At 40.2% G+C, this 127,917-nt stretch overlaps 11 protein-coding genes and 1 long non-coding RNA gene across 15 annotated transcripts in view; 6 read left to right on the top strand and 6 right to left on the bottom strand.

The window, feature by feature from the left end:
- Window positions 1–10,372: 10,372 nt before the first annotated feature.
- LOC311254196 (putative nuclear hormone receptor HR38) lies at window positions 10,373–16,804 on the bottom strand. The gene is made up of 7 exons (XM_084347821.1): window positions 16,670–16,804; window positions 14,253–15,100; window positions 13,438–13,567; window positions 13,018–13,181; window positions 12,647–12,849; window positions 12,375–12,553; window positions 10,373–12,270 (listed from the first exon to the last, which is right to left on the bottom strand). Exons 2-7 carry the CDS (start codon window positions 15,096–15,098, stop codon window positions 12,008–12,010), a joined length of 1,785 nt encoding a protein of 594 aa, XP_084203947.1. The 5' UTR covers window positions 15,099–15,100; window positions 16,670–16,804; the 3' UTR covers window positions 10,373–12,007.
- Window positions 16,805–20,509: 3,705 nt separating this feature from the next.
- On the bottom strand, window positions 20,510–35,438 carry dgkab (diacylglycerol kinase, alpha b). The gene is made up of 24 exons (XM_084346790.1): window positions 35,354–35,438; window positions 34,527–34,608; window positions 31,906–31,982; window positions 31,414–31,558; window positions 31,193–31,267; window positions 31,028–31,077; window positions 30,494–30,568; window positions 30,237–30,353; window positions 30,012–30,129; window positions 29,299–29,387; window positions 28,096–28,206; window positions 27,917–28,015; window positions 27,767–27,817; window positions 26,731–26,804; window positions 26,325–26,399; window positions 26,151–26,236; window positions 25,983–26,072; window positions 25,719–25,879; window positions 24,589–24,653; window positions 24,405–24,495; window positions 24,121–24,301; window positions 23,879–23,999; window positions 23,445–23,505; window positions 20,510–22,505 (listed from the first exon to the last, which is right to left on the bottom strand). Exons 2-24 carry the CDS (start codon window positions 34,597–34,599, stop codon window positions 22,425–22,427), a joined length of 2,166 nt encoding a protein of 721 aa, XP_084202916.1. The 5' UTR covers window positions 34,600–34,608; window positions 35,354–35,438; the 3' UTR covers window positions 20,510–22,424.
- Window positions 35,439–37,566: 2,128 nt separating this feature from the next.
- On the top strand, window positions 37,567–45,371 carry stx16 (syntaxin 16). Of its 3 annotated transcripts, XM_084348982.1 has the most exons (9): window positions 37,567–38,025; window positions 41,419–41,430; window positions 41,559–41,666; window positions 41,792–41,932; window positions 42,044–42,206; window positions 42,306–42,394; window positions 42,962–43,105; window positions 43,423–43,503; window positions 43,829–45,371. In XM_084348982.1, exons 1-9 carry the CDS (start codon window positions 37,900–37,902, stop codon window positions 43,928–43,930), a joined length of 966 nt encoding a protein of 321 aa, XP_084205108.1. In that variant the 5' UTR covers window positions 37,567–37,899; the 3' UTR covers window positions 43,931–45,371. The 3 variants fall into 3 exon arrangements, with proteins under 3 accessions (XP_084205108.1, XP_084205110.1, XP_084205109.1); XM_084348984.1 differs by lacking the exon at window positions 41,419–41,430 and having other exon boundaries at window positions 37,567–37,980; XM_084348983.1 differs by lacking the exon at window positions 41,419–41,430.
- Window positions 45,372–46,163: 792 nt separating this feature from the next.
- LOC311254352 (EEF1A lysine methyltransferase 3-like) lies at window positions 46,164–47,624 on the top strand. Its single transcript, XM_084348072.1, has 3 exons — window positions 46,164–46,586; window positions 46,683–46,794; window positions 47,148–47,624. Exons 1-3 carry the CDS (start codon window positions 46,425–46,427, stop codon window positions 47,543–47,545), a joined length of 672 nt encoding a protein of 223 aa, XP_084204198.1. The 5' UTR covers window positions 46,164–46,424; the 3' UTR covers window positions 47,546–47,624.
- An 8,927-nt stretch (window positions 47,625–56,551) lies between these two features.
- Window positions 56,552–59,363, bottom strand: cnpy2 (canopy FGF signaling regulator 2). The gene is made up of 6 exons (XM_084347868.1): window positions 59,243–59,363; window positions 58,941–59,047; window positions 58,741–58,856; window positions 58,339–58,536; window positions 58,042–58,138; window positions 56,552–57,932 (listed from the first exon to the last, which is right to left on the bottom strand). Exons 2-6 carry the CDS (start codon window positions 59,038–59,040, stop codon window positions 57,889–57,891), a joined length of 555 nt encoding a protein of 184 aa, XP_084203994.1. The 5' UTR covers window positions 59,041–59,047; window positions 59,243–59,363; the 3' UTR covers window positions 56,552–57,888.
- A 3,159-nt stretch (window positions 59,364–62,522) lies between these two features.
- Window positions 62,523–79,292, bottom strand: LOC311253933 (natural resistance-associated macrophage protein 2-like). 2 transcript variants are annotated; one of them, XM_084347764.1, is made up of 17 exons: window positions 79,137–79,292; window positions 75,060–75,144; window positions 72,940–73,076; window positions 72,588–72,707; window positions 72,038–72,157; window positions 71,644–71,750; window positions 71,468–71,538; window positions 71,323–71,390; window positions 71,075–71,230; window positions 70,776–70,934; window positions 70,549–70,635; window positions 69,131–69,250; window positions 68,890–69,039; window positions 68,674–68,747; window positions 67,607–67,760; window positions 67,438–67,491; window positions 62,523–63,563 (listed from the first exon to the last, which is right to left on the bottom strand). In XM_084347764.1, exons 2-17 carry the CDS (start codon window positions 75,091–75,093, stop codon window positions 63,489–63,491), a joined length of 1,686 nt encoding a protein of 561 aa, XP_084203890.1. In that variant the 5' UTR covers window positions 75,094–75,144; window positions 79,137–79,292; the 3' UTR covers window positions 62,523–63,488. The 2 variants fall into 2 exon arrangements, with proteins under 2 accessions (XP_084203890.1, XP_084203891.1); XM_084347765.1 differs by lacking the exons at window positions 75,060–75,144; window positions 79,137–79,292 and adding an exon at window positions 74,457–74,559.
- A 795-nt stretch (window positions 79,293–80,087) lies between these two features.
- On the top strand, window positions 80,088–92,165 carry ankrd52b (ankyrin repeat domain 52b). Its single transcript, XM_084348156.1, has 28 exons — window positions 80,088–80,232; window positions 80,960–81,040; window positions 81,324–81,402; window positions 81,508–81,578; window positions 81,702–81,902; window positions 82,236–82,323; window positions 82,727–82,869; window positions 82,989–83,201; window positions 83,339–83,417; window positions 83,533–83,647; window positions 84,035–84,117; window positions 84,238–84,340; window positions 84,829–84,897; window positions 85,082–85,222; window positions 85,355–85,405; window positions 85,637–85,748; window positions 85,864–85,935; window positions 86,054–86,255; window positions 86,455–86,542; window positions 86,994–87,111; window positions 87,261–87,480; window positions 87,701–87,788; window positions 87,886–87,969; window positions 88,303–88,448; window positions 88,739–88,821; window positions 89,151–89,233; window positions 89,416–89,507; window positions 89,598–92,165. Exons 1-28 carry the CDS (start codon window positions 80,206–80,208, stop codon window positions 89,771–89,773), a joined length of 3,108 nt encoding a protein of 1,035 aa, XP_084204282.1. The 5' UTR covers window positions 80,088–80,205; the 3' UTR covers window positions 89,774–92,165.
- Window positions 92,166–93,619: 1,454 nt separating this feature from the next.
- Window positions 93,620–101,706, top strand: npepl1 (aminopeptidase like 1). The gene is made up of 12 exons (XM_084349696.1): window positions 93,620–93,903; window positions 94,818–95,003; window positions 95,243–95,413; window positions 95,507–95,596; window positions 95,716–95,797; window positions 96,189–96,331; window positions 96,868–96,945; window positions 97,062–97,162; window positions 97,313–97,436; window positions 97,626–97,802; window positions 98,643–98,753; window positions 100,860–101,706. Exons 1-12 carry the CDS (start codon window positions 93,754–93,756, stop codon window positions 101,016–101,018), a joined length of 1,572 nt encoding a protein of 523 aa, XP_084205822.1. The 5' UTR covers window positions 93,620–93,753; the 3' UTR covers window positions 101,019–101,706.
- Window positions 101,707–103,076: 1,370 nt separating this feature from the next.
- ctsz (cathepsin Z) lies at window positions 103,077–106,914 on the top strand. The gene is made up of 6 exons (XM_084349697.1): window positions 103,077–103,410; window positions 104,325–104,488; window positions 104,663–104,842; window positions 104,932–105,082; window positions 105,668–105,830; window positions 106,079–106,914. Exons 1-6 carry the CDS (start codon window positions 103,283–103,285, stop codon window positions 106,202–106,204), a joined length of 912 nt encoding a protein of 303 aa, XP_084205823.1. The 5' UTR covers window positions 103,077–103,282; the 3' UTR covers window positions 106,205–106,914.
- Window positions 106,915–107,601: 687 nt separating this feature from the next.
- On the bottom strand, window positions 107,602–113,629 carry nelfcd (negative elongation factor complex member C/D). Its single transcript, XM_084349695.1, has 15 exons — window positions 113,400–113,629; window positions 112,568–112,677; window positions 112,319–112,428; window positions 112,096–112,205; window positions 111,846–111,953; window positions 111,453–111,605; window positions 111,140–111,270; window positions 110,640–110,805; window positions 110,412–110,546; window positions 110,082–110,221; window positions 109,674–109,788; window positions 109,492–109,587; window positions 109,255–109,395; window positions 108,189–108,318; window positions 107,602–107,967 (listed from the first exon to the last, which is right to left on the bottom strand). Exons 1-15 carry the CDS (start codon window positions 113,454–113,456, stop codon window positions 107,933–107,935), a joined length of 1,737 nt encoding a protein of 578 aa, XP_084205821.1. The 5' UTR covers window positions 113,457–113,629; the 3' UTR covers window positions 107,602–107,932.
- A 1,195-nt stretch (window positions 113,630–114,824) lies between these two features.
- Window positions 114,825–115,485, top strand: LOC311255045. Its single transcript, XR_014622313.1, has 2 exons — window positions 114,825–115,165; window positions 115,250–115,485. It is a non-coding gene; the product is annotated as an uncharacterized lncRNA (long non-coding RNA).
- A 520-nt stretch (window positions 115,486–116,005) lies between these two features.
- The window catches only part of kdm5ba (lysine demethylase 5Ba), a 19,137-nt gene continuing 7,225 nt past the window's right edge, over window positions 116,006–127,917 (bottom strand). Inside the window, exons 6-27 of the mRNA XM_084347755.1 lie at window positions 127,866–127,917; window positions 127,659–127,765; window positions 127,357–127,515; window positions 127,080–127,199; window positions 126,046–126,204; window positions 125,097–125,278; window positions 124,834–124,996; window positions 124,327–124,446; window positions 123,471–123,665; window positions 122,801–122,982; window positions 121,823–121,947; window positions 121,518–121,668; window positions 120,987–121,107; window positions 120,373–120,728; window positions 119,570–119,708; window positions 119,290–119,469; window positions 119,051–119,209; window positions 118,138–118,557; window positions 117,952–118,042; window positions 117,671–117,858; window positions 117,313–117,576; window positions 116,006–117,152 (exon numbers count right to left, since the gene is read on the bottom strand). The exon at window positions 127,866–127,917 is cut by the window's right edge and continues 42 nt beyond it. Coding sequence (XP_084203881.1) covers window positions 117,015–117,152; window positions 117,313–117,576; window positions 117,671–117,858; window positions 117,952–118,042; window positions 118,138–118,557; window positions 119,051–119,209; window positions 119,290–119,469; window positions 119,570–119,708; window positions 120,373–120,728; window positions 120,987–121,107; window positions 121,518–121,668; window positions 121,823–121,947; window positions 122,801–122,982; window positions 123,471–123,665; window positions 124,327–124,446; window positions 124,834–124,996; window positions 125,097–125,278; window positions 126,046–126,204; window positions 127,080–127,199; window positions 127,357–127,515; window positions 127,659–127,765; window positions 127,866–127,917 — 3,771 coding nt within the window. The 3' untranslated portion in view covers window positions 116,006–117,014. The remainder of the gene's footprint in view (window positions 117,153–117,312; window positions 117,577–117,670; window positions 117,859–117,951; window positions 118,043–118,137; window positions 118,558–119,050; window positions 119,210–119,289; window positions 119,470–119,569; window positions 119,709–120,372; window positions 120,729–120,986; window positions 121,108–121,517; window positions 121,669–121,822; window positions 121,948–122,800; window positions 122,983–123,470; window positions 123,666–124,326; window positions 124,447–124,833; window positions 124,997–125,096; window positions 125,279–126,045; window positions 126,205–127,079; window positions 127,200–127,356; window positions 127,516–127,658; window positions 127,766–127,865) is intronic.

Here is a 127,917-nt window from a genome sequence, read left to right as displayed (position 1 = left end):
GAGGCGTCTTCATCAGATGCCAGAACCACCTCAACTTACTCTTTTTGGCGTAAAAGAGCAGCAGCTCTACTCTCTTCGCATGTCTGAGCTCCTCAACCGCAATGTTAAGTCCAGCCACCCCATCCTCTGGCTCCATTTAGGCCTATAATGCAAGTTAGAAGTTTGACCTCATGGTAGCGCTAGATGAAAAATGAAGGGATCACCAAGGTTATAATAATTCATCCTGAGGGGAACATTCATGTGTGTATCTGAATTCAAGGCACCCTATCCATAACAGTTATTCCAGTCTGGTCCAAATTGAAGAGCCGACCAACACATTGGCAGATTGTCATTGAGCCACACTGGTCCAGCTTGTAAAATCTGTAAAGTCATCAGCATCTGATGACAGGTGTTAGACTTATGAACCAGTGGGAGACAGGTGTGTTGAGCTGGAGCCACTGTGAAGTGAGCCATGAAAGTGTTTAGTCATGTTTAGCCCTGTTTCCTCAGAGAGTGTGCGTGGCATTTGGGGCATTCAGTCATGTGTTCACTGAGGCTGATATTAATTTAAAAATAGACCATCATTAATTCAGGAGGGTCCTATGGGTGGCACGCTAGCCATCGGCCCACTCAGGAGGAGCAGCAGTTTTTGCCCTCCGTGTCAACCCTTGACAGCTGAGTTTCACAGCCAGAACCTCATGATCTTAGACGGGTGCCAGCTCCCTCTACTTCAGACTGGTTATGCAACTCTGTGTGAGGGATAGGCAGCCTTCACGTCTCTGATATGTAGAGTCATGTCTTTGACATGTCACTTCTGCTCCAAGAAGGATCCATTTGTGTCATCGCCTTCTTTTTCGCTCAAAAACAGATGTTAATATGTAGTTTACATAGGGATAGTTTTACAGTTAAAACAATGATTGTTATACAAGAGAAGAGAATTTACACGATGATTGACTTTTCAATCAGAGTAAAGACCGGTTGCCAGAGTTTCTCAAACTCTGTTAGACGGAATGAATCCAATTTGCTCTAGATGTAATACATCTCTTAATTTGTTCAGTCACATATCAAATTATTCACTTCTCAGATCTCCAGAATTGTTGCAGCAGTTTTCTGGCTAGCAGAGTGGATAGAGAGATGGCCCGGGCTACATACCTATCCTTCACATTACCTGACTCAGCTACCCTAAATAGTGCGGCAGAGGAGCACGGGGAAACTCCCTATTACAAGTCAAAAAACAAAACAGAATAAATGATTACAAAAAGTTAGTAAGCTGTGATATTGTAAGAACCGGTTAGAACGAGTTTCTTGATCTGCGAGGGGTGTATTTTCTTTGAAAATGTTTCGTAATCTAGTGGGAGAGAAGTGTAATCTATACACAACTTTGAGTTGTTTATTGCATGACCAGCCTTTATAGAAGTAGTAGTAGTATTTGAATACCTTAAATATTTTCAGTATAGGATTTCCACATTTAACCTATAATTTCAGAACCCTATTCATTCCACCAGTCTCCCCAAATGAAGAAATGAATAAAAAATGAGAATGAGAGCCTTTAATAAATAGTTTAATTGTCAAGACACTGTCCAAAGCAGCATGAAGAGGTTTCTGCTCATACAGTGGGTCATCATATGAGACCTTAAAAAGTGTTGCAATGTAGAAAGAGGAAGAAATGTGAAGTTTAGAGCAGAAATGTCTGCTGCAGTTACAGAAAGGAGGCAAGGTTATCGTTAGTGGAGACATTTCCCTGAGACATGATGCCCTCCTCCTCCTAAGTTGTCACGACCGGGTCCTCCTGACCTGGTCGAACCTGATCAAACTTGTAATGAGACCTATTATGCTCATTTATGGGTTCATAATTGTATTTTGGGTTACTTCTAAAATAGGTTTGCTTTAGTGTTCAAAAAGCACATCAGTTTTCTCATACTGTCCAGTGCTGCAGCATTGTATTCCCCCTCTGTCTGAAACGCTCCTGTCTCTTTCAGGACCACCTCCCAAATACCCAGTCTGCTCTGATTGGTCAGCTCACACAGGCCTGAGCCAGCACTGCTAGCAACAACAGAGCAGCTGTGCTATATTAATTGCGGGCCAAACTAGCTGCAAGGCATAAATTATGCAAATGTGTGACATGGTGACGTAGTGTGATGTCACAAAGTCACATAATAGAAGGTGGGCCTACTGACGAGGCGTTTCAGGAGCAGTGTTTTCTGTGGGAGAGAGGAGCTTCTGTTGGTGCAGACTTTGACCTTTTTAACTTTCCTGGTCACAGTTGCACACACATTCACACCTGGAAGGTGTCCAGCACAACCACAGTCTGATCTGTTGGCCACTGTAGTAGCGGTTGGAGTCAAGAGCCTTGATTAAGGGTTAGTGTTGTATTGAGGGAGGAGCAAGCACTGACTTTTACTTTCACCACCCTGGGGAATTGAGCCGGCAACCCTCCAATTACAAGCTTGCCTCTCTAAACTTCAGGCCACCCTTGTCCACAAGGTATTCTCGTGCCAATTCGTCAACAACAGGCTAAATGTATTCATGTGTCCACACAAAACACATCTGATTTCTATTTGGGCTGAAAAGTAAACAGAAATGGAAATGATGAACGTGTTAATTTACATAGAGAGGGGAAGTGAGATCTGATCACGAGTGGTCACCCGAGACGTGTGGAGAAGCATGTTAATGTCAGCCATGGACTGACATACTTAAAGCGGTCCACTCAGGATCAGATCACCCAAGATGTATGTTAATGCCTGTTATAAACAGGCCCCGTGTGACAGCCTGTATGTTAAATCCTATTTTTAACGGCTCGTCATGTTTCCAAGGACGTGTAAAAACACTTCACCAGATGCAACAAGAAACGTTACTTCTCATAACGATGAGTAATAATGGTTTTACAGCGCACATCACAGTTAAAGAGGCTTCATCTGCGTCCGTCTTCATTACAGTGTGAATCGTTCATTGACGCAGTTATTTACAGCTGTGTCGTACCTCAAACTGCACCACCTGTCTGTGCTAGTGTGTTTGCTGGTTTGCACCATGTGTTTGCTCTGACCTTGACCTCTCCCTCTGCATACACACACACACACACACGCACACACACACACATACATACACACACACACACACTCACACACACCACGCCCTGTCCACCAGGCCCCCTCCTCTACCACCATCCCTTTGCACTTGATCCCTGTGTTGGGGCTCTCTCAAGTGTGTGTGTGTGTGTGTGTGTGTGTGTGTGTGTGTGTGTTGGGGCTTTGCTGTGAATAACTTCCGGGCAGGCGGCCAAGAACTGTCATCTGCCAGTGCAACACTATCCATCCTGTCAATCTTGTTTTATAATTGTAACATTCTCATATTCTCCGGCTGAGCAGAGAGAAGTTTCCAACATAGTGAGACGCACATGCACACACACACACACACACACACACACACACACACACACACACACACACACACACACACAATGCACACAGTGTCTTACTTTGCTTCTTCAGCAGCATCTTGACATCTTATCGAGTAAGTTTTAAAAAAGCCATCGAGTTGCATTGTTTGTGGTTAGTGATATGAAACAGTCAGTGATATGTTTGTATCCACTTTTTCAGTTTTTTCCTTTTTTGGTGTTGCTCCAAACACTTGTTCTCTTTCTCTTTTTTATCAAACAGGTTTGCAGAAGTGACATGCATCATTGCAATAAAACGGGAAGAGTGTAAATTCATCTAACACACTTCCATTAAGGCTAATATCAGTCTTTTTTTCCTACCACAGTATCAATTTCATGGCTGTGCAGCACAAATACAAGCAAAAGAAGTGCTGCTCGAAATCAATGGAGACTTAAAGTCTCATACTGTGTACAAAACATAACAAAATATCTGTATATAGTTTTACTTATCGAGTAATTTAACTAATAAGAACCCCTTCCTTAAAACCATTGGGGTGTAGCTTTGAAGAATGACATCTGTCTTCCAAGTGGTTACACAATAAAGTTTGTAGTACTCAAGGACACAACGAAGACAGCCATTAAATGTCCACCAGGTTTTTTCACCACGATAATTCAGCCAGCTCACCATCCACTTATGAATTTAATCCTGCTGGGACTATAAGCTTAAAACAGGGACAGTTATCACAAGGATGGCATGAGCAATGACGTCGGCCAACTCATTTATCACCGGACTCTGTTAGTGAGAGAGACCAGATCCAATTACAGAGGTTTCTATGGGCTCAACAATGGCCTGCTATAAATACACTCACAGAGGGTTTTCCACACTCAACAGCACACCCACACACATACTAGTACTGTGGCACAAATACACAGTACGTGTACAAATGAATGTGTGTTTGGATGAACATGGGAGACGATTGAATTGTCATGCCAACTTTGCTTGGACACATTCATCCTTTTTTCTGAAACGTAGTGAGGGATGCTGAGAAGCTCTTAAAACTAAGATGAATATCTGCATTTCTGAAGCATGTGTGTAGGTGTGTGTGCACTAAAAGGTTTTTCGAAAAAGCAAAAAAAGAAAAGGGAGGAAAGAAACCCAGAAGCCCCCGCTGAGCACTAAACAGCTTCACAAAGTTATTTACAGCTCAATCCATCAATAAACGACAGGTGCAGCATCCACACAAACAAACCTATTAGCTTTCCTCTCGCTGGAACAATGTCCTCTCCAGCAACCAGATGCACACACACACACACACACACACACACAAACACACACCAACATCTTTGTGACAGACCAATTCATAAATCTTTTGTTTCCCGAATGTGCTTCATTCATTTATCACTGTAAATTTCATCCTGGCAACTCATTCTGGTCTGACATTCAAACATTTTTCTTGAGTAAAAACAGCAAAGCAAAATACACTTCAAAGTATTAAAAGGAAATGTTTTCATTGTGCGTGTTATGTTATAATGTAATATTAATATCTTACTTTCTACATGACATTGATCGTCCTCAGAGGATGAAGCCCGATGACTTTGGTGAACTTTTCTTCTCACACCAACATGAGCTTCACATTTGTTTTTTATAGTGAAATGTCTCGGCTATTGGAAAGATTGTCAATTTAAGAAACATTTTTATGTAATGTTCGATGATGTCATGTTGTAAAGAGACTTTCGGCATACTGCAGCCAAGCCTGGGCTGTCTTTGGTGGTTTTGTTTTACTAGCCTGCAGGCACTGGGAAGGGTTCTTTCAACATGGTAATATCAACACTGGTGTTCTCTGGTTCACCTTTTTGTGTTTCAAAGCCTAGTAATGTAAACAGCATTATAGTTATTGCACAATTAGGTCAGAAACTGTAATGCTGTCTAATAATAAAGAAGCTTAGCTGTATCAGGTGGCTGTGAGCTCACGAATGGGCAGGATTGTACATGTACATCTTTTTCTGCACAGTGTGTGTATTGTGCAGCTTAATAAAAGAAACTGATTTAAAAGTCATCATATTTGTAGTTAAGACTATAAGGAGCATCTTTGACTTAAGGAGGGCATAAAACCCAATGACTGCTCCAACCCACCCCCACCCCTCCCATAGATGGCACCTCTGGGTGGTGGGTAATATAGAGAGCACTCACTATATTCACGCCCAGTTGCTCCGTACTGTGCCAAAGCACGAATGTCCTCCTCCCCAGTCCCCCCGCTGGCTTGCACTCACATTGCTCTGGCCCAAACCGGGCCTGAGCACGGTTACATCTATACATGTTCACATTGCGTACCCGTGCTTGTGCCCATGCATGAGCAACCGTACCGTGCCGAAGCACACCTCTTCCAACTCTGCCAGGCCAAGAAAGTGTTTCGGTACCCACAGTGTGGAGCGCTCACTCTAGTCAAACAAACTGGACTTTGGGGGTCAAACATGTTTGGGCATGGTACGGAGTGCCTAGTGTGCCCCCTTAATCTATAATAAGGCAGCATACTTTATCAGCTCATCACCAGTTTTGTGGTTAAAATCTTATACTACAAAGTAATTGATTTTCTCATGTTATTCAAGCATTGTTTAAAGATACAGATAAAAATGGTTTGGTTTATGAATATGGCTATAATTATAATATAATAAAATGTCCACACTCAATATATTGAGATAACATTTTTTTTTTAAATCTATGTTTCGACAGGCAACCTCGAACTGCTGTTTAAAATAATTATTAGAGAATGTAACGATAATAATAATTTAACAAATGCCATTTCTATGAGCTACAACAGGTTCTAGTATTACAGTGTAATGCAGCTCTGTGTGGGATTTGTCCAAGTGGTCTTGCTGTACCACTGCGGAAGCTGTTGCTTGACTGCTGTGGGAAGGTACAAAATATTTCAAATACATTCAATGTATTTTGTTGTAACTCCACACTCCCCTATACACTGAACTGAGAGTTTGGCTGTTCAAAGCAGAGGAGCCTGCTCTTTCTGTATGAATTAAGAAACGGGTCAACTGACAGGAAATGGACGAGAAAAACTACAATACCAAATGTAGCGCCTCTTGCGCAAGAGCTTGGCGACAGTGAGGAGGATGACAGGATAAGAGGTGATGAGACACACTGCTTGAACAAAATGCTTGATTGAAAATAAGTTTTAGAAATGCAAGTTAGCCAGCAGTTAGTTAATGTTATACACACACACAGCTAACTATTTTGGTTAATTCATCCATCAGTTGCTACATCTTGGCTAGTACCACCATTTTAGCTGTTCATGAAACAGTGACTTGTTTCTGTGGGGGTTCTGCAGGAGTATGGCACCCGTTGCTATGAGGGACCAGATATAGCCAAAGTGAGAGCTGTGTCCTTATACTTGCACTATGTCAAGCATGTTTCTGATGGGAGTTGTCCCTTGTCTCGCTCCTGTTTGTGATATTCATGCACAGGATCTCAAGGCTCAGTCGTGGTGAGGAGCGTGTTCAGTTCGGGAATCTCAGAATGGCATCTTTGCTCTTTGCAGATGAAGTGGTTCTGCTGGCTTAAGGACCCAGTTTAGATGCTTCAGGCATCTGATTAGGGTACCTCCTAGGCGCCTGACTTTACAGGTTTTCCAGACACAACCAACTGGGAAGAGACCCCGGGGCAGACCCAGAACCCGCTGGAGGGATTTTATATCTCATTTGGTCTGGGAAGACCTAAGATATTATAATTTGTATCAGATATTCTGTCAATGCAACTTGTAAACTGTGATTTTGTTGTTCTTTTCTGAACATGCGACATCTATTGCATGTCTGTCCGTCCTGGGAGAGGGATCCCTCCCCTGTGGCTCTTCCTGAGATGTCTTCCATCTTCTTTTTTTAACCCATCAGGCTATTTTTTCTCAACATCGCAAGTTTTTCCTCACTCAAATCGAGGGTCTAAGGACAGAGGATGTCATTCACTGTACAGATTGTAAAGCCCATTGAGACAATGTGATAGTGATTTTGGGCTATATAAATAAAATTGATTTGATTTTAGATCCCCCTGGAGGAGCTGGAAAGTGTTACTAGGGAGAAGGACATCTGGAATACCCTACGGATGGATGGATGGATGGACAGATGGATGGATGTTAGCTAACTGGTATAGCTTCTGTAGCCAACGAACAGCCCATATGTGCTCGTCATGCCTCTCACTAGCTTTCTGTTTATATAATGATGGTTATGGTTGTACTTTATTAATCCCTCATCTCTGCCATGGTATCCAATGAAACTAGAAGAGGTAAAAACAGAGCATTGTACATTTAGACATTATTGTACAATATATATTATTAATGAGTTATTGTTAATTAATCCAATGCGTTATTAAAATTTTAAACAGTTTTAGAATGGCAGGAAATGAGTTTTTAAAATGTGTACTGTTTGTCCCCCCACCCCCCAGTGTTGAGTTCAAGGCTATGGTCTTGGTGCAGAGGCCAAATGTAAAACCTGGAGCTCGGCATGTCTGTGCGACAAATCACCATGACAAGTGAGCTGCATATTACCGGTCAGAACATAATCTGTCATGTGTGTTCAGGGTGTAAGGCTACAGTTTGTTCCCAAATGCAGAGTGTTGTGTGTCAGGGCACAAGTCAAAAGTTAAGGAGCCAATGGTAGCACCAGATGGTACCTTTCCACTTTTGGAAAGAGATGGTGTCAAGGAACAGTAACAGTTCAAACATGAGATGTATTGACAGGGGAATGTATTTTGAGTTCGGGTTTGGGCAGTAAAGTTAAAGTAAACACGTAGATAGATAAAAAATGTAGTTGGAACCAATGAACTCTCTTATGAAACTGTACTCGTCTGCTGTTCCCATTACATCTGACTTGGTCAGCATGCTTGCCATTTTGTAACATAATGAACTTCTCAATGTTAGCAAGCTTTCATACTGCCTCCTCCTCTCTTCTCCCCTTGTCCTGTTTTTTCCACTCTGTCTGCCAGTACCAAAATCCAGATGACTGGAACGTGGTGTACAGTAGGATCAGGTGTCGAAGGGCTGAATGCAGTCGGTCCTGCAGTCTGCTGTGGTTGAGAGCGGCATGGTGTCGTCTTCCCTTTGGTCAGGGGTATTGCCAACATTAACGCCATGTGTGACAAAACAACACAGACTCAGTGAAAAGGAGATGAAGGACTACTTTTGGTCACTTTTCAACACATCATTAATATGTAACAAGCTGCAGCACGTTGAGAGCTGTGTTAAATTGTCTCACACAGCCAGACTTATTGCAACACTTTGTTTCAGTGCTCTGCCAGCCCATGTATCAAATACAGCTTTCCTGTTTCCTAGACGGCACCAATAACTGGGAATCATTTTCTAGATTCTTCTTATAAGACAGTCCTAGGGATGTTTTACATTTTTCTGTCAATAAATGTCATCCCGAATAATCCCAAAGACTAAAACCAACAATCGGTTGATCTTAACAACAAGTTTTACGATGGCCAAAGCCTGATATAGCGTATTAAATACTAGACTCTGTGAGAATGTACTTAACGACAGTGGTGATTTCAGCTAAATGCTGATGTCAGCATGCTAACATGTTCACAATGACAATTAGTGATATCAGTTTCAGTTACATTTTCTTTTGACAGCCCAACACCCATTAACCAGTAACCAGAAAAAAGCAAAAACACAAGAGGTGCTGATGAAGTTACAGGTAGTTGTGCAGTAAACTTTTGTTTGTGAGAGCTGTCCAGCAGTCGCTTGAGTCGCAGAGCTAACGTTAGCTATCACTTTTAGCTCATCCTTCCTCTTCTCAAAGAGCTCTTCCATGTGTTTTGTCACAGTAGCTCTCGACCATAGTGACTTCAGTGCCTGCTTGGATCGCCGCATCACACTTTCACCCCCAGCTAGCAGCAACGTGATCTTTGGGTGCAAGCCATCCTCAGGCATGGCAATGTGGTGCTTGTTCTTAATGTGGTAATCATATTGCTAGTACTACAACTAAACATTTTGACTTACATGTACATTGGGCTTTGTTGCCTCTCTGGAGGAAATGTTCCCACTCTGAGCTTCTTTTAGTGTGCTTCCTTTTGTCTGATAGCAAATTAATCAGGTAACCACTGACATCCCTAATGACACTGCTAACATGCTGACTTTTAGCAGGTAATGTTTGGACCATGTTCACCATCTTAGTTTTTCAGTGAATTTGTCTCACATCTATGGAAGCTGAAACTTTTCATTCTCGAGATCACAAGCTAATTATTTCATTATCTTGAGAAAGCAAGCCTTTTATCTTGAGATAATGAGATAATCAACCCAGTATCATGAGAAAACAAACGGTTGTTTCCTCATATTACTTATGATTATCAGATATCAAGCCATATTATCTGGAGATAACAAGCACAGAAATTCTCAGCTTCTCTACAACAAAAACAAAGTACTGGATAAAAAGTTTGAACTGATCCTGGTTTGTGACGAGAAGTCACGCGATCACCAAAGTTATTAGAGGAACATCGTGGCATTTCACTGAAAACCACAAATGTGAACTTCATGGTGGCGCTAATGGAAAAGTCAGGGGATTACCAAAGTCACCAGGAATAATCTTCTGGGAACCATGGGTCTTTGTACAAAATTTCATGACAATACATCTAACAATAAGCCATACTGTTGCACTTGTTGACGTGTTCCTACCTTACAATGAACACACAGTTCTGCTGTATACTCAGTCATGTGACCAATCCACAGCTGAAAACAACAAATGATTGAATATCACATGAATATCGCCAGCCTCATCCTGTGGACATTTTTGTAAGCAAATACTTCCAAAGACAGAATACAAAATATACATTGTTTGAATTTGACACCTGGATTAAATTACATAAAGAGAAATACTCTTCTTCCCCTTCAGAAGCTAGAGGAAACTAAAGACATATTTGCAGAGGCAGTACAGAAACTATAATCTGTCAAAGGTCACATGACTCAGAGGAACTTTATCTCTCCATTTACCAGCATTTAAACAAAGGCAGACAGTGGTGTATTTTCAAAAAGATTTAATATCAAATATTCTCTTTTAATACTCCTGCACCCTTTTACGAAAGCCCCTGGCATTACTTTCAAAGTCCACACACACGTCCCAAACAACACACATACAGTAGGAGAAACAAGTATTCTTCATACTGTTTGAGCACCGTTTTAAGTGCTCTTAGCTGCTCATCTTCTCATCAAAGTTCACTGTGACTCCTTAAGATATTCCTTAAGTTCATTTTGAGATGAAAATAAAAAATAAATCCAACATGTAAAAAAACAAACAAATAGAACCTGCACAATTCAGAAGAATGTGGAAGACAGTAGGAGTTTTACGCACACGGAGTTGAGGTTCAAAACACATGCAGCCAAAGACAAGAAACAATGTCGAACACGAAACGTCCGCTTATGCATGTGGATTTTCAAGCGTTGTTAGGGTAAAAATAAAATCATAGAAAAGGTATACTGTGACTAATTGTGGATATGAAGAGACTGAAATGTGCTGTGACTTGATTTTAATCTGAACAGCTCTACTGTAGTCATGAATTTCACTGGCTCACATGTGAACAGGATTTAGTTCTTGTAGATCCTAAACCACCTGTCATCACTTGGTGTCCTTCCAGTTTAGCAGTGTGAAGAGTGTGCGGTCAAGTATTATGTGCTCTTTGTCAAACTGTACTGACACATCCTTCAGGCACATCGTATCAAAAGCTGGCACTGACCTGAAATCGTATTCATCATTCATGAGTACAAAATCAATTCTGATGGTGACATTGAAGCAGATCGGTTAATTTCTGCGATAAATGGGTCTCTGCATGGGATGTTTGGAATGAAAATTCACTTAGTGTCACTCATTACGTTTCGAGGACTGAGGCTTTATAAAAGGCACTTTCATTCAGCAAGTCCATTTTTGTTCTTAGAAGCCCTAGAAATATGTCGTTACAAGGAACAGTGACCCTGCCAGCATCAGCCTTTACAAGGTGTGCAAAATGGCAGCACAAGAGTTATGGCAGAACGTTTAGTTTAGTTTAAGGCAATAAGGTTTGCAACTGGTAGTATCAAAATAAGAGTAAACTTTGGTCCGAGACCTTCCACAGGAGCACAAGTAGGACTAAAACTATTGTTTGTGATATAAAGAAAAATTTTCCCTTTTGAAAAGTAGGACTCTTTAAGGTTCTTTCTATAGCTCCGCTTCTTAGTGGGATCGAAAAGCAACTTTGAAAACATGCTTTTTAAGAGGTTAGTGTGTTTCTTTTGTTTTTAAAAAGCTGAGTATGTAACATTGCATTGCATCTACCCAGATATCCACATCTTACTAGCTGCATAGCAGGACACATTCACACATGTAGCACAGCAATAAAGTCATTTTACAAATGCACACAAAAACATGTATAAACTGTGATCTGAACTGTAAATACCATATCAGCTCTGTCTATGACAGTTTCACTGAACTGAAGTAAATCTTTATATTGAATTAAAAACTTAATGTTAGAAAAATAATGGTCTCTTGAACAATGTCAGACAGTTGTCGGCACACACGTCAGTGTGATAGATGGAGGTTCACCAGTAGAGTCCAATGATAAAACTTCACATTAAGTGCTTTGTGTCTGTCATTTTTACGAATATCACGGTCATGTTCATGTTTTTTTCAGAAGGGAAGAGTATCCATGAAGATTTTCTCCACTATTGGTGGAGGGGGGACCAGGTCCTCCAGTTTCAGGTAGAAGATGCGCTGTAGGCCTTGTGTGCATAGAGTCCTCAGTTCAGGGAGTTTACCCAGAAGACGAGAAAGATAGTTGGGCTGGGTCCGGCTGGCTTCTGGTCCGTTCCCGCTCACGTGTTCCCTTAAACAAGTGATCAGATGATTCTGAAAGTCCTCCACCCGTTTGGGCTCTTTGAGGCCATGGCGATCTAGATGTAAGAGATGTTCTCGTTAAAAAGACAGTTCTGAATATAAACATAAAATTAAAATACAGTCAGATTCTCTGCAATGAAAAGCAAATAGAAGCTCTCACCGGTGATGATAACTAGCGCTGCGAGGCAGGCGAACAAGGAGATGTCTAAGTTCATGCGGTGCAGGCTCTGGGAGAAATCCATGATGGAGTCAATCCAGTCACCAAAACTGCGAACGCACTGCAGTCGGTGGAGGACCACACCATTACAGAAGATCAGCTTGTTCTTTTCAGGATTGGACCTGCACAGTTTCAAATCAAGAGAACAATCAGCATATTGAAAGGTGCACATGAGTCTAATGAAATAGAAGTTAATGTTGTTAAAAGCAGCCGACCTGTATGCGAGTCGCAGAATGAAGAGCTCAACGAAGGAAGATTCAAGGAGCAGCTCCTGGTCCTCTGCGCAGAAATCTGTGAATCCCGGGATGGTTTCAGCCCAGATTCTTATCACATCCAAAGAACCGGTCAGCAGGTCATAAAACTGCTGGATATCACCGGCGTCCTCCTTTTCTTTCAGGTTGTCCACTGTCTCCTGGTACTGAGGAGGAAGAGGTGGGGAGAGTCAATGCTATTGTAAAGAACTGCAAATACCCTCAGTGAGCTGTTCACTGTCTATGCTTTCAGCCTCCATCCTGTATTGAGGTAACTGTAACTGATCTGATTGATACAAAGGAGCTCTGGACATGGTGCAAGTCGTGAGGTTTACCTTGGAGTAGTCGAGCTTGCCAATGGTTGGGTTTGAGTCTAAATGAGCCCTCACAAGAGAAGCTATGATGTTGACACTGGGGGTTGTGGATGAAGGCTCAGCCAGAGTCTTGGGTTTGGAAGGCAGACGACCCCGGCGACCTTTCAGGCTGTCTGTGCGAACAACTAAGAAAGAGACAGAAAAGAGGAGAGGAGCACTTAAAGCACACGTTTGTGACTCTCACGTGGCTGTCACTGCACAACGCAATTTAAAAAACAACTGCTGTATCAGTTTCAGTTTCCCTTTTTCTGCAGCTGGCACTGTATAGCTCTGGTTACATATGTCTGTCATTCTTAGCTTTGGTTTCGCAAGACTGTCATTACAAACCCCTAGGTTTCTCATCATCACTGAAGGCTGTAAGAGAGTCTGACTTTGCATTACCTTCTTTGACCATTCCCACTGCGAGACATTTCTGGAAACGGCAGAACTGGCAGCGGTTTCTCCTCCTCTTGTCCACCGGACAGTCTTTATTGGCGAGGCAGACATACTTTGCATTTTTCTGTACAGTTCGCTGTCAAACAAGGAAAAAAAAATACATTACTTTTGGTTTACAATGCTGCACGCATATACAGAAATGCACCAATACATTTGCATTTTCTTTGCCTATTTTATTGTTTTTTAATCGAGTCAATTTGTCTAAAAAGCTTCACTCGTTTTGCAGCTGCAGTTCTTTTGGCGCCATCAGGAACAAAAATACAAATTGGTATCAGTGTCACCTGACAAAGGTAATGTTTTAAAGTCTTATTCCTTGCTCACTCTGTGACGTCTCATCTGATGTTTCCAGATGTTGTGGCATCAGATGGCTAAATTAAACGCATCATTACCTCGAGTGAAATTACAGATTTCTCTAGGTTTGAACACTGTTGGAAACATTTAGGATAATTTACGTCAACAACCGAACAAAATATATAACAAAGGTCATGTCTTTTTTTAGTCATTTTATGCACAAATATTGCATATTTTATCTTCACACAAAAACACAACACAAGGAAACACTTTTACTAAGGGTCCCTAATGTTTGTGTTGTAACCAAGAAGCATCTGGTGGGCAAAATTTTAAGGTTTTCACTGTTTCTAAACTACCTTGAACATTTATTTGCCGTTTCTTATTGAGATATATATTGATATAGATATATGTTGTCTTAGTCAGACTCTACTCAGTAGAATAAACCAGCAAAATGCTATTCAGCTATTTACCTTGAAGAATCCTTTGCAGCCCTCACAGGTGCGGACTCCATAGTGCTGACAGGATGCATTGTCACCACAGACTGCACAGCGGCCCTCACTGGATCCTGGGTTGTGGGTTTTTGGAGACATCAGGGCGCTCTCCATTAGCCTGGGGCTGTCCAGCGGTCCATGCTCCAAGGACATGGGGGGACAATGAAGAGGAGAGAGATGCTGCTGAGGAGTCAGGAAGAAAGGGTCGTCCTGGCCTGGCTGAACATCCTGATGCTGCCCCAGGGGAGAGTGCTGCTCTGGTGTGGGGCTGAAGGTGAAAAAGGATAGCTGCTGGGCCATGGCTGCCTTATCAGCCACAGAGGATGGGGGGGCCGGGGGGGCCGGGGGATAGGGGCTGAAAGGGGAATCCCAGACAGGTGCAGGTTGGGCCTGAAAGCCTGGTGTTGGAGGAGAAGCAGCAGCATAAACTGGGCTGCCATAGTAGTCGGAGCCACACGAAGACAGCGTTTCATCGAAGCAGCTGAGCGCAAAGGATCCTGGGTAACAGCCATACACCTGGAGATCATCCAACTTCAAGGCTTGGCTCTGCATCTGAGGGCAGGAGTTTTCGGCTACCGCGGCGGGGCTGAATGAAACCGAAGAGGAAGGAGGAGAGGTGGTAATCTTGCAGGAATATGCATCGAACTCCCCCATGTAGCCAGTTCCCACCAAGGTATTGATGCTGGGCAATGAAGATGTAGACAGCTGGTCCTTTTGGCCACTGATGTCCATCATCAGCTTGGCACTTAGGTCAGGATTCAGGAACTCAGAGCTGAAGTAGGCGTCATGGGGCAGTGAGGCGTACTGGGCTTGTACACAGGGCATCTCTAGGACAGAGCACAGCAACAGTCAATGAAAGTAATCCCAAATGCTTGTCTATGTGAGATACATTTTGTTTATGTTCATTTTTATATATGCATCATTATATACATAAGCAAATTGATAATTGATAATTCTGAGAAAGGATTGAATGTTATGTATGTTTTTTCTTACTTGAACTGAAGGTCTAAGGACAGAGGGTGTCATACACCTTACAGATTGTGGCAATGTGATATGAGATTTCAGGCTATATAAATTAAAAATTGACTTGACTTGAACTGACTTAAACTTGTTGTAGACAAATGTAACAAATTCAAATTTGAAAGTTAAATTAAATAAATTTAAAAAAATAGAAGCATTATACCTGCTTTTGCTTTAACATCACTGGGGATAAGTAGCTGATAAGGAGTTTTCTGTTTAAACATATGTACTGTATTTCACAATGAAGTTCAGACATCCTAATAAATTAGATATTGCTTAAATTAATTGGGTCAGCATTTTTCTAATCCTCTCTCTGCAACCATCCAAACAGTAGCTGACATTAACACCCTCAACATGCCATTTCTCTGGCTTCAGGGCCATTCTTTAGAAAATGCAGCGGGTGGTCCAGTGGAGCATTCACATCAGATATATTGTCAGATATTGTGTTACTGGCTGTTAATGCTCTGAAAACCTCTTTCAGTGGAGGGCAACCCTCTTTCACAGGGAGTGCTGCAGATTATATTTCAAAGTGGGCTAAATGCCAGCTGAAATGGGAAAGGTGGCAAAGCCTATTTTTGTGTGTGCGTGCGTTGTGTGTCTCTGCATGGTTGGGTGAATGGGCGTGTATCCACAAGTGCAAACTTCCTCACTCTACACACCTGAGCATTGTTCCAAAACTGTTCAAACTTAAATCAAATCGTTAAATTATTTTCCTTAACTTACAATCAAGCTCGACCCATGGGGAGAGCACACTGCTCAAGTGTCCAACATGTGTCTTATGTCCTATAAATACACCATACTGTACTCTATACTTTCCTCCAGTCCCGTATAGCAACAGTAATAGACAAATGCATAGAAGACAACATGAGAAAGTTGTTGCTGGTAATGAAGACCAGTCAGCTGGAGCAGCAGGAATCACACACCACTATACTCTACTTTACTTTTACTAATAATCATGTAACAAGATTTGCTGTTTACACTCGGTTGCCAAGTTTCTTAGGTACGCCTAATGAGCTAACACTAATGTTCAGTTGACTGTAGAGGCTTGAGTTTGTTCTGACGGTGTGTTTGTTATATTTTGTACACCTCATTGATATCAGTGAGGGTAGTCTAGTTGAGTCAACATCACTGTGAAATAGTTTTCATCAGATTTTAATATTACTACCTTCATAAAGGTGGGATTGACAGTATTAGTTTTAGCAAGGTATAACAACAAGTCAGTCAGTCTTGTTCTATGTGCTTAAATTATTATAGAAGTAGTTATAATGATGCATAAAGGCAAACATACACATATAACTCTCACCTCAGCATTAATGTGCCCCACTGAATAAATAAATATCAATACATGCAACAAAAAACTGTCTATTTTCTCTCACCTGGTTCATGTAAATATCCAGATTTTGAAGCTTTTCATTAATTCCAAACGAGTGAAACTGATGAATGTCACCTCTGCCAGCTGCTGTCAGCACACACACTCATTCAAACACATTCACACACACACACTGGGTCAGACCAATGCAGGAGACTCCACACACTCGTTTTATTTTGGCTGCGTCGACAAAAGGCGGGTCATGCCCAAACATGGTGAACGGGGCGGTGGAACGTTCCGGGTCGCCAGCCAATCGGCGCCGGGATTGGCACAGACGTTCTTCCGTGTGACGCACGCACGGGATTCCATTGACGCAAGAGTCGGGGGAGCGTGCGTTCTAAATATAAACCAGAACGACAGCGGGGCTCACGTGGGGCTATTACTAGATGAAACGTGCTAAAAATAGCTGTAGTTTGGAGGTGCAGACGTTTTCTGACTGGAAATGAAGATTATGTTACGTTACGACAGGAAGGTGTGTTATCACGTGACACATCAGGAAACACCTGTATGTTTTCTGGATAAAATGTCCCATGAAACTGGTACCACCTGCCATCTGTTAACTAAACTTTTCGAGGAAAATGTACACACATCTGTTCTACATTGTTAAACACTTGTTTTGTTTTTTAAACAAACACTTATGATATTTATTTTTTTGATGATTTTACAGGCATACTTTTGCTCATAATTTATAAAGGCCCTGTTTTAAAAGACATTTTGACATAAATTACTGGAATGATACAAACGGCCTATGGGGGGGTACATTAACCTTTATTAATAAATGGTAAATTTAGTACAGTTAAGTTATTTCACTGTTAACAAATAATAAAATGCTTTATAAACCATTTAGCAAGCGACCGTTTTTTTTGTAAAGTTTAAATTGATGTTCATAATACTTTGTAAATGTAACCATAAATATTATTTGGGATGGCCATTGTAAAGTTGCAACTGATAGAATGGAATAACTTTATTGTCCAGCCAAAGCAGGAAAATTGTCTCTGGTCTCACCGGGAAAATATGTTTTTGAACCTTTACGATTGCTTATTAAATGTTTTAAAAAGCATTTCTTTGAGACTTTTGACAAATTCTTTGACTCCTAAAATTCTATGAATGGTTATAAATGAAGCCACATCCAGACAGACTGTATCGTACTATCTCATGTGTGCCTTTCCACACAATTAATCCTTTGAGATTTCAGGCCCACAAACAGGACAGCAGCAAAAAATTCTGGACCCTCGCCATTCTCTGTGGGCCTCTCACCACATCATTCCCTCCTCACATGATCAGAGCCCTATACTCAGCACCGCCTCAGTCCTACACGCCTGACAAATTACAACTGTTTACCCTTTGAATCCAAGAGGTATGAAATGACAAACCATGCCCATGTCACATTCTTATGTCATCATTATCATCAGACATTTTGCACTATGGATGTCACAGCCTCAGCTGCAGGTGTCCATTTGTCAACATCAATTAAAGCATCACCCAATACCCCTCATGTCATAACCTTTCCACATCAACCAGTGAAACCACTGTACAGGAACACCTGAACCCTCTCCGGGGATCTCTGGGAGTGATCTGTTTCCTTTACGTATGAGGAGAGTGAGAGGGATCATTCAGGGTGAGAACAGTTGAGATTTTCTCTGAAGAGAAAAGAAGCTGCAGCTGATGCGAATACGCAGATCTGCCTGGAATGAATGGAGTTAATTACAGGGGTTAGACTATGACGCTGTGTCAAGAACGGGATGAATATAATAAAATAACAGACAAGACCAGACACGTTCTTTCTGCAGGTCTCCTCCACTTATCATGCAGGAACACACACGCTGACAAGTAAAGCACGCATATCCTATAACAACATTGTGCATGGAAAGTGAGGACAACTGCAAGGTTAAATCATTAAGAATTAAACATATTGTAATGGATGTAGTTGTGTTTAGCTCAATTTGTAGCCTCTGGAAAGCTTAACTAAACATTGTTAGTAAGTTTATTGTAAAATGTAGGCATGCATTGTTTAATTATCTTCACGTCAATACGCAGAAATGATGATATACATTGGCCCTAAATCATAAATATCAGCCAATGAGGCTACAGAGGTGCATTGTTTGTCTGCAGTGGTACAAAGTACATTTACCCTACTTAAAGTTGCTGTAAGTGATATATTTTTTATCAAAATAAGTGTTAAATGGCTCTATATTCCAACAGTAGTCACTGTTATAGAGTGTTTGGTCAGTGACCAATGTCTCTCCTCCCCCCGCTCATGCAGTGAAAGAGAAAAGACATTTTGTGGTATCCCTGCCCACTTTATCCAATCAGGACAGAGAACTCCATAAGGAGGCGGTCCTGTCTGCTCGTCAATGCGCAGAGCAGGATCCTCCTGTTGGTGATTCCCGCTGTGTCAATGTGGTGACGTAGAGAGGAGGGAGGGGATTGCAACCGCAACAGGAAGTTAGCTCAAACAACCAAGCTTACATCAGCGTTTTTCACAATTTTGAAATACATGGACTTCTTGGAATTCTACTTAATACTATGACTTTTGAGGTTAATATTGTATGTTTTATTCCACTATTCCAATTTTAATATAAAAATATAAATCAACTAATAAATGATGACATTTTGCTGTGGATCAAGCTACCCAGCCAGAGTAATTACAATTAGTCAAGGACATCACTTTGTATTGAAAAGTGGTGAGGACAGAAGGGTTTAGATGAAAAACACACTTTCGAATTGTCTTAAACATATACGATTTCAGACGAGGTAAAGAGGGGATCGTGTGAGGTCAGAGTAGACATTTACAGCAGGAAAATAATTGCATAATGTCGCATCAAAATTCATTTAATCTTACTTGAGAGACATGCCCCCTGCATCCATATACAGTATTGCTCTGAAGTGGTCCAATACGCACAATGAGTACTTTTATTTTTGGCACTTGAAAGTATATGCTTGCTCATATTAATTACGCACTTTTATTGAAGTAAAATGCAAGAAAAATAACTTTTACTTCTTGTACTTAAGTGATGGTGTTTAGAAGAAAGGTGTTGTTGAGAGGTCGACTTCTCCGCAGCCTGATTTTGTGATTTACACCTGAAGCATGACCACTGTCTCTTTCCTTGAGTATGACAATCTCAAGTATATTTGTATATTTGGTTAATATACAGTTGTTACCATAAAAACATTGTTGACTTCAAGACAGAAGGCTTGTAAAATGAGATTTCTGATTGTCTTCTACAGACATATTTTCACAGCATGTCCCGCTCGTCTAACAATAAGCTGACCAAACAAAGATAAAAACTTCTGATCCTGACAAGCCGAGTGACCTTTACCGGAGCGAATTCAGTCTTGCTTCATCGTCTCTGAATAATCCTTTTATACTCGAAACAAGTCTGACAAGATTTCAGCTCTAAATATAAGATTATTCCACTTTCTCGTTTACATTTGCATTTACATTTTCATTTGCAGTGTGTGCATATGGAAATATATTTGTTTAATCTTTCATTTCCACTAGCTCCCCTCTCTGCTCTTTCCACCATCATCTCCAACCCTCAGTGTCAGTCGCTTTTTATGTCTGATGCCTTCTTCCATCACACACACAGACACACACACGCACACACACACGTCATCTACACTGAACTCGCGGTAAACCTTTGCTGTTAGTTCTGGATTAGTCCTCCTGCTTCCTCTCCCACACCGACACAAAGCCTGCCTCATTGTAGCTGTCATGCCGTGGTATTAAGGCGATTTAAGAAACTAAACTTAAGAAAAATTTCAATAAGTGGGCTGCATGTAGAGTCATACTGCTTCTACACAATACTGCGAATAAATACACAAGTCAGTACTTTGAAATATGAGCATTGTTCAGTGCTGATAGCAGACAAACATGAGAGTACATGTCATACATGTTTTTACAGGCAAATTTTTCTACATTGCTGTAAGCAGCGTATGATTGAGATCCGTAGTCTTTAAGGTATGCTGCCATTTGTCCTTTAAAATAGTGCAAGATTTCTCATTCCACTGTAACAACTCCTTTAAAAACTTAATATTTAGCTGCTTGAAAGTCAGACGGTGTATTATTACGAGACACATGTAAATCCAATTCCTTTTTAAACAAAAACTTGTATTGGGGCAACAGACTGTAATCATTTCCTTTATCTGTCCATTCACCAGGTAGTCTGAGGACAATTCAATAAATGTTGTCAGCGTGATGCTAAATGAGCCTCATGACTGTTCAGCATTGTCAAGACACACATGCGAAAGACAATTACACAATTTTACATTTAGACAAGAAAATAAATGAACATAAAAGCATGCCATGTGTATACAAGTACACTGAAAATTTGACACATTACGCAGATCACTGAAACAAAATCTCATAAGCTTAGCATATTTTTCAAACATTTCTCCTGTCACATAACATTTATATGTTATTTGCATGACCATGTCTTAATCAGTATGAAAATCTAGTTTAAAGGAGACCTATTACGCTTTTTTCCTTTTACCCTTCCTTTCCAGTGTTTTATTTAGGTTCTTGTGCATGTAAAAGATCTTGAAAGTTTAAAAGATCAAAGTCCGTGCCAACAGGAGCTCCTCTCTCCCACAGAAAACACTGCTCCTGAAGTGTATAAAATGCCTTGTCAGAAGTCCTGCCTTTATCTCTGCGACTGCGTAACATCACTACAACACGCTGTCACATTTGTGTAACTTATGTCTATATTCACGGTAGAAGTGAAGCTAACTGGAAGCTGAAACCACGACAGAGCGGACCAAAGACACGGTTCTGGCTCAGGCATGTGTGAGCTGACCAATCAGAGGAGACTGGGTATTCAGAAATGGGTCCTTGAAGAGACAGGAGCCAAAACAGAGTGTTTCAGATGGGGGAATACATTGCTGCAGCACTGGACAGTATGAGAAAACTAAAAATATAATTACGAACCTGAAAAATTAGCATAATATGTTTCCTTTAAAAGATGATGCAAAGACATAAATTGTCAGCAGAGTTACAGGATGCCAATACCAAGAAAACTAACATTACTCTTGTCTAGTACACCTTAATGTATTAAATACAACAGGAAGCTGTTACTGAGTCTAAAGTCAGTGGAGTTATAGCAAAGCCTCTCAGCCGAGTACTTTCAGGACTCGTTTATAACTGAAAAGCACATCTTTATAAAACCACGTTCAGTCACATTCCAGTTAGTGTTTCTCATATTATTTCTTCAACCTATTTCAGAAACTCTAAAAACACTGACATGATAAATCCATTTTTTTTTCAGTTGGATGAACACTGACATTAACGGGCAGGAGAACATACAGCTAGGGAAGTGTTGTTGGACAAGGTTAGTGAGCTTCTGAAGGCTGAACGAAGCCGGTTCATCACCAGTTGCATCAGGAAGTACACGTGAAACAAGACACTACTCTAAGTTACAAGCTATCATGACACAAAATAAGCAACTATATACTTTATCCATATACTGTTGAAACACAACATGCTCTGCTCTTATATTTACAATAACAAAATATGAATGCGTTACATTTAGTTGGCACACAATAGCGATCAGACTGAGCGTGCACTTTCGATTTGGGCAGTCAGTGTGGTCTCTGCCAGCAGTGTCTGACATAATGTAAATATACATACACACTAATACTTAACAATAAAAACATACAATTACACACTCAGTGATGGATCATCTCTTTTAAATACTCATCCGGCATCATTTTCAGAATAATATAGGTGGTCTGCTGTGATGGACGACGCAGTGGAAACATAAAATCTACTTGAGATGAAAGAAGCCAGATGGTTTTGTTGCTGCAGCCATCAGCATGTTGGCCTGGTTCTTGTGAGTTATGTGGATCTATGATGAATAAAAAAAGAAGTTTATATTTGTGTTCACATTCATTTAAATTGATCTGATCAGCACATTGCAATTGATAAGTTACTCAAAAAACTCTGATAAATGATCAATCCTTCCAAATTGTCTGGTGAAACAAATACTGCCCTTAGTTAGAGCAAGATTGTTCCCTTTATCTTTTTTCTTTCATCCCCTCAACTTTATCAACAAACAACAAACTCAAACAACAGCAATATGTAAACAAGCTTAAAAAACAAAAAGAGGAAGCAGCATGACAGGGAATGCAGCCTTTTACATTCAATAAGAGCAAAATTATACATAGGAGGAGGAATAAATATCGGTTCTTCCCTTTGTCCTAAAATAAACTAAATGTGTGCTTTTACTTTTGAAGACACGTCACTTCCTGTGTTACAGCAGCTCTCTCTGGCCCAGCTCCAGTATCCACCCTCAGCGTGAGCAGTCAATCCTACCTGGCTTTAAATGACGTCAGATGCTGAATCAGTGAGTAATGAAGAGTTCACTGGCTCCAGACACTAAGCTGACAGTTTATAAGGTGCATGTAGCTAAAACTAATGCACTTCAATACAACAGACGTGCAACAAATCCTCACTTCATGAAGGTTGCAATGTTCAGTTTTTGTTGAGACAGTTGTACAGAGTTCAGATAATTTATTTCAGACCAATATTTATCAATGAGAGCAGAGTATTTATTATCTCACCTGGCAGCTGTTTTTGATTTTGTGTGTGTGTGTTAAGGAGGCTGGTGGATGTTTTGCTTTACTGTAGAAGTGACGTGTCTCAGCTACAGTATTCAAATAAATGTATGAATGAACTCAACTAAGCTGCACCGTGCAACACTGTAACCACTTGCGTTATTGAATCTAATATGTAATATCTGATTCTTAAGTTGAGGCATTGGATTAGACCGGTTAATAACACTTACGGTACATGGAGGCTGCATCCAGGGCTCCCCATCGATCTGCATGGGCAGGGCTTTGATAGTCCTGCACAGAGGGAGGAGAGACAGTGAGATTTAATTAGGCTCTACTGTTTATACTGTGTGTGAGCGTTATGTAAGGTGTGTGTATGTTGACAGCAGACTGCAGAGAGAGGGATAAAACACAGCCACACACAACTTTGTTATAATCTTAAATGTAATTTTATGATTTCACTATGTGGTCATTTCCAGCTTCTTAACTGTGAAGACTTGTTGCTTTTCTTTGTCATTTATAATAGTAATGAAGAGTCTTTGGGTTTTGAGCATTTTTCATAATTTCTTGACACTTTATTGACTAAACATTTAATTGATTAATGGTGAAAATATAATGAAAATAATCGTTGGTTACAGCCCAACACCTGCAGGTAAAAATACAGAACCTGATGGTGATTTGGGAAGTCTGTGCCAGTCTGTGCCCGGCGCTCTTCAGTCCAGTGTAGATCTGCCCCATCTCTATAACTCCTTCCAGTCCCACCACCTCCATGCGCTTATCACTTATATCTGTGGAGCAACAACATGCACAGATCCAATTCAAATAAGCTGATGACAACCACATGCAAGAAGGCAGGAAGGGCTTATTGACAACATTTGGACACTAAAAATGACATGTTAGATCATGCACCTTGTGAGATTGTTTTCAGCAGTTCAGGGTCAGTGATGACTTCACTGGACTCCACGTTTGGCACACCCTCAGGCTTTTTGGACTCGCCCCAGAGGTTGGAGCCTCCGTGCATGCTGGGTATGTTGAGGACAGCTATGCCTTCCAGAGACATGCCGCTCAGGTCCAGAGTTCTCCCACAACACTGGTAGAAGCAAAACAACAATTGTTTTCTGTGTACAGAGCTGAAGAAACTTTAGCCATCATGTGAGCGTCGGATGATCCGTTTTGGTGTTCAAAATTCAAACCTCAATCATAAATGAGTCCGTCAGATTCTTGCAGGAGGCGGAGATGGTCTCAGAAGTGGCAAACTCAAAATACCAAAGTTTGTTCTTCATTCTTAAAAACAACAGAGAACAAAAACGTTATTGATTATAAACTCTGCTTCACTAGGAAACAGTTTTGGTTCACTCAGTTAGTGTGAATCTTCACCTGCTGTTGAACCTCTGGGGGTGTTTCTCTCTCATGGAGTGGAAGCGATGAGCAATAGAGGCGTCCTGCACACATGGAAACACAGGCAATCATATTAAAGGGATAGTTCTGTTTTTTTGCAGTGGGGTTGTATAAAGTACTCCTCCGTAGTCAGTGTATTGCCTACAGTAGAAGGCGGTTGGTGCACCCCAGCAGGAATACCAGTGTAGGAAGCTAAGCACTGTACTGCTTTGAACGACGGTCACAGAAAAAAATATCCCAGCCAGCCAAAAAAGAAATCTTTAGTTTAAATGAACACTATTTTGAGAATAATTTTACTGCTTTACCTTGCCGTGAGACAGCCCTTTCTGAAGGGAAACTGAGATCTTTATATCCATCAATGCTCTCTTCAAAGAAGGAATTTCACTACATGATAAACATCCTAACAAACTTATAATAACAATATTATTGCGATGTCTATTGAAAATCCAAAAAGTCAAATTCAACTTTGTTTATTGTGTGTTTTGTCTCCTTTTTGACAAATTAATTACACTTAATACACAAGGGTAGGGAGGTGGCGTTATGGTGCTTTACCACCACCTACAAAGTGAAAACAGGAAGCAACTGAAATGATACAAGAGTATTTCATTTTTAAATATCATGGTTATCGTCAATACCGGTATATCACAAAAACACTTCTTCAGAGCCACCAGACTCCTTTGACAAAAAGAACAGAACACAAGAGTTGCTGGTCTACCGCTGCCTGAATAGGTTAGTTTGTTTGAGTTATGGAGCGACTACGTGTGTCAGGACTAACCCTTTCAAACACAGAAATCATTCAATAAAACAAACTAACTAACCAATTGAGGCAGCGGCTAACCAGCAACTCACGTGTTTTGTGAGGTTCAATTATTGTTTTTGTAAAAGCAGTCTGGTGGTTTTAAAGAGAGGATAGTCTACAGCAGCACTAGCTTTATATGGTAGTTCTTCTGCTGCCACGGCCATCGACTGTAGGTAGCACACTTATTATGACTGACTAAGTACCCATTGCAAACCCACTTAAAAAAAAACCAAATTATTCCTTTAACTAATTTTTTAGGCAATCAACATGTGAGATGTTATTATTCCTCCCTGCAGAGGTGGTGACTCACCACTCCAATAGAGAAGTAGTTGTTGATGATCTCGTAGGGCACAGGGTCTCCTGCCTCTTGGGGGTCTTCCGGTATCACCTGGATGCGCCAGCGGTCCATGAGAACCAGTTCGCTAGCTTCGACCTCCTTCAGGATCTCTCTCAAGCCCGTTCCTTCGTAGCCTTTTGTGGGATTAAAAAGAAGCAGAAAATCTGTATTAATTAAGTCTCCAGTGGCGGTGCGAATACCTCAGTGATGGTTGAAGTAATGTGTTGCTGGCTCTACCTCCTCCCCAGCGTAGACAGCGAGCCAGGTCATTCCCAGTGCCCAGAGGCAGGACAGCGACTGGAGGACGCACCTGGAGGTCTTCTTTGTCTGAAATCACAGGTACATTTCTTTAACCTTAGTGATTATTATCTCAATAAACCTCTGAAAAGAAATGACCTAAAGTACCTATAGCATCCAGGAGCCACCCGACAGTTCCATCTCCTCCACAAGCCAAGATCCTGTACTGGTGCAGATTGCGAAAGAAGTGTAGTCTGTAGAAACAATGACAACATTAATGTGAAGAAACAAATGAAGCATACAATCCAATTTAAGTCTCATAGTGGTGAAAGTCTGCTGTACCCTGGTGCAGGACCTCCGTTGGAGAGGTTGTAGATTTGACGCGGGTTCAGCAGGTACTGAAACTTCCTGAGCACTCTGTGGAAAACACAACACACACTAATCAACACATCCAGGCGGAAAGAACATGAGAGGGCCCATATTCACATTGTTAAAGTGACATAAAAATCAATCGATTACTCTTAAACATGCGTAAAAGAAAGGTTTATGAGGAGGAATCATAGGTTATCAGTCAATAATATTTTTAACAATAAATTACCAACAATAAAATTGGTATCCCAACACGTACTGCACAACAATGGTCTGCAAAACATCATAATTTTAGTGTAACTGAGGAGGAAAACATCTAAAAGTGTACACATTTTTTTCAGCAGTACTGCACATGAAGCATATATTTAAAGCTGCTTACCGTTCACCCTGCTTTCCGCCACTTTTTGGGTTTACAAACACCAGCAGAGGGTGGGTGTCTGGAATCGGAACAATCTGAAGAAAAAGATAAAGATCCGATTGATTATGTAACTCATCTGAAAAAACACATTTATACTATGTTAGGAGATAAGGACACATGCTGGGAGTTATATAAATAAGATTTTGGTTTTATGTTTTTTGTGTTTCATGTTTGCGTCCTATCTCGCACTAAAAAAACGTTGCTTTTTTTAATATTTAAACATTATAATGATAAACTGTAATCTCCAGGATAGATATTTACATTTTGGGAATATTCAACAGAAACATGTTGGCAGTGAATGTTCAAAAATGTACTTAAACTCATATTTTAAAGAGAAGTGTCTCTCTAATCTTTTTAGTCTGCCATGACAACTTGTTATTGTTGCAATAGATTGAAACCAACATGATTTGAAGCTCCTGCCAGATGTTGCTCTTTATAAAAGGAGGTATGTAACAAAACAACAGCCGCTTTTCAACCTCATATAAGGTGAATGTGTGGTCCTTTCAACTTAAAGGTCCAGTGTGTAGGATTTAGGAGGCTCTACTATTAGAAATGAGCTCCCAGTCCGGACCGCTAGAGGAAACAGTTAGCAGCCGTTACAAGGTACTCTCCTGACATGCTGCCCCCTTTTTGTTTGGAGTAGAATTAGACAGCTGGCCAATTCTTACATATTGCACCTTTAAGATGAGTCATGTTCTCATTGTTAGAGGCCAATAAATCCGACACAATGGACCTTTAAACACTGGATCAGTGGGTATGTCCCTGAAGAAGCGGAAGTCACAATGACTTCATCCAACACACTGATCCGAACCAACAAACCCACTAGAACAGTCCTTTTAAAGATGACGAATCATGAAATTTGGAGATTCTCCCAAAAGCGGTGATATGCAGATGGTGGTTTGCGCAGACAACTTGAAAGAGACCTCACAGGGAAAACACATGGGTGTACAGTTGGAAAAGGAATAAAAGTGTGTAGGACGATTTAATAACAGCAGACCTGCAGGACATGGCCATCAGGAGTGACATTTAACAAGCTGGTGTCCTCCTCCTGCAGGAAACAACAGACAATTAACTCACAATAATCTGAAAAAAATCAAAAAATCTACTAGAGTGTGTTGGTGTTTTTTTGGTTTTCTTTTCATTTTACCTTTGAGACGGCATATATGGCCCATGGAGGCAGTATATGATCTCTCAGTGGCCCACAATCACAGGTCGATAAGCCGGATAAAAGACACTCATCGTGGCGCTTAAAGAGAGACAAGACTCAGTGAACATCCTCCCTCTAATGCATTCGTTAATGTCCACACAAACAAACACAGTCCTCACCATCTCCTGACACCACACACAATGTCTGCCCGCTAAAGTTTTGATCTTCTTGTGGCAGACGTGACACTTGGTGGAGTTACAGTCAGCTCTGATCCAGTCGTGAGCCGCTACCTGAGACACAGAGGAGCAGGAAAGAGAGGTGAAAAGGTGTAACACATCACTCTCTTATCTCCTTCAGATAAGTATTATTAAGAGTCAGATTCAGAAGGCCTCAGATTTATGACTTTTTGGATAACCATCGACAGGCTGACGTGCATCACCAGATCAAATATGCTAAAGCACGCTAGCTCCTCAAACCTTCCAGAGCAGCTGAGGATAATTTGGCCAGTTCAGTTGTGTTGTGATCCATTAAAGACAGTGTGATTCAGTGAGTTTTGGCTGTGACTCTGCACCGGAAAAGGACAGTGAACAGATCATTGTCTACGCTTGTGCAAAAATCAGGATATTTTAACAGATGTACGGAGCAGAATGTGCTGGCTGTAATCCGCACTTAAAAAAACACTGATGGGTCTCAGTTATTACTGACTAATGCACTGTAATGTTCCCTGTTGTTAATGTGTTTACTGCTGCTGCCATTTGGTTTTTGGTCAGTGAAAAGAGAACTGACGTGAATTAATTCACATGACAAATATCAGCTTGTCCTAGAAAACTGTAGTTTTTATCTGATGTGACAAAAAGACTTTAAAGGAGTCTGGTGATATTCTATTTTTCTTTTTTTATTGTCTGTGACTGGTTGGCTTTTTCTTTTGTTTCAGTTTACATGCATACTAGACAATACATGAATGTTTTATTTTAAAGGATAAATTCACCAAAAATGAAAATTCAGTCATTATACACTCAGCCCCATGCCGATGGAAAGTCGGGTGAAGTTTCATAGTCCACAAAACATCTCTGGAGCTTCACAGCAAAACAGTGTTAAAGCATTGACAACTGAATTAGATGATGAAGATGAAAAAAAAAAAAGCTTGGCTTACCTAATCCAAGTATCCAGAAGCCCCAGTATCCCAATTTTATTTGAAACGATGTGATGTAAGAACTGAGAGGCGGACTAATGCATTGTTGATTTTGGTCTTTTCATGTGTATCGTCTTGTCTGATAATAACAAAACTATAGAATATCACCAGACTTCAAAAGTCAAAAACTCCTGAAAATGTAAGTTTGAAAACCAAATCAACATGAGGTTATACGAATGACGCTCCTTACACCAATCTCCTTTTTAGATTTGACGAAGGTACGAGCACAGGCCTCAGGATTCTTGTTGGCACACTGACTGTGGACGGTGTACTTGCAACCTGAAGAAGAAAAAATGACAGAGATTAATGAGTTCAAGACAAATCTGAGTTTATCTGCCATTTAAAACTGGAATAAATTATTTTGTTCTTTGTTGATATGAACTGAAACACCAAACATTTCTGCTGCTGCTCATATTACAGTAATTTGTCTTAAAAATAATGTTGATTTTCAGTCAATCTTAGTTAAGTACACAGTAACTGCTGATGTATCAAGATAACCTGATTTGCATTAATTTAGCTCAGGTTTTGAGAAAATGTTTCTCATTTTGAGAGTTAAGTCACAACAAGATGCAGATCAGTTTTTGATGCCAAGTCTGTCAAAATCAAACAGGCTGCAGATCTCTTGTCATAAAAACCTTTTCAACTACCCTGCCTTCTTCAAAATGGTCGTATTAAAGATCAACAGTCAATTATAAGATGAAACTAATTCTTCAGACAGCGTCAGTCTTGGATTTGATGTTGTCCTGTACTCCAAATCAGTTAAACTCTCTCTGAGAAATTCCTCAGATAAGATAAGAGACTGCTTAAACTGAAGCACTTTCTCAAAAGATGGGACGCCTCCGCTTCACCAGTACTGTGTGTGAGGCGCGTGGCTGCCCCCTGATGGCGGGTGTGAGGGCTTACAGTTGCAGCAGAGTCCCTGCTTCCCGAGGCCGAGCAGCATGCTGTGACACACGCTACAGTAGGTCGGCTTGTTAAAGTGCTTCATACTCCAAATGTGCTGCCCATCTCTCTCTGTCATCTGTGGGCGAGGGCGAGAGAAAACGTTTCAAAGGATGAAAGAAAAGAAAAACAGGAAGATCACACTGATGTCGGTTATGAAGTGAAGTCAAATGTTTGCTCTGTGACCTTCAGTCCAAGCAGAACAAGTAAAGGCACATTGTTCATGCCTCCTTTCACCCATTCCTCCAGAGTGACGGTCCCACTGTCGTCCACATCGATGGCAGTCATCATGTCTTTGAGCACCTGTCCAATTACAAAAACATCTGCTGGTTATTTATCATCCAGCTCCTGTATAGACACCATCTTTTTTTCTCTTTAAAAAAAAATAATAATAAAAATCCTGTACAAGCTTAAAAATTAAGAAGACATAAAGAGACTCATACTGGTCTGAGTTCAGTCACGTCCCAGCCCAGGTAATCAGCAGCTCGCATCATCTGGGTGATTATACGATCCACCTCCTGATGGAGAGACAACAAGGTTTACATTCAGAGTGGATACTGGTGCAACCTTAACCATCTTAAAATTAATGTGCAAAATACTGTAGCCTATTATCGCATCCAATGTTCAGCATTTTACTGATTATCAGAATCAGTGCTTTTGTAAACCGATTACTAATAAAATAAATAAATTTAAAAATGTGATGCTATGGCTCTGATGCAGTATGTAATCTGCAAAGTACTAGTAACTTAAGCTATCCAAACAATGTAGAAGAGTAACAGTACCACATTTTCCTTGAAAATGTTGTGGAGTGGAAGTATAAAGTAGTAGAAAATACTCAAATATCAAATCCAAATATCCAGTTATCAGTCAAAGTATCAGATAAAAACCAGAAGAACTTCCCATCTCTGAAATCCTGTATGTTACTGAAAACAAACAGAGCAGTTTGAGTAACTTATGAGGGATCTTGAGTAACTTACAGAGCTGTCGAGGAGTCCGTTGTTGTCTTTATCGTAAAGTTTGAATGTAACTAGAAACAAAACAAAGTCAGTCAGTAATCAAACCATTGAACAAGCATTCATTCAGTGCAGCTGTACAATAATAAACATTTCTCAGAAATGGTGTAAAAGGTCGATTAAACCAACATTCGAGCTTCTCTCGGGGCTGTCTTTCCTCCAGCACTGAGAAGTAACAGGACACATCACGAAGAAAAACACCACCTGAATAAAAACGAAGAAATGGACAGAACCTTTTGATAAACGGCATGATTTTTTGTAGTTCTGCAGTATAAAAGCAAATACTCTCAAGCTCAGTGCTTTTCTTTTAATGCTGTAAACAAGTAGATGAGTTTTTCAAAGTAATGTACCTCCTTTAGGCAGAGTGCTCTTTGCGGCTCCATCCTGCTCTACACGCTGAAAATAGCAAAAAAGGCGTTGGCAGAAATCTGCAGGGAAGTCGTCCACCTCTAGGTAGGTCTTCAGAAAGAGACAGAAGCCCTGCGCATCGACGCACTGTGGAAAGACATGAGAGTCATTGTCAGGAGACTCACAATAATAATGTCATTTTACTGGGATAATTTCTCGATAGTTTCCCATATAACAGCTGATGTAACTGAGTGCATAAGATAAGAATAGAGTAGAAGTTTCCAATATTAAACAAATAATAAACTTATAAACTTGGGTTTTACAGAAGACTGTCTTTTGATTAGTCTTTCAGCTTTAATTAAAACCAAATTAATAGTACTTTTCCATAAACTTCCCACAAAATGTATACAGAAGAAACGGGAAATTACTGCCCTCCAAAATAAAGTGTCATCACGTGTATCTTTGTCCCGAAAAAGAACTGGTGCATGACTCACTTCTCCAAAGCTGTGCTGAGCCAGCCGACCCCCGGGGTGAAACTCCTTAATCACATCCTTCACACTCAAAGTGCTGTCTGCAAAGAGAGGTCAGAAAGTGAATCAACAATCAACAACAACATAAGAAAAGGCTAAAATGTTCCAATGGACTGATTAAAAAATGTTCAAACTGAGGAGAGAGGAGCTTAGTAACCATTCAGCTATTTGCCTATTTGTCCCACACATTAATTACATGGCTCCTGAGTGCTAAAACAGGAAGCAAATGTCAGATCATCACTAATTGTGGACATGGACGCACTGTATGTACCCTGCTGTCAGAGGTAACACACACAGCGGTGCTGTTCTCAGGTCCAGAGAGGAGCGGGTGTAATTATTCATCCATTATCCAACAGTGCAAATACTCCCCCCCACCCCCACCCCCACCCTTCACCCACCGGACACTAAAAGCCTACACACCCATTTCATTTTCTTTCAAAGCCTCTGAGTGTACACAGAACATTTTTAGCCTCGTAACACTTTTAGCTTCCTGTCAACAGGTCTATCAAATTCTGTAAGCATGCACTCACATTTAGGACGTGTTGTTTTTGGTTTTAGCTCTATTGTGTTGATGCTGAACGACCCTCGAGAGAAACATAATGGATGGTTTTTCTGCATTGATGGTGCGTGAATATGAGGAACCTCCTCAGTCGTTTATGTTACGATGCTGACGTCTGATGCTTAGTGACGACTGCTGCTTTCCCTTTTAGTGAGAAGTGACTGATCTCCCAAAGGAGAGATTCTCAAGTTTGAAGTAAGTGGAAACACATGGAAGTAAATCAGTGATCCCTCAGCAGGAAGAACGTTTGGACACGTTAGTCAGATTTAATCTTTCAGTTTCAATACATTTAGCACACAGAAGTACAATTCACCATCCTCATTCTTTCAGCATTTTACTTTCCTTTACTCTCCCCGGCTGGACACACAGTACAAACTGAAAGAATGAAAAATAATATTTTTGATTGATTTAAGTGAATGAACTCTTGTTCTTCTCATCTTCAGTTGTATTTACTTGTCTTTGTTCTTTCCTCTACCTCCATAACTCTTGGATCCAACTATTGCGTGTTCAGTTCATCACAACTTCTCCTGATCATTATTGTTAGAAACTGTCAAAGGTGGACAAAGTATTTAGATCTTTTAACTGAAGTAAAAGTAGCATAAAAGTGTGTAGGAACACAGGTAAAGGTCCTGCATTCAACACCACAGTCATAGTCATGACTCAGTGTACAATGCATCTATATGTTTTATTACAAAAGCAAAGCCTCTTAGTCACCATTGCATTCTTTACGACTTGGGAGGACATCAGTGACCCCTCAGAGACAACAGCAGTGGTATGTCTATATCTATAAAGCCATGCTGGGTAAACTTCTAAATTACATTTGTCTAAGCTCTGTGAGCTGCCAGCGACGCTCATCCAAGTGGCTGCTTTTTATTGCCCCTACAGGGTTTGACAGATGTTCATACTGTGCACCTTGGTCATGGAATAACTGGCAAAGAGATCTGAGATCAGACACACATATATATCTACTGATGAATTTAAGGGCATCGGTAGGAATGTGGTGAAGGAGGCACGTGGTTGTTTTTCATGAGAGGCCACTTTATTTGATCACCTGTTCTCCTGTTTTATTGTGGATTTTTGTATATTGTGTTTTAAATGTTGCATTTTATGATGTTGTGATTTTGTACAGCTGATACCTCGGACTGATCGCGCTTGTGAAGGAGATCTTGACCTAAATGGGGCTTACTGGTAAAATAAAGGTGAAATATAAGAATAAAATATATTACATTAAAAAATTGAACTATTGTTACTGTTGTATTAATGTGGAAGTAGTATTTTACTGTTGCAGTTCCACCTGGAACTAATTTTTTATTACATTATATGCAGGTGGGTGCTTTAATCTGGAACACTGTGTCACATTTTATCAGCCGATTATATGTTTCGTAATTAAAATTTTCATCAGCAAAGTAACTTGTAGCTGTCAGGTGGATGTAGAGTAGCAGAGGTATACAGTAAGGTAAAATGAAAATGCTTAAGTAAAGTAGGAGTACTTCAAAAGTGTACTTAAGTTAATGCACTTGTAGTTTCATTACACCAGTACAAATCAGTACTGTTTATATCCATGATTTCAGTCATAAACGGATAAAAAGGCAGTTGCACACCTCCTGACCAATACTGGAATCACCACAGCAATACATCGGCCAATATGAACAGATTTTTGCAATGATCCCTAAATGACAAAGATATGTAACAGAGGCGCGATATTTTACATTTTAACAATAAACCTTGTTGCCTAAAGTGACTGACGCTGTCAAAGTTTTCATATCAGCGCGTATCGGGTAACATTTAGGTCGATATAACTGTGATAGACCAATATCAGCTGATCATATTCCTCAACCAATATATCAGTCAGGCTTTCATTTGAACTTTGATTTCCCAAAGATAGATACTTTCTTTGCTTTTCCCGACAACACAGCCAGGACAGCCTGAGCTACAGAAGTCAGATGGTCTCTTTATGTTTTACATGCAGTATTGAGATGCCAGAAATACTAAGCATTGTAGAAGTAAGTGAGAAGGTGAGACTTACACTCCATGTACTGCTGCAGCTGGATGAAATCGACGGGAGTCAGAGTCCCCTCTGTGTCGTCGGACGAGGCCATGCCGATCAGCTGAATAAGCAAAAAGAAAGCTGTCACAGGGAGAACAACTTAACCATGAACCTCCAGACAAGCCTCAGAAACAAGGAGGTATGTCTTAGGTCACCCGCTGTTGTGTGGGTGACTCACGTGAACTGGTTTGCCTCCATTCCTTCGACTGCACACAGCAGCAGTACATCAAAAACACACCTCTCTTCATAGACTGATCAACCACAGTGTCTGGTTTCAGATTTTAAGATAATCTTGGGTTGAAATTAGACCTACTGTACCATATTTAATGAGTTTAAGACATTTCTATCATGCAGATTCACACTTTTAGAAAAGGATCAGAGGTTTGTAACAATGTGTGACATGATGAGAAGGCGCCCACAAGTGATTACAACATGTGTGTTGCAAAGTTTCAGCCTCCAGTGATGGGCAATCAACTGTCACCACCAGGAAATGAAACAGATTAAACTCCAGCCTTTATAGAGTTGATTGAGCTGGTAATTGTGTGCAGTTGTGCTCTCTGCACATCCCATAAAGGACACTTTGTAATATCCAACCAGCTTAATCAGCAGGCACAGGGCATCCAGAGAAGCAGATCAGAAATGATCAATTAACATCCAGATTTTAAAGGGCTCATCCATCAGACAGGATTATAATTTAAAGTTAGGGTACCTGACTACCTGACAGAAACGACTTCTTCATTCATTCTGCTCTCTACAGGTGTTCAGTCAGCAGACAGGAGGAGGACTGGACACCTGAGCCTTCTTACCTTCGTCTCTCCTCAGACTTCAGCAGCAGGTGAATAAAAAGCAGTCCGGAGCTCCACAACACGGAACTTTGCTGGTTGTCGGCAGCTGCTGCTTGTGGGTAAATGTCTGCCGCGGTATTAGCGGATATAAGGGATTAAGGATGGGCGGAGGAGGAGCTTTTAGCGACATAATTACAGATAGTGGCACCGCCTCGCGCGTGTGCGCACACACACAAGCGCAACAGGCGCGCGCACTTGTTTGATTTGTTGTACCCTCTGAAACAAGCCAACACTTTCTCTAAATACTGCGGCTCTCTCTAAGCCTCAGCTCAGGCTCCAAATATTACATGTGAACTCCCAACACTCGCATGCATGGTGATGAAGTGTTACTGGAGACCTTAACATTAAAGATGAGCTGAGCAGAGTGCCATTGTTGTGCTGTTTACAAGAGGCAGCAAGTTGTTTCATCAAGCTGTTAAATAACATAATGAAAATGAACTGTGAGCTCATTTTGTTGCTTACTGGAGGCTGAGGTACATGAAGCATAGTCAAACATAGATAAGGTTAAGCTGACCCAGTGCAATCTCAATATATTGAAGATAAAATCAAACAAACTGGGAGAGGAGGACCAGTTGGCAGGTCAAAGGTTGTTCCGGTGAGGCAGTGACGCTGCAGGTACCTCTGTGGTAAGAAAGACAAGAGAATGGATGATGAATGAGAAAGTCCCAATACCTGTGTCCAACTAAAAGAGCAAGGTTTACCTGTGAGGGCAGGGACAGGAAGAAAAACATAAAGATAAAGGATTATTATGAAAGCAATGTGGGCATGTGGACACAGGAGAGAAGACACGGATCATCCAAAGATGCAGGGCCAGTGAGTGGATAAATAGATGTTCATCCCTCTTGCAATGGATTTGTTATTTATTTCACATATGTTCCTATAATAATACATTTGTAATGTGTTCAGGTATATATAAAAATAATTTCCAAATATTTAATGACTTATAATTGCATATACTGAACAGTGTACATATGTTAGCAACTTTTGTTTTTACCTCTGTTCTGTACAAAATGAGAAATCCATGTTTTGACCTGTCAAATATAAGTAGTGTCCATAAACCACATGTTAAATATGTCAGTTGAAATGCTGTTTTGTCTCTTATATGAGATGTGACCACAGATGTGGAGCGATTGTTAATGGGACTTGAGTTCATTTTATGTTTATTAGTATTAGTATTAGTATTTCACTCTTTAAAAATGATGGGGGGAAATGTTTTTTAATTCATAAGAAATTAAGAAAGGTTTTTTGTTTGATAATGTTTATTTGATGGAATATCAATAAAGAAATTAAATTCATTGTCATACTTTTTGATTAGGTTGGTAAATATTATATTTAGTAGTGAGTATTTGACCGGTACTAATACCTTGTATCTTCTATTTATTAAAACCGGATACTGCAGGTAGGCTGAACTTTCCTGCCTAGGGAAAAAGTTATGTGACCTGGGACTTGACTTGCTTGACTTGACTTGACACAACCTGTGGCTTGGCTTGACTTTACTTAACTTGCCCAAGAAAAAATGACTTAGGCCTAGCTTGTGACTTGAACTAATTGATTTGAGTCACATGTCTGCATGTGACATCACTGTTTTTCATATGGGATGTCTTATATTTGACATGGACTCTGGCAAGTCAAGGTCCAGCAAAAGATGTCACCCACCTGGGTGAATTCAAATTTTCAGGTTTATATCCTTGTGTACGTTGCATGTTAGACGGGCACATATGTGCACATATTTAACTCAGTTTTTGCGGTGGATGAATTTGAAAACTACCATAGTGCCAAATTCTGTACAAACATACAACATACAAAACAACATTTTGGAGTGGATGGGTGCTTTAACTTTCATTTGGACGTGAAAACCTACAAGTGCTATGGATGAAATCATAACAGCTACTAAGCTTGGAGGTCAACAGATCCATTTCCATGACAATCTGATGATGAAAACAGTTGAAAGCTCTGGAAAAAAACAGCAAGTGGACTTTATGCTGTCAGACTATTGTTTCTGAGGTCAATACTAAACTTTGTTGCTTGTTTTGTAAAACAATCGTGGAAATAATCATAGTAGATAGACAGACTACTGTCTATCCGCCGAGGCGGCAGGGGGCGATAGTGAGCTTCAGTGACAGCTGAGAGCTGCAGTAAAAGAGTAGTAGAAGAAGAAGCAGTAGTTACGCAGGTGTTTACGTTTTCCTACTTCCGTAGCTGTCCAAGCGGAGCAACGTTACTAATCCATCGTTAAAGCCAAAAAAAAAATTAAGAAGAAACTCTCGGTCATGTTTGTTATTTTTAATTTAAGTATTAGAGATGCCTCTCAGATGAATAGTATTTAGGTCGTGTGTTGTCCACTGTAGGCGCTGTATCGCGAGTTTTGCTCATCATCCATCGCAGGCAAAGCTAAAGCTAAAGCTAGCGGTGTTAGCTGCGGGTCAGCGGCAGTGGACATAATTTAATAAATCATCGCCTGATCCGCACTTTGTCCAGTGTTAATTTAGATACCAAACAAGGCAGTCATGGCCACTAGGCGTCTGACCGATGCCTTCTTGTTAATGCGGAACAATGCAATCCAAAACCGGCAGATATTGGCTGAGCAAGTGAGTACATACGACCCCCGTCTGAGTACACGTAGCAATGCTGCGGTGAGTGGTCTGCATCGTTTTGACATTTTACTGTGTGTGTTTGCATATAGCCAGTCACTGAGCTGTGGTAGCTAGATACAACTGTGTGTTAGTAGCTGTTAATAATTACTCAGGAAGATTTCTGTGCCCCGTAATGTCACCTGAAGACTGATTAATGTGACTCAGTGAGGTGATGAGGGAGGATGTAGAGGAGTGTCAGGCATATTATTCAATTATTTATGGCTAATTGTCTGCACTAAACGTAAACAATTAAATACAACTTGCTAAGTAGTAGTCTGTATTTTTTAATTTCTAGGATAAAAGATAAGATTGTTAAATAAAATGTTGTAAAAAGTTAAAGCATGTTGTTTAATGTCACATTGTGCTCCTCCCTAGTAGAAAGTGTGCTGTGGCCAATACGTAGTAATTTGATTTAGACTAGATCAAATCGTGCCTGTGACTTGTAATTGATTGTTCCCCTAGAACATAGCTGGGGTTCTCCTCTAGTTTTTAATAAAAATGTTTGACATGAGGAAAATTGCTGTATAAAATTCCTGAAATCTGCTGCCTGTCATTCAAAAATAATGGGTTTTCTCTTGTGGATCCATTATGAAAACCAAGAAAGCTCCTCAGCAGTTTTCTGGTGAAACTTCTACTCTCTACAATACATTAAGACTTAATTTCCCCCTCTTAACTGTTCTTCAATAATGGTATTAGGGATGTGCTGATCTGACTTTCTCCCTTCTGCCGATTTAAATATATCCCAACACAGGGGACTGGATACCAGCCTGAAGCCATAGCTGTCTTTTAAATCAGTACAGCAGCTACCTCCTTGTGTGAAACTCATTTGAGTTGAATAAGACAAGATTCTGCACCAGAGATTGTCGTGCCACTGAATAGAGCCTACAGCCTGGCATTACTGGATTTTTGGGGCCGAAACCATTACAAATAATATACATATACATAAACACACATTTATGCAATGATCCTTCAAATGTGGTTATCCAACACAAAAATATGTATGTTATCGAGGCAGGATATTTTACAGTTGAACAACTGTGTTGTCCAAAATGACATCAAAGCAGACAGCTTCATTTTGAATTTAAGACAAAATTCTGCACCACAGATTAATAATGCAGCATCTGTTTCTGCATTATGTTTTCGGGAAAAGAGAAAGTTTTCATATCGGTGTCATATGTGCTGATTTGATATATACAGACAGGCCAATACCAGCTGACAGGTATATCGGTCAGGCTCTTGACTGAACGAATATAACTTACAGCAGAAACACTGAATTTCATTGTAACATTGAGGATGAAACTCTATTAAATGTTCATCAGTCACAACTTGCCAGTCTGCACAATATTGTCAGTGTCAGGGCCAAGTGCAAAAATGTCAATTTTTTCTTTCCAAATTACACGCATTCAGTCATTTTTAAAGGAATGCTTCACCCCATTTCAGACTTCTGTCATTATCTACATCCACACTGCCAGTTAAACTGCATTACCTTTGTAATACTACAAAGCACAAGGTAGTCAACTCACTTTTAGAAGCTTGAGCATGAGCTCTCCTGTGTTTGCTCTGGAGGTCACCTTTTGTCTAATGGAGGAGACCAGGTGCTGGGTACAAAAATACACAGCAAGCAGCTGTAGGATGTGTTTGACCATCCACACCCAGTTGTGAACATTTTAACCAGTTAATTGCTTGCTGCGGTAGATTAATTTCTGCCAGCCTGTACACACAGAGGCACTCAACATGCGAGGAGCATATCCCATCAGTTGAGGATGTCTGTATCGCAGTTCATAAAATACACTGCAGAATTTCAGCTGCTGAGCTGGTTGATGACTTTTCCTTGCCTGCCGTTACTGACGGCTTGGAAAGGCTGATCTTACTCCTGGGTGGACATTGGCTAATTAGTGCTTGTCAGTGCAACTCTGTGTGTGACGCAGTTTAGAGTGGCGTGCTGGGGTTTACCTCAGGATCATCAGGAACATCAGCACTTAGGCTCTGAGTAAAAAACAGGGGCGATGTGGCCTGGCACTCCAGAAAAGTAAAAATGATTCATGCTTGATAGTTCAGCTGCTGTGTTCAGCAGATTAACTGCTGTCATTTCTGCTGTGAACAAAAATGTCCCCCATTCATCACTCAGTCAGTCACCTGCATTTATACAAGAGCTCCTTCAGTAGGGTATCCTGTTTTTTTACCTTTGCCTATTCATTCATTCATTCAACCTTTATTTAAATCTCGAAAAATCATTGAGGGCAAGCCCTCATTTTTCAATGACGTCGAGAGCACAAATAAACAGAATAGGTGCAAAAATGTGATAACAAGCAGAAACAACGAGCATAATCGCAGAGCGAATAAACAGAATGGGTAAAAATGATAACAGATAAGAAGCAATATGACAGAAAACAAATAAAATGGAAAGCAGTGCTTGAAAATGATAAGAAACTGCAAGCAAACGAACATGACAAAACACAGTATAATGATGTGTACATCATTATACCACTTATTATTTAATGAAAACACAACTTAAGCTACAGTCAACTTTGATACTGATAGTTTTTATGAGAATGTGTTGCTGCTGGTATTAGTGTTTTTTGCCCTGCAGCCATCTTTCACCTCCTTACAGGACACTTAATACACTGTTCCAACCATGTTGTGTGTTGCATGGAGACATAAAATGTTAAATGTTAACAATGATATTTGTAGGCTTGCATCTCATTTGTTTTGAACGGTCTGGTCATTGTATGTTTGGTCCTGTTGTCTTTGTATCAGGCTTCATTCTTCAATGTTGTAAAACAGTGTTGATTTAAATGTGTCTGCACTCTCCGCCAATGTCAGAGAGAAAACACACTGTAATGTACAGAAAGAATATGTAATATAGGTGTTACTTAGTTGTTTATTTATTTTGCTCTCAGTCACTTTCTTGTAGCATTATACCACATTCATTTAATTTTGCAGTTGTACAACAATGACACATCACATATCCACAGGCTTAAGTATATTTGCACTGACTTAAAGGCAATGACTCAACTACAACTACTGTTTTCCATGTGTACATTCCCACTCATTTTAAATTGTCTTAAAAATATTTCCTTTCTTGAGGCAACCATTTCAACCTCTCAACCTCTCTCTTTATTACCACTGTTTCTTGCTTTTAATGATTTTATTTTTTCATTCACACTCTAGTTTTACTTATGTACAAGTGAAGGTGACCTTATGTGGCTCTGCTGTACAGTAATTATCATTCTCAAAATCATTATTTGTTCATAGAGGTGGATGCAAAAACACTTATTTTGATATTAACTGTCAAATTTCCGGGGCTCACTTCCTGTTACTTCTGTCTTTTTCTCTCCTTTTTCCTTGTTTTCTATTGGATGGGACCAATCTGCTCTCTACCAATCACATTAGGAGCTTGATGAGGTACTGTTGTTTCACTTCATGCTGTAATTACTTAAGTCACTTTAAATGGTAGACCTCGATCATCATCATGTTGAATTATAAGCCTATATAAAAGGTTTAATCATCATTTGTTTTCCATGTTTTTCAAGATGGCTGACGATCGAATGGCCTTGGTGTCAGGAATCAGTCTGGATCCTGAAGCTGCCATTGGAGTCACCAAGAAACTGCCGCCCAAATGGATAGAGGGGGTTGATGAGGTAAAAAAGAGACTTTGTACAGGGACAGGAATAAAGAGACCTATCAGTAAATGGCTGATCGATTCCAGATTTAACCTAAAGCTCACAAATGCATCTGTTTGGAATCCTTTTAACCATCATTTCAGATCCAGTATGAGATCACACGGGTTCGGCAGAAGATGAAGGATCTTGCCTTACTTCATGACAAGCATATGAATCGTCCTACACTCGATGATAGTAGTGAGGAAGAGCATGCCATAGAAATCACTACGCAGGAGATAACACAGGTACAGTGAATTGTTTGCATATAGTCAATAATTTTAATTGCTCCATATTTCTTCTTGTGCACACAGTCATAACAGCATGATATAGTACTGCTCGCTGCTCGTTCGTTGCAGATGTTTCATCGATGCCAGCGAGCCGTGACGGGTTTGCAGTCTCGTTGTGGCCACTGCACCGAGCAGGAGGAGAGGCTGTTGAGAAACGTGGTGTCGTCCCTGGCACAGAGTCTGCAGGAGCTGTCCACCAATTTCAGGCACACGCAGTCCGGCTACCTAAAACGTAAGAACTGCAGTTCTTCTCTAGTATCGCATTTCTTTTATCCTCAAGTTGTTTTGTTTTCATTCCTTCTAAGCTTCATGTGAAATGTTTACATTCCAGGTATGAAGAATCGTGAGGAGAGGTCAAAGCACTTTTTTGACTCTGGGCCCCTGATGGAAGAGGATGAAGAGTTAGCTGTTTATGACAAGGTGAATGGACTTTTCAAATCTCTTTATGTCAGTCAAATAAAGCCCTCTGAAAGTTTCACAACAATTTTGTTTTTTCAGGCACCTTTTTACAGTACAATACAAACAGTACAGTCAAGGACAAACAAGACAAGAAAAACAAACATCCATTAAAAGTCTGGATGCACACTCACCACTGTGTCACACAAATTCAACTTTTGCACATCAGTGTTGGTAACTTTCTGTTAATCCCACTAAAAGACAGGAAAGGACAATAAAAAAAAGTATACTGTATGTTTAGTTAAATTTAACCAAACCATAACAATTTCTCTCTACAGTTCATAACCAGGGATTTTTAAAAAGAGAAGAAATGAGTTGACCAAGTTTTAATCATAAACATTGATGTACAGATATCTTTTTACCTCAGTCTTCAAGGTGTTACCAAAATCTACTGATAATGAATTAAATACAGCATCAGTACTTGTTTTTCTTTTCTATTTTGACATCAAATTAAATTTGGCCAATGTGTTGCTGCATTTGTAGTAAGAATTGTTACTGTAAAATCACTGACTGTCATCCTTTTGGTTTCAGGGGTTCACAGACGACCAGCTAATGCTGGTGGAGCAGAACACAGTTATGGTTGAAGAGCGAGAGAGGGAGATCCGACAAATAGTGCAGTCCATCTCGGATCTGAATGAGATTTTCAGGGACTTGGCTGGAATGGTGGTGGAACAGGTATTTGAAGCCGTCGTGACACGTTCACACACAGTTTTTTAGAATTATGACATTAGTCAAGTCACTGAGGCACCACAGATGAACTTTCTTGTCCTCCATGTATGAGGGTCGGGTTGTCAGTGAGCTTGAATGAGAATTATTTGTGTGAAAACAAACCCTAGGTTAGATGTTGTCTGGCAGTGCTGCACCAAACTGCCAACAATAAACCTCCTAATATTATTAGAATAAAATAACACTTTTTCCTTTGTTTAAAATAAAGAATCTACATCTAAAATTATTTTCCTCTGCTAACAAATTCTCTGTTCTTCCTTCTCAAGGGCACCGTTCTTGACAGAATCGACTTCAATGTGGAGCAGGCATGTGTTAAAACAGACGATGGATTGAAGCAGTTACAAAAGGTAAATACAAAATGCTTTGTCTCCATAAACATTTAGACTTCTTGGTTAGGTAACTGTAAACTTTTTTAATCACAATTTTGACAAATCACAGTTCAGATTGGTATTAATAAAATATGTATTTCCTGTTGACACCAAATAGGATCCAGAAAAAGCTCACAGCAAACAAATCATATAGTGGATGTACATGTAGTGGAGTAAAAAGTACAGTATTAACCTTAAAATGTAGTAGAGTGGAAGTAAAGGTTGGCAGCAAATGGAAAAACTCATCAAATTGAAAGCAAGTGAAATACAGTATTTGACTTTTTCTTTTCTGTGTTCTTTGCAGGCAGAACAGTATCAGAAGAAAAACAGAAAGATGCTGGTCATTTTGATCCTCTTTGTCATAGTAATTGTTCTAATTCTTATTCTTTTCGGAACAAAGTTTTAATTTTGCATTCCTCTGGCGTTTTGTTTTCTGTGTGGGTGTTTGTTGTGCATCTGTGTGGACTTGGACTCTGTCTCGGTTCTACGCAAAACAAAGATGACTGCCTTTTAATACCCACCGGGAAACGAAGAAGAAGAATTCCACGTCTATTTACAGGTGCACTTTGGGCTGTGTGGGGTTGATTTTAATGAGAGAAACAATCAACAATGCGTTTGAGCCAGGGCTGTTTTATCAAGTGACTTGCACCCAGATCGCCAAGACTCTGCGACAGAGGTTTGTCAAACCTGACTATATTGACATATGTGTCTTAACAAAAGAAAACACAAAAAATGGACTACCAATGTTTAAATGCTAAAGCAGACCATCCTCTGCTTAATCTCAAAGCACGAATTGTGACGTTTGTTGTGTGATTGCATCGTTTCTGTCCAGTGTCATTGCAAACATTTTGTTTCTGTGAGGAAGATGTGATGCAGTATGCAGATGCAGTAGATCTAATTTTACTGCAAATTCACTTTGATCCCAGCATTGCTTTTATGTCCCGGCTCAGTATTTTGACCTTGAAAGACTAAAAGAAAATGTTTTGTATTAGGACAGTATGAGACCAGATGTGAATAGTCATTCAGCACCAAATATATTCCTTTGGTTGAAGGACCACCTGTTATTTTATGGCTTAACTCCTCAGTTTAATAATAATCAGATTGTGTTGATCATCAGACTGTTTGTCTGGTGAGGGTTAAAACAGCCATGAGCTCCCTCCAATTCATCTGGTGATTTTAAAATCAGACTCGAGTCACACCGGCTGCACTTTTCATAAAGTGCTCATTTCAAAACACTGTCTTGTTTTTTGTTGTTCACAGTCCTTGCATAAAGTGCTACCTTTTTTAAACTCTTGCAGTTTGCACATATTGAGGCCTGAGGGGAGTGAGGGTGGCTGTGTTATGGATGTAATACTACTGTCATCTGTGTGATGAAAAGAATTATTTATTTTTTAATAACTTCAAATAATCAGGAGGTTGGGACGTGTTCTGTCTCAGGCAGAATTACTGTATATTGAGTAAAGTTTATCTGTAGTCTAAAACCCAACAGTTATTGTACTTTCCACTGAGAAAACTGTGATGTAGTCCAACACAAGCATACATATGAAGACAGCATTGTTGTTTTGTTTTATTTTCAGATTGGACACATTACATTTTGGTTGGAAATTCTTGACATGTGCTTGTGTTCTATAAAGACTGATGAGCTGGAATGATGAAGAGCTTTATTTGACATATCTGTACTCGACTCTACACTTTATACACCTGTTAAAATCATCTTTGTCATTGATGTGAAGTTGTGTGTGTGAAAACTGGTTATGTCTTAGTGGTACTCTACTTAAGTTTTGTTTTCCGGACAAAATGGGTGAGGAGACGGCAACTTGTTTTTTTTAAATAAACCTGGAACATGACGGTGTTTTGTGTGTTTTCATCTGCAGCACTGATGCTAAATACAGCTACAACTATTACTGGATTATACACTATTTTGATCATTTATTGGTCATGCAAATAACTTTTTAAGCAAAAATGCTGAACATTTCATGGTTTTTGCTTCTTAAGTGAGGATTTGCTGTTTTATATTATTGTAAATGAAGTGGTCCGTTTTCAACCGTTAATTTGGACAAAATAAGCCCTTTGAGGACATCCTTTTGGACTCGTGATTCACATTTTTCCTAGTTTGAAAGTTTTACACACAGACGATGAATAAATAAAACAATTGGCAGATTCACCATGGGCATAATTGTGAGCTGCAGGCTTACCCATGAGTGAATGAGATCATGCATTGTTTTGAGAGCAGACACTTGTCTAGCTGAAAATGCTGGCTATGAAAACAGGATGAGGATGATCTAATTCTTTTGTGATGCACTGATTTTAAGGCTGGCAGCACCTGAATTTACCAAGTCAAAGTAAAGCAATACCTAAACCTCAGGTTTACAAATGAAACAGCCAATTATATGTAGACTTCATCCCCCAAATAACATCAGCAACATCTTATGTATACAGTTTTAGTATAAATCAGAGCATTTAATTATGCTCAGTCCACACTGTGTGGACTGTACCTAGAGTTAACACGTGCCTGGTGGGAAGAGCCCAAAGTTATTTTTGGGAACTTATTCCTGACCCGGAAACTAAGTGGGTTTGTTTTGCATTTCAAAGTAAAAGCCTCGTATACACCTACTGTATAAAATTATCTCAAACAAAGATAGCTGCAACTAAGCATCCGGTTTCCGTTAATAGAGTAATGATACGTGTTATAAAACGTATTTAAGTCTCTGAAAGTGCAGGCTAAAAGTAAAACACATCTTAACATGTGAACTGAGCAGTTAGACAGCTAGCTTACAGACAACGTTAGCTAACGTGAGACGCTAATAACTTGACCTGGAAGGCGACTTGTTCAGGCTGAGGTGCTCGTGTTGGTCGCTGACTGTACATCGAGTTGACCATTTTAATTCAATCTACCAGACATGATTTGTTCAGAGGATGAAGACGACCCCTTCCCTGTAGACGACGGTCTGTTTGCTGACACATTTTCTCAGGATACCGTTTACACCTTAGTCGGCCAGGAGCTGAAGATAACACAGGTGTTCGGGGCAAACCTCGGCGTGGCTGCCCCGGTCTGGGAAGCTGTAAGAGCCGACTTGGTTTATGTTGAAGTCATAGAAATATACGTGCTAAATCAGTGTGAGGTTTGTGTAACGATAAGGGTGTGTGTGTGTGTACAGGCGTTACTCTTGTGTCGTTACTTGGAGGAGCAGTCGGTGGAGTTGAGAGGGAAGCGCATCATCGAGCTGGGAGCAGGGACTGGTGTGGTCGGGATCCTGGCAGCACGTCTCGGTGTGTTGTTGCACTGCGGATTATTATGATGATAAATGGCATTAGAGGCTCCTGAACCTCTCCTGGCTGGTTGTATATGTACACAGACAGGTCTTCTCTAGTGTCCATTGAAGAAGTCTGCTAACTGTCATACTCAGCTGTTGATGCAGCTCACACCTGCCTCCACCAGAGGCGCTGTGAACCTGCTGCAGCTGCCACAACAGCTGATGCTCACAAAGTGTCAATGATAAAAGATTACTTGTCAGAAATCTCAAAACATCCTGAGAATTTTAATACATTTGTAGTATCTGAACACAGATATCTGTAAATAAGATCAACAACACATTTGAACCACACTCTCATATCTTTTTCAGGTGCAGCTGTGACCCTCACAGACCTTCCTCCGACTCTCCCTCAGATCCAGGCCAACGTCTCTGCTAACATGCCACACAGTGGTTGGCCAAACACCCCTCCCACCGTCCTGCCTCTGTCCTGGGGTGAGGACCACATGAACTTCCCTTCTGACTGGGATCTGGTGCTCTGTGCAGATATAATTTACCTCCCAGAGACTTACCCGCTGCTTGTGGAGACACTAGCTCATTTGTGCAAGAACGGAGCCGTGGTGTATCTGTCGTCCAAAATGCGAAAAGAGCACAGGACTCCATATTTCTATGAGGATTGTCTGCCAAGCAGATTTAATGTTGAGCTTGTGAACCGTGATGACAAACAAAACAATAATATATACAGGGCATCTCTAAGGAAAGAGCAGTGACAGCAGGGACAACCTTTCTATGAGTCTGGTTTCTTAGGTGCCTTTTTAAAAATATATATTAAAAGAAATTGTGAAAACAGCATATGTAGTTTTTTTTACTACAAGCAGCTGCAATTTGGGGTTTTATAATGCAACTACACATTGTTAGAATTATTTGTATAGCCTTATAACACAGAGAGAGCTCGCTCTCACTGGACTTCTCCTGTGTTGTCAAACTCTTTAGTCTAAAGACATTAAACTTGTGCACTAGGTTTATGTCAGAAGTCAAGTCAGAATTGAGTTTAAAGGTCTTTGACGTGCACCAAATAGTGATGACACAATCCTGGAATTTCAAACTTTGATACAATACCTTGAACTATATCAGTGTTCGATACCAGAGGAAAAGTTGACACAGTATCAGTATCAACACTGAAAAATTAGTATCGAAACCGTTTCAAATATTCACTATCAATATTGTTGAAAACACTTGCAACAAATATATTGTTGAAAACCTACCTGTTTACTTTTGTTGACCATGTACTTTGATTACGCTGGTTCTTTTAGTTATATATTTATTTGACTATTTTTGACCATTTTCACTTTTCACAATATCCTACCATTATCTACTGTCGCAGGTCACAGTCTATGTAATGTTATTACATGTGGAGAATAAAATAAAATGTGATTTGTCCTCGGTTAGGTATTCTGATGATTGTTAAACTGTTAATGACTGTTAAACACCTGACTGATTTCAGGTTCTTCCCTTCATCACTTGTCTATTTTGTCTTTTTGACTTCATGTTGTCATTATCAAGCACACTTAGTTTGGTAATGTTGTCAGAGCATTTCTTAAAAAAGGGTCAACAGCTCCTCTCAGGAATGTTCTGCCTTACTCTGACATTAAAATGTCATATATTCTTCAGCACACCTCTGATTATCCTTTATTGTTAAAACCGTTGTTTTATGCAAGGGTCTGGAGCATGTTACAAAGATGTTTGAGCTGCATTATCTTCAGATCATCCCATCTCTAAAGGCCCTGGAGAGTAATCTCCTCAGGAAGCTGTGTACTACGGTTTTTATGATCTTACATGAATACAAACTTTAAAAAAACATTTGTATTCATTTGATGTGACATGTCTGTTGTTGTGTTTTTGTGTATAGTTTTCTGACTGGTTTGAAATGGGTGGGAGTCATTTTAATTAAAATGTGATGAAGACTTTGGGATTTTTAGCTAGTGAAGTCAGGCCACTGCCCATCAAATCTGATCAAACACACCCACACAATCCTGAAGAAACACACTGAGTATTAAACCTTATAAATAATACCTTGTCTTTTTTTCAAACTTTAGTTTAAACTGCTGCTAGTGTAATCATGAATATTTAATGTTGTGCTGTTTAAAGGTCTTTAAATTAAACTAAAATCAGCCTCCACAGGAGCTGATGAGGTCCATCGTTCACTAAATATTGTCATGATCATCTCTAGAATGAAACTTTCATCTACAAGCAGCATCAAAGCTCAGAAAGATGCAAAAAACATGTTAATTTTCTCAGTAATAATGGAAACATAATGCAGTTGATGTCATACTGTTAGTGTGATGTGTGATCTTTCTTCACTTCAGTCTAGACTGGGCTCCATTACGAATGTTAAAATTCAGCAGCAAACAGTCAATATATCTTCAGGAAACTGTGCTTTAACCACAAACAAAATCATGTTTGGATTTTAGTTTATTTTATACATTTTTAGTCTTCCCTCTTCCTGTTTTCGTTGTATTGTTTTCTAACGTGGATTCTGATCTCATCTGAAAAGCTTCTAGTGATGATCAAGCCGGACTTAACTATATGAAAACATCAACCTTTTGGTGTATGTGCTGTTGATATCCAACACAATGTTGTTTTTATTGAGATCTATAAAACCCAAAACAAAGTTCATCCGATCCCCAACTATTGTGTCAACATCAACAGATCGCCCTCCCTGCAGCCTGCTGTCTGTACGTACTTCATCCCCTCTCTCCTGCTCTCTGCTGATGTACAGACTTTCTGTTCAGAGAAGGAAAGCCTGTTTGTTACGCTGGAGAGTTTCAAAGAAAGGGAGACAACCAGTCCGCTGCCCGTCTCTCCCTCTGCTACAATTCAGCCGACAAAACAACAGATCCCTATCTCCATGCAGAGTCTGCTCTACATCACGCCCAGCGCCTCCCACACGAGCCAGTGTCCTGCAAAGTGCACATCACTGGTTTTGTTGTTGTTCACGATTATTTGGGCAAAGTTATGGAAACTTTGTGTTACTAGTTAATGGTGATGTTGATACGAACATCCAATTAGAAAAAGTTGAAACAACAATCTTAAATATACATTTTTATTTGCAGCTGTGAGGTTAAGGTCTGAAATATTCAATTCTAATATTCAGCCTATCTACATAATTACCATTAATGCCAATACAATTATGCCAAAAAGGCATAATTATCTGCATTTTTATATTTTAGTGTGTCTATCTGAACTAAATTCCATGTTAGTTTGTAGTTACACTTTATACTATGTTGTTAAAAAACTTCCATGTTGCCTTCCCTTGAAGTCACCTTTGTATGACTTTAAAGAGTAATGATGCAGCTAAAGATAGTGTTTCTAAAAAGCCTGATTAAAAAATTCCTCTGTGGTATTTGAACTGGGTATGTTGGCTGGATGAGAGGAGGATGGGCTAACAGTGACAGGGGAGTGTGTGTGTTTGTGTGAGTAGAGTGGGAGGGGGACTGAAAGCCACTGTCCTTTTAAAACAAGTTGTAGTGTTAGGGCTTCATTAGAGCGCATATCACCTCATGAACAGCGAGGACAGTAATTTTGAAAACAGCAATTAAAGGTACGTGTTGTGTGTTGTATCACTCCATTTATGTAACAATATATAAACTGCAGGTGACACTTTTTGATGTCATGTTCAGTGTTACAAAATGTACTTTTTGAGCCATTACATCTTTATTTTCCAACATTTCAGATCTGAGTATCAGACCAAAAGATGGAGTTCTGGCCCGAGAATCAGGGGCAATCATCTCTATATTCCAAATTCGGTACCGTTCCTGGGAGAAACTGTACACATAAGTGAGTTCAGTGGTATAATTACTTTTCCTTTTTCATTTTTCCCCCCTGCTTAAGGGGTTACTTACTCAAATCGAGGGTCTATGGACAGAGGGTGTCGTACACTGTACAGATTGTAAAGCCCCTGAGAAACTGACTTGACAACTTTATAAATCAGTCTAATCTTTGGATGGTAAGTGTCTGTTGCCATTTTTCTAGGCTTGTTTGAAAAGCTTAAACTTAATTTGTACAGTGTTGTCTTGATTCCAAAAAAGTAATGCTCAACAAACAATCAGTTGCCTTTTTAGTTGCATCTCTGCAGACTATTTAACCCTTGACCAACTTCAACACTGACTTACGCTGCAATTTTTAGCAGTACATTATTTTTCATTTGTTGGATATTATCAGTGGACCGTATTGATACAGTAAAGTGATACCAAAATGAGCCACTTGTTGGAAGCTGAATGCTGAAACACAGCATAAAAAAATTGTGAAAGATGGCTTTGAATTTACACACTTTTCCACCATTTTACCCACAGCTACCATGACAGACATCAGGCAACTCATTACCCATTGTACTATGGTGAGCAGCAGGATCAAAGCAGGGAGTCCAGTTACTGGACTGTACCAGGATCAAGAGTTGGAGGGGCTCCACAGGAGTACACTAACTGGACGGACCAAGACATGGCTGCTGCCGCTGCTTCTTCTCACTTCCCTTTTATTCTAGACCGTCACCCTCAGCAGCACCAGGACCTGGGAGAATATCAGCTGCATGAAGCCAGAGACAGAGAGTGGACTGTAGCTCAACGAGCAGCAAGGGATTATGAGAGAGGATTTCTGAGGGAGGGATGGCAGAGGAGGTGGGAACCCTGCAGTCCTGTCCGGTACAACAGGGAAGTTTCTACTAAGAGGAGTGACAGCAGCTATCGAGAGCTGGAGGCTTGGGCAGCTCGATACAGCCATTCTCTTCCAAGGAGGAGACGTATCGAGGCAGAGTTGAGGGGCGCCTCTCAGGGGCTCTTGGAGAGCAGCCGGGCCCCAGAGAGGGAAAGCAGGAGTGGGACAGATCCTCGAGTCGCAGCGCTGCAACAGGTCATACAATCTGCAAACATGAGAGAATCAGGATTGTGGGATAGAGGGGGCAGACAGCAAGCTTCGACATATTATCCATCACAAACTCCTGCCACTCCTGACACAAGCCACGTGTTGGACATGAAAGAAAAGGCTGGCTACCAGAGGAGGATGTTCAGCCAACCACCTGGCTATATTGCTCCTCCTCCCTATAACAGCCCGCATAAAAGTACACCTGCGTTGCACAACAGTGACACCAGCTGGGAGCAGGAAGGTAAGAGACAAACCTACTGGTCACAGCCCACATTCAGAAAGCAGGATGTCCCTGTAGATTACCAAAAAGGAGAGAAAGAGGACTTCGCAAAACCAGATGTAAATCAGTATACCTTCCCAGAGCTTGAAGGGCTTCAGCACCAAAAACAGGAAACAGCTGCTTCACAGGCAAGCAGTCCTGTTAGTACCCAGAAACTGCACATACAGCGTGAAAGTATGTTATCTCTGCAACAGCCACAAGTGCTACAAGCAATTCAGAATGAAAAGATAAATGAGGAACCATCCTCAAAAGTCATTGAGGGACGGAAGTTCAGATTGAACAAAAAGACAGGCGGGTTGACCATATTCTGCTTAGTGTCTCGAATAGCAGCCACCACAGAAACCCCATCTTTGCCACTTTGTACCTTGCAAACAAACATTCAAAACACAGAACAAGGAGGGGTTTCTAAAAGTCTAATGAACAGTGGTGACAATCAAACACACAAACTTGCAGATGAGGTAGACTTCAGAGCGCCAACACTCACAGAGCAGTCGAATACTTCTGATGAGGAAAATTTCAAAGTCCAGCCGAAAGAGACAACAACCTGCGTAGAAAGTGAGATGCTCGAGATAAATCTATCAAACAAAGCAGAGACAGATGCAGTTTCCCCAGAAAAAGCAAGTACAAATGATGCTGATGCTGATGCTAAATTAGGGAGACAAGTTGCTCAGTCAGTGCAGCCAGTGTCAGTCAAATATCCTCTGTGGAGGGAGCCTAGTTTCACAAGCCGGGCGGAAACTGAGAGTTCGTCCACATGTTTGAGAGCAAACAGTGAGGAGGGAGAAACAGATCTTCTGCACAGCCACGAGGTTTCTGCTGAAGTTCATCCAATTGACATTGAAGTAAGGAGACTGGACATCAAGAAAGACACCGAATCTGAGGACGGTAAGGGTTTACTTGTTATTGACACCACCTGTGTTGTTGTTAAAATGGAGCTGATCCCATCACCCAAGAAAGAGCATGTTCACTTTTTGGACTCAACGTCACACGATGAAGAAAGTCCACTTGATGTTCAACCTGCCATCTCTCCTGAATGTGTCCAATCAAACAGTCAGCTGAATCTGGAAGTGACAACTGATGAAAATGTAGAAACAGACCCCTTGCATATGAATGAAAGGCCTGAAGTAGATTCAGATCTTATAGAGACAAAGGCAGGGGAATTAGAGATGCCAGAGAGGCATCCGAGTCTAGATCTTATAGAGACAAAGGCAGGGGAATTAGAGATGCCGGAGAGGCATCTGAGTCTAGATCTTATAGAGACAAAGGCATCTGAGGAAGAGAGTGAAATCTCTTTCCCCTGCGTGTCCTCGTCTTCAGTTTCTGAAAGGGAAACCTTGGAGGAGCGCGCTGAAAGAATCCTGGGTATCCCTCTACATGACTGCATCACTGAGCAGCAACCTGAAGATGCACCGTCACTTCTTGGCTCATATGCGGAGGACCAGGAAGTTGAACCTTCTCCGATTAAAGATGATGACATTATTGATGCCACTGAACGAGTCCCAGAGGATACAACAGAGGTGAAACAGTCACAGAATCAGTTAGAGGTTGGACAAACTGATGACGCAGTGTGTTTGCAAGAGAATGACGATGCCAAAGATCAGGTGGCAAATGGAGGTGGTGAGGATGTTGTAGGATCTCAGGAGCAGGTGTCTGCTATGTCTGAAGAGAATGACACTGACTCGCAACTCGAAACAGACATCAAAGCTTCATCTGAAATTGAAATAAGTCAGGATCTTAATCCTAAATTTACTTGTGAAGAAGGTACGACTGAGCACAGTCAGGAAGAAAATGTTGAGAACGATACTCAACATCCCTCTCAGTGTCTCAGTCCACCCATCGGCACCTCTATTTCTTCTTCACTTTCACCTGCTCTAGACTGTGAAGTGCACAACCCTAATCTTTCTCTTACACTCTCATCCTCTGATCTTACATCAAACATTGAGGAAGGTCCTGATCCTGAGTTGATTGCTGTCAATTCGCCTTATCCTGAAACGTCTCCTCCTCACACTCCATCAGAACAACTATCTCCTCCTCCCCCTGGATCAGCTGACTTTTTCCAAAGCTCCACTCCCCATACAGACCACTCCCCAAGCCCCTCTCCTCTTGATTTAATAGATCAAACTGCAGAAGCTGTGTCCAGCATTGACGATGAAGGTCAAACATCACATCTACCACACAATGAGATCAGTAACACCCTTGAGGACCTCGCCAAGGATATGACCGAGGATCTTGTGTCACAAGATGAAAGTGGCAAAATAGATGATGCTGCTTGTTTGGAGGAGAGCAACGTCACCGATGAGCTACAAACACAAGAAGCTGACAAGGACCCTACAGACCATGTTACGGAACAGAGACTTAAATTTCCCCAAGAAAATGCAACTGGGGTCAACATTTTGCAGCAACAACTTGAATGTGTCCAGGCAGAGGATGTTGTTTGTATAAAAGAGAGTTATATGAGTGAAGAGCAACTACCAAAGGAAATCAATGACCAAATACAGACACTTGAAATATCCAAAGATGATGCCATAGAGGTCAACGGATTGCAGGAACAGCTTGAAGGTTTTATGACTGAAGAGCAACTACCAAAAGAAGTCAATGAGGATCCTGTTAGTCTTTTGGAGCAGACAATATCCCCAGAAAACATGACTGAAAGTCAAACTCAAACAGAGGCCAACACTTTGCAACAATTTGATAGACAGGATGCTTCATATCTAAAAGAAATGTATATGACTGAAGCACAATCACAAGAAGAAGCCGACGAAGATCCGATGGGACTTTTGAAACAGACAATACCCAAAGAAAATGCTACAGACTCTCAAACTCAACCAGAGATCGAAATCCTGCAAGACACTGAACCACAGACTGAACCTGCCACCTCGTCTCTTCCCTCACCTTCAGACTCTGACTGTGAGGAGTCTCAATTACCTACTGAGCTTCCTTGTCCACCTCATCTGTCACACAAGTCAGACACACAGTTTGTTTCCCTTTCGGAAATGGACTCAGTCTGTCCCTCTGCTCTAGACACTGTTCCTTCTCCTCTTCATCTGGACTCTTGTGAGGAATCCCCTCAGTTCTCATCTTCCTCTGATTCACCCTCTCTCTTGCTTCCTAGCTCTTCAACTCCTCTGCAGCAAGAAGAAAGTGGAATTGATTCCTCTGACTTACTCCTCAAAGAGGAGCCCGAGTATCCAAAGTCCCTGTGGGATGCAGTAAATCGCATTAGGAAACATACAGCGCCTGACTCTGAGAATGAGGAGGAGGAAGTGAGTGAGCTGTGGGATCGAGAGAGTGTAGGGGAGGACTTGTGTTGGGACATGAATTCTGATAAGATGGTCTTTAATGAAGCAGGGCAACAGGAGGTTTCAACAGAAGGTGTTGAGGGTGTAGAGGTGGGACGAATCGGGCAGGATCTATTTTATGAAAAGCAAAGCAGACATGCGGAGGAAGACACACTGTCCTGCAGCAGCACCAGCAGCCACGGCTCTGGGTACACCGTTATTGTAGCAGATGAAGAAGAAGTTGAGGAAACGCCAGCTGAGGCTAGGACAGAAAGCAAGACGGAGAATGACGAGGAGTTTCAGACGGCTGAGGGAGAGGGATGCTGTTCTGGGGAACTAAATGATGAGACTGCAGCTAAGAAACAGGAAGATGATGGAGATGAGAGCCTCACAAATGAGTCTAGTAAGAGTCAGAAGGGCAGTGAAATGACGGAAACAGAGGAAAAAGAAAATGAGGAGGAGGAGGTGGTATTGATGCCTTCAGAGGTCGGTGTGTCAGGTGAAGGGATGATTGAAAGTGAGTCTTTAACTGGATAAACGAGGAGTTCTGGCCCATGTTTAATTAAACATCTAACCACTACAGTATGTACCATCTGAATTTGTATTGTGCCTGATAATGAATGGAAGTAATTGTCTCAATAACAATTTGTAGCAGATATTTTCACAAAGACTGACGTATTTTTTAGTTCAAGAGTAATCGTAGAGCTTTTATTTTTGATGGAGAAGTAGTGATGCATTTACTGTTATGTAGGAACTTGACATTTGCGAAATCTAAAATATCCCACCCAACGCTTTTTTGACAAATCTATCCTTGTAAAGCCGAAGTTGTCATACTTTTTCCTGAATCTTATTTTCTATTTACCTGCTGTTTCAATAGCGTTTAAGATAATATGGAGCTTTTAAATTATGAAAGTGTTTGTCATAAAAGATTTGACTATTTGGAGTGATTTTATGGCAAAAAAACAAGCAATTGTTCTGACTTCAAGTAAATAAAATGATGGAGTGCATTAACGAAAGGGTATGGAAAGTTTACATTGTGGCCTTTAAGGACATCTTGTCTTGTGGAGTATTTTTTTTAGCTGACGTTTGCGTTCCAGCTCATTGCCCGTTGTGATAATGTGTCACATTAGTGCGGGACTTGCATGCATATCAAACATACATTGGTGTGAAATATCTGTGAAATCAACTCATGATTTAACTGATTTACAACTGAGCCTCTATGACCTTTTGTTTAGATAATAGAAGGTAAACTTGTGCTGATATTGTACAAATATATTTCCATTGATTAAAGACAAAACAGATGCAGAGAAAACTTACAAAGTTTATATAAAAAGGAATTATCAGGAGAATGTTCACATGAGACAACAAGATAATTCGATTACACGTTGAAAAATTACCAAAAATACTTCCTGATCTTTCAACATTGACAGTACAGCATGACGACTTTCCAACTGAGTATGATCCTTTAATTTGGACTCAATTATCAGATTATGGACTGCAGCACACTCTAGTGGGGTTTTCTTAGAGTTCAATTTAACAAGACAGCTCCTGCTCAAAAGTAAAAATTAATCTCTTCAAATATCATAATTAAAGCAGGTTGCAGTTGGCTTTTGTAGTGTTTAAGGAAAAAATATCTTATACCAAACAAGTACACAGCAGGTATAAAATGGATATTTTTCAGATTCCAACCGTTTATGTACTGTTGCCCCATTGTGTTAGATAACAGAAAAAGATGAAGCTACAAAGTAAAGTTTGACTTTTTCCAGCATCAACAAGCCCACCTAAGCAGCAGCATTTAATCTGTTGGACCAGTTTTCTTTACTGTAATAATTTTTCACATCAACAGTCACAATATAAACCTGGTGGTGAAAGAGGATCAATGTTTAAAGACTGTGATTATTACATGAAAAAAAATATCCAAGCACACTTTGTAAATTGGATAACAGTGAAACTAATTCCATTTAAATCTAAAATGATCATTTTTGACGGCACTTAACATAACACTAGTTATTCCTGTGATCTTGGACAGTTCAACAAATATTGGTGAGCATTCAAATCTCTCTACTGAAGCTAGAACTGATGAATGTCCATTCATTGTTAATAGACTTATGGTAATCACTTCCAACTTGAATTGAAAGACTGTTCAGTGTGCTTGAATAATGACATAAAGACCATTTGACAAAATTTCCACCTCATCTCTGCGTGCTTGCCTTAAATTAATATGCTTACTGTATATACACAATGAAAACTGTTTGAAATCCTGTATCTACTGGGAAGAATAACTTCATTTTTGCAGTTTCACAGTTTCAGTTTTACCTGGTGTAGAGCATTTGAAGGTAAGACAAAGAACCTTCATATGAAATACAGAATATTGAAATGTAATAACTTACAGTATATAAACAAGTGACAAGATAGTCCATAGAGATATGGCTAAATAAATGGCAAACTGGTCCTTGAATTGTCATAGATCACAGGAATAAGACTTTTTTCAGATGGATTTTCTCATATTTTACATAATAATTTGTATACATCTTTCACCACTACTATGGTGTGAAACTGGTGACAAGTGAAAACATTACAGCACCCAATGTCGTCTCTGTTCTAGCTGAGCGGAGACGGCAGCCATGGCGAGATGACATCAAAGTTCGTCATGGGGCATTGTCAGAGCGTGGTCACAGAGGTCTGCAGAGCACAAAAGACAGGAAAACAAGGAATTAGAATAGTGTCAATGAGGTGAAAAAAATAGAATAGAAATGTGTATTAGTATGTAATATTTGAGTGGAAAAGATACCTGTCCTCTTGCTGCAGAGTTTGTCTTTGACATTATCTGTCTCGTGAGCAAAGAATTCAATGATTTCGTCTTCATTTTGCTCGACAATTGTTTCGCACTGAAGAAAAAAAGAAAAAAAAAAACTGTTACAAGCTGCACAATTCCCAGTATAAATCACAAGGTTTGGAGGTCTGGGCTGCATGAAAGTACCATATTTCAGACAGTTTGTTCATCTGGACATAATAACACAAAGCCATTAAAACATACAATGATGAGTTTAATAATTGTTCTGTATAATGTCTTGGATTCTGTACTCACTGCAAATTTTAAACTGGATGTAACTCTTGAATCCAGCGTGGCCTCTGAGAGATCCATGGCCTCACCGATGCGAGATTTTACCCGAATGTAGGATTTCCTGTTTGTGGAAGTATCCGTGTGCTCCCCGTAGTCCTCCATCCTCTCACACACATTCTCCATCAGCTCCAGGAGGTTTCCCTCTGAGCGAGCCAGAGGAACCTGTAGGCAAAAAAGGTCACAGTGAGGTGGATCATCAGACGTCCTCTTTTTGTCCAACCAACACTCAAACATTTTTAACCAATCCATGTAGCTCTAACTTTTCAAAATAAAAGTGCAGCACTACTTCACTGTGTATAGTGGCGGTGCAGCCTACAGAGTGGGTTGGACTCGGATTACTACGTGGATGTTCTGCTGCAGCCTCACCTCTCTGATGGACTGGCTGCCGTCCGGGTTGATCCTGTAAGACCCCGCCTGGATCATTTTCTTTGGATCTATCTGGGAGATGGCCCACTCCATCTCATCTACCAGAGCCCTGCAGGCTGCGGGGAGCGCAGAGGACACGCGTTAGGACTTATGTGTCTAGTACTTATGTGCTGAACAGGGGCGGAGAAACAAACGCATACCTCCACATCTTATGTCCTGTCCTTGTCTGGCTGCCTGGCTGCAGCTCAGGAGGAGGCACAGAAGCACACACGATGCGAGCAGGAGCGCCGCTGCCCTCATTTTGCACCTAAAAAAACACAGATTTCATCACAACACGGGCTGACACATCAACCGCTACTACAAAACACTCACGCGACTCACTCATGCATTAGCCGGTAACGTCTCAGCCACAGCTAGCTTACATTTATGTCCGACCGTCATAACTCTACCCAACGATTCACAAACAAAAACACGCGTTTTGTTAACTTTTCATTCAACTTACAAGTTTCTGGCAGCGCTTCTCGAGACCACCTTACGTTACGCTTTTCCACGCTGTTCCATCGCATTCGGTGAAATGTGGTGACGTAGGCACCCGAGCTGCTGGACAGGATGGAGTCGCGCTCGAGACAGCGCCCCCGCGTGACCCGGAAGAGGCTCCGACCGCGCTGCCGTTACGCACGGGGGCCCCTATGTGCTGCTGCTCAGAGGGACCCTCGTCCGTGGTTATGACGTGGTTAAGCTGTGTCATGGGGAGGAAAAAATCAAAGCTTTCGACTGAAATTAGCTGAAGATGAACATGTGAAGAAGCTCACGTGATATGTTACTGCTTTAGTTAGCGTTAACTTCTAATTTAGAGCGGGAATACTCACTTTTGCAACATGACAGGAGGCCTAAACAAACATTAACACCATGTATCAGAGAGGACGAATAAACGTTTAAATGGCTGACTCATCTTTCTTCAAAACTCTTTTTTTTTTTTTTTTTAACTCAACTTATCAACAAAATGAACCTTGTACTGTACTAGGGGATTGACACTAGGCCTAAATGGCAGATACAGAAAATCAGATGTATAACTGCATTTAATAGCTGCAAATCAATTTCAGTCATCAATCACATTTGAAAGAGTTTACAGCTTCAATGCAGCTGAAATGTTGGAATGATTCATAAACATAAACAACATTATAAATATTTATAACCTTCTGCTCCTACTATGGACAGAGTGAATAGCATATTTAAGCTCCTTTAGTGTGAAATAAACACTTATGGTATCAGAATTATCCTCTTTTCTGAATAGCTTTAGCTGCTCTTCAACTTAAAGATCTGTTCCTCTGCATAAAGGTGATCATACTGCACTCTCTCTTTGTTACTACAACCTAATTTATTCCATTATAAAAAACTGGCATATCTGTCTTTCTGTGTAGCACAGTGCTCCATGTCAGGTGAAAAGGACTGTCTGGGCCCAAGGTACTGGAAATTTCCTCCATCATGCTCTATTAATGAATTAATTTATTTTCAGTATGAATTATACATTAGACACGCTTCAAGTTTAAAATTCTTCAGAGGAAGTTAACTAAAGAGCATGGAAGACATAACAAATAATGCAACAGTGACTGGATTGTAGGCCTTTTTTATTTTGCAATTGCAACATTTTTTTTTCTTTCACTGATGTCCCAAACAATTTCCAGTAAGAATGAAAGAGGAACATGAAAAATAGGTTTTGAGGGATACTGACTAAGGAGCAGCTGAGTATGAGTTATTCTACAGTATTTTACTAATACTAAAATAACCAACGTACGCCAGCGATGACTGTCTGTCTTGTCTTCTATACTTGAAAGAGAAATAATAAATATTAAAAAACAATAAAGATTTCAGGCACGGAATTATTTCATCTTTTTTTATTCAACAAGAAAAAACAATGTGAAAAAATATGACAGCGATGACAGCTAACTTAAAACATCTGGTGACAAAAAACAAAACAAAAAAACACCCTTTTTTTAGTAGGGGCTCAATACTGTATCATACTGTACAATATAAATAACACATTTGATCTAACTTGTAACACAGTACAGTAACAATTTCCTGTCTGGCCATGAAAAAGGTCTCTGACAATCCCAACAGGTGTTCCCAAACTCTGTGTAACACTTTAACAAGCAACAAATAGCGCAATACTCAATCAAAGACATGGGAAAACTGAGGTCATTACCATGTTTTAATTCAAGGCATTCCTTTTCTGCTGTGATCCCATTAACGGTCCTCAGAAATGTTAAAATATTTCATTATCTTACAGCTTACAATGTCAACTTTTACTCTTTCAGTTACACCTTGGCCCATTTCTTTTGTAATCAAGTGCTGGTTCATTTATTTTTAAGTGTTTGTTGCTGGAGTGAAATTACTACAAAGGTCCTTTGTACACATATTTGGCTTATATTTGGCATGTCACGTCATTTCAATTGTAAAAACCAACATTAATTTCAATCAAGGTTGGAATTCGTCAAATGAGAAGGTGTAATGTTTAGCCATTTCCCAGGGGAAGAAAAATACATCTACATATCCTAGGAAGAATATTAGTCATCGAAGAAAATGTTGGCAAATGCAGAACAAAATGGCTAAATAAAAACTAATTTTACCTGTCAGCCTCTCTATTCCTCATCCCTACAACACATCATTTTTACAATGACTCCAATTAGACTCAAGGCAGTTGTGTTGTTCCACTTACAATAAGTTTTTGTAATTGTTTTAAACTGAATAGTGAACAGGCACATTGGTGAACAGAGGAGGCACTACGGTCGTCTGCAAGTACAGTTCAATGTTTGGTCAAGGTAAAAGTTGCGTTGTTATCTGCCGTTAGTATTTCATATAATTTTATGTCTTCTCATCTAAAGTCCTCTCTGTACTGTTTTTACTTCGTTTTACTCTTTACTTTTATTTTCTGTCAAACACAGTCTTTGAAAGGCACTACACTAATGAAGTTAATGTAGTGCACAAGGAGTCGTGCAACTATCAGCCTGTCACAGTTAGAGGCATTTTTCATATTAGCAGTCTGTTGCTAAGCTAACACTTGTGGCCCACATTTGAAATTCAAACTTGTTCATGTTTTGTACAGTTACAAACTCCTCTGACACTCCTGGTACACCTGGGTCCAGTTACCAACACTATCTCCTGCCAAGATATCAAGATGTTGACTTTTACCCTCCATTTTCAGATTTAATATTTCAGAAATGAAATGCTATACTTTTCTGTAATGGAGTGCACTTTTACACACATCACACCTCTGCCCAAATTTGGCTTTATCAATAATAAAAAAAGTTAGCTGCTGTAGCAACTCCTCAAAAAGCTGAAGCTAAACAAAATTAAATCATTTTAAAACAAACTTGACATCCACTTAAACTACATACAAGTCAGTCTTATTTATAAAAAAATAAACTACGCATAAATAACAAATCTTAAATAAAAAAAATAAAAAAACTGGCCCAAGTTTATCTAAGAAGGACGTTTAAGAGAGAAAAATAACTAAAAATAATAGAAGACAACAAATTATTATATTCTAATGAGTGAGAAGTGAGTAATATATTAATCTAACAGGCTGAGAAACACTGCGTTGATCAGACAATTACTGCATTCAGCACTGATCACTGATATTAAACATCTACTGGAAATTCATGACCTAAAATTCATATATTAATTAAATGGGAATGTATACATGTGCGAAAAAATGTACACATGTATTATCATGTAGCTTAACGTTGTGTCTATCACAACCAAGGACCATTGAAATAAGGAAATCCTACAAATGATGGCTTTAATTTAATAGTTTACAAATAGCAGACGTTTTTTTATGACCAGTCTTCAAAAGACTTAGAAACAGACAGCATGTACAGACCTTACCTCCAAGAACATAATATCCGAGAATGTAAAATAGACAGTAGCATAACTGTACATAAAATGACATAAAACTGTCACTCTTTTATATAGTATAAAAAACAGGAAAAATGGACATAAATACCTTGTATGTTATTCAAGCATTGTGTTCACATTCAATATATTAATTATAAATGTTAATTAGTCTAATATTAACATCTAGATAAATGTTTTAAATCACAAATCAATCAGAGTTTATTTGAATATGAAATTCCCACATAAAAACGTATAAAAATTGTTAACATAATGCCGCAGCTTAGGTCGTTGAGGTTTTATGAATAAATCATTTACATCAGACTTTTTGTATCTTCCTGTTTTCACTCTGTGGGGACGTGTGACAATAGGGAACATCGGATTTGTCTATTTCATGTCAGCTAAACCAGAAAAAAAAAAGAAGAGAGAATAATAGGCTGTCTAATTTGCAGCCTGGAGCCATACTGGAGCTCAACAAGGTGGAATAGTGAGTTTATTATTGTGTGATTTCTGAATGTCAAATGACCATTTCATCACAGTAGTGTCTTGTCTTTAACTGAAGTTATGGTGTTAACTTGTAGTGGATCAGTCACAGGAAGCTCAATCTTTAACTCATGTCTCTCTTTAGAGCCCAGATATTTAACCATTTCTTGCATAAACATGATTTAGCTGAGGTTGTTGAGTCAATGTGCTGGAAAACGCCCATCATTGTTTCAAACAGGATTATACATCTGTTGGTGTGCTACACTGTGTGCTGTAAGGACACTTAACAACACGTAAGGCACATAGCGGTGAAGACAAACACATACTGGGCGAGCTTCAGTGGTCCCAAGCTTCAGTCAGGTCATCATGTCCTCTTATCTCTCCTGAGTGTCAGAGTCCATGTCACTCAATAAGTAAATGTCCGTATGCCGTGACAGCCCCAATTGTGTCTGAAATAGAGAGAAGAGAGGGAGGTTTCATCAGAGAGGAGATTGTTGTTTATAGATAGTTAACTCATCGAAGAAATCAGCTGAGGAGAACCTGTATTATAGATGGATTCTTTTTATGATTGTGTCATGATTTGTTGTTGAAGATGTAAAATATCAGTGATATAATTAAGAAAACACTCTCACCTACTATGCTTACATTAAATAACCCACCCACACAACTAATTGCTACACTTTTTGCTTATTATGACCAATGAAAGCTTCTCTGTTGACGCATCTTATTTTATATTTCTCTACATATAGTTTTATTAATCTTTAAGAGTATATAAATCTAGATACAGCAGATAAACAGAAACTCAAGTATTAGGGATTTACTGATGACAATATGGAAAACAACTGTTAAAAGGAGGTGAACGTCACACTCAACGTGTGTTTTGATCAGGGATAAATCGGGTCCAATCAGTTCATAATTTGAAAGTTATTGTTTTATGATTACAGATTATTTCAGCTTGCTCACCTTGAATCAAAGTGATACTTTCCAAACTCAACTGTCCTCATTTATTCTAGGAAAGTCCTGCAGACTTGCCGTTTGACCCTGCAGAATTGCAGAGTTTATTCATGGTGAAACTGTAACCTGTTCTGTACATTTACTGCCACTAGACAACTTCTCTGCTCTGGTCGCTAACACTGGTCTACTCTGAACAATGTAGCCATCTTTCCTGCTCTTGCTTGACCACTCACACACTACCTACCGCACTGTTTCTTAAAAAGGAGACTCACAGACTCTACTATAGTCATATGTCATTATTCCATATCAGCAACAGCTTAGATTTTGTGACTGAGCACAATATTTTTGTTATTTGTCAAAAAATATTTGGTAGTGCGGCTCATCAATATCATATATCAATATCACTAATATTCAGGCTATGTTTTCATAATGTGCACAACTAAAACACATAACTCATGAATCCTTCTTTAGACATTTAGACAGAAGACGCCAACAAATGCCCATATAGCCATTATTTCCCATTTATTACAGACACTTATCCATTCAATCCCAAAGAGCAGAAATGAGTGATAACTTCAGTGTTCACATTACTACATTGAAGTTTTCTCTGTAACAATTCGAACTGTGCCTTTGCCATGGTTTTTCACCAGAGAGGTATTCATATGACACTGTATAAAGTCACAGTAGCTTGAAAAATGTCATTAACATCTCTATCACCTCTATGAAAACCTTGAGAAACTTTAAGATTATGAGAACTTTGAACCTGAAACCAGCAGCTGTACCTGATCCACCTCAATAAAGTGAAAACTGAATGCAACAATAACTTCACTGAAAGAACCTGAGAACTTTTCTGTTATCACTGAATTAACTGTATGTTCTTATTGATTGATACACACATCTTGCTTGGATATTGTTAGCTGCTTAAGTACACAAGTCTAATTTTAAACTTGCAGATTTGCCTTCACTGATCTCTTCTTTTAATTTACAATAGTCAGACTGTTTCTGACCTTATTTAAGGTTTGGACATGTTAGCTCTACTGCCGTAGAGGATCAAGCTGTTGTGCTTCTCAACTGCCCCTGTGTTAAACTGAAACAAGCCTATGTGAAGGCAGAGTGGGTATTGTATTTAGTCTCAGCTGTGATCTACTGAGTCTGAGAGAGGAATTGATGGCACTTGGCTTAAATCAAAAAAAGAATATTTTTTCCTAAAACAAGTTTAATTCTCTTTGCATTGGTTTATTATATTTGCCTGTTGCTTTATTAAAGTACTTACTCTAACAATCAGGTCTGCAACCCAATGAACCTGTTAAAAATCTACAGTAAATATTAATAGTAGTTCCATTTTTGGTGAAAAGAAACAGACATAAATCTGAAAATAACTGCACTGACTCATTTAAGACATCCTAATGAGAGAAAACATTTGTTCTGCCTTCAGAGTTTGTCTGAGTGCTGGACACACCTGAGCTTGATTAATTAACAGATGCAGTGCACAATAATTAACAAACAATCCAGACATTTAAATGAATCTGACCAGACTGCATCTTATTCTGAGTTGTGGAATTTGGGGACTTTAATTCACAAAATGACTGGTTTCAGGGGGTTAAAGATAGATTACAGACTTTAGAGCTGTCTGAGACAAACATGTGGTTTTGGGCTTTAAAAATAAACTTCCTCTGTACTTGTTTTGACTCCTTTTTCTTGAACTTTGTTTCTAGTTCTCCTTTAACCACAGCTTTGTCATGACATTTACAACAATTATAACTATACCATTATTTTCAAGCTGCTACATGAGCAGTTCCTTCTGTTGTCTGCACAGCAGTTTAAATAAGTCAGTTCTTTCATAAATGACAACCACATGTATTGTAATACCTGTTATATCACATATTTATATTACAATACATGTCTATCAGTGCTTTCTCCTCAAACTTTTATCCACAACAAAACTAAATAAAAACATGGAATAAAAGTTCATCCTGGTTCATTTAACAAAGGCTAAATACAAATCAATATTTTTACATATTATACTTTGAATCCAACACCTAAACCCTCACAGTCAAGAAGTGATGAAACAACTCCTGCACAGTTCTTCAAACTTGTTTCTTTCACACTTATTTAGGCACTAAAAGAGGCTCGGAGGATGAAGCTGCAGTCATACAAAGCTTCACTTCACAAATCTGTCTTTACACTCCGCTCATATTTTTAAAAAACCTTCTTCATTCTTGAAGGAGGTTTTGAACCAGACTTGGTTAAGTTGTGCAGATGTCCACTCTAGGCTTGAGTAGAACAAGAGAAAACTTGGACTTCACACAGGAGAAGTGACAAATGAAGTACATGCATCCTTTATGCATGTTACTGAAACTTTAGCCACTTAAGCTTCTTTGACATGTTAGACAGGAAATCAGCTCACAACAATAAAACCCCATAGTCAAACGATTTTAACACAAGTAGGGCTGGATCTCATTTGGTGATTTTTGTTACAGATAATAGGATTATTCTCTTAAAAATATGAATTGTTAGATGCAAAAATCCAGTGAATCAAACTGCTACAGAGACAGTACAATGAGTTGAGATAAGATAATTGAGGATGTCGAGGTAGACTAGGTGGAAATCATACCAGAATGAGCAGCAGGACACAATGTGCTTCACATTATCAAGAGGGCTCACAGAGAGCAAAGTGTACGAGGCAGCTAGCTTGAGTACCTGTCTTAAACCAAATCAATAAAAAAAAATGATTACTTTAGGTAGATAGTTAAGTTGCTGCTACTCAATGTAAACAACAGTAAAAATAAACGAGGAGAAAGATCTTCACTCGACATGCAGACATCGGTTTGGTTTTTGTAAATAATAAAAAAGAAACAACTGTTGCTGTACCACCTATATTGGAAAAATGTGTACTGAATAACAATACTGAAAACTGTTTCTGTAAACCAACATTATTTAACAAAAATATATACTGAGCCTCCATTTTTCAATGTCTAGATAATATTTTAGAAAAAGGACGGAAAATCTTATTTCACATACAGATACTTGGTTTACTCATAAATAGAGTTACATGTTGTATAATATACTGATGTCACAGTACGTCAACTGAAAACTTGTGTTGTATTTTCTGTGCTGGTGAAGTATTAATTATGTTCATCGGGTACCTAAAAAGCACCATATTATGAGACCCAGCCCGACACAAAATAAACATGTTGACATTAACAGAAAATTTGCTTTAAGATCTTAAGTGATCTAGAAAAGTCCTGGTTGTGTACAGGGCTCAGTGTCTCCAAGAAGAAAGAGGAATGCTGGTGGTTACTGTCCTGTTCAGCTCTAGGAGTCGTACTCAGACGGCTCCTCTATGAGCACAGCAGGTCGATTGCTTACCCTGCTGCCAAAGTCCAGGCAGGAAACACCCAAGGCAACCAAACAGTGCCATGCCTGCAGACAACGACAAGGGAGAGACAAGTCAAAACACAACCAAATATATTTTACTCATGTTTCTATTTTTAATTTTCATATCATGATTCTTGTTTGTTGCCGTTATCTCACTCACCAGGTAGCCTACAAAGCACAGATAGGCCACGGAAAGCAGAGCAGCGAGAACGTAGAGCAGCACGCTGTTCAGAGCAGTTACGTAAACGACCACAAAGTACATGTTGATTGCACAAACCACCAGGATGACGATGCCTCCCGAGATCTTCCACACCCTAAAGAAACAGGCAGTTGATTAGACCATTGGGAAATAATGTTTCTTCTGAAATGAACAGTCTCCTGGAAGTAATATGTTCCCCTAACAGTCTGACTACAGGGTAAATTTCTAGATTGTGTAACTCAATCTTGGCCTGTCTCCACATTTCTTTAGGTTCCTACAAGTTAGAAGTTTTATTCAGAATCAAACTGGGCGCAAATTTAGTCGGGAAATGTCACCAACTAAGCAATTACTGTTACTAGGTAGCAATAGGTATGTATAGGTATAGTAGGATGCTGCTATGAGGCCATTTACAAGTCCAGTAAAGTAAAAGATTCATTCCTGCAAACCTGGGCTCGAGACCTTGGGGTAAGGTTAGATGAAGCTACGGAGAAGAGTATATGGGAATATGCAACTAACATATCCATATGTCATAGAGCAAACAAACTATAATTCAGGCTGCTGTATCGTCTCCAGATATCGCCTCAACTTAGAAATAAAATGGACCCGAAGAAGTCAGCTATGTGTAGTGCAGTAAGGGTGGTTGGTAGTTTTATACACACTGTATGGACCCGTGTAGACATTCATTCATTCATTCTCATTCAATATATTTTGGAAGGCACTTCCTAGAAAGAGGAACGATGGTTGAATGCTCAAGGCAGTCTCTGCTGTCTGGTTTTTATTTTTTTCTTATAAAATTTTTTTTTATTTATTTCTATCCATGTATACCACTTCAGTTGTGACCTGGGACAATGCTGTGCTATTTGAACAATTATGGAGGGACTGTGTCGGGGAAGGGTAGTTGCCAGAGGGATTTGTCAGTAGGGGGGTTCAAAAATGAAAAGTCTGTGTGCATACTGTGTAGGATGTAATTAATAATAATACTATTAAAACATGTTTAATAGTATAGTATAAGTATATACTTCACTCACAATCCGTTTGCAAAGTCATTCATTATGGATGTCAGACTTGTGAAGGTCAGAATTGGAATCAAAGCAAATGGAAGCTGGAAACAGAAAGAAAAGTCAAACTGAATATCCTACAGAATCACCATTTACACAACAGAAAAAGTTAAAGAAGGGTATATATTTAGTTTTTATATACATTGTTTTGACAGAAAACATTTTGAGGGAGGGATTCGTCCTGACCTGCATGCTTTGAAGCACATTGAGGAAGTCGTTCATCCCCGTCAGATGCTGAACATCCTGAAAAATAGCTACCAGCAGTGTAGGCGTGATGGCAATGGAGCGGGTCAGCAGCACTCTGGCAAAACGGGACCACCGTAGGTTCAGGAATCCCTTAGAAAACATCAGTGTAGACTCATGAGCATACACACTTTTGTTTGTTTGTTTACCCATTCACAGGTATAAAACCAGTAGACATTCTTACCTCCATGACAAACTGCCCAGAGTAAGTGCCTGTCATGGTGGAACTCTGTCCAGCTGCCAGGATCCCAATGGCCCAGATGTAGAGGGCTGCAGGGCCAAAGACACAGCCCAGAACCACTCCCTGAACATACCAACAGAGAAATAAGTTATCCCTCATTCATGTATCCATCCCTTAATAGAGGCACAGAGATGGTTATCTAATACTTTAGATAATGGAGGAAAGAGAGAAGTTCAGAATAAAAAAAGTTTAATTTAAAGTGGCAATCTTAAATATTTCCGGAAGCGGCAATTGCAGGTGTATTTTTGGACCTCACTGCATCCCAGAGGTCCAGTGTTGCCTGTGTGACTACAGTCAGTTGGCAGTTGGCAGCTTTGCCACGCCTCCATGACATTTAATTCTATTCATCCCTCCATTTCAACTTTATGGCAATGGCTTTTTAAAGCTCTTACATACCCGTGTTGACCCACACAGGTGTTTTCCTTTTTATCTGTCTGATTAAAGCAACATTCACAGCAGGAAACACACAGGTATAACTAAAACTATCAATAACGACTACATTCCCTTTAGGTGTTCCACCTTTGGTGACTTGATATTGTGCAACAGGGCTTTGTGAGACATAAACAACAACAACAACACCTTTTTTTTAAATTTTTTTTTTTTTAGCAATTTTAAGTCTAAGTGTTCTAAGATTCATACAATATACTGATAGTACACATTATGTGTATGGACTAATGCCCACAATAACTTTTGCAGTTAGTATACAAAAATAAATGTATTGTTTTGTTATTATTTGTTCTGACAGATGTGAAACAAAATTAGACTTTCATAGGTCGCTGTCATTTAATCTTCAGAGAAAGTGAAAAGGTTTTCCTGAAGGGATTTTGTCACCATCCACCATCCCAATTTATTGATTTTTTTTGCAGCCATGAGCAGCTCCTCCATGTCCGTTACATGTATTTTGAGACAGTAGTGTATATCAACTAGACACTCAAAAATAACATAATTAGTGTGTAGTGTGAAATGGGGACAGAGATATGGTTGGGCACTGAATGCCTCTGCCCAACAGAGGTTTAATCAGCCATAATTTAATAACTGAACAATAACTGACAACACCTGTGTGTGCGTGTGCAGAGCCTTTAAATAGAAACTTTGTGTTGCCGCTCTTTTGTTAACAAGGAGGAAATATGGTGTGGCAACATGTGAAAAGCTGCTGCTTCTTTTCCTTATCTTCTTCTTCTTCTTCTTCTTTATTAGATTATAATTATAAAATGCAATTAATACTCATGGCTGGTGAGGCTGCTACATCTGACTTCAGTTATCTGAATCTTGTCCTTGATTACTATAAAATAAACTTATACTGTCTTAGTAAGAATTCCACAGTGAGGATTTATTGTTGTTGTAATGATGACCAGACGTACCCCTTTGTAGATGTCCACCTCCAGTGTGTTGTTGTTGAGAGGGAAGAGATCTGTGTGAGGGCTGCCGGTTTTATTACAAGATTCATTCTGCAACCAGGGACACAAACACAAGATGGACACTGCGTGTTATTATTATTCCACCACTGAGTTTTAATATGAACAACACAGGCCTCAGCAGTACTCAATAAAGAGGAATGGATTCTTACTGTAATACAATATATACCCACCACGTCAGCATTGGTCTTATTGTAGAAAGCCTGAGCAAAGACTGCTACGACAAAGACGTTGATGAGGAAGGAGATGAAAAGAGCGATAGTTGACTCGATGAAGTAGTACTTGTTGGCTTCCTTTACTTCCTTCTTATTTTTGCGATCGATTTCCCGAGACTGGTACATAAGAAAGATAAATGTCACTCATCCTGCTAAGCATATGGTATTAATAATACTATGTGTCAAACACTGACAATACGGCTGACACGACTTTTTAACAATGCTTGGCTGAATGTGACAACATATACGCTTCTAACCTTGACCAGCGCTGAGTGCAAGTAGATGTTATGAGGCATGATGACAGCGCCTACGATTCCCACTGCCTGCTCCAGCTGCAGAGGTCCACAGCCAGCACAGTAAGGCAAGAACATCCCCTTCAGCAGCTCCGCTTGGTTTGGCTTTACCAGCACATACTACAAACAGACGACACACAGTCAAACATGTCATGGTGCCATGGAAATCATTGCAAAAGCTCAAAGTCAACAAACACTTGACAATCTTTTACCTCGTAACCAAAGCTTATAGCCATGACAGTGATGAGAAAGCCAAAGAAAGCTTCAAGTTTCCTCAGGCCTGCAAGGAGACACAAACTGTATCAATGCTGGAACACATAGACACTGATAAGTAAGTGACAATGTATGCATATGTACCATATTTGTCTAGAAAGAGGAACACAAATGTGTCTGTGATGGTGATGAGGACTCCTGCCCACAGTGGAATCCTGCAGGAGAAAGACAAGCACATTTATTTTTTGGTCAATTATTCCTCACTATTAAAGAAATATACTCTGTAAAAATGTTTTCAGTGCAAGTAGTGAAGACGGTACCTGCCCACAGAGAGGAGGTTGAGAGCTATGGCACAGCCAATGACCTCCTGCATGTCTGACCCAATAATTGCCAGCTCCACCATCAGCCAAAGGATGATCCGAGGAACCTGAAAAAGAAATAAAATTAAGATATAAACAGAGAGAAGGGCAGAGATTAATCCTCTCTTTACTGAATCGCATAAGTCATGTTGGCTTCTCCTCTTCAACCACACAGCACTTGTACTTTTACATATTCAACTACATTTTTTAGATATTCAACAAAATTTAAGAATATGAAATCAAAAAATCCAAAAATGTAACAGTCTTATTCAATAAAGCCGTGTGCACTGACAAAGGGTTCATGTACAACAAAAGAAGGAAGTTGAGGTGTATAATGAGAGTGGATAATGCTCACTGTGGGATATTGGCGGTTGCAGACTTCAGCCAGATGCATCCCTGTGACGACCCCGAGGCGTGCAGCTAACCTCTGCAACAGCAGTCCGATGATGGTGGCTCCAAGGAGCACCCATAGGAGCTGAGGAAGAAAGGAAAAATCAGCAAAAGTTTCCAAATTAATATCACGACTACCTGTGTTTGTGTTCATTTTGGACACTGGGATGCCCAAAGCGAACAATCAAATTTCTTTTAAGTAATATGATGAAAATAATTATGAATTAAATAATAATAACTCATGGTGCATGAGATGAAGCTGATTTCTTTGCTAAGAGAAATACACTGAACACATCTGTATCTTTGTGAAGAGAGCAACAAAAACCTGCAGAATCACTTCCTCAAAAGTGGTGTGAACAAATGAGCTTTGAGAAAAGGCTCAACAAGATTCCAGTCAAAAAGATACTATATGAAAGTTGATGTCTTGTCCTAAATCCACACCTATTAACTGTCAAATTAAAATGCCAGGCCATCGAAGCACAGACTGACTAGATTATCATGTTTTTATAAATCACCTTAAAGCCAGCTTTAGCTCCAGACTGAAGGTCAGACTCGATGTTCCCTGGATCCAAGTAAGCAATGCTCATCAAAAAGCCCGGTCCAGTGAAGGCCCAGAGTTTACGGAAACTGAATACCTGAAGAGAAGCACAGCAGAATTTGATTATAACAAGTCATGTTTGATTAATAAGAAATTGTTTCAATTCCAATTAAAACGTGTTTTGCTTCCCAAAAAACATGCTCTTATAAACAATCCAACAAGGGTAAAGCAAATGAAACATGTTTGCTTTACCACACAGTGATAGCTAATACAACTGAGCTTCAGTTCTGATGAATACTGAACCGGTAGCTGTGAGACATGGTGAGTACCTGGCTGACATTCTCGGGAATGTGCACCTTCTCCTCAAAGTACGTGGAGAAGGGTTCGTCCTGGGCCACAGGTGATGCAGGAGGAGAGATGGAGCTGTACTGGTTTGTCTGGACTCCATTGTCCTGAGGGGAGTCCTCTGACAAAAGCACAGAGAAGCAGAGTGATGAGAGGAGTAACACTAAGATGTCTTTCCATCAGTTGCTGACATGCTTCCTGCCAACCAAACATTCAGTAACAGCTTCTGAGCAACTCAGATGCCATTAGGGCTGGAAGTAGCAATCATTAAATTATTGATACATCTGCTGATTATAATAATGATTAATGGATTAATCATTTAGTCTATAAAATGATGTCTTTAAATTGCTTCTTTTGTCCAACCAACAGTCCAAAACCCAAAGACTGTATTTGCTATCATAAATGACAAAGAAAAGCAGCAAATCCTCACATTTCAGAAGCTGGAACATCTACTGTTGAAACACTTTTGCTCAAAAAAAAGACTGAAACGTTTAAATGATTATTGAAATGGTTGGCAATTAATTTGTTTTTAATTGACTACTTGATTAATCGACTCATTGTTGCAGCTTTAGGTGCAACCTAACTGCATTTTTGTAGTTCTGAACACCATGGACTTGTTATGATAACCTTTCACTTTTGGGGATGTGGTGCAAAAATGTGGAGTCGGCAGTTGCAATATGATTCAATTTATCGTATTGTATTATGGTTCCCGTATATATTGAAACTGAATGACTTAACCTGAAGTAGAGAGATGTCAAAAAACCTTTGATCTCATTAAAGTAAAGAATAATATAAGAGAACAAATCCATAATCAAAACCTCCACTTCAAGTAACTACAAGTGTTGAAAAAAACTTTTCTTCTGAGCTCAGTCTGATCATTGCCACACTGCTACTGACTGTGTTCAAAGCTCCCTAAATTGTATGAACTTGGGCTTTTTAAAATCATTTCACAGCACCTCAAAAATTGAATTCAAACAAAGTGAGTGAGGGTAAACCATGTTTTTAATTTACTATCAACAAAATAACCATTGGGGTTTTATGTTTGAGCAGAGATCCATTAGCAGCCAGTCTATAAAAAAAAAAACACAACAATTCTTCTTCAATAGCTCAAAGCACAAACCATAGCTTTATTAATTCTTTTGTCAGGAAAATGTTGAAGTCAGGAGTACCTAAGACTTGTCTGGGGTACAGGAGCTTAATTAAAGAAGGTGCATACCTTAAAGATTTGTGCCGGTTCAAAGACCAGAAGCAAAAACAAACGTCACTGCTGATAAGTTAACGCGACTCGACCTCACTTTCAAAACTGCTACTTAAGTGATTTAAGACTTTAATGACACGTATTCACTCAGTCAGTAAATAAACCTTTAATTAGGGCATCCATAATTCTAAACCCAATGACTCCATCAACATGTTTTATGAAAACACAATGAAAGAAAAAGGATTACATATAAAAAAAAAACCTCTGACCAAAAAAGTTCTGTAAACAATGTAAACTACTCACTGAGTTTGGAGCTCTCAGTCTGTCCTCCCTTCATCTCCAACTCACTGCTGGTCCTAAAGTCCACTGTTACCAAACAAGGACTCTGCTTTTATATGACTCAGCCTTTATCATCCTTTTTTTTTTTTTTTTAAGATGTCACAATGTCATTCTCACATCCCTAAAAATGACTCTTGTGAGGAAAGAGAAGTAAATGACGCACACCCCAGCACACAACTGCTAAATTTGTTCTTGTCAATGAAACACAACCACAAGCACAAATAATCTGCAGAGTGACCCTTCACCCTATAACCTTTAATGAGTCAAACAGCATCACATAAACAGTGATAAAGTTCAGAAAGGAGGCAATGAGAATAAACAGCAGTCAGATTCTTGAATAATTATAAAACCAAACAAACTATAGGATCCAAAGTAAAGATAAATCTTCCTTTTTGGAAGTAAGTTGTCTGAGTTTTCACTGTTTTTTTATCTTTAAACCATTGCACTGTGGTTACTTGCATGCAAGACAAAATGTATTCTGTTAAAATATTGTTTTAAGCGGCTCTGTCGGCATGACGGGTGTGTCTGTACTGTGACGGTCATGTTTCTGTTATCTTAAGCAGTTACCTTCAAGGAGGTCTCCGTCCTGCTCGGCTTTCATCAGGGCAAGCTGAGGGATCCCTGGGAACCTGAGGGATGGATATCAGCCTCCCTGGAATAAGACAACAACAGTTAGATAATCTGAAGGAGCATGAGAGACATGACTGTTGAGGGTAAAACAGTAATTAGCTCAAAAGACTGCTTTTGTGTACTGCTTTTGAGAACTTTCAGTTTTTCTTACAGTAAGTACAAGGAACCTGAACACAAGACATGACTGAGCAACATTTTGTTCCCTTTAATTAAAGTCAACATCAAAAGTCACAAGTCATGATAATGACTCAGCAACATTAACAGCATGTGAAAAATCACTTCTTCAATGAGAATCTTTTACAGGAAGCATTAAGTAAACCACTGGAGTCAGAGTTTCACTTTTACCACAAGCATCCTTCCTTTAAATCCTCAGTTTAATACACACTCTGTAAAACTGGTGCTGAAATACTATACCTCAGTTCTGCCGCTACACAACTGTGTTTTATAACACCGTGTTCTCGGACACAGAGAGTGCAGCACCTCTGAAGGCACATGACTGTGGGATCATATGAGGCAAAAGAGGAGCTGAGGCAGCAGACGGAGCAGCTTTCCCAACAGTCAAGGTTTCCATAAGGGTGCCACTTCCTACAGCTTAACATGTGCTCAGAGTAATTAGCATTATCCATGGGACAAGGTGCAAGGATAAGGTAGTTGCTCTGTAGCAACAATTAATTTGACAACATGAGAATCTGAGTAATAATACAATTTAATTTTGTTTAAAATCTAAAAAATAAAATATCTCCTTAGAGGATCAACAATAAAGTTAAGTCTGGGACCCTCTAATTGTTTATGTTGACAGACTGGCAGTTCTCCCCTCTCACTAGCATAGTACATGCACAAGCACCTACAAGACGAACCACCTAACCTCCTCAGCCTATGGGCAAGCTATTTTCTGTAAGTTGTTATTTTTTCCCCTTTCTAATTACTTACTTTATATATTATCTTTATATAAAACGAATTTCCCCATTGTGGGATTAAAATAGTATAATAAATTAAATAAATAAATAATAAATCTATAAAACAAATATTACTTCACTCAGTGGGAATGATAAAAAAAATAATGATAATAATTTATTGGCCAGATTTAGCAGTGAATTTTTAAGCATGTGGAGGGGCTTTCTAAAATTGACCTTGGAGCCAGATTTGGCCACCAGCCTGGCAGTCACTTGTTCCTTGGCCGCAGGACCTCCCTTTTTTGTCATGTGTTCTCATGTGGCCACAGTCAGCAGTCACATTCAGTCACTGAACACACTACAAACAGCACAAATTGAAGATACAAATATGTCTGCCAACCCCTAATGTTTTATATTGTACACTTAACTGTAAATGATAAATTGTACAATTAAGAATCTGTTTTGATAATGATCGTGTATTTATGCACGATCGTTATCAAAACAGTTATGATTCTTAATTGTACAATTTATCCTATGGGTTAAAAACATAATATCATTGACATTTTTGCAGGTACACGTTATGATGGAGGGAGCTTCAGGTGCATCCGTTCGCTCAAATCGCTTTCTCTAAAATCAGTCTGAACAACTCCTTTAAGTCTTCAAACGACTATGTGCTCTCGCACACCACCATGAACTGAATGACTGCCTCATCCTTGTTCAACATACACTTCTTTTAACAACAGTTTATCGTCAGCCTAGTGTCTTGTTGCAGGGTCCAACACCAAGCAGTATTTCCTCTTTTTCTGCACAGCACAGTGGATCACATGTTCACTTCCCTCTTGTATAAATCTCACTAACCAGGTATGAAAGAAGAAATGCTGGAAGAAAGTGATCTCTTTCTGATCATAAGTCCAGTCTTCCACATGTCTCCAAGTGTGTTTGTCTGATAAAGATTTGCCTTCCAAACAAAACAATGATGTGGGTTACAGGGGATATTTCAGTGTGCAACTATTTACTGTGCTATGCTCTTCTGTTGACTTCCTTTGTCCCAGTACCTGGTTGAAGTTGTTGACATCCTCTTTTCTTTTTTACACAAAAACAAACACACAGTAATCTGTTGTAATCACTGCTGAGTCTGACCTGTACTGATTTGATCAACCTCTAGTCGCTGTTACAGACCCTTGTCTCAACAGATTGTCAGGTTGGTCCGTTTAAGTACACTGTGACACTGGACACCTCCCCACATTCACTCACCACCACACTAGTATCAACACCAAGTACAAATGTATGAACAGAGGAACTTTATTTTCCTTTACTATCATTTTTATCTGAGCTACATCTGACATACTGATATATATATATTGTGAACTAGTCCCAGTGTGACCTGGATTCCAATCCTGGTTTGTGTAACTGTCTTTTAATGTGTCGACACCAATCTTGTCAAATTCAACCATGTGTATGTCCTGATAATGAGATTAAGACTAGAAAAAGTCTCCCTGTAGCTAAAAAATTGGTCAAATTGAATCCATAAAATCTAAATATCTCAAAATCCTTCAGAAACAGTATGATGTTCATAGAGGGAACAACATCATCAACTGCATGAGTCATTTTGACTTTACCAAATGTTGTAAAGTTGGTCAATTAAAAAGTGGTAACCTGATATGAAACTGCATCAATTAGTCATCCATCCATCTAACTTCCCTAAAAGCTTTGGCCTCAATGAACACCAGAGAGGCCTAATCTGCACAGAACAGCTTTTACAATCACTAAATCTATGACAACTCCCAAACTGACAAATGACCTCTAATGTTACGCCCCTAAAATTCTGACCCTCGTAGACTTTTACACCACCAAAATTGATTCTAAATGTTAGAAAACTAAAATTTCTTCCTGAATTAAGAATGAAGTAGCAACAACTTCTCACGATACTTTTTCTCACAACAAATGAGCAGCACCATTTATTCTTACCGTTTTCAAATGAGCAATATCTCAATAACAGACCGTCCACGTCCAACACCGACACAACTCACCGACATAGGAATCATTCAGCTGCTATCAAGGTTATAAGAAGATTTATCTCTGGCTCGGTGTAACCAGGAAAAATATTCAAATGCTTTACGCTTGCAAAAACTGGTCCATCAAGAACACAACCCTCACCACCAACTGAAAACATTAATGTCTACTTCTGTTCACATACAGTCATGAACTTAAGTGACAGCTTGACTTGAGTGACTGGTTTCAAGGCCCAACCAAAAATAATACAAGCCAACCAACATGTTTTTCGCATTGCATCAAACCTGTTATACAAATTTATACAACACAAACTTCCAAATGCAAGTGGCAAGAGGGATATATCAGTGGCATATTTATCATGGCAGTTCCTTTGTTTGAGGCATTTGAGAAATGGTTGCATATAAATGTGCAATTACACAATTGTGTTAGACACTGTAGAAAAAATGTATTCAAGGAACACATTTTTATTCCCCTATATACTAAGGAAGGGGAGGATGACTATAATGTTATTTCTATGACTTTGTACAGCTCAGTTTATATTGAATGACTAATAATGATGACATGCCCATCTTTGTTAGTGGGTCAGATCCATTAAGAGTCAGCTGATGACTTCATCATTCAGGAGGATGCTCTGATTTCCAACTTGGTCACGTGAATCAAAACGTTTAAAACAGAGTACATTATGTTCAAGGCTGGATGTTGCAACATTTCAAAAAGCATTCTGGCAGCAATCAAACCTTAGCGAAAGTCACTCTTGTAATGTTGCAATTGTGTCAACTGATTTTACAAACTCTCTGAGGAGGCAGCAGCATTAAGGAACTAACCAGAACTTAAAGATATGACCTCTGGTCCCGATAACTCAGCTACATGGTAATGTGGCTGCAGTTGGACAAGCTAGCTAGGAAATAAACCACGCTTGCTCGCTACATTAACCCTGTATATATGTGAAGAGGAGCAGCCTTGGCCATCACCTTCAAATCCAACACCTGGTGTGCTAACACCTACACTGTCAGTGCACTGTGGCCAAGCTAACAAGTTTCTATGGTATGTTAGCTGTCTGGTTGAATATGCTAACATTGCCCATATCAAACTATGAAGGCGACCTTACCTGCTTACACCTTATGGGGGGGTGAATGACGAATTGTTGTTCTGACGAATAAAGCTAATTTTAAACTGATACCATCTGTGTAAAGTTGTAGGTAGCTAAGTCGCACGTTATCGAGCAGATTCCGGCGAAGTCGTATTTTTCCATGTCAACCGTAAGTTCAAGACTCAAGGCGCATGCGTAACAACGCGGCTCTGATTGGTAGACGTTTGGAAGTGTAGTCTTGATAATGGTGCCCTGGGTTTAGTCTGTCAGGTGGTGGTGCGGACAGTCCCGGTGGTGACTGGAAAGGTAACGTATCAAAAGAAAAAAGTATTAAGCACAGAAAAGCGTCTTTGTGAGTGTAATATTATAGTAAACAACTGGATAATTAATACTGATGTATTAATCTGTAAGTAGCAGTTTATTGTTGTAGTTGAGATGGAGCTAATTTTGCTGATTTACACTGCAGTGTATTGTATTTTCATCATATGTTATGACTGTAAATCATCATTTTCAGTCAAATAAATGTGTAAGTAAGTAAAAGGTACAACACCTCCCTCTGAATTGAAGTGAAGTAGAATATAAAGTAGCACGAGTTTCAAATGTGAAGTTACTGTACTTCAGTAAAGGTACTTTTTTCTTTTTTTCCCCTTTCCCTCACTGACTCTAAACTTATTTATTTATTTATTTATTAATTTATTGCCATGACCACAAATTTTCCAGTCGAGCCCGTTTTTTAATAAATTAATACAAGGCGCATTGTCTTTGTTAGTATATTCATTAAGATGCAGTTTTGTCCTTTTCACAATAAACTAATACCTAGACATATTTATTAAATACATTATTTAGATTAAAACAACGTTAACATAGAAAAGAACTTAAATGCAAGTCAAATTTGAGACACGTTTATTTTGATGCCTCCAAATCACGTTCCTCTAACTTCTCTCGCGATATTCTGGCAACTAACTACACATCACATATCACAGCAGCTAACTAAGCTGAGGCTAGGCTAACGAGCTGCCACAGAGTGACATGTAAATGTCAAATCTGTACTCAGTCTCAATGAAGGAGCTTCCAGAGTGATTGGGACATGGAGTTAAGAAAACTCAAGGACCAGGTAGTGAATAAAGCTTTCCGTGTTGTCTTTAGATAACTAACAGTACTTCTCACCGGCACTGCAAACAGCAGGCTAATTATGTTAGCGACATGTCGAGCAAAGTTTGCTACAAAGCTAGTTAATGTTACAAATTCACTACCATGCAAAGCTAGACCGAGTTTTCAGATTGATGTTGGATGTTTGAGTTGTGTAATTCACATAGACGCTAACATTGGGGTCACTGGGCTTCTTGGTACATGAAGTCCAAACCCTGACAATCAAGCAATCATCAATCTGTAAATGGATCCACATTTCTCTACAGCATAGCTTTATTTACTGGACGTTAGATGTGGATGGCCAATATTGTTGAGTCATGTCTGAATTTTCCAAGAAAACATCTTGACTTTAACAAAAAGTTTTGCATGATTCCTACTAATATTGTCTCCTTGTTTCGTCCAGTCAAATGAAATGCCAATGCAATAAAAATGCTTTGAATTTGACGTGATTACCTTAACTTTAGTGCAGCAGATTGCATACTCCAGTTAATTCATTTCCCTCAAACCAATTTAATCATTGACATTACTGTAAACGCACAGAGAAGTGATTTGTTACTCCCTTTTCGGTACCTCAGCAAAGTAATGAATCTATTAATGATCGGTAAAGGTTTCTAATTAAACTGTTCAGCTGAAAATGCTTTAATGTAATTGTCATCATGCTCTTTATCTGTTTTGCATGTCAAATCTTTTAGTCTCCATTGGTCCAGGCTATATTCAGCCGCAACGCAGAGGAAGTGACATTTTTGTTGAACCATGAAGATGTCAATTCACTGGTAATATTATCACGCATTATCTCTGAAAACATGCCGTTATATGCAAGTTGTGTTATCAAATTTCCATGCTTTGTTTTCTGGATCAAATGCTAAGATGTGTATTGAGCTTGCACAAACATTTAATCTATGTATCTGCTGTAATTTACTTTCCACGGCTTTCTTTCCATGCAGATTTTCGTAAATTTGGACTTGTATGAGCTTTTGGTTACTGCCAGGTTGTCAAGCTGTTGTCAAAATGTGTGACAGCATACTTCATTGTTTGAATTTTCTTTGTTTTGCTCAGGACCAAGAACAAAGCACACCACTTCATGCTGCTGCTTATTTGGGCGATGTCCACACTATGGACCTGCTTATCACCTCAGGTAGAAAAACAATTTAACAGCTTTTCTAGTTATTAATACAACGAGTCAAGTACAGAAGAACTTTCAATAAGTAAAGTCTATCGTTGCTTCTGCTTCCTGTTACAGGTGCTAATGTCAACGCCAAGGACCAGGGTCTGCTGACTCCTTTACATCGAGCAGCTGCCTCACAAAATCAGGTATGTTCCTAATTCAAAACACTGCGGGAGAAAGACTTTTCTAAGGATTTGACCACCAGATTGTAATGTTAGGGCTAGGGTTTCCTAACTTCCGTCTTCTTTTTATTTTGTGCTTTTCCTCAGAGGGCTGTGGAGCTGCTACTAAAGCACGGAGCAGAGGTCAACACACGGGACAAGTTCTGGCACACACCTTTACACATGGCAGCAGCAAAGTGGGCTGCAGGCTGCGCTTTAGCTCTGATACCACATGTGGGCAGCCTGGATGTTGCTGACAGGTCTGGGAGGACACCGCTGCATCATGCCGCGCACAGTGGCCATGGAGAGGTAAACTCCTCATCCTGTTTAATGGTAGTGTCCAAACTTTATGGTTTGCCATTTACCATTTCAATTAAAAAAACACTGCTGGAAAGTAAGTTTGCTTTAGGAAGATGATTAATGACTGCGGGACATTTTCTTGGTTTTTGGTGGATTGTGAAGCGTTTGTCTCAAAATATGTTAATCTAGCGTAATTCAAGATCTGCACCTTTGTGTAACCAAAATATAACCAGCACCCTGTTAAAACAAATGTTCAAGCATGTTGGCTAAACTGTGCTGATGATGCTATTGATTGGACTATAGTTATTGACACTAGTTGACCCAGTTGTTATGTTTCTGCAGATGGTGAAATTGCTCCTGAGCAAAGGTGCCAACCTGTGTGCCAAAGACAAGAAAGAAAGGCAGGCAATCCACTGGGCTGCATACCTTGGTAAGTAGTGTCATATAGTGTAGATTTTTACCCAGAGTATAGACTTTCTCTGTAAAACACACTAATATACATCAAGAAACAAGGAAATTACAAACTAAACGACTCCCAACATATACCAGAGAATTGAAAAAATAGATAGACAAATACATGTATAAAAACAACACACAGCTGTTGTTATTTATGACAAAAATATAAAATTGGCTTGGCTTATCAACACAACCTCAGTCTATTTAAATTAAACAAAAAAAATTGTCATAAGAAGGTCAAAATCTGATTCTGAATATCATATTAAATTGTTTTGTACGCTAACTGTGCTACAGTTTGCAACAGGCCTGCAGGAGAGATTGGTGTGCTGTGCATGCACTCACAGATTTTCGTAGTAACTGTGAAGCTCTTCTTTTAGGACACGTGGATGTCGTCAAGCTGCTGCTCTCTCACAGTGCTGATGTGATGTCCAAGGACAAACGAGGTTACACCCCGCTTCATGCTGCAGCTGCCAGTGGACAGTTAGACGTGGTCAAATATCTGATGAGACTGATGGTGGAGGTAAAGTGTCTCATAGCTGCCATGTGTTATGTATTCTATATATTCGGTGAAGTGCAGTCTTTACCAGACATGATTCATTTCATACACATCAATTGTTTTTATCCTCCGTCTCCTCTCAGATTGATGAACCCAACGCTTTTGGAAACACGGCTCTCCACATGGCCTGTTACACGGGGCAGGACACTGTGGCCACTGAGCTGGTGAACTGCGGCGCAAACATCAATCAGGCCAACCACAACGGCAGCACGCCGCTGCATCTGGCTGCCGCCTCCTCCAGCGGGGTGCTGTGTCTCGAGCTGCTCATCAACAACGGTGCTGACGTCAACGTGCAGGTAAAGAACCTGTTTTTAATAAGTGGTTTTGTTGTTTGATTGTAGTGATTGATCAAATCAAATCGATCAAATGTGCAGTTTATGAGGATTTGTGCCATAATTTTAACTGAACATGTTTGATGTTCTCTGTTTAACAGAATAAAGAAGGGAAGAGCCCTTTGCATATGGCTGCCATGCACGGGCGCTTTACAGGCTCCCAGATTATCATCCAAAACGGTAATGTAGATTACAGAAAGTATTTACATTATCCACAGCAATTTCTTCCGAGCATGTCCTCGACTGAAACCGTTCCTCCTTTTCAAGTCATGTCTCCTCCTCCCTCTGGACACAGGTGCGGAGATCGACTGTGTTGACATTTATGGAAACACTCCTCTTCATGTTGCTGCCAGATATGGTCAGGAGCTGCTCATCAGCACTCTGCTGACAAATGGTGCTGACAAGGCCAGGTAACCTAAGTTTGTGCACTCACACTAAAGGATGAGTCCATCAGTATAATCCAGCTGCAATGATACATGATGTTTCCTCTCTAAAGAGAATTGGGATTTACAATCTCATCCTGTCATGTCAGCAATGATACACAGAAAACTCTAAAAAATGTGTTGTAACCCTAACCAATTAAACCCTAATACACACACACACACTCACACGTACAGACTCAGTTATGACATATGATCCGATTATATTCTGCTTCCTGACTAAGCACATCGACAGGCAATATTTTAAGCTGCTAACTCACTGTCAATACTTCAATACCCAAACCAACAAATTCCCTTGTAGTAGAAAAAAGTGTATGCACACACTTAACTAGATAATCTTTGTTATGATCTCTACAGACCAGGGATTCACGGGATGCTTCCACTACATTTGGCAGCTCTTTACGGATTTCCAGACTGTTGTCGAAAGTTTCTGTCTAACGGTGAGAATCTGTTGGAGGCTGTGCTCCTCAGTTTATTAATTAGATAAACTGATCTAGTTTATTGATTTATTAAATGGTTTCCTCTTAACAAAGAGCTGTTGTATGTTGTGTATCGTTCAGGCCAGTTTTACATCATGTCGTCTCAAGCACCACCAGTTGGGTGTGATATAAATGTGGTAGACGAACACGGGAGGACCTGTCTGCATGCAGCTGCCTCTGGAGGGTGAGCTATCACGCACACGCACACACATTGTTGAATTTATTGCTGTTTTCGTACAATTAAATTGTTTGTATGTTTGTCAGCTGATCATAGTTAAAAATATTTAATTATTTTCCTGCTGTTTCCAGAGAGAATTACTTTTTTTGTGTCTAAATATTGTCGATGTTTAAGGATATTCTTCAACTTGCTGTGAAAATTACATTTCTACATATTTTCTGTTGGATTTTGGTCATCGTCGAATCCATTAAATAGGTCACATCTTGTTTTTCTGGTCTTTAAAGCTGTATTTTTGTCTAAGTTTTGAGAACGTGTGGATGATTTGAGTCAGTTCCTATAAATTTAAGTATGCAGATACCAGCAATAATTGACACAACATCAATTTTCTCATTTAAAACTTTTGAAAGTATTATTCAAGGTTTTATTTGCCAATTGTTTGCTTCAAGTGGGGTGCCATCAATTGAAACACTGACCTTTTCTTTTTCTCGTGACAGAAACATTGAATGTCTGAACCTGTTGTTGACTAGTGAAGCTGAACTGGATGTCAAAGATAATTTGGGAAGGTAAGCAGTGCTGAATTAGCCTTGGGATTTTAAAAGCTCATGCTTTATTTGCTCTGCCAGTGCAGATGCACATTTGCAAATTGGTCTGGTAACACCAAGCTGGTGCTGAATAGTTGGAGCTTAGAATTGAACTCTGCTCTTGTGTTCGCTTGATATCACAGCTGTCCCTTGTTGTACCTTGCAGATCTGCTTTGCACTATGCTGCCGCTAATGGGAACAGCCAATGCACGATCTCCCTGGTGAGAGCAGGCGCCGAGGTCAACGAGCTGGACCTGACAGGCTGCAGCCCTCTGCACTACGCTGCTGCTTCACACACCTTTTGTGGGTGAGAGAACATTTACTGTCATTGTCAGTGTGCTTTATTCCTTTTAATCAGAGGACAACATCCTGTAAACTTTTCTTAAATGATAATCCTGACTTTGTGTTTAAAAGTGTCCTTTAAAAACTGTTTCTACAGAGGGGAAACACACTCTGACTACAGTGAGGAGAAGGAACAAGAAGCCTCTTTGTAAGTCACATATTGTTCATCATGAAGTAGACGGAGGTTTGAGGTTTTTCATACTTGATATTTAAAACCCCCAAAAAACACATGGACAAGCCGTATTTCATTTAATGGACCCTCACTGTGATTCTTACAGATTTATGAATCACATGATGTAATGTCTTTCTTTGATGACTTCTTGCTACTTGAAGAATAAAACCCAGACACTATTTCTCATTATCTGCTCTGTGTGTTCAGGTGTTTAGACTTCTTGCTCGACAACGGGGCAAACCCGACTGTGAAGAACAGTAAGGGTTACAGTGCCGTCCACTATGCAGCAGCTTATGGGAACAAACAGCACCTGGAACTGGTCAGTGGTTTCTTTTCATTAAGAGGCTTTGATTTTGATATATGACAGTCTTGTGTATAGATTGCAGGCTGCATCCAGTTGAAGTTTTCTGTTTTTTCCTCTCTCACTATTGCAGCTCCTGGAGATTTCATTCAACTGTCTAGAAGAGGTTGAAAGTAATATTCCAGTTAGTCCTTTGCACTTAGCTGTGAGTAGCACATTATAACAATATGTAAATATACTGAAATTTTTTTTTACTTTTAAATGTAGACCACATGTTTGCATGCCTTTTGACTCTACTGTTATTATGCGTTTTGCCACTACAGGCGTATTATGGTCACTGTGAGGCGCTGCGTCTGCTGTCTGAGACATTAGTGAGTCTGGATGTGCGCGATGTTGAAGGCAGAACTGCCCTCTACCTGGCTGCTCAGAGAGGTTTTGCCTCGTGTGTGGAAGTGCTGCTGAAGCATGAAGCCTCCTACACACTGAAGGAGCACAAGCACAAGTGGACGGCTCTCCATGCTGCAGGTGTGTGTGGTGGATGTTCAAGGATAAGATACAAATATACAGTATACATTGTGTTGACATGATAATATACTAAAATGTTTATGGTTAAGAAACTTTAAATTTTAATAGAATGTTATAACTTAATCAACTATGCAATTAACCCTTTGTGAAAGTGATACTTTTTAACTTAATCATTTCCTTTTACTCTTCCTCTGTGCAGCTGCTGAGGGCCAAATGGACTGTCTGCTTTTACTGGTCAACAGGGAACAAAGTGCCGACATCATCGACAGTCCAGACACACAGGGACAGTGAGTCACTGAAAATCTTATACTCTAATCTGTTGTTAATGATTGATAAGGTAAACACCTGACATGTACAGCTTTTACAAACAATACTGTTGATATTAAACATATGACATGACAGAATGTAAAACTTCAGTACAGTTTATTTACACAAAAAGCAACTTAAGTAACATGTCAGAGATAAATTAATATCGATATTGTCTTTCATAAGTACTATAATACGGCTGATAACAGATGGTTCCTGTCGGAGTGAGAGAGTAAAATATTGCCAGCTAATATGAAAGCTAAATGTAATGTGATTATAAATGGTAATGCGATTATTTGATCTACTTACTTGTCTTTTTTCTGAAATCTGCTGACGTATAATGTAGTCAGGTTTCTGTTCTTTTTAAAGAGTCTGACATGATCAGAAATGCACCCTCACTGCTGTCAATTCCTGTTTTTTTGTTGTTTACAGGACGGCTCTCATGCTGGCAGCTCTGGGCCGTCACACCGACTGTGTCCACATCCTGTTGGAGAAAGGAGCGAATGCCGATGCTGCAGACAAAAAGGGCTTCACTGCATTACACAGAGCTGTAAGTGTATTTGCTGTGTACATAACTCATCACTTTATTGTTTTTTGAATGCACTTAATTATGTCATGGGTACGTTCCTTTTCAAGGCCCTGGATGTTCCAGATGTATTGTTTCCCTCTCACATCATATGTCGTGTGCTCCTCCTGCAGGCCATGTTGGGCAGTGAGGACTGTGTATCTGCTCTGTTGGAACATGGAGCCTCTGCTCTGTGTAGAGACTCTCAGGGAAGAACCCCGCTGCACCTCACAGCATCCCTCGGCCACACGGAGCTACTCCGAACTCTGCTTATAGCTGCTATAAAAGCTGATCCTCTGGACTCCATATTGGACTACAGAGGCAACACGCCCACACACTGGGCTGCCTACCACGGTGAGACATGAGAGCAGGAACCAATGCCAAATTTATTTTAACAAAAAGAAATCAGTTCAGTGCTGAATAAAGCAAACATGACTATAGATATAGATGAAACATGTGTGATGTCATGAACATATCTTTTATCCACGGCATAATTTCAGCCTTTGAATGATTTAATGCCATCCTTTTACAAAGATTTGAATATTAATCATTTGTCTGTTTCCTGTGTCTGTAGGGCGTGAAGGATGTTTACACATTTTACTTGAAAACAAACTTTTTAGCAACCAAGAAGGAAATCACTTCACCCCATTGCACTGTGCTCTGTGAGTACCGTACTAAATGTAAACTCTCCTCATACAGTACATATGTTTATCAGATATTAATAACATTATGTCTAATGTGGACCTTCCTTCTACTCAGAGTTAATGGACACGATGTTGCTGCTGAACTTCTAGTGAAGACTGTTGGCCCTCAAGTTGTTAACGTTAGTGATGCCAAAGGAAGGTGAGTTCTGGACATCAATTTACAAGCAGTGATTGTGAATATGCAATTGCATCATTCTTATAACAGCTCAAAATGATTATTGCCATCCATTTGGTCTAGGATGTCCCTCAAAATCGTTAGTTTTCATTCAAATGTTTGTCAAGAAAATGCTTTGATCTTGTATGATATGTATATTTTGGTCTAACTTATTAATTACTCTGATAACCTACAAAGACAGTGATGTTTTGCATGTATTCAAATCCACATCCTTATACAGCTCGCAGAAACTGAACCGCATTTTCATAGTCCAGAAGCCCATCCTGTATGTTCACATGCATGTTTGTGTGTGTGCAGGACCCCGCTGCATGCAGCTGCTCATTCAGGAAGTGTTGCTGGGCTCCAGCTGGTCCTGGCCCAGGGAGCAGAAGTCAATGCTGTAGACCATAGTGGATGCTCTGCTCTGATGGTGGCTGCAGACTGTGGACAGACGATGGCTGTTGGTATGTGATTGAAATTCTTGTGGTCAGATCGAGACAATTTTCAGCTCAAGATGAGAATAAAACCTCATGTGTATGTATCTTTATGACAAAACATATTGATTATTGCATCCGTGTTGTTGTTTTGACCCTCACAGTCCTCATGAATGGTTACCTTTAATACACTGTATACATCTGTTCTCATGTTGTACTGATTTAAAGTTAATCCACATGAAAACACCTGCTAAATGTTTAAAATATAAAGACTTGGTGTGTTCAATGTGAAAAGTGTTCCCTTATTTTCTGCATTTCAGAGTTCTTGCTGCACAAAGCGAAGCCAGACCTGACCCTGGTGGATGTCAATAATAACACTGCCCTTCACTTAGCCTGCAGCAAGGTCACATATACACACAAATGCATGTACTGTAGGCATGCAGTGGCACAATTACTTTTGCATGCCTGTAATGTAACAACTGTAAGATAAGATGATAACCTGCCAAAGTATGATAAAACCCCTGTTGATGGTGTTAAAAATGTTATCAAACACATTGTTTTGTAGTATCATATTATCCAACTGTGTAGAATTTACTAAATTACATTTAAACAAATATTTTGATTACATTTTCCGCTACAACTTATGATATTGATGATTCACAACATCTTTTGGCAGTTTGTTGGTTTTGCTTTAGCACATTATCACTAAATACAGTGTGTTTTCTTCTGCAGGGTCATGAGATGTGTGCCCTGTTGATCCTGGGAGAGATCAACGACTCCTCCCTCATAAATGCAACAAACAGCGCTCTCCAAATGTGAGTTGTCTTAAAACACTTGCACTATACTACGTGCATAATAACACACACGGCTCTCCATCTTTGATTTCATTACACATCCAATGTAATATTTGGAATAAAGTATGGATGTATGATTTATAACTTTGACAAGTTATAATTTGTTTGAAGAAATCTTTTCTGTATTTCTCTCTCTCATGCAGGCCCCTTCACATTGCAGCAAGGAAAGGCCTGGCGACTGTAGTGCAGGTGTTACTGAGCAGAGGAGCAGCAGTCATGGCTGTAGATGAGGAAGGTAAGCAGGAATAATGATATTAAAGCAGCCTGTGATTTCCTGCCAAGCTAAAATGACACTGTGGGTTCATTCTTTCCTTGCTGTCTGCAGGCCACACGCCGGCTCTGGCCTGTGCTCCAAACAAGAACGTAGCAGACTGTCTGGCCCTCATCCTCTCCACCATGAAGCCTTTCCCTCCCAGAGAGGCCAGCAACGGGAAAGCCTCCCACTTCAACCCCATCCTGAAGAACTGTGGCATTGCTGGTGGTAACCTGTGTCATGCCTAAATCAGGGTCTCTGCAGGCTCCACAGGGTGATTGATGGAGTGAAATTTCACCCCCGTGTAGCCCAAAGTCTCCACACATATGCACACACACACATGCCAGTCTCCAGGAACATGTGTGGTCATGCAAAGCTCCTTCTCTCGTGTGTCATATGCAGCTGCATGTACACTTTGTTCTCACGCATCAGTAGCGTTTATTGCTTCTCTAAAATCTAGTCTTACACGTCACTAATATTAGCAGACCTCTTAGAATATCTTCTAAGTTGACTTTAGCACCTATATATTATTTTAATAAAGTACTAACCTTTAGAAATGAATGGAAGTTTTAACATGAGCACACTACACAAGCCTCTCGACTTGAACCTCGTCAGCTTCATTTCTTAACTCTTTAACCACCAAAGCCTGAAATCTCTGCGTTCTTCCTCAGCTGATATAAGTGCAACAATACTTGGATGATTGTGTGTGTAACTTACGTACGGGTGTGCGAGTGTCAGAATTATTTTGCATATCAGATATTGCTTCTTATTATACGTGTTCCTAAATATCTAACAGGTGCTGTAAACCTTTTATGCAATTTATAAGACTCTATTTTCTTATCCTGCCCAGAGTGTAGCAGACACTACATTAATATTATCCAAATATTATCATGATTTACAGAAGTTACATTTCAGTTTAGTAAAGTCACAAGCATGTGTATAGTAGTAATGGTATAGTTTAAACAGTCTAGTGTATATATAGTTCTTAAAATGAAGTTAACGTTCTAGTTATTTTATCTTGAAAATCCCACATTATTGAGGAGTAACCTCAGGTCAGTGTGTACTGTACTGTCGATGCAATAAAAAGCACATTTTGAGCTGGATGTTACATAAAACAACAGCTTTAACGCACAGGAAAAAAATAATCTTTCAGGCTTTGAGCATAAAAGTCTTGCGTCCTCAGTAAATGTGTCATTTCTCTACGTCTGCAACTAAAGATTCTTTTAACTTTTGGTTAATCAGTTGATTATTTTTTTACATTAATGGTTAAAGGTGCAATATAAGAATTGGCCTCTTGCTGAATTCATACTTCAAACAAGTAGGGGGCGGCATATCACCAAAGTAACCACTAGCTCAGTTAGCTGTGCAGCTAGCAGTCAGGACTAGGAGCTCGGCACACCAGGGGAGTGTTGGTGTTTACATCGCTGGCACAGGAGCTTTGGACCAGGATAGGACAGGACACCAGAGGCTGGGTAGCATGCTGACTTCAGTAGATATCTTTGCAACACAGTACATAGACCTCAAAACTGTTTTTAATGTTCTATTGACAATTTATTTAATTTTTGAATGTTTTCGACTAAAATTCTTCCATGTTCTGAGAGCCCGAGGTGACATATTTAAATTGATTGTTTTTTTCTAATCAGAAGTCTGAAATCCAAGGATGTTTAACTTGCAACAAGCCAATTCCTCACATTTAAGAGGACATTCGCTTGAATAGTTAGCTTGATGGTCCGTTTATTTTCAGTTGATACACTAATCAATTGATTCAGCGCTTCATATCAACAGTAGTGTGACTCTAATGTTTTCAGTGTGCAGTGAAATGAAATGAAACCGCTTACGTCTAATGCCATTAATCATCACTCTGAAACACTATAAACTGAATGCATTGTTTTTTTAAATGTGTTTTTCTGTCCAGAGAAAATATCGCCTGTTGCCACATTTCCTTCATTATTGTCCAGTTTTTTTCTGACATTTAATAAATGCGTTTCAAGTAAAACTTAAGCATACTTTACGATTATGACAACAGAAATTTGTGGCATTATTATATGTTTTCCACTCGAATGAGCACAATATACCTGTACTGGTACAAAGCTGTCACTGCCTCTCTCTTTAAAGATCAAGTTTTTATAAATGGAAGTGTGCGTTAAATGTTTATCTTTTTGTAATTTGAAAGCTCTCTGAACACACAGACTTTGATATTTTCCCCTCTTCCTAATCGTTTCCCCCTATCAGTACCTGCTGTACTCTTAAAATGGCTTTAAATGATTTGCACTCTGACATGAAAGTTTACATTTTACAGTAGGGTATCCTTCTTTGGTTTATGCAATTTGAAAGTGCATTTTGCAAATTGAGTTTTGAAGTAATTATAGAAACCAGTTCAGTTGGAGCATGCCCTTCCTAGTTGTACTTTGATGACACAAAGTGGTTTGACATTTCTTGACACAAGTTGCAGTGAAATGTTTTGAATCATGTTTGTTTGTAGGGATTGTTCTGTTTCAGCCTTTCATGTGAACAAACGGTGTGTCTTCTGTACATCTTGCTGAGATTTCAGGATGTAACTCCTAACTTGAATACTCTGTGTGGTTTAGTTGTGGACGGCATTCATATGAGAGAAAATAAATAAAATCGCTACCATCTGAAGGGTTTTTTCAGTTTTTTCTTTCATGAGTTCCATGATGAACATTTTAAACGTAGCAACACTTAAATTAACTAGAAGACAATTATCGTCCCTGTTCTGTTCACTTTCTGTCATAAAACATGAGATTATTTGCTGATACCAATATTTATATTATAATTATTTAAATCCAACCTGAGCAAAGAATTTCACAGTTAATTGTTTGGTGCTGTACTTTATGACAACTATAATTTGAGTGTATTTTCATGCAGTTTTATTAATATGAAATCTATTGTGATAAAGACGGCTAGAAGCTGTTTTTTTTATGCTCGGGAATTTTATTTTTCATGAGGCATTTAAAGTGTGAGGCTGGTGAAAGATGGATGGTTTACTGCTGTCCAGCAGCTAGATTATTTCACATCTGAAAGCTGATTCTGAAACAAGCAGAGAGCGATTATTCCAAAGAGACATTTTCATGTGGAGCAGCGCACCTGAACTTGGATGTTTTCAATAATGAGAAGCTTTAGCTCCTCCTCTGCTTTGCTGGCATTCATCACAGAGCATCTTCTCTCTCCAGCCACACCTTCTCCTTCTTCTCCCTCTCAGACAGCTCCTTATTGAACTTCTCCTCCAGAGCGTTGCACTTGTTGATGCTCTGGTCCAGTTCAGTCTGTTTGAGGTCGAGCTGGGATGAAGTGATGATGCTCCTCTGTGCGAGCCTTAAGTTCAGCTCTGATGCTGCTGATCACTTTGAAAATAGGCAAAGACCATTTTCAATGCCAAACAACGTATGTTCTGCTAAACCTAACAATATAAAATCAAATAGTGCAAGCATAACCATGTCATCTATTAAAATGAAATGTCTCAATAAAATGATGAAAAACAGGTCAATTTAAAAGTCACAAAAATGTCATTATTTTTATACATTCACAAGCTGACTTCACATTTATTGATGTCAGCGATGATAAACATGTTTTAACACATTTACTGCAGCATTTGTAGCAAAAATGTAGCTTCTGATGTTTAGTGAAGGATTTGATCGACTGCTCCAATATTTTAAGTTATTTTTGGTTCATTTTGGCCCGGTTTTGACAACATATGAAATATCTATAAAATACAATATATCAAACTTTGTCAGGGATAAAATGATCAAGTGTTAGACTTGGATTTCCATTTCCATTGTTTACCGAAACGATAGGTGATGGTCTCCTAAACTTTAGACAAAGACTGGAATTTTATGTCTGATATTTGAACATATGAGGAGATATTTATTTATAAGTATAGCAGTGTGTGGATATATTCTATAAAACTCAAATTCCTCTTGATGGATTTCTAGATGTTTATAGATACAGACTGTCCTTTTTCTGAAATGAGGCTCAGGGTTTCTCTTCGTTCATATCTTCATGTAGTTCCTCGCAGTCGCCGGCAGAGGGCGATAAAGTGATTACTCACAGCGTCTATAAATGAAACGAGTAAACGTCTTTTTGTCCTCTCCCAGCCGCCGTCGCCGGTCCCGGCTGCATGGGCTGCTCCAGTGAACGACAGCAGTCCGTCCCATGGTCCGTCCACTTGAACGTTTCCGTCAGCTAGCCGTCTCTACAGCAAGTCACAAAAATGGCGAACGTGGTGCTGGAGTTCAAGGCTACTGCCGGTGACTCCGAGCCACAGAGCCGCCCTGTGCTGATTGTCGGGCAGCAGGCCATCCTGCAGCAAGTCAGCTGGAGCCAAATCAAAGGGAAACTGCAGCCAGTCGTGAGCAAAGAGGTAATATTGTGGATGATGGTGATGGTTATCTTGCAGCTAATGTTAGCGGTGTGCTAGCCTAAGTGAGCGCGGGCTAACGCAGCTAGCTAAACTAATGTAACGTTAACGACACTTTAAACACGGTTAGCTAGCTAACGTTAACTAGCCCCGGGAATATAACGCTGTCCCATTAGCTTGGATAATAGCTTTTAAAGTGACGATTGACATTATTAAAGAGACGTTATCGGTCTTGTTAGCTGGTCAGTGTATAAGTAAATAAGTTATTAAATTAAACTAAATTTCAGCTAGTGAAAAGTAACAACAATAATACAAGGTGCGACTTTTCACGGAGCAATGGAAGATTTTACAACTGGGTGACTGTTGGTGGTTGTAGTATGAATTTTCCATTTCCTGGTTTGACAATAATTAATTTTCCCCAGATAATAGCATGAATCTTTGGCAATGAGTCTAACGTTGACTAATATCAAGTCTGAACCAGTGTTCATGGCATTGACAAAAATACTCTGCTGCTCTCATGTTATCCTACAGAGACCTAACTAAAGCGGTGTGTTTAAGACTGTCGTGCAAAGTCTTCAGCTGAGATCGTGCAACGGTGACAGCCAGTCTATAAAAGAGTCTGTGCGGTCAAAGAAAGGTTTCCTGCCTTGCACAGAGCTCCTTAATATCCTCTGACAATTGTGGCTTTTAGCAAACAGTTGTCGATGTTTTTGCGCTAAACAGAAAAATATGAAATTGTATTACGGTTTTAAAGATGGTCTTTGACATTAAATTTCATCGATGGTCCAAACCCCAAAGATTGATTAGTTACCTAAACGGTTGCAGATTAACTAATCTATCAATGAATACTAATTGTTCCTGCTGTACTGTGTCCACAGTGAATCTAAAATATCAGATCTGTCTCATGTTTTTTTCAGATCTGGCAGGCGGCTCTCGGTGCTTTGAACCCAAACCCCACTGACAGCTGCCCTCTGTACCTCAACCATGCTACAGTGGCCGCACTCCCTTCACGGGTCAGCAGGCACAACAGTCCTTCTTCTGCCCACTTTCTGTCCCGTCTGGTCCGCTCCTGCCTGCCTGGAGGGAACAACCGCTGCATTGTGGTCAGTATCTTGTTAATTTTATGTGTACCTGCCTGTCACATAATAGTTACCATTTTAAAGGGATTTTCTTTCCTTTCCCCAACCTCCTCCAGGGAGGTCAGAGAGCACTTTTAGCTACAGAACAGATCCTCTGTTTCATCATTTTACGACTCCTTCTGGGAGCCCTATGGTACTTAAATCTGGGTCATTCAGTGGAAGTGGAGCAGGTGGTTGATATGATATATTTGTTTCCTCCCCAGATGGTGTGTGAGCGTTCAGATGTGTTTGCCTCCTCCTGTGCCATCGCCAGGGCCTTCCCCATCTTCTCTCGCCGCTCCTCATCCTCACGCAGGCCTGAGAAGAAGCACGTCACTGTGGAGTTTGTGATCGTCGGGCAAGACAGCGGTCCTCTGGATGTCTCAGAACTTCAGGTACTGCACAGTGACTTTTGTATTTTTTGCTACATAAGATTTTTATGTAGATGCTACATAAACATGTTATTCAACCACTTTTCTCCTGTTCAGTGTCTCTCCAATGCTGCTGATGGGGTGCGGCTGGCAGCTCGCATTGTGGACACACCATGCAATGAGATGAATACAGATCACTTCCTAGATGTAAGTGAAAACTGTTCCTCTTTTGGAAGTTTTGCTGACATTACTACAGGAACATTTCTAACCTAGTTACATTTATTTTGATGCAACTTCCTGTCACAGACATCCATCTCTGTTTTCAGGAAATCAAGGCTGTGGGAACTGAGCTTGGAATTACTCCAGTGATCATTCGTGGAGAAGAACTGAAACAGAGAGGGTTTGGAGGTACAGTACCTTGTCTGTATACAAGTATGTCGGTAATTGGCGCACATTCTGCTAATTTACCACTAAATCACAGCAGTTACAATGATTGTAAGTTCTATTTTGTTTCTTAGCTAGAGACACCTGTTTTCTTGCATCATTCTCATTGTCATCATCATCGTACTCCCTTTATTCTGCAGATTACTTTTAAGTAATTAATAATTGACATTTAGTGGTCATAAAAGATTCATCCACTCAGTAATCCTAAATTCACTTACGCATTTGAAATTTTTATTAAAACTTCTTTTTACACATGTCTTTGAAAAATATTAAACTTTCAAACTCAAATATTGGGTAAGCCACAAATCTTTGTAGAGCAATAAGCATTTATAATGTTTACTATTTATTCTGTCAGGTATTTATGGAGTTGGCAGGGCTGCAGAGCATCTTCCTGCATTAGCAGTCTTGAGCCACACACCAGATGGTGCAACCCAAACCATTGCATGGGTGGGCAAGGGCATCGTGTATGACACTGGAGGACTCAGCATCAAGGGAAAGGTACTGTTAATTTTCCTCTGGAGAAGATATAGTAACTAAGGAACATCATTGAGGAAACTTGGTCATTGTTATGCTAATGTTGCAAAGAACATCACTACAGTAATTATCATTGTGATCCTGTGGAGTGAGGATTCATTTTACAGCTCAAACTGCCCAACATGACAAACTGTTCTGTGTCCTGGCCCGTTGACTCTCAAATCTCCTGCGACTATTCGACTACTTCGATTAACTCATTGCTGACTTCTAAAATGCATATGTTGTGAATGTCCTACTCTGCAGTCGTCTTGGTGATCCTCAAACCTACCCTCTCTGACACCCCTGATCTTTTAAGCTTTAAGTCTATTCTCAGTAATCCGTTCACATGTAGCTGCTGTTGCATGCAACAGTTAATGTAGGGTCATATGCAAATAGGCATGTGGAGCTCACTGGTTTACAAATATGTAAAAGTGTAAATGCATAGCCTACTGAGTCACTGTGCAGCTCGATGCATGCAAGAGATCACATTTCATCACATGCGTATATATTTGTCTGTCTAGACCACAATGCCAGGGATGAAGAGGGACTGTGGTGGAGCTGCTGCCATTTTGGGAGCTTTCAAAGCGACCATTAAACAGGTGAGGTGACCTCTTTTTATTTTATCCCACAGCAGCTGTCACAGCGGTCATGTTAGCCTCCTCTTGTTTCCCTGCAGCAGAATTTTTAATCAGACTCTCTCCTCCGTTTGCTTCAGGGCTTTAAGGATAACCTCCATGCAGTGTTTTGCCTCGCAGAGAATGCAGTCGGGCCCACAGCCACACGACCTGATGATATCCACACACTCTACTCTGGAAAGTGAGAATCGTTCTTGTTTCAAATTACCCTGATTTAGTATGATTACACATAAACTGTGTCTAATATTATTTCACAAGCTACATCAACAGGAATGAATGTGAGTTGTGGTATAAATGTTTCATTTGTGGTTCATGTGTTTTTGTTTTGAAGGACAGTGGAGATCAACAACACTGATGCAGAGGGCAGGCTGGTGCTGGCTGATGGAGTTGTGTATGCCAGCAAAGACCTGTCAGCTGATATTATTCTGGACATGGCCACACTGACTGGAGCGCAGGTTAGTGACAGCCTTCTACAGACTGTTGTTTAATCTTCCACAGTGCGTATGAAACAGAGGACTTTAACCTCTATCATAAGGATAACACTAGTAGGATTTCAAACTCAACAAAACCAACAATTAATTTAGCCTTCCAACAGGTCTTGTCTTGTCTTTATATCTAAAGCTTTTGTTGTTTCTGTTGTGCAGGGGATCTCCACAGGGAAGTACCATGCAGCTGTGATGACCAACAGTGAGCAGTGGGAGGTTGCGTGTGTGCGTGCTGGCCGCAGCAGCGGAGATCTTGCTCACCCTCTGGTCTTCTGCCCTGAGCTGCACTTCAGCGAGTTCACCTCCGCTATGGCTGACATGAAGAACTCTGTGGCAGTGAGTGACAAATTAATCAAAACCTGATGCTTAAATAAGACATGACAATGGGCAAAAATGTGACGTACACGGGAGTATGAAGGACAAAGAATGTAATTGTGTACTTAAAAAATACACAAAAAAAATACAAAGGCTTTGCTGACACTTTTACATGTTTTCCAACACCACTAATACTGCTTTTTCACCAACATTAAAAATCACGTATTGTGCCCATACCCACCTCCCACAGGCAGGGCAGCCTCTGTGATTTTTATCTGAAGCATTACATTGTACGTCACAGATGTCATGTTTCAAGTCACAAATGTGCCGGAAACAGTTGTAACAGAAGAGGAAACAACAATACATCCATTGTGAAAGAAGCGTCTGTAAAACGGTGAAAAAAATAGTTTTGAGCGTCACAACCCCGGTGAAATGAGTCGTTTCACTGTCATTATTTGAGCCATTTGGTCCAATAACATTTAAAGACTAGAAGAGCCGCACGATTAAATTATTTTATCCCCATTCAAGTTTGCCGGGCGCTAAACCGGAAGTTAGCCAGCTCGGTCTGCGGTCCAAGTATTTTCATAGCCAGGAAGTTGAGTATTTTTTTTTACTTTTGACCAGGGGTATAAAGCTCATTGTTCCTGCATCCCCTCCATCTTGGAATTTGTGCTTGGTTTATTAAACACCAGTACAGGCTCGACCACATCACAGAGAACAGTAGACTTTTTAATTACGGTTTGCATCGTAGCATTTACAGGTATATCTCTCTCCTCTGTCGACTGGTAACTGTTTGTCTGGTAACTCATGTTTATAATTTCTTTCGCTGTTGTTTCTAATGTTTTTCTTGTGTTTTGACAGGATCGGGAGAACGCCCAGAGCTCCTGCGCCGGCCTCTTTATTGGTTCCCACTTGGGCTTTGATTGGCCTGGTGTCTGGGTCCATGTTGATATCGCCTCTCCTGTTCATGCTGTGAGTACCTGTCTGCTAACAGATACTGACAAATCAGTTAGTGGTCTGATTTTTTTTTTTTTTTACCCCAGAGAAAGTCAGGTGATGTGCAGGTGCTAGTTGTAACTCAGTGAAGTGAAAGTTTTCTTGCATGCACATGTTTTCTGCTGTCTGAAACTGGCTTGACAAGCCATTTCCCAAGAGCAGAGGAGTAGAACAGGATGGTGTCATTACAAATTCAAAGTCGCAATGCAACTTCTGCATCAGAAATTTATTCTTGTTCAGATCATGTCTTACTTGAGCTTCTGGTGTTCTGTCCTGTTTCAATCATGGCTGTAGTTGACAAATACATGTGCACATAGACCTCTACAGGATCACACAAACCTCAGTCCTGCAAATGAATAACTGACCTGAATCTTTTTAACCACAAAGTCATGTAAATAAATGTTATAATAGTATAAAATTATTTGTATCTGCATATTGAGTTTGTATGTTCATATGCAATGTCACGTGTGGAAAATGTTCTTGTGCTTTGTTGGAAGGATTTAAGCGCAGTATTAACTATTAGCAGAAACTCGGTAACCCGAAGGTAGAGAGTCAGCAGAATGTATAAGGAAGTTGGCAATAACTATGACGCCTAACTTTTCCTCTTGGTTTGACAAAAAATTCTGTTGATCATTAAATGATATGGTCACAAGTTTTCAAGTCTGTCTAAAAACACTAGTCACACTCTCATATGAGCACTGAAACAGGTTTTGCTTGCTGTAATGATTCCTCTTGTTCATACCGGACATTAAACGATGATGGGGACAAAATCCACAGTCCTTTTTTCTGTCGAAAGTGTATGAAAAAGTTAACCTGAAGGAGTCAGTTGGTATAATCCAAGATTACCGTCTTTTGAGTGTAAAATTCCCTTTTCTGGTTCCTCTGACAGCGTTTCCTTGTCCAGTTGCCACATAAAGAGGAAATTTGTGCTAAAAGATAGTCACTTGATTTTAATTTTAAAAATATGTAAAAAATGCAGCCCTTTCTTGATGGCCAGAAGAGGAATGATTACATCAAGCAAAGCCTGTTTCAGTGTTCATATTGTCCATGTCTTCTTTGAAATAAACACTTAACTTAGCAGCGTTTGCACAAAAAGATGTCAGTTAAGTAGAAGTGACTGATTGAGGCTGGATGAATGGGATTCACAAGCTGAGCATAATTTAATGCAAAATACAAGAAGTTTACCCATTAATCTTATTTCAGTTAAGTCAGATAAGAGCAAAATGACCAAACTGTCCAGCAGAATGTAAATGCAAACCATCTGAAACAACACAAGACAATACATCCTGAGACTGAATGACTCCTTATTCATTCATTTTAAACTTCCTAATTACAGGACGCTTTAAAGTTTACTTCACAGTGAGCAGTAAACTAGTGTAGAAATATTTGCATCATCACTGACGGGTAAAATTTTGCATGTCTTATTTTTGCATCTATAAAATGTGATTCATTCGTGGCATTAAAACCAGAAAGTGTGTACATCATTGAGTCATGCGTACAGACCTCTGATCAGAACTTAAAGGCCAACTAACTGATGATCAGACAATAAACATCCACAATAAAACAGAAGTGTTGATTGATTTGATGTTAAATATGGTTTACAGAAACTAGCTGAGCCAGTAATATCTATGAAACTACTGACTTCCTCTTCAAAGAAGCTGATTTCTTGCTTTCCTCATCAATTGTGAAACTGCACTGCTTCTGATTGAAGCAAGAGGAGCTGATGTTTTTGGTAGTGATTGGGACTCATCACACCTGCACATTATGGATTCTGTTCCTTCCTGTAGATGTTTTTTGCCAGTTTTTCATATCAAAAACATACAAAGAATTAGATTCAGCATATTTAAATAAGGCTCATAATCACTCAAACTGAACTGAAGCCTCCTGTGTATGTTTATTCTTCTCACTAGTGTCATCGTCTTGTTGGGTTTTAGGCCAGACATGATCTTAGGTTTCACCCGCATTACTCTGAGTGTAAAAGAACTTTAAGGGAAAGCGAAATTAAAGATGAGTGCGTGTAACTTTACAGTAATGACGATGAAATCTAACCCTTGTTTTCTGTGTTTTATTTTGTCTCTGCAGGGGGAGCGTGCCACAGGTTTTGGTGTTGCTTTGCTAATGGCCCTGTTCGGTCAGGCATCAGATGACTCCTTGCTGAACAAAGTGTCTCCTCTGGGCGCTGCCACCAACACATCCGAAGACCAGATGGAGCGTGACTGCAAGAGACGAAGGCTGGTGTAAAAACGTCCCCAACGGTTCACTCCCCAACCCCAGCCACTCCGCTGCCACACACCACCTAAACTGTTGAAGCAAGAGCTCGTCCAGTTAGAGTTTAAACATTTTTAACTGTGATTCAACTTCCTGTGTTTGATTAAATTTGACTTCAGTGAATAAAAAAGATAATTATCGACAAATCCGGTGTTATACGTGATTATGATGAAACACAGGCCCTCTTTATCCTCATGACTTAGCACTTGCTGCACTGATCACCTCAGTTGTTTGCTTTACCTCATAAAACAAACTTTTTTCTTTCTTTTTTTTTTTCAAATGTCCACATAATCAGCAGGCTTTGTTGTACTCTGATAGTTTATGCAAAACCAGGACTTTGCCATACATGTTGTCTTCAACTTTGTAATAATACTGGATCAGTAAAGCTAATTTCTTTTACAGTAACCACTGCACTTTGTATTCACCCTGTGTACAGTTAACTGTGATCTCTGGACTAAACTGAGGAGCGAGTGCTTACAACAGTGTTAAACAGTTTCACAATGGTGTCAGATAAGTAACGTGACGTTGCACATGCTTTGTCAGCACAAAATATACAGGATGTCAACTTCTTAGTTCAAGTGTTTGACAAATTCAAGCACTAGTGTGATGTTTGTCCACCCTTGTGACAATCATGTTCTTCAATAAAGGTGGTGCCATCTGACCTTTGTGTGCGTGTGAAATAAAACGCTAACATCTTTATTCAAGAGCCACATACTAGCTTTTAGGAGAAGACTGCTACATGACATCTGAGCAAACTCCCATCTGCTGAAAGATGCGGTAAAAAGATTTTTAGATTTGTTTTCACTGTCAAGAATTAACTTGTACGCTCACTGACAAGTTTACTCCACCTAAAATCAACTTTGATCTCCGTCATAAGTAATAGACAAGGATCCATAACAGCCAGTTTGAACACCAGGATTACACATCTGTGGATCTTAAATCTTTGTTCTCTGTCTGTCAGTTTTGGATGTTAAAAATTGCTGTAAATCTGATAACTTTATTTCAGGTACATTCATGTTGATCAAGATGGGGTTGTAAGAAGGCTGAAGGTTTTACAGCCATACATAATAATCATAAAGGTTCACTATAAGCAGATATCATAGTGATAAGACGGCAGTTTAGTGACAAACTAGGCTAAAGTGCTGCTGGACCCGTGACAGTGGTTAACTTAAACTGCTTACACTTTGTGAAATAAACTACATGACAATGTTGGCACTATATTTCACCAGCATTACCAGTTATGTCCATTGCCACTTTTATTATATTTTAGGTCACCTTTCTTTGAATGAGAGTTTTGTTAAAGGCATGATTATACAAAACGGGGTTGTATAAGGTAATGAAAGTTTTGCTACACAAATTACAGAACATACATGCAGTTATTCAGATACAAATAAAGGCTACATAAACACGTAGAGTATCTTTTGAATCTGCGTCAGGGTGTTTGTAAGCAGCAGCAACAAGATGGGGGTGATAATGTGGTCGACATCTTCATGTCAAAAGTTTGACACCTGGGAAACACTGTCCATCAACTCTGACTGTGTGTGAGCACCAAGCATCGATGTTACAAACACAGAGTCCACCTCTCCTCATAGTGCCAATCTAGTTTTTGTAGGAGTTAACACTTTGTTTTTAGGGAAAATCCTGCACAATACGCCTTTGATCAAGGCCTCTGTAAATAAACTTCAGATGGGTTTTAGAAAAAGGAAACAAGGCACTTTTGCAATAGTAGTGAGGAACAATGGATTACATCAATCAACCACAACAATAAAACCACCTACATAATATTGTGCAGGTTCCCCTTGTGCAGCCAAGACAGCTCTGACCTGTCAGAGTATGGGTGGGTGCTGGTGTCAGCAGTACATGCCAGGACAGGACCCCGCTCACACCACCTGTCAGGGGTTTTAGTGTTGAGGCTGATCAGTGTATTAACTTTTCACAGCACTTTAAAGCGTATTCCCCAGTCTCTATATTTCAGTCAGCTGACTTTGACTGGCCCATTGTTCGTCTGTGTGACCATCACCTTGACTTACTTCCTTGTTAAACATGTGGCCGCCTGCTCATGATGTGATTTACTGGTCACATGACTGCAGTCTCGGTACCGGTTTATCAGCCCTGAGCTCACACACGGACACACACACACCACTGTTCTGACTGTCTCTGCCGAGGACGCCACTTTGTAGTTTCTCCTCTCTTTTTCCAGTGAATCCCTGCGGCCGGTGCTGTGCTCGGTGTTAAAGATGGCTCGGACGCTCCTGGTTGTTGTCCTGTTTTCGGCCGTGCTGTCCGGTGTGTTCGCCGGGGTGTTTTTTAACAATAAGCAGCCCTGCTACGTCCGCTCACCGAAGAGGAGCAACGTCGGACTCAAGTGAGTTAGCAGATTTGTATACTTATAAATAAATGAGCTTGTTAATAGCTACAAAGAAGAATAAGAAGAATAAACTTATTGCTAGGTTGTTTGCATAAACTAACTGATATTTATAAGTAGCTAAGCTAACATTAGCAACTGTTAGCCACAGACAGCCGTTAGTTAGTTGACTTCATGAGCAGTTGCACCGCCTGAGATAACAAGTGTTTACACTTACATATGAGGAAAATACCTTTTATCTGTCACATATGTAACTTAGCTGAGATGTAGATGAAAGGGTTAAAGTTGGCTTTTGGTTTCATTTCATTCTTGTTTTTCTGAGCACTCTAACTTTCCTACATTTTGAGGACTTGCGGTCAAACCAAACAAAACTAAACCAACAGAAACGTTTGAGCACATCACGAGGTTCAGTGAACCAGGCAGAGGAAGTTAACAACCCAGTAAATACAGATGGTAAAAACCTGCAGTTGTATTTTTGGTTGATGTTTAATGTAAATCATCAATCAATTATGCAATGTAGGGCTTGACAATTTAATTATATTATATCTTTACAATAATGAGACTATGTATCATCATAGATTTTGGATATTGTTATATCCTGATGGCGTAAATGTTGTCTTTTCCTGGTTTTAAAGGCAGCATTAAAGTAAAGTGATTACATTTTCAGAGCATTTGACTTTTTTCTAATATTTGCCTTAACCCACTTACCCACGACTATTGTGTTAATATTTTGTGAAAGTACCACTAGTTGTCCCTACAGCGTTGACTCAATATCAATATAGAGTTATTTGGTCAGAAATATCGTAGTATTTAATTTTGTTGCCCTAATATAATTGTTTTTACATGTGTCTTGTGTATTACTGAGTGTGTTGCTGCTGCAGAACTAATGTATCCAATGACCTGTCCGTCCACAGGACTGCTCCGCGTCCTCATGAGTACTTAAACATTTCTGATCTGCCCAAATCCTGGGACTGGAGGAACATCAATGGCACCAACTATGTGAGCACGACCCGAAACCAGCACATTCCCCAGTACTGTGGCTCCTGCTGGGCCCATGGCAGCACCAGTGCTATGGCAGGTATGACGAACATGCTGAGTCATTGTGGTTTGGTAAAGGTCCTCACATGACTGCTCAGACGCATTTTAATAGAGGGCAACAGTCTCACTTCCTTTTTACACAGATTAACAGGAAATGTTGTTGTACTTTCCATTTCTCATTTGAATTAAAGGTCTGTGTTTGCTCTCTCGCCAGATCGCATCAACATTAAGAGGAATGGAGCTTGGCCTTCTGCCTATCTCTCTGTGCAGCATGTGATTGACTGCGGTGATGCAGGCACTTGCCATGGAGGCGATCACACCGGAGTTTGGGAGTACGCTAGCAAACACGGCATCCCAGATGAGACCTGCAATAACTACCAGGCTAAAGACCAGAGTAAGAGTCCCTCAGCGCACAAAGTGTAAGTTACAATCACTTAACAATGTCCGAGCTGACCTGTGCATGTTCTGTGTCCCTCTCCAAAGAGTGCAAACCCTTCAACGAATGTGGCACCTGCACCACCTTTGGAGTGTGCAACATTGTAAAGAACTACACATTGTGGAAAGTGGGAGATTATGGAGATGTCAGCGGGAGGGAGAAGATGATGGCAGAGATCTACGCCAGAGGACCGATCAGGTTTGCAACTTATTTATGTTTGGTTTTTTTTTAAGAGCAGTAAACGGACCACTCTATCAGCTTTTTAAAATTATTTTGGAAAGACGAACCACCCACTCCACTTCACTCCCCCAAAGACTGTAAGGAACCCACATCCACCTACAGACCAATGGCAGGCATAGACGAACACATACATTTACTAATCATGAGAACTGTTATAGCAAATCAGACTGCCTGCTGTGAAAAAGGCCTATTTGCATTTGAAAGTAGACACATCTGTAACAGAGCTCAGGTCATCAAGTAGTTTGTTCTTTGAAGGAAAGGTTAGAAAGTATTTCACAAGCATGTAGCTCCAAAAAGGAACACAAATAAAGAAAAGGAATAAACAGTTTTAGTCTGAATGCAACGTTTAGACATTTTTCTCTCGCTTCTGTTCAACGTTGTCTCCTGTTGTTGTTGTCCGCTGCTGTGTAATGCTGCATTATCGTATATACGATAGTGTATATAAGTCCTCTCGCCAGTGAAGCTCTACACTGATCTGATATCAGTCACTGTTTCTCCTCTACCCAGAGGAAGTAAGTAATCTGTGGTGTTTATTTTCTCCAGCTGTGGGATCATGGCCACAGACAAGCTGGATGCGTACACCGGCGGGCTCTACTCTGAGTATCATGATCAACCCTACATCAACCACATCGTGTCTGTGGCCGGGTGGGGAGTGGAGAATGGAGTTGAATACTGGATTGTACGCAACTCATGGGGAGAGCCATGGGTAAGTACTCAGTGAACGTAGGAGTGCTTGATTCAATACCCTGCTTTCTGAAAGTTTACTACTAAATTCTGAATGGTGTACATAAATTCATTACATCACTTTTTTCCAGTTAAGCTTTAACCTCTTCAATCTCTCAATCAATCAATGGATTGTTTGGTCTGGGAAATGTTTCGTTCTGGCCCTCTAAAAGTGATAGAAATAAATTGATGATCAAAATAGTTCCTGACTGATTCACCTCCTCTCCTCAGGGTGAGAAGGGCTGGCTCAGGATCGTAACCAGCTCCTACAAAGGAGGAAGTGGCAGCACATACAACCTGGCATTGGAGGAGGACTGCATGTTCGGAGACCCAATCGTCCCCAAGTCCTACATGTAGACGAGACCACTGCACGCACCCAAATGTCTTCCTGTCTCGGCAGAGGAAAACTTTATATGCAAAATGCTGAAAAGGGAATACGTTTTTTTTTTTTTTTAAATAGAGCTCTTTGAAATCATGTTTTGTTCTTTTTAATCAGGAGGTCACATTCAGTGCCAAGGTCTTCCTGCTGGATATCAGACCTGCTTGAATCAATGCATATTTTTCTTATTTTCACCAGTGAGGTCTGCAGGCTGTTAAACTTGTGTGAAATGAGACACATCAGTACTTTATGTGCTATATAAAAATTCGAGCACTGCATGTTGAATAGCCATCGTACTCTTTAAAAAGATGCAGGAAATGCTTCAGTTTACATCGGGAAGATATAGAAAGCTATGTATAGTTTAGATTTTTCAATGCATACTGACTCAGCCAAAGAACAAAGTGTTTATAGTTTGTCCTGCGCTGTTACGACACTGAATGTTTTCAGTGTGTGGTGTTATTGTACTGAGGATTTTGCACTACACCCTGATTTAGGATCTGTTCACTCAAACTGGAAAAAACAAAATCAACTTTAAGTGTGCCTTACATGAGTATGCAGTCAACTATAGATTTACTGTATGTGATTTGGTATTTTTTCACACTGAACAATCTACACATCAAATTCTGCAAAAAATTGCCACCTCGGTTTTGTTGTAAACTTTGCCAATAAACACTTAAAAGTGATGCTACACACAAAATCTGTCCTTTAATTACCTCACTCTGTCAGTCTGTAGGTGTTTCTCTTTTTTATTAACAAACTGACCTTTGGCAACAAATTAGAGATGCAGCAAGTGTATCAGTTCCAAGGTGTACCTAGTATGAAAACTGACTGATCGTATAACGTACGTTTTCTTCCTTTTTAGTGTAATTAAAATAATATATCGGAAAACATTTTGTAAAATTATGATATGGCATTCAAGAAGCCCTGTTTTAATTCTTTCAAGGGTTATTGTAGCTGAGTTATACTGTCGTACATCATGAAACGTGATATTTTCTGAGACAATTGTGCCACCATGAAAATTCCATTGCAACCCAAGAGGAAGTGACGATAAAGTTTCTTAGAAGTGTTTTTGGCCGCTCCTGCAGCTTATCCACGGTTCACAACATTCAGCAGGTATTTGCCAGTCATCAAAGTACAACAGCCACAATTTCAAAGGTTTGTGTGCGGTCAAAGTTCCCACACATCTGATGTAAACTGGTACATTTTGTGGGATTTCAGACCTATATTTTCTGACGTCAGGCACGATTGAGTTCTTGAGCCACGAGGAACTAGTTTTACTGCTTTTGACCTTTTTTTTCAAACTGAAATGAGTTTCATGATAAAAAAAATGACAAATTTCATTGTGATTGCATAAAAATTCCACAATGCGAGAAACTACATATCGATGTTTTTATTTTAAAACAACTCGAACCAACATAAAATATAGAAAATCAAATATACAGTTGAAAAGAAAACATGTAGCTGCATCTTCAGAGGCCTCTCCTTCGACCAGTCTGTTTCATTAGCGTACTCTTCCATCAGCTCTTTGACATTTGCCTTTTTGTTTGCACAGATAGAAACTAATCATTCACTTGGTCAAACTGAACAGTCCGTCTCCAGGCTATGTGCCTCAACGTCGAGCAGAGCATTTTGTTATCGTGGAGACAACAGATCCTCTGTCTTCCTGGTGCAACCACCAACAGGAACATTTTTTCAGTGTCCTCTCATCAGTTAATCATGATGAAGTTTGACTTGCAGTGAGCTGAAAAACAAATAATCAACTCAATGTCAGAGCTTCAAGAGGACGATGAGAGAAAGTGTACAAAAGTAAACACATGATTTTTAAACAGACCTCACTTTATTATCAGCTGTACTGAAAACCACTTCCTGCTTATTTTCTGTACTTCTAAGCTCGTATTTGTTGTGCTTGGATTCCCTGACTTCCTCATGATGCTGCATATTGTTGTTAGTGGTTTCACTCACCAATGAATTCTGCGACAGGGTCATGTTCTCCTTCTGTGCGGATTGTTCCTGCGATGCTGTCGTTCTCCAGGATGGGCAGGAAGAGCTGAACAAAGTCTGATGTGTAGGGAGGTGCAATCACATCCAGCACCTGTAAAGAGAAATACTTTTTAATTCACAAGTTAAAAATGTCTTCTGATGGTGTTTCAGGTCTTGTTTTCAATTGAGATCACTTAACAGAAATAAACCTGCAACGACGGATGAATTTGGAGCTACTTTGACCTTTTAAGTTTAAATTGTGAACTTTTTAGCGACAGTTGCTCCTTTACACATCCAGCAGTAAGTGGGCAACATTAGCATTCATTTGTTGTCATATTTGTTGCCACCTCGCAAATGTACGTTCAATATTCACTCACTGGTCACTTCGGTTTTCGCCTTCACCAACTCTTATGAAATATATCTGGCTCTTCAGGTGCTTCATCCTCCACTACGTTCATTAGCTAATCACAAACTGTCTGTCTACGGTTTGACTTGAGCTTTTTCACTGAAAACAGCTGCCTTCTGTGGCAGATGACACTATGAGAACAGTGAGAGAGAACCAAAACAAAATTGATGGCCCAGCAGCTGTACCTCAACATAAAGCTCTGTAAAACCAAGGGGAGCTGCATATTCACAGACATGTCAGCTCCCTGAAAGTGAAGACAAACAACTCAATCGCCACCTGGTGGCCGGCTGCAGTATAGGTCATAAATCCAGCCTCCTCCATGATAAGAGGATGAGACATGGACCGAACTAAAAACCACATTTTTTTCCCAAAAGATATTTTCCGTCTTTTAAGGTTGTTCTTGTCACGCTGTGGTATGTTCAGCTGTTCATTTTTCTGATAGATTTAACTTTAATAAAGTAGTTGATGCTATAAAAAGGAGGGGTAACGTCATGATTGACAGCTAATCCTAACCAGGCAGGTGTATGGGCAGGACTTTGATACTGCAGCTCCATACCACGATCACTACTTCGAGACTAGCTTCAATTGATGTGGTCACCTCATTTAATTTCACAACTAATAGAGATCAGATGCAGCCGTTACCTCAGTGACAAAATATCTAATGAGGGAGATGTCCGTGTTGAGTTTCTCCAGACACTTGCGAATGTAACCGACCACAGGCAGGACGTAGCCACGGCTCAGCAGATGAACCATTCGGTCCAGCAGAGTCTTCTTCAGCTCCAGCTGAGGGAAAAATAAAAAAAACACACTGTCAGAAACAACAAACGCATCTCTGTTAAAAAAATTTGTAGTAAGAAGCATCAGAGTAACACAACACACCTGCTCCATGACGTCCAGCTGAGAGTGCTCCGTCTCAAAAAGCTTGATGAGCAGCTGGAGGACCTGCGGGTGCAGCAGCTGGTGACACGTACATATCTGTGTGGAGGAAGTATTCTCATGAATTTAACCTCTGTCTTGTACGGTGAACATTTTCAAAGTTACAACTCGTAGTAATATCGTACCTCGTCCAGTAGAGCTAAATGTACTGGAGTGTGGTCGGTCTGCAGCTGGAAGTACCGCGGCTCTGACACCGTCCAGTCCACCCACTTTAAAACCCCCATAGCAACTACAGGAAACCTGAACACAAAAATCAAGTCACCATAGATCAGTCAGGAGAACTCACAATTGGACCTCAATTCTTTTCAGTACAGCTCAACTTTCAGAAAATTTAAAGTGACACGCGGCCTCGAGCAGCGAACAACCAACGTCAATGAAAAACATCTGGTTGATTATCATAAACGTGCCTTTTTGCCTTTCACAGCCATCAAAAAACAACCATCATGACCCTGTTTCTTATCAATTACAACACCTCCCTCCCTTACAAAAAAAGTGCTGGCTTTCCAGAAACAATATATCGGCAATCTACTCACCGGATGCACTGGTATAAAGTTCCCAGTTCAGCCACCAGCTCTGTGGCTCCTTTGTTTTCATTGCAGCACAGGTTGTGTACAGTCTCTATGGCCTTGGAGGTAGACTTCAGCTCATCTTTATTGATGTTAACTCGCTTGTTCTAGGATTTAATGAAAAGAAAGTTGTGACATGTTAATGACAGTTTAGGGAAGCAGCAGTTATAGTCCATGAGGAAATGAGTGGTTAACAATTAACTACCTTAGCCAGTTATTACAAATCAAATCACTACTATGAACCAGTTACTCATCAAACACCACACAGATCATTAAATGTGTCCCTCTTGTCTGTACCTTTTTCCACGTTTCAACCACACTTGCGGCGTAGGCCAAGATGTGGATGTATTTGTGTTTGTGGTCCTGGTTGATCTTTGATCCAGGTTTAAACAGTGACTGCATGAACAGGTCCAGAAAGGCAGGCACTCTGATCTATAGATGAGAAAGATGAAAGTATCCCAGTTAACGGCACTTTAATTAACAAACATAGTGATATAAACCGGGTGGAAGACGCTCCGTCCTCACCAGCTCCACAGGAGGTGGGTCCATGCTGCTGAACATCTTGAACAGAACTGTGATATCTGCAGGATTCAGGGCTCCTTTGGACAACATGGCGCCCAGCGCCTGGCAGGCTCGAGGATAGGCTGCCGCTGTACCGAGCGCGAGGGTTATCTGACTGGCATCATGACCTCTGTGATATGAACCACAGAATTAATATCATCAGTGCAATACACACCTGCAGGACCCAACCAGTGTACTACCTTTTACTGACGGGCCCTGTGGCTTGTCACCTTATATCTTAAAAAAAGATATGCTTCTCTGTTTGTAACCTCTTGCAGAGCTGAATTACTGTGTTTACTGGGGAGAACCTGGATCATGTATTTTCACAGTAATTAATCTTCCAGATATAAATAAATTCCTGATTTTATTCCGAAGTTATCCACATAACTCAGCCATCTTGAGCAGTTAACTGTATCCACTTGACTGTCACTGTGAAATTATGCTGAAAAAGAGACTAAATGTACCTCTCGTGCGCTGACTTCTGCACCTCCTGGCCGATCCTACGAACAGCTGAACCGCCCTGCTCCTCCTGAGCGAGGATGGACATCATCGCCTGGGCAAAGAGATAGGTGTGCTCGCCGTGACACACCATCTTCTACAGGAAACAGGAGGGAGGAACTCAGCACTGATAATCACATGCAGAAAACTGAGGAACAGGAAATACATTTGCAACTAAAAGCAACATAAAAAGGAAAATTATGAATATATGGAGATAATGTGGACATTACATTTCATAGCAGCAAGGTTAACAAGACAGAGAAGCTGAGGAATACTCACAGCAAACTCTGGCAGGTTCTTCTCCAGGTTTTCTTCTCCTCCATCCAGCAGCGTGGCCAAAGACGTCCTCAGCACCCGAGAGAAAACCTCCAGCTGCTGACATGCTGTAGACACACTGGTGATCTCACCCTGATAACCTGCATCTGAAATGAGCTGAACAATCACAAAGAATATACATGACGTCACATGCAGACAGATTCGTTTTCATCTTTACAGGCAGAAGAATGTAAAAAGGGGAACTTCAATAAAGCGAACAACTTAATTAACTTAACTTTAATCTACAGTGATATGAAACTAAAAAGTAAGAATTCTCACATTCAATAAGCATATTACAGTACATTTAATTGAAATGACCATAGGAACGGCCCTCCTATCACCACGACTGTACAGTACCTTTACAGTGAAGTTGAGCATCAAGCAGTCGGGGTGAGCCTCCGCCAGCTTATAGAAAAGATCTCTCCACGTGGTGTGTGCTATCATCTGCTCGAGCCAAGCAGGAGTCTGAAATCACAGAAGACTGGATTGGTTTGGTTCATGTGAGGTTTTTTTAATTCGACCTAGACAACTAAACGTTAAGCACAAGATACTCAGGATCTGTTATCTCTTGTGTTTGTGAAATTACAACAGAGTGTTCAAATCTCACCTCTCCCTCAACAGTGAAAATAGAGTCGGCTTTCTGAGGATCAAAGTGCTTTATCAGCAGACTCTTGAGGTGATTTTCTACTCGCTCCTGGACCTGAGCCGGCTCTACACCTGCAGTAAAAATAAAGGAATTGCACAATAATGAGAGATCATCAGGTTAGAGTCAGAGGAGAGGGATAGGGAGACGCAGAAAATATCACAGGATCTCATAATCTGCTACCGACCCATCTGGATGAGCCACTCTGCCAGCAGATTAACAGTCTGGGCCACAGCAGAGTAGTTTTCAGACAGAAGCTGGATGACATGTTCTGGAGAGCCACCTGCTTGGAAATACCTGTGAGAAAAACAGGGTTACTGTCATTCAGCTCTCAGCGGGTCTATGAGTCACGTGTATTTAGAAATGTTTTGAGTGTGGCGAATAATGACAGGTCTGAAACACTAACCACTGTTTGTGTGAGAGAACATGTGCTTACATTTTGAGGGTGTTGAAGATGGCGGGCTCCATGATGTAATCCCTGCTGGAGAATTTCTCCAGACAAGATTCCTGGGTCTTCCCATCATTCTCCCCGTCCCCATAATCCTCCTGAAAGATTCATTGATTTATTTGTTTATGCTCCTGTAATGGCTCAGTAACATGCTTTTCTCTTTACCTCTTTTTTAATGCAAGAACAAACCCCATTAACAACATTTTCATGGATGATGTGCAGGCTGACAAATGACAAATATATTTCACACTCCTCAAATGTATTCTTGAGCATCATTAGATTGTAATCTCAGTAAATGTGGATATAAGCTTTGTGCTTGAGTTCAATCTAGTTCAGGCTGTCAGTTGCCATGTAAATGATCTTCTTTCCTGTCTTATCCATGCATGATTGATTCTTATAGCAAGCCCCCTGGTTTCTTCTGCCGAGCTTCAATGGCTTAGCTGTTACCTGAACGTGAATTTTGCAATCGTATGCTACACTTTAAAATAAAAACCATACGCAGACAGAGATAAAACAAGAAGGTTTATTGGTACACTAAAGTAAGCTGAGCACCAGCTAACGTGCAACTTCCCATGCCCAGCAGCTGCAACGTTAGCCTGTAGCCGGCTAACAGAGCCGCTGAACTGCTGCGAGTTCACACCAGGAGGAACAGTTCAGTAGTCCAGCTGTTTGTCTCTGTACATCACCTCTGTGTTAACTGAAAATTAATGTAAGGTTGTGACAACAAGCAAGCAGCTGATGTAGCTGCAGCTAGGCTAATGCTGCCTAGCTAGCTAACTGTGCAGTCTCAACAGCCAAACAGCAACAAGTCGTTTCTCACCAAGTTACCGTCCGTGCCTTCCCAGTCTCCTGCAGTGCTGTAATATTCCTCGTCCATGATGACGGGAAAGAAATAACGTTGAACTAGCAACAATAACCCGGACGTAAGTTTTTAAATCTTGTGATGTGACTTGTTTTAACGCCGATGGTGCTGAGTGGTCGAAGATGCTGGAAGCAGCTAGCTTGTTTAGCTAGCAAGCTAACAACAACAGGCTGGCGGAAAATGGCGAGACGGTGCACAGCAGGCCACGCCCCCCCGCGTAGGCAGCTCAGGGGCTTCTCCCTGAGTGCGGTCTGTCAGGCACAACTGGCTCAGAGCAACCATGGAGGTGTAACTCTTCTAAATAACACAGTCATGATTCATAACAACTTCATTTCATTGGTTTAGATTTTTAACAATAGAGTTTGAAAGGGTTGAACGTCTTAAGATAAGGTTACAGATATTCAGTGTTACACTAGAGAACTCAATATACTGTACCTGACACAAATAAACAAACAAATTAAAACAAATAACACAGCTGGGCATGATAAATACACGCAAAATGTAATGAACATGTTACTCTCATGTTTTATTAAAAGGACAACTTCCCTAAAATTAGACCTTGACGGAGGCAGCAGGTGCTGTGGCATTTCAGGATGTGAGATTACTGTTGTTGAGTGTTTTGTGGTGTATTTGCATGGATTACTGAGTTTTAAGTGTGTGAGCAAAAAGGGAGTCTATTTGTGCACATGTGAGCATTTTGCACCCACAGCTCTGTCAACAGCACAGTGTTAGCAGTAATATAGGCCTACATCAAATTAGGAAGTATCCTCCATGTGCATGAAGAAGAGACAAATTGAATGTGATCTCCACTGAATTATTAATCCATGCTGTATAAAAGTTGTAATATTTATCTAGTTAAAATTTAAGTTTCTTTAGGATTTGTACTAACTTGTATCACACACATCAGCACGACTGTTTCCTGCTGTTGTTTTGAGTTCCTAAAAATAGACTGTTCGAGAAAAACATTTCACTTTTTTCAGACACATTTGCAGCCTCACTTGATTGTGTTTTTTTTTTTATCTCAACTAGTAAGACACATTTTTTTTTTCCACAATACGCCATGAAGCTGTTTAATTTATAGAGGTTGTAAGTAATCTGCAATCTTTACGAACCTCTGAAGTGCTGATAAGAAATATTAATACAGTTGTATACATGCTGGAACTGTCTCAACAAACCAACAAATAGGTTTAGTTACACTCAGAACATCTGCTGACAGAAACCGGTCAACTACGGTCAATTATACTTTCAACTAGAGTGAATTTGGTAGAGGGTTGGCTGGCAACACTTCCCAACATGTCAGGCCGCAGCAGTACGCTCCACCTGCAGGAGTGCCTCCCAGCTCAGACGTGCACTCGCTCACACAAGCTCTTCTCTCAGCTGAAGAAGACGATCTAAAGCCGTCTTTGGGAAACACTGCTCTGAAGGAAGAAAACAAAAAGCTGCTGAATGAATATAAATGGCTACAGAGAAAACTGTGCAGAACGCTGCACATGGCCAAACAGGAAATCCAAAGGTTGGAAGAGGCTTTAAAGGCCAGAAAAGCAGGCCAGGATGCATGCGAGCAGAGAGAAGAAACTGTCAGAGAGAACGAAAAGGAAATCTCTGCTCTTCAAGAAAGTCTGCATGCACAGAAAGAAAAGACAGAAAGAGTCCGAGCTATCTGGACCAAAGCATCTGACAAGATGAGTGCCGTCTTTGAGAACGATCTGCAAAAGGTCAAGTCGGTGTGTGACACCCAGATTCTCACAGCTTGTTTCAGAATTTGCCTTCAGATGTGAAATAAATATTTACTGTTCTTACATTTTCAGGAGCTTGCCCTTAAAAAGAAGAAGAAGCAACACTTCTGGGGCAAAAAGCGGCAAAAGCACAGCAGTGAGGATGAGGAGGGTGCAGTGAGCTCAGCTCAGACTGGACAGGAGGAGAGAAGCCACAGCGACAGTGAAGTGGAGGAAGAAGTGCTCGTCCAGTACGAGCTGGACAGCACTAAACCATCCTTCACATTTTCTCTGAAGTTGAAAGTGTATAAATAATATTTAACACCTCAGTTGTTTACATGCCTTATTATTTTTCCTTAACGCCACGTGCACTCTTAAGTATCACATATGGAGCAATAACTAGTAGACCACTTTTTCCTCAATGCACTGAGCGATGCAGTTGGAAGGGATTCACTAATTTGTTGCACAGATATAGGACAGACTTGTGTGTGGGTGTTTGGTCAGTTTATTTTTGTTTCAATGGGACGCTTCATTGGATTTTGAGCTTGCCGGAGGAGCATTTGGGCGTCTCTTGGTTTCACAAGTCCTTCTGTGTGGCCAAGTTCCCTCTCAAGTGTGTCGTTGAGGCCAAAATGAAGCATGAAAGTGTGGTGCACTGAGGACTGCGAGACGCTCGGGCCAACAGGAGGGAAATTTGTTGGCCATAATGTTTTCTCCAACTTCTGTGATGCAGATTACTTTCTGGAACATCCTGGAACTCTCCAGACATTTTGTTGTTGTTTTTTCGATACCGAAATCTGAGGTCACTGTTTTGGCACTGTATAAGAGGAGGATTGACGAGCCCAGGCACATGGGAACAAACATTTTTATTTTATAATGCAAACTGCAACATATTAATTATATTATTTACCCAAAGGAGCAGAAAAAGGTCATATACCCATGGCAAATAAATCACACAGTCTGTGTTAAATCTAAATCCAACACAATATTTTCATCCTAAACCATAAAGGGAAACTCCACCCTCAAACAAAATGTACATTCCTTTGATGTCGGACAGTTCATCTTATTTTGTGAACGTGATCAAGTCTCACCCAGTAACAACAGATCCAGGACTCTTTATTTCATCCGCAGACAGCGCCGAAAGGAACCAGACTTTATGTCAAAGTCAGTGATTTGTTAAGGGAAGTGGGCAAATATTCAGGTGCAAATATTTGTACATTTTAGGTCAACAAGCTCAGACATACGGTCGTTGCTCTCTAGTTTCTGATTCAAGTGATTTCTGTTCACAAATCTTAATTGAACTGTGTAATATCATAGGATTCATAAAGTGAATTCTTCAGGGTTTTTGCTTCAAGAGGGCCTTCTATCAAAGAATTACTAAGCACAAATATAGCTCAGGTGAAAACTGAACCTCAATTAATCAGTTCAGTTATTGCTTAGATAAATAATATTTACTCTACAAGAGAAAGATAAGTTTCACATTGTTCAGATGCATGTAAAAAAAAAAAAAAAAGAGCAGTTCTAAAATGTGATGTCAAATTGACTTTTTTTTTTTTTGGTTGAAAAATCCCTGCGCTGTTGGTTCTTGAAACGTTTTGCCATTTTGTACATCTGCATCAAGTCTCGGAAAGGTTCAGAAAGGATTAGTTGATTGGCTGAAAAACCAACCGTGTGACGAAAAACAGTGACAGAAGTCTTTCGTAACTCTGGAAAAAACAGTGAATAGCACCATGGTCACTAAGGGCAAGCCAGAAGGTAAAGGGGAGAAGCCACAGGGCACACAGAGTTCAGGTGTGCACGTTAAGTGCTGCGGCTTGCAACAAAACAGCTGATCCTTCAAAAAGTCACTTTTTGGTCTTCATTTTCCTCGGTCGTAGTCTGGCTGTGTGCAGCTTATGCAAACATAGTCCTCCCTCTCTGCTCGCTCTGCCGACAGTCCTACACAGACCTGGTGGAACCACTGATTGCAGCTGCCGTCACACTGGACCCAGTTTACCTGAAAAGCAGCAAGACGGGGAAACAAAAATGTTTTAAATGTTTTTTCTTGTACCATCATCACTTTGCATGTTGTCAACTTGAACAAAACAAAACCATAAATCAGCAACAAACCCACAAATGCATTTAGTATATATGTAGAAGACTGCTATAAAACCCACCTCGTCGCCCTCTGGCTCTCGGCACCATGGTGCAGCACACAGCGAGTAGTCCTCCTCTGAATCTGAAGGAGCAGGGTCCGACACTGTGTGTGTGGGAGAACTCGTCCTCTTGGTTTCTTCACTCCTCTCTTTGCTTTTCTTTGACTTCTTTTTGCGACACTTCTTGGCCTTCTCGCTGTGCTGAGAGTCGGAGCTCTCCTTACGCCGCTTGGTCCTTTTGCTCTGACCGTTAACTGCCTCCTTCTGCAGACTGGAATCTCTGTTCTGCATGACAATAAATAAGAGAACAAAGAAGTGATTATGTATCAAGTGCAATTGAGAATATAATCCGCAAAAAATACATGTATTTTGTCTTTACCTTTTTGTGGTGGCTGCTCCCTTTTGGAGAAGGTTGGTCCTGTTCTGTGTGGTCCTCAGAGGGGGAGCTATGAGAGGGCCGCGGGGACAGTTTGTACAGCAGGTATCTGTACAGCTGCTCGGTTTCAGGCAGAGTGACCTGCAGCAGGAATCCCTCCACCATCAGCTCCTCCAGCTCAGGGCCGAGAACTGTGACAAACATGACGAGCAGTTCAGAGGTGAGATAAAAGAAATCATGCACAGTATGTGTAGATACAAAGTGCTTAAAGTGTTAATACTGACCCTGGAGAGGAAGAGACTGGTGCTCTATATGAAAAAGTGAACCATTTATTTCCTGAGTCAGATGTGAAGATACTCTGTGTCCAACTCGCCCCTGAAACAAGAAACAATTAAGTTCAGTATGTTTGACAATGATCTGTGGGTCTACAACGGCATCTAGCAAATGTCACAACATTTGTTTCCACGCACCATCTTTGACACCTTCTCCAGCACTCCCTCTGTGCAGGCCTGCTGAACTCTGTGCTGCCATCGCACCGTCCTCTCGATGAGGAAGCGGAGGGCGTCCCCCTCGGGCAGTCGAACCCTGATCCTCTGCAGTGAAGCTAACAGGGGCAGCACCTTGTCCAGAGGGGGTTTCCTCGACCGCTGGCAAAGCGGGCAAAGCCAGGCTTGGCCGTACTCGATCTCTGCGGTCGTTGTAACGCAGCCGCAGTGGAACACTTCTTGACAGAGCTCGCACTGCATCATGTCACCCGAAGGTGCCTTTTGGCAAACACATACAGTAAGTGCACAACAGTTCTCAGCAGGAAGAAGCTTGGACTCATTCGAAGCACGCAGAGCCAACAAGATCTCCATCTCCCTCTGGCGGACTTCAGCGAGCGTGGCCATCTGTGAAGAAAGAAAATTTAATCGAACAGTCTCAATTTATAATATGACCGCAGATTATGTCTCATGACCCACTGTTGTAATTGCAGCTATCAAAGTAACACACCACAGTGCGTTGAAACAGTTGAATGTTTATGATTGATAACAGATACAAAGAGACAACTACCAGGGAGAAATATGCCAAAGAGGGTAAATTGGGATTACATTTTTATTTTTGTGTGTATTTTGAGTAATGCATTTAATGAGCAAACTCAGTGTTCATTGGACTTTATGCAGTTACAGTCAACTTTTGGCAGTTGTCGGTTTTTCTTTTAATTAAGTTGGATGTGAAAATAGTGTAGCATTTCACTTGTTTCTAAATTTGTAAATTTAGAAAAATATGTAACTGTAAACACAAGAAGAAAAATGCATTTAGTTGCAATCATGAGAAATGTTTTTTTGGCAACCTCACTTAAATTTGTTTCTGTGAGAAACCATAACATTCAGCTTCACTCACAGCAGAGGCAGAGTCCTTGCTCTCAGAGAGAGCTCTCTCCACGTCACACAGAGTCTCCAGTTTTGTCGAAGATTTCTTAATGATCTGTGTCGTTTCTTTTGCTTTTTTAGATCTCGACTTCTGATGCCCAGCTCCTACGTCACATCTCGGGCAAAGCACCTGAAAACATAAACGCAACATATTATTTGTTGGTCCTAACAACAGCTTTAAAATGAGCACACATTTGATTATGTGTTTACCTCGAGGAGAGAGAAAGGGGAGTTTCTCAGTAGGAATGTCTTCCCTGCGCTCTCTTTCCAGGTCTGAACGTCACTGATGAGAGCCTCCAGTCGACTCAGCGGGTCGAGCTTCACCGGGATGCCCTCTGCTCTGAGAACCAGCTCAGAGAGGTTGTCCAGCACAGGAATACGTCCCCCGAGCTGCAAGCACACAAGATTTAAAGTCCAAACTCAACCATCTCTGACCACCAAGTGTTCAGTGCTGAGAAGATTCACAGGCTTAATCTGAAGTATATTTCACCTGCAGTGCTTCCGCTTCATGAAGCCATTTCTTGGCTTTGGTGACGACATCTTTCAGCTGCAGACAGTTGGGCAGATAGGCAGGGATGTTCTCTACTTCCTGTAAAGCAGCTTCGAGTGTGTCCATGCTGTGATACGGCCTGTGAAGTGACATGAGCTTTAGTTAATACAATGCTCAGATTTTATTTCATGTCTGATGTTAAGAGTGTTGGTTTATCTTTTTGTTTCAGTTTTGAATTTTTTGTAAAAAGACATTTATATCAACATCAAACATCACATGAGGTGCTCAGAGTCTGCTGCTGTACATCGTGTAGTTCCTATCGAGCCATTAGTGGGTTAAGCACTGTCACAACACCTTGATCCCCTTTATCCACAATGATTCAGCTCTGCAGACTTGGCACATTTCACTCTGCACTGCCTGAAGTTCAAAATGATTCACATTTTCACTTCACATCTGACACCACTGTTTAAGAAGTGTGTCTAAAAGCCCAACATGATGTCCTCAAATGTCTGGTTTTGTCCACAAAATGAATGATTTGATTAATTGCTGCAGCTCTATTGCCAACATTTCAGAAGATTATCTTTATATTCAAAAGGTAATAACTTGAAAAATGGTAAGGACAAAAATGATTTAGCACTGAGATCAAAAGTTCTGGTATCTGACTCAGAACCTGGTAAATGGATCATGAGTAGTTCATCAGTGTTTTTTTCTCCACCAAAACCACTACAAGGGAGACAAAAAAAATCAAAGCTCTGGAAACTGTGTTTTGGAAAATAATAGAAATGCAACCTCAATTTCCTCACCTGGCTTCCATGAGGCTGAGCGCCCGCTCCTCCCACTGCTCCGACACCGTCAGCAGCTCCTGCAGACGAGCCATGGCTCTTTCCACGGAGCTGTGAGGGGCCAAGCCCACGCCCTGGTCTATCAGCCTCCTCATGGTGTCCAGACAGAGGCTCTCTGGCCGGCTGCTGGCCTGCTGCACCCCCTCCAGCCAGCGGGCCTGCTCCAGCCTCTCCCTCAGCAGGGGCAGCTGAGGCAGCTCAACGTCCAGGCCAAGGCTCACATCCAGCAGCTCCTGCAGCTCCAGCGGGCTGGGTGACTCATCAGAGAGGAGACGTTCACTGCGCTGCTGGAAGTCATCCACCCGAGTCAACAGGTCCTGGGAGGTCACATTCAACAGGCATTTAGGGACTGACATTTGAATACTGGGACCAGACTTCACTCAAAAACTGTGCAAATCTCACTAAACATTGAGACGATGCTAGACTTCAAGTGAAAGTGTGATCACACAGAAAAGTGTTAAAAGCTTTATTTGTGCTGATTTTTCAAAGTAACCACTTCAACTTTAAATAAAGATTAAGGTAGTCATAAATAATGTAAAGTGAACTCATGAAGGAGATTAATGTGTAAAACTAACCTTCAGTAAAGGAGCCTGACGGATGCTGCACGGCAGGCTGTCGAACTGTCGGACAAAAGATCTCAGCTCCTCTATAGTCAACTCGTTTTGGTTTTGAGACTTTCCCCCTCCAGAACGATACCTAAAATACCCAAAGAATTTGCTCAGTGGTTTGAAAAAACAACTCAATTAAATGAAACAGCTAAAATTAAAAAAACAAAAAAGAAAAGAAAAGCTTGTCAAACTGCAGTGCTGGCTGCTTGGAAATAAAGGTCTGTATTCTGACAGTTTTGTCTAGAAAGTTTAATGGAAAGAGTTAATGAGCTGAACTACCTCTTATAATGAGACAATGGAGTCAATGACAATAATAAGGATAACTGGGGGCAGGCTTATAAAACAAACTGGAGTCAACACAGTTGATATTAATAGATGGGATTATTCATGGTGTTATGGGTTGATGTCGGTTCATAAAGACGACAGGACGTTGTAGAGCACTATTTCATTTGAATTCACTCATACTGGGAGAGAATACTGTCAAATCTCTTCTTGTACCTCGTCTGCCTCTTTCCGTTAAGAAGCTGTTGTGCCATCGCAGCGACTTTATCAGCCTCTGAGGTGACTGTGCACAGCTGATCCAAGAGGCTGTTTTTTGGGAATTCCTTCGTCTCTGCCTGCTCCACCAGGCCGTGAAGCTCTTCCAAACCTGACCAGAAAGCAGTACAAATTCTTAGAAAGCATATTATATAATACAGTGTGGTCAGCTGACACAGTAGCGATTGCGAAGTAAGAGGGTGGTCAAGGGCATACTTTGGGATGACTGAGTTTTATAGTACAGACATTGTTTTGCTTTGACTAACCTCTCTTCTTGTTTCCTTTGTTCTCCACGATCTCCTGCACAGTAGAGATCCATTCTTTATAGGACTCTGCACGCTGCGTCACTGCTGCCCTCATGGGATACAACTCATCCAGTGTAAACTTGTAACTGCAGGGAAAGACACAACAGAGCAATGGATATACAATTATTATTGAAATGTGTAGAGGTTCAATAAAGAGTCGAATCTTTTCTACCTATTACTAATGTAAAATTACACTTTTATTTGAATTTATTTTGGAATTAAGTTTTTTCTTTTTGCATTCAACAGCTGCTTTTCATACGTGTTAACAACGTTTACTATAAAACTATAACTAATGATTGAATGAACGATTGTATATAACAAAAATAACAAAAAAACAGACTGCACACTACATAATGCTTCTTTGAAAATGGATTACCCTAATGTGTGGTGTTTCTGGCTCAAGACTGAAGAAGGGCTTGAGCCCTGAATGTCAAACATGGAGGTAATAAATGTTCATTGTGATTCCGTTTTTGTATTTTTGACTTTTGCTTTTTGAATTACATATGCCCATTTCACTGACTTATTAACTGCACATTTCAGTGATAGAAATATTTCATAGCTGACAAAAATTGAAAACTGATGCACCAGAGTAGATTCTGTGTACTGCATGTTTCACAGTTCTCAGTAGCTCAGTTTAGTCGCATGTTTATTTGACCCTTTGTACACTTGAGGGAAGCTGCCAAGTTTGATTCTCGTAAAATATTCAACTGTGTTTGCGCATGATTTATTTGTGTTCATGTGGTTATAATTGTGGTCACAGTATGTCATTTTGTAAGTAATTTTTTTTTCCTGAACTACTTTTTTCAAATTTAAAATATAACTACATAGTTCCTTTTAGGACAGCATTCAGGAACAACCGGATAAACGTAGCCTTTAGCTGTTAATAGTGGTAAAAACCAAACAATGTGTGTTTAGTTGCTGTGGTTACTGAAGACTCACTTGAGTGTGAGGTTGCTATGAGGACAGGAGCACAGGTCCTGGGCGTGGTACAGGCAAACCATCTTGCCAGGACTGCAGGCACAGGTGATACCAGACAGGTAGCAGGTGGTCCGACACTTACAGCACTGCTGCTCCTCGTCTGGGAGCAATTCATAATCAACTTGTCGAGAATGCACCACACCCTGGGGATCCAAATTTACAGTCATTAGAGCTTCAGAGGAGACAGAAGATGGAAATAAGACAGATGTGCAGAGAAATAAAGTCTCCTGATCTAAATCTTCCATTATGACAAATGGCTTCAAATGTTCAAAGTTTTCTCTAATTGATCCCCGATGACACATCATTAAGGTACTAATAAACAAAATGAAAAAAATAACGGCAGTCAGACCTCAAATTCTAACAATCTGCATTAATCAAATGTGTTTTCTTGCAAGACAATAGAGAAAGTCAACTCACTGTGTCCCATTAACTGTTTGCTGTGATGTGAAACTCCACATATCAAAGCATATGAGACAACAATTTGCACTTAACCTCCTGGATGTCTGTTATATGTGCTGAAATACTAAAACTATTGTCTATCCTGCATTGTTGAACTCTGTATATCTACTGAATTAATGAAAAAAAAAAAAAAATGTATAAAAAACCACAGATCCTTATAAGAGCTAGTCACCATCTTGGTAATCTTCTGTCTTAACACTTCTTCTTCATCAACCATGATGGCCATCTCCTTCTGCACCGTCGCCACCAGTTCGACATCCATCTCGTCCACTTTAGCGGCGATGTTACAAACCATCTCATCATGGGAGAAGACACAGTACCTGCTCAGCTCGCGATAGTGTGACACACACTTGCGGCCAATGGGCATCTGTCAGAAAATATACAGTCGAGTTTGAGTTAAAGGGGCTCCATGTAACAATCTGTAGCAATATACATGTATTAATCACATTTTCATTGGCCATATGTGAGCAGAACGTAAAGTGACATGAAAAATGTGACCTTCCCCGTCTCTCTCCGTTACCTACAAGCCTGTGGATGATTAGTTTAAGTTGTTTAATGCTGCTGGACTGTGGATTTCTATGTGAAGGACTCAGGTTGGATTTTCTACAACAGTCCAAAGGATGTGACTTTATGCACATTGAAGTGCCTTTTCTCACTCCATGAACAGTGAGCAACAGTAGCCCATGTTAGTTTACAAGTCGGGCCCGCCAACATAAACTAACAGCTTTCAACACAAGACAGAAGTTACACAGAGCCCCTTTAAGGAGCAATGGACAAGTAGGAACTAATGAGTGAGAAAATGTATAATTGCTTTGCGCTTTACACATCAAGTTATTATTAGGAGATTTTTAGCCACTTTTGTTTTCTACCAATTATTTTTGGCATACTTTGTTGTTGTTGTTACTGCTGGTAACACCATGACCATGAATCTATAGCAAAATCTTTATTGAAAAAAGGTATGATATTTGAGCCAACACAAGTATAAAAATAACTGCGTGTGATTAGAGAGTGATAACAGATCTTCTTACCCAGTCCATGGTGCAGAAGTTGACAGCTTCAGCAAAGTTGAAACCCTGGTTGAATCCGCTGTGGTAAGCTCTGGGGAAAGTGATGACAAACTCGCCTGCACATTGGTTGGTGCGATAGATCTATAAGACACATTAGTAAGAAGAGAATGACAAATTACAAGCTGTACATGTTTGCAAGTCCCCAATTTTACAATCAACATTTGTTGTAAAGATGGACCGACAACCAGCAAAGTTCTGCTGTCTTGTTTGTTTTCATCACAAATTTGTATCAAGTTTTATTATGTAATCCACACGTAAGATTTGTGTAAGAAGTGCAACATGTTTATGATTTGCTGATGCCAGAGGAGCAGAGTATATGATTTATATCTGCTGCAAAAACTTCTGTGCAACTGTGATCTGTGATATTTACATGCAGGGAATTCTCTGGTGGACTCGGTGGATTGAGATCCAGCTGTCAGACATTTAAATGTGATGATTAATAAATGAGCGCAACAGTGAACAGGTTACCGGGACACCGTTGTTCATCAGCGTGTTGGGATTCATGATGGTGACCAGCTGGTGAAGGAGGTCTGGCTGGGACTCAAACAGCTCCGGTGCCAGATTCTTCATGACCGACTCGAGGTGCTCTGCAGCGTAACCAGGGGCCCCGTACCACGTCTTTGGCTCCCCCCTGCACATATGGTCAAAACTGTTACTGAGAAACACTGAACAAACATCAAATGGTTCCTCGTGTAAGAAAGTCAGACTTCAGTTTAGAAAGGGCACTCTACCAGTGAAGGTAGTTTATGGAGTAGCTCCAGTGGTCTTCAATGTGCCAGCAGAAGGAGGAGAAGCACATGCCCACATACAGCCAGGGTAACTTCATCCCACAGATGTCGGCTGTAACGTGAGTCAGCACCGAGGAGTCCAGCACTGGCATGTTGTTCAGGTTCCAGCCGCTGCTTAGGTAATGCTGCGGGTCACAGACAGGTCTCAACAATCCACTTCTTACTCAAATACAGCCCTGACCAGCTGGCATTACAATGGCTCTCACTGGGAAAACTGATCAGAACATACAGTAATACCAGTGTTGTTCATTTTCCCAAGTTTCCCCGAAGTGTTGTCACGATATTGGTATTTTTAACTTCAATACAAATACCTTGAAAATTATCGTTACCACGAACATAGTATAGGAAAAATAGGAAACATGACACAAGATTGAGACAATTTTTGATTTTCATTAAAAGATAAATAAAACATGGCTTGTGTACTGTGTGTTAGGAACAACAGCATCTCAGTTTACTTCTAGAGGGGTTGAATGAAGGAGTCAAGAATGTTAAAAACCCAACATCTTTTTTTAGAAGCTATTTCTGCTTTGATGATCATTGTTAATGAGGTATTGTGGTTGGGCATGTTTTGTTTTGTTTATAACAAAGACAGATCAATCTTTGAAGGTTGTGGAGGTAAACAACCCCATAACCACCTTTTTTTTCCTCAGAGTGAGACAGAGAGACGTATTTTTGGTTCAAGTTCAGTGAATTTAGTTAAAGATAGAATTTAATTTATTCTAAAGGGAAATTACTGCAGCAGTTACAGTACAAGGTAGCATAACATATCAATGAGATGCAAATCCAAAATATACACAATGTAAAAAAGAAAATAAGTGTGCATATTTTAGATATGCACTTTGACTGTAGACAAACATTATTAATCATCCCCATAACAGCCGACAGATTGTACCTCATCCTCAGGAGAGACTTCAAAATGGCTGTTCCTCACAGGGAAACCACTCCCAAACTCCTTGGAGGCGATGTCTGCTCCGTACTCCACAGTGACATCCTCCTCAATGGTGCTGACAAGACGCCAGAACTCCTTCTCCACGAGCTCAGTAGGAACCATCTAAAACACACAGGAAGACGGTGTGATCATGTGCTGCATTAAAAGAAATCTACAAACCAAAGATAGTTTAATGACAAGTATAATCAGATTATTTCAGTGTTTCTACCAACATGTCAGAAAGTGTCTGCAGGGACCCATGACAAGAACGACATCCCTTTCAGGAATTCAGCTCGACAAAATTTTCAGTCTCACACCCGTCACTCACAAGGCCTTTTCTCTGCCCGCCCTTTAACCTCTTCACCTCTTTCACTGTGCGTGTGTGTGTGTGTGTGTGTGTGTGTGCGCAACATCTTTTAAGACAGCAGGACTCTCTCTGGAAGTGGGTCATCAAAGCATTTCTTTGTTGCAGACCAACATCATAAAAAGACGTGACAGAGAGTCCAGGACCGTTTTCCTCGAAGATCTTCCAAATCTGCCTCATGTCTCACAAAACATGTTTGTCATATGAATTGACAAATTCTAAATTATTAAATATTTTGTGTGTTTGATGGTTTTATAAACAAGCACATTTATTACACAACTAAAACAACAACTACTACTGTTTAGGTCTAACATTAAGCTATAGCAACGTTAACAGTAGCTTAGAGTTTTAGGAAAATAATCTATAATCTATTAATAGACATTATTATTCATGTCAGTATCCCCAGTATCTCTATCACCATGTGTCATCTCTTTATGCGTATAATTGTGCATATTTTGGATAAACCTTCATGCACATGAGAGAAAGAGCAACTTTTATCTCTAGATTTCCAACCCATTGACCCATTAAAATCAGTAAATGGTAATAGATAACCCACCACATGTGAACCAGTGATCTGGATGAGTGTCATCACCACCAAAAACATGTTGCCTACTTGGATGTCAGTGAGACTTACATGAACTGGCATGTTGAAATAATCAGACTTGAAGGAATCGGCCATGTCTCCAAAAGATTGGAGGGTGTAGCTCCTGCCGGCCTGCTCAAAGCCAAAAGCAACAGCAGGTTTGCCGCATTCCTGTAACAAAAGAATATGCAATATAAAATTCAGAAACCCACTTTGAGTTGTGTTACATTTTTAGATAGATATCTGACAGATGGTTACACTCTTGTTCCCAATTATATGCTTTTCTGGCAGGATGTAGCTCCCTGAGGGTGGAGGGCTTGCAGCTCACCTGAGCCAGGCACTTGGGACACCTCCAGTCGCCTTTGGGAACATCGTGGAGGGGAGGGATCAGACAGAAGATGTGATAGCTGTCGTCACAGCCGTCACACAACAGCAGGCGGTCCTCAGCAGTCCCACTTCCACATACCAGGCACATGTACTGGTCCACCTAACGAGACAGAACAACTGTGAGTGCTGCCTTTGTCTGTGATGTGCAAACTACTACAACATGAAAAAACACTTTATCTGCACCATATTGAAACAATAGTGATGTAAGCCTAAATTTTAACACCAAACAAACAATCTACTTACTTTACTCGTAGGAGGTTTATTTATCTTATTTAATACAGTTTCTTCATAATCTGTTGGATCCTCGTGTTTAATGGGCTCCTTCTTCACCTCAGTGATTGCCATCCTCACTAAAAGATATGCAAGAAGATTCAATGGAAGCTTTAAAATCCTCCAGTAATGTCAATCATTTTCAGCAACACAATCCCCTTTCCTTTGTTTGGTTCTTACCAGGTTCTGGTTTGGCAGAATACGTTCCCATCCTCCTCCTGAGATTGGGTCG

This window comes from Pagrus pagrus (assembly GCF_965226575.1).
Source record: "Pagrus pagrus genome assembly, chromosome: 3".
Classification (NCBI taxonomy): Eukaryota; Metazoa; Chordata; class Actinopteri; order Spariformes; family Sparidae; genus Pagrus; species Pagrus pagrus.
The sequence above is the reverse complement of the archived record's forward strand: the minus strand, read 5'-3'. Positions and strand labels throughout refer to the sequence as shown.

What these genes read in the sequence shown, in the direction of transcription:
- ankrd52b (XM_084348156.1), top strand. Translation starts at nt 80,206, where the DNA reads ATGGAGTTAAGAAAACTCAAGGACCAG. An exon ending in GTCAAAGATAATTTGGGAAG is followed by an intron (nt 84,898 to 85,081) that starts GTAAGCAGTGCT and finishes TGTACCTTGCAG; the next exon opens with ATCTGCTTTGCACTATGCTG. An exon ending in GCTTCACACACCTTTTGTGG is followed by an intron (nt 85,223 to 85,354) that starts GTGAGAGAACAT and finishes CTGTTTCTACAG; the next exon opens with AGGGGAAACACACTCTGACT.
- LOC311253933 (XM_084347764.1), bottom strand. Translation starts at nt 75,093, where the DNA reads ATGAAAGCCGAGCAGGACGGAGACCTCCTTGAAG. An exon ending in CTATAAGCTTTGGTTACGAG is followed by an intron (nt 71,231 to 71,322) that starts GTAAAAGATTGT and finishes GTCTGTTTGTAG; the next exon opens with TATGTGCTGGTAAAGCCAAA. An exon ending in ATGTGCTTCAAAGCATGCAG is followed by an intron (nt 68,748 to 68,889) that starts GTCAGGACGAAT and finishes TTCTGTTTCCAG; the next exon opens with CTTCCATTTGCTTTGATTCC.
- LOC311254196 (XM_084347821.1), bottom strand. Translation starts at nt 15,098, where the DNA reads ATGCCCTGTGTACAAGCCCAGTACGCCTCACTGCCCCATGACGCCTAC. An exon ending in AGTGGGAATGGTCAAAGAAG is followed by an intron (nt 13,182 to 13,437) that starts GTAATGCAAAGT and finishes TCTCTTTCTTAG; the next exon opens with TTGTTCGCACAGACAGCCTG. An exon ending in AGCGCTAGTTATCATCACCG is followed by an intron (nt 12,271 to 12,374) that starts GTGAGAGCTTCT and finishes TCTTACATCTAG; the next exon opens with ATCGCCATGGCCTCAAAGAG.
- cnpy2 (XM_084347868.1), bottom strand. Translation starts at nt 59,040, where the DNA reads ATGAGGGCAGCGGCGCTCCTGCTCGCATCGTGTGTGCTTCTGTGCCTC. An exon ending in ACAGGACATAAGATGTGGAG is followed by an intron (nt 58,857 to 58,940) that starts GTATGCGTTTGT and finishes CGCTCCCCGCAG; the next exon opens with CCTGCAGGGCTCTGGTAGAT. An exon ending in GCAGCCAGTCCATCAGAGAG is followed by an intron (nt 58,537 to 58,740) that starts GTGAGGCTGCAG and finishes TTTTGCCTACAG; the next exon opens with GTTCCTCTGGCTCGCTCAGA.
- dgkab (XM_084346790.1), bottom strand. Translation starts at nt 34,599, where the DNA reads ATGGCCTCGTCCGACGACACAGAGGGGACTCTGACTCCCGTCGATTTC. An exon ending in ACGGACTCCTCGACAGCTCT is followed by an intron (nt 30,569 to 31,027) that starts GTAAGTTACTCA and finishes TCTCTCCATCAG; the next exon opens with GAGGTGGATCGTATAATCAC. An exon ending in CTGTCTACGCTGGGGAGGAG is followed by an intron (nt 25,880 to 25,982) that starts GTAGAGCCAGCA and finishes ATCCCACAAAAG; the next exon opens with GCTACGAAGGAACGGGCTTG.
- stx16 (XM_084348982.1), top strand. Translation starts at nt 37,900, where the DNA reads ATGGCCACTAGGCGTCTGACCGATGCCTTCTTGTTAATGCGGAACAAT. An exon ending in CTGGAATGGTGGTGGAACAG is followed by an intron (nt 43,106 to 43,422) that starts GTATTTGAAGCC and finishes TTCCTTCTCAAG; the next exon opens with GGCACCGTTCTTGACAGAAT. An exon ending in GATTGAAGCAGTTACAAAAG is followed by an intron (nt 43,504 to 43,828) that starts GTAAATACAAAA and finishes TGTTCTTTGCAG; the next exon opens with GCAGAACAGTATCAGAAGAA.
- npepl1 (XM_084349696.1), top strand. Translation starts at nt 93,754, where the DNA reads ATGGCGAACGTGGTGCTGGAGTTCAAGGCTACTGCCGGTGACTCCGAG. An exon ending in ATACAGATCACTTCCTAGAT is followed by an intron (nt 95,597 to 95,715) that starts GTAAGTGAAAAC and finishes CTCTGTTTTCAG; the next exon opens with GAAATCAAGGCTGTGGGAAC. An exon ending in TCGCCTCTCCTGTTCATGCT is followed by an intron (nt 98,754 to 100,859) that starts GTGAGTACCTGT and finishes TTGTCTCTGCAG; the next exon opens with GGGGAGCGTGCCACAGGTTT.
- ctsz (XM_084349697.1), top strand. Translation starts at nt 103,283, where the DNA reads ATGGCTCGGACGCTCCTGGTTGTTGTCCTGTTTTCGGCCGTGCTGTCC. An exon ending in AGGAGCAACGTCGGACTCAA is followed by an intron (nt 103,411 to 104,324) that starts GTGAGTTAGCAG and finishes GTCCGTCCACAG; the next exon opens with GACTGCTCCGCGTCCTCATG. An exon ending in CAGCACCAGTGCTATGGCAG is followed by an intron (nt 104,489 to 104,662) that starts GTATGACGAACA and finishes CTCTCTCGCCAG; the next exon opens with ATCGCATCAACATTAAGAGG.
- nelfcd (XM_084349695.1), bottom strand. Translation starts at nt 113,456, where the DNA reads ATGGACGAGGAATATTACAGCACTGCAGGAGACTGGGAAGGCACGGAC. An exon ending in ATCTTCAACACCCTCAAAAT is followed by an intron (nt 112,429 to 112,567) that starts GTAAGCACATGT and finishes TTTTTCTCACAG; the next exon opens with GTATTTCCAAGCAGGTGGCT. An exon ending in AGCTGGACGTCATGGAGCAG is followed by an intron (nt 109,396 to 109,491) that starts GTGTGTTGTGTT and finishes TTTTTCCCTCAG; the next exon opens with CTGGAGCTGAAGAAGACTCT.
- LOC311254352 (XM_084348072.1), top strand. Translation starts at nt 46,425, where the DNA reads ATGATTTGTTCAGAGGATGAAGACGACCCCTTCCCTGTAGACGACGGT. An exon ending in CTGCCCCGGTCTGGGAAGCT is followed by an intron (nt 46,587 to 46,682) that starts GTAAGAGCCGAC and finishes GTGTGTGTACAG; the next exon opens with GCGTTACTCTTGTGTCGTTA. An exon ending in GATCCTGGCAGCACGTCTCG is followed by an intron (nt 46,795 to 47,147) that starts GTGTGTTGTTGC and finishes TATCTTTTTCAG; the next exon opens with GTGCAGCTGTGACCCTCACA.